The sequence below is a fragment of the Barbus barbus genome (genome assembly GCF_936440315.1).
Source record: "Barbus barbus genome assembly, chromosome: 5".
NCBI classification, from domain to species: domain Eukaryota; kingdom Metazoa; phylum Chordata; class Actinopteri; order Cypriniformes; family Cyprinidae; genus Barbus; species Barbus barbus.
Genome location: NC_136733.1, coordinates 40,094,872 through 40,225,803, shown reverse-complemented (window position 1 = coordinate 40,225,803; position 130,932 = coordinate 40,094,872). Strand labels below are relative to the sequence as shown.

General features: G+C 36.4%; 4 protein-coding genes across 9 annotated transcripts; 2 read left to right on the top strand and 2 right to left on the bottom strand.

Annotated features, from left to right (window-relative positions):
• Positions 1–10,113: 10,113 nt before the first annotated feature.
• Positions 10,114–38,788, bottom strand: LOC306870141 (thioredoxin reductase 2, mitochondrial-like). Of its 2 annotated transcripts, XM_079417247.1 has the most exons (17): positions 38,703–38,788; positions 38,326–38,400; positions 38,124–38,180; positions 37,905–38,049; positions 37,157–37,231; positions 35,913–35,991; positions 35,750–35,812; positions 34,794–34,864; positions 29,602–29,621; positions 28,559–28,650; positions 27,600–27,774; positions 21,998–22,134; positions 18,226–18,321; positions 17,249–17,341; positions 16,346–16,417; positions 14,545–14,642; positions 10,114–13,575 (listed from the first exon to the last, which is right to left on the bottom strand). In XM_079417247.1, exons 1-17 carry the CDS (start codon positions 38,782–38,784, stop codon positions 13,452–13,454), a joined length of 1,554 nt encoding a protein of 517 aa, XP_079273373.1. In that variant the 5' UTR covers positions 38,785–38,788; the 3' UTR covers positions 10,114–13,451. The 2 variants fall into 2 exon arrangements, with proteins under 2 accessions (XP_079273373.1, XP_079273372.1); XM_079417246.1 differs by lacking the exons at positions 38,326–38,400; positions 38,703–38,788 and having other exon boundaries at positions 38,124–38,172.
• A 470-nt stretch (positions 38,789–39,258) lies between these two features.
• LOC306870143 (phosphatidylethanolamine-binding protein 1-like) lies at positions 39,259–41,760 on the top strand. Its single transcript, XM_079417248.1, has 4 exons — positions 39,259–39,462; positions 40,339–40,448; positions 40,582–40,682; positions 41,267–41,760. The coding sequence occupies exons 1-4, from the start codon at positions 39,328–39,330 to the stop codon at positions 41,482–41,484; spliced, it is 564 nt and encodes a 187-aa protein (XP_079273374.1). The 5' UTR covers positions 39,259–39,327; the 3' UTR covers positions 41,485–41,760.
• A 474-nt stretch (positions 41,761–42,234) lies between these two features.
• Positions 42,235–110,389, bottom strand: taok3a (TAO kinase 3a). Of its 4 annotated transcripts, none has more exons than XM_079417239.1 (21): positions 109,999–110,339; positions 108,607–108,687; positions 73,416–73,626; positions 70,630–70,701; positions 70,276–70,377; positions 69,459–69,504; positions 68,610–68,706; positions 67,198–67,311; positions 67,027–67,118; positions 65,749–65,842; positions 63,096–63,177; positions 56,713–56,880; positions 55,038–55,223; positions 53,960–54,094; positions 51,076–51,312; positions 50,507–50,635; positions 49,086–49,289; positions 47,421–47,660; positions 46,012–46,224; positions 44,798–44,980; positions 42,235–42,908 (listed from the first exon to the last, which is right to left on the bottom strand). In XM_079417239.1, the coding sequence occupies exons 3-21, from the start codon at positions 73,548–73,550 to the stop codon at positions 42,747–42,749; spliced, it is 2,691 nt and encodes an 896-aa protein (XP_079273365.1). In that variant the 5' UTR covers positions 73,551–73,626; positions 108,607–108,687; positions 109,999–110,339; the 3' UTR covers positions 42,235–42,746. The 4 variants fall into 4 exon arrangements, with proteins under 4 accessions (XP_079273365.1, XP_079273366.1, XP_079273368.1 ...); XM_079417240.1 differs by lacking the exon at positions 109,999–110,339 and adding an exon at positions 109,208–109,388 and having other exon boundaries at positions 108,607–108,711; XM_079417242.1 differs by lacking the exon at positions 108,607–108,687 and having other exon boundaries at positions 109,999–110,389.
• Positions 110,390–111,392: 1,003 nt separating this feature from the next.
• suds3 (SDS3 homolog, SIN3A corepressor complex component) lies at positions 111,393–123,306 on the top strand. 2 transcript variants are annotated; one of them, XM_079415876.1, is made up of 12 exons: positions 111,393–111,616; positions 113,676–113,745; positions 113,922–113,977; positions 114,824–114,895; positions 115,034–115,053; positions 115,148–115,304; positions 115,974–116,069; positions 116,309–116,370; positions 116,942–116,987; positions 117,085–117,190; positions 122,262–122,346; positions 122,731–123,306. In XM_079415876.1, exons 1-12 carry the CDS (start codon positions 111,505–111,507, stop codon positions 122,827–122,829), a joined length of 981 nt encoding a protein of 326 aa, XP_079272002.1. In that variant the 5' UTR covers positions 111,393–111,504; the 3' UTR covers positions 122,830–123,306. The 2 variants fall into 2 exon arrangements, with proteins under 2 accessions (XP_079272002.1, XP_079272003.1); XM_079415877.1 differs by having other exon boundaries at positions 111,411–111,616; positions 116,942–116,963.
• Positions 123,307–130,932: the final 7,626 nt, after the last annotated feature.

Here is a 130,932-nt window from a genome sequence, read left to right as displayed (position 1 = left end):
TACAGCACACATCTAATGGAAATAATTCTACATTTAACACCTGTGCATCTATTTACATCTATTTAGTTCATTGCTCGCTAGCACTAGTTAGTCAGTAAAGTGAACCAAATATTAAAATATTACAAATGTCAAATTGAAAAACAATTATTAACATTTTAAGTTTACTTTTAAACGTCTTCATATACATTTATATACATAAATTTTTTTTGATAAAAAATACTGCTTTGCTTCACAGGAATTAATTACATTTGAAAGTATATTAAAATAGAAAACATTTATTTTAAATTGCAATAATATTTCACAATATTATGTCATGAAATAATATTCAGTATTTGTTATCAAATAGCCTTGATGAGCAAAAGAAACCTCTTTAAAAACCGTATTGATCCAAACTGTTGAACTGCAGTGTATTGTTCAGTAAAAATGATTTCTCAGGAAACCTAAAATATACATCATTTAGTTACACCAAGGGTCAAATCAAATATAAATAGCTCACTAAAGTTAAAAGTTACACACTTATTTGTGTGCGCTGTACAGGTCTGGTGTAAAGAATGCTTTTGCTGGTGACAGAAATGTCTGACCGAAAGAGAGAAGTTTTGCTCAACAAGAAACAAATTAAGAGGAAACATTGCTCCCACGGGTCCTTAAATTTGATACAACTAAACTGAAGAGTTATTAAGGCCTTCGACAGCTTTAAATACGTTAAATGGTATAAGAAATAATTTTTCAAATTGCCTTAAATAGATTTTTAAGAATTCTGTAGATATCTTGTAAATAGTCAAATAAAACTTTCCTTGATATTCGTTGATATTTGTGTATTGAACATGTTTTTGATTGACATCTTTATTTTATTGGGGCTAGTTAAATTGATTTTCGGGCTACCAAAGTCTGAAGAGTTCCTGCCCGAAGGGATACCAGGGATTTACAAATTTTGCGAGCCCTGTATAATGTCCCAAAAGATTTCGAAATGCTGCTCTTTTGAACTTTCTATTCATCAAAGAATCACAAAAACGTACCATGGCTTCCTCAAAAATATTAAGCTGTTTTCAACTGTTTTCTACATTGATAATAATACCACATTTTCTTGAGCAGCAATCAGCATATTACAATGATTTCTGAAGGAGCATGTGACACTGAAGACTATAACCCAACCCAAATATAACCCAAACTTTTGTACAGTAGTGAGTGTGTGTGTGTGTGTGTGTGTGTGTGTATATAAATACAGTTTCTCACAGAAGTGAGTACACCCCTCACATTTTTGTAAATATCTTATTATATCTTTTCATGTGACAACACTGAAGAAAGGACACTTCATATATATATATGTGAAGAGTTCATTTGCAAAAACAGATAAATAATTTTCAAAAATCATGTTTTTTCCTTGTGCATTCCAATTAATCTCAATCAAACTACAGTTGGGTTATTTTGATTAGGTAACTAACACAATAAAACACAATAAAAACATGATGACATACTAAAAAACATGATTTTTTTGAAAATTAAAAAAAAAAAAACAGTTATCTGTTTTTGCATATAAACTCTTCATATATATATATATATATATATATATATATATATATATATATATACAGGTACGTCTAAAAAAAATTAATATTATGAACAATTTTAAGTTTTTTTTATTAGTAAAACTACAATCTGAACAATACTTTTCAGCAGTGCATTAGTAGTTCGTATGCTACACTCTTAGAAAAGTCTGTAAAACTAGGACACAATCTGCTATGTTAATATGAAGGAATTTTCTGCATTGATTTTCAGGTTTTTTACCTGCATTTTTAATTACGCTTTTGTATTTTGCGTTTTCAGGATACAGGGTTACAACGGATAATGCCCTGGAAAACTACTAGTACCTTTTCCATTTAAGTAGTTATTTTTCTTACAGTGTACTAACTGATCAACAATCACAGGTACAAGGTACTAACAAAGTACAGGTACATCTCAAACAATCAGAATATCGTGAAAAAAAAATTTTTTGTAACATTTCAAAAAGTGAAACTTTCATATATTTTAGATTCATGATCCATGTTGCTTGAAGTCCAGTGTGAAGTTTCTGAAGTCAGCGATGATTTGGGCTGCCATGTCATCTGCTGGTGTTGCTCCACTGTGTTTTATCAAGTCCAGAGTCAATGCAGCCGTCTACCAGGAAATTTTGGAGCACTTTATGCTTCCATCTGCTGACAAGCTTTATGGAGATGCTGATTTCCTTTTCCAGTAGGACTTTAGCACCTGCCCACACTGCCAAAACCACTTCCAAGTGCTTTGCTGACCATGATATCACTGTGCTTGATTGGCCAGCCAACATGCCTGACCTGAACCCCATATGGGATCTATGGGATATTTTCAAGAGAAAGATGAGAAACAGTCGATCCAACAATCCAGATGAGCTGAAGACTCAATATTGCCTCAGCAGAGCCACAGGCTGATCTCATGCCGTTCCTCACTGATGCTGGAGTTTGTGCTAAAGGAGCCTCGACAAAGCACTGAGTGCATAAATGAACATACTTTAAAGAACTTGAACTTTTCTGTTTTGCAAATCTTTTGAAATGTCTTACTTTACATGTAATGAATCTAAAATATATGAAAGTTTCACAAAAAAAGTTACAAAAAATTCAGTTTTTCACAATATTCTATTTTTTTTTAGATGTACCTGTATGTGTGTGTCATACACTTTCTTTTTATTCAAATTCTCATTCAATCAAAACTCTAGATGGTTATAATTGGCTCAGAAATGAATGGAAAGTGGTATGTTTACTTTAGATATTTTAGGTATGCTATGCTTGATTTTTTTCTCAGTTCAGATGTCTCTGTCTCCTGTGTTTGTGTTGGACGTGTCTGTGGCGTGTGGATGGACTGCTGGGGTCTGGAAGCACCTGATGGTGTCAGTGAAAAGCAGAATGTAATAACACTGGTATGGCAGATCTCCTGCTCCTCCCCGGAGCTGCTGAAGGGGATGAGAGAGGATCCTCACAGCCTTATCTCTACAGCTCTCGCGGATGCCCTCGCTCTCAATGCCTTCCCATAACGCTGCAGATGTCAAATAGTTACAGTAGCTTGGAAAAAATGTCTAGCAGCACTTGGTTTGATATTTTGTAATCTAATGCAATGGCATTTATTTTAAGTGTGGCTTTAAGTGTCCAAATACTTGATATTGTTTTTATACAGTCAAATATCATTAAACAGAAACTTCCTTTCAACTGCATAAAAAACAGATTGTAAATCATAAGATCTTGAATATCATCTACTGTATATGACGTTCAACACAGATAATATCCTTTTGTTCTGTACAGAAATTAACCAAAAATGTATGAACAAATATCCACATTATATTCAAGTTCACATTCTGTTGATATATTATTTATATATACTTTTCAAAAGTTTTGGGTCAATAAGATTTTTTAATGTTTTTAAGGACAGTAAAATAATAATATTGTGAAATATTATTAGTTTCAAATATTTGGTGTTCTGTTTTACCCAGTCTTCAGCGTCACATGATCCTTCAGAAATCATTCTAATATACTGATTTACTGCTCAATGAACATTTCTGATTATTATGTATAAAAACAAACAAACACACACACACATATCTTTGTGGAAACATTTGCAATTTACCAGGATTCTTTGATAAATAGAAAGTTGAAAAGAACAGCATTTATTTGACTTTGAAAACTTGTATAACATTATAAATGCCTTTACTGTCACTTTTGATCAATTTAATGCATCCTTGCAGAATAAAAGCATACATTTTTATTAAAAAAAACAAAAACTTAAGCTTTCCTTTGAATTGTAGTGTATATATATATATTATTATTTTTTTTTGATCAATTAGTTGAATGAAAATGCGTCCCAACAAGTCTCCAGGTCACAAATTCCCTGGAAAACAATCCTACCAAAGAATGAGTGAGTGTGTTTCCCTGATCTACAGCGAGAGAGATTGAGAGAGAGAGAGAGAGAGATTGAGAGAGAGTAAGAGAGAGAGAGAGAGAGAGAGAAAATGTGGCAAGATCATTGAAAGTGTGTCTACCTCAGCCCTACAGCCCAGGGTTAATGTTGTGGCTGTAAAGTGGGAAGTATTGTCACAGCCTGCAAGATAAGGTGATTTATGACAGAGAGTGTGAGGATAATAATCCCAGCACCACAGGGCAGGGAGAGAGGACGGAGAGCAGGAGTGGAGGAGGGATGTTTTGGCAGGGATTTCTCACCACTGCAGACCTGAAGACTTGAGTGAAAGAACACAGAGTCACAATCAATGAGTCTTTAATCGCCTGAATGAGGACTGAATAGTGAGAAAGAGACAGAGCTGCAGAGATCAAGCTGTATCTACATTCACACTGAAAGAGAGAATTCACACAAAACATGAGAATTCATCATTTCCTCACCCTTATTTCATTAGAATTCATATGGAAACACAAATGAAGATGTTTCGCAAAATTCTAGTTGATTTTACCGTAAAACAAAAGTAAATAATGTGAAGCTGAAAAAAAAAGCACAAAAAGGTTCATATTAGTTGCATGCAAGGGTTTCAATATTTAAATAATTATTTTCTTGAAATTCTTCCAGATGTTTATGGTACTTTTGTGATTAATTTTTTAGCTTGACACCCCGTACTATATGCAGAAGAAAGAAAGTCACATACACTGTAAAACAAAACAAAAAAGTTGAGCAAACTAAAAAAATTAAGGCAACCAGCTTCAGCAAATTTTTGAGTTTTCTCAACTTTTTGTTGTATAAACTTCAAACAAGTTGAGAAAACTAAAAAATCAGCTGAAGCTGGTTGCCTTAATTTTTTTATTTTTTTTTACAGTGTAGGTTCAAATTTTAAATTTCTAAGTAACCCATTCCTTTAATTGCAAAAATGCAAGCATTGGATCCCACAATCAATTCTCAGAACTTCCCAAACATTCTGGCAAGTTATGAACAAGCATTCTTTCAGTAACATTAATGGAAAATTAGTTCAGTCTACATTTTCAAAATGTCGGTACAAAAATATTGTCTCTACATCATTCATGGACCTTTTTCAAAAAAACGTTTAGTTGGATGTTCATCTAACATTTTTAAAACATTACTACTTGTTTCAGAACGTTCAGAGAACATTCAAAAGTAACAATCCCATAATGTTTGCTAAAATGTAACGTTCCCTTGAAGTTTGCATAACTAAGAAAAGAAATGGATGCTCTGCAGTGAATGGGTGCCGTCAGAATGAGAGTCTGATAAAAACATCACAATAATCCACACCACTCCAGTCCATCAATTAACATCTGGAGAAGACAAAAGCTGTGTGTTTGTAAGAAACAAATCCATCAAAGCAAAATAACTGGCCAAAACATATTTTTCACTGTAATAAGCAAAATTATAGACAGAGGGCATGTTATGGATATGCAAAACGTCTCCACGGTTTTCTCTGTTAAATTAGTGCTGCACATACACAAACAACACACTTCAAAAATGATTTTCCAGTGAAGTGAAAGTAGTGCGTGCTGCATGACTGCGAGTGTTTACTGTAAACCGCAGGATGGAGGTTTTGGAGATCATGCAGGTGATGAAGCCGTGAGGCACACAGGAACCAAAGCAGACAACACAAACAGCCCTCGCAGGTATGACGTAGCAAATCAAATGCCTCATTATCTCAGTGGCATATTTATAGTTTTATTCTATTATGAAAAATAGTTTAATAGCAGACTAGCTCACTGTTTTAGGTAATTAGTGAGAAACAAATACAAAGGATTTCTGAGGCGTTGACAGGTAATTTAGCACTTCTCATCTCGTTCAGTTTCATCTCACCCAATCAGAAACTAAACAAAGACCCTCTGCTTACACTTTTTATTGGTATGTCTGGCTCTTATAAAAATGTAAAAACGGCGTTCACTGAAAAAGAAAAAAAACATGTTGGGAAAATATTGTCACTCACAAATTGCTATAAAAAATTATTACAAATGACATGCAACACTGAATTAAATATACATAAAAATAATATAATACTTACTTTTACTTTTGTCATTTAGCAGACGCTTTTGTCCAAAGCGACTTACAAATAAGAAAAAGTCACTAAAACTAAAAGTTACTATATTACTATATATATTATATTACTATATACTATATATTACTATAAATACTATATACCTACATATTTAAGAAAATAAAGAAATTAAATAAAATTGACATGCAATAAAAAATAAAAAGGAGAAAGGCTAAAATTTTCTTGTAAAAACAATTAAAAATATATTTTTTACAATAAAATGTATTACCATTACAATTTCGGTCAGATTTTTAAATAAATTCAAATACATATTTGAATCATTTTCATTTTTGTCCTGTTACTTAAAAAAAAAAAAAGAAGAAAAGTGCACTGGTGCCTGGTTTCACAGACAGGGCTTAGACTAAGCCAGGATTAAGCCATAGTTCAATTAGGACATTTAAGTCATTTTTATAAACATGCTTAGAAAAAAAAAAAACATTACCAGTGTGCATCTTGAGACAATATATTTTATGATCAGTCAGAGCAAGTTTATTTCAGCTGAAACAGCTCAGACTTACATTTTAGTCTAGGACTAGGCTTAAGCCTTGTCTGTGAAACCGGGGGTATAAAGCACACAAATGAACTGGGCTTGGTAGTGTGGCTTAGTGGGTAAAGATCAGGCTGGTTACCAGAAGGTTGTGGGGTTCAAACTTCATAAGGGATGATCCTTGATATAAAGACAAAATAAAAATCAGGTAGAAACATGCTCGTTTTGTGACTACATAATGGAGTAAAACATTTAGAAAAACTGCGGAAGAAAGACAGTGATCTAACTGTGGACATGCAGCAAACATCTGGCCTCTCCTCTAACCTCTCCCTGAAGCATCTCACATCAGCAGAACCCTCAGCTCCTGTGTGAGGGACTGTTTACAACGGTATACAGCAGGGTCCTGGAGTGCCCATGTCCTGCAGAGTTTAGCTCCAACCCTGAAAAAAAACCTCACCTGCCTTTAGCTCTAGTAATCCTGAAGACCTTTCATACCTAAAATATCAGATAGCATATTTCTTTACATAATATATTTGTTCTGTGTATATTTATTATGTATATATAAATACAAAACACATACACTTCATATTTAGAAAATTTATTTTCATATAATTTATATTATAAATATATTTAATATACAAACAAACCTTTTCTGAAATATATACATGCATGCGTTTTTTTATATATATAAAAAATAAATATACACAGTACACACACATATATTATATAAACAAAAACTTTTATTTTGGATGCGATTAATCGCAATATATATATTAGGTTTGTTTTACTAAACGTAATACAGTCTGCATTATGCAACCAAAATTTTTTAATAAATTTTAATCTCATGTTGAAAAAAATATTATTTCTTTGTAAACACATATAAAAATTGCTTCAATTAAATCATTACATTATTAAAAACCTTATCCAGTACTCTGCATATTGAAAATAAAATAATTAAATTTAAATCAAATGGATAGCTTGCTTTGGAAAATATACACTACTATTCAAAAGTTTGAGGTCAGATTATTTAAATTAATTTTATTCAAGAAGTGCATATTTATAAGAAGTGCGTATTGGTCTTTTCAACTTTACATTCATTAAAGTACCCTGTAAAAAATTAATCATGGCTTCCACGAACTTAAAATATGAAGCAGCACAATAACAATTGTTTCACTAAATCATCATATTACTGCAGTAATGGCTCACACAGGAATACATTACACAAACACATAAAAAAATAAATATAAAAAAAAGTTTAAATTGCAATAATATTTTGCATCTGACTGTATTTTGATCAAATAAATAAAGTATTTGGTGACAAATCAGATACTTTTTTCAAAAACTAAAATCTCACAGACTCCACAAACTTCTGAATGATATGCAACATGCTGCATAAATAAATAGAATAGTATGATATTTCACAGATTTGTAGCTATTTACATGCGTTGCACTTAGCCCACCCTCACTCACCCCAAAGATGTCTCAATCCGAAAGACCTCAGAAAAAGTTGACTATAATTGGCCCCTATTCATTTTACCCATAATCCCCCTTTTCTATGGCAATCTTTTGGCATATATGTTTACACAAGGCAGATATTTGTTTCTCCTCCCAGGGCTTTGGACACAACGCAGGGCTGTATAAGCAGCATGAGTGTAAACCCGCCGCAGAAGGGTGATGAGGGCCGTCTGACTCGCATCCCAGCTCATACACACTGATTCCCACTGTCAACCCACAATAGCAGTGGATTAAGACACTAAATATCCACCCAACCTACTCTGACATGTTGACATGTTCTGCTAAGTGTGTTTCAGGGTGGATTTAGGTACATTTGTTCCATTTGGAAAGAGAAAGAAATACTGAAAGCGTGTCGCTGGTTAAAAGGGGCGCTCTAGTCTTTTCTCTCAGTGGGCGACGAGGATGACATTCACTTTAATGGCTGCAGAGAGAGCTGGGAGTTTTAGGGGTGACAGCGTTAACAGTGTCACGGTTTGTGAGAGCCCCGTCCTTAAGCAAACAAACGGAGAGGAATTTCTGCCATTGTTGTTGTGCAACTTTGACTGACAGCTCGGCATCACAGAGGAGCCTGTCAGCGAAGACAGAGGGAGGTCAGACCGTGACCACCCCTGCTGAGAGAGCTGACCTTACACACACACACACACACACACACACACGCACTCACAGACACACAGCCACACACACACAAGCGCGCACAGCCACACACACACACTCACTCGCAGACAGACACACACACACACACACACACACACACGCAGACACACACACGCACGCACGCACGCACGCACACACACACACACACACGCAGACAGACACACACACACACACACACACACACACACACACACACACGCAGACAGACACACACACACACACACACACACACACACGCACACACACGCAGACACACACACGCACACACACACACACACACACACACACACGCAGACACACACACGCACACGCAGACACACGCAGACACACACACGCACACGCACACAGACACACACACGCACGCACGCACGCACACACACACACACACATCGTTTAAAAGTTTGGGGTCAGTAAGATTTTTTTTGAAAGAAGTCTCTTTTGCTCATCAAAGCTAAATTTATTTGATAAAAAAAATACAGAAAAAAAACTAATACTGTAAAATATTATTACAGTTTTAAATAACTTGATATAACAATATAAATATATATATATATATATTTTAAAATGTAATTTATTCCTGTGATGGCAAATCTGTATTTTCAGCATCATTACTCCTGTCTTCAGTGTCACATTATCCTTCAGAAATCATTTTAATATACTGATTTACTGCTTAAGAAACATTTTATTATTATTATTAATGTTGAAAAGAGTTATGTGCTGCATTATATATATATATATATTTTTTTTTTCAGGATTCTTCACTTAATAGAAAGTTCAGTGAATATAAAGTACTGGTTTCTTTGAGAAAAAAAAAACCACTAATATTTGAGGTTTATGTACTTTTATGTTCTTTTTTTTATTGTTGTTTCTATGTTAAAGTCTTATATTGAAATGCATTTGAAGTTCAGTCTTTAACACCCCTCATGTAAGCGCAATTCGATTGCTGCCTACACAGTGTGCTCCAGATCAGTCACTTATAAGAATCCATGGCAGTTAGGATGACACCTTTAGGACCGTTTTTGCATTCTCTGCTTTTCCATTGTTTCTCTATGCAAACATGCCTTAAATGCTCGTGCTTGACCGTTGCACTCATGTGCTGCATCTTTTGCAGTTGATAGCATTCAAGTTAAAAGTTAAACTTTAAAAAAAACCTGGCTTTATTTTTGTAATTCGACTGCCCTGCAAATTCTTGTTTTGTTTTTTTTCCTCAACTTGACATGCCTTTAAAATGCAACTCTCATATTGCAATATGCTGTAAAAAAAAAAAAAAAAAGACAGACATGACACAATGGCCAAAAAACGTGCAATGCATTGCACAGACGCCAACAATTAAAACACTGCCTATGGAAATAACAATCTGAGGCAGCTCACTAAATTCTCACACAATTCACACCATCTCAAAGAAACAGAAGACAGAATATAATCCATCATTATTTTAATGGTGCAATTTGTATATCTTACTACACACACTTATAAATTATCCAGCGCATGGCTTAATGCCAAATCAGGCTTCTCTATTTACAGAAATAAATGACGCCAGGTGACATCAGACTCGCCCTCTCCAGTTTTGGCTTTTAGTGCAAGTCATCATTAGCTGGGCCCTTGAAAGTTGAACCCTGACCCCTCACTGTGTGTGAATGTGGAGATCGGAGCTGCTGTCTCAAGCTGGGTTACGTGTCTAAAGCACATTTCAGCTTTAATTTGAGATGCAACGTTTAAATTTAACAAAAAAAATGTCAAAACTTGAGAATCATACTGGTAACATGACAATTACACTGGTGATAACATGAATATCTGTACACTTTAGAGAAGCATACACCCACATATTTCTGTGTTGTGTGTGTGTGTGTGTGGGTGTGTGTTGTGTGTGTGTGTGTGTGTGTGTGTGTGTGTGGGTTGACAGAGCCAAGCTGTTGGTGGTAGTGAGTTGGGGTCAGGGTTCTTCAGTCAGCACCCCGTCCCTGAGTCGAGCACACGTTTCCCCCCGTTCCCATCAGCCCTGGGTACAAATAAACCTGGTAGCGCAGTGCTCCTCTCCACTCTCAGGCTCATTCATCAGAGCCAGGGCAGATTAGACTTCAAACAAAAACAAACTCCAGCAGCAGATCTTCCACCGCAGACACTCACTTCTGAGTCTATGGCATTCTCCCATTCAAATTTACACGACGGGAAAACTATACATATAACGACATTTAATTAAAGATACAGATTTTAGCGAATGCTAAAGGGACAGTTCATCCAAAAATAACAATTCTGCCATCACATTGTTTCAAACCTGTATGAATGAGTTTCTTTCACAGGACACAAAAGGAAATATTTTGAGGAATGTCTGCATACCAAAACTGTTTGGTTACCAGCTTTCTTCAAAACAACTTCTTTTGTGTTCTGCGGAATGACATCGGGGTGAGTACATGATGACAGAACTTGCATTTTTGGGCGAGCTGTCCCTTTAAGTATGTGACATGGCCATTAAACAATATATGTGAATATAACATGTATTACTACAGCACTTAAGCGAATTCAGAGACTAGCACCGGTCAAGGTTTTTTACAAGTTTAGCATATCTGTTGTTTCATTGGCACTGAAATTACAAATGCAGATGTCCCATTTTACCTTTATTATTTTATTAAACCATTAAAGGCATATTTTGCCCAAAAATGTAAATTCTGCTGTCATTTGCTCACCCTTGTATTCTTCCAAACCTGTATTTCTACTCCGGTGTAAAGGCTTGCATGAAAAAATGATTCTGGTTGCTTTTTTCCATGCTACTGAAACATTCAAGCTGTAAGAATATGACAAAATACCATTACAGAACCATAAAAGCAGCTCATATGACTCTTGAATGATAGTTTTGAGTGAGAAACAGAGAGACCTTCAAGCTTTTATTCACTTATTGGTTATTGAGTTTGAACTTGAGAACTGAATCAGTCCAATTTATCAACGAATCATTCAGACTGGCTTTGCGAACTGGATGAACTGAATTATTGAAGACATGGTTTGTTCAAGAACAGGGCACCACTTTAACGCTGCAAAGAGTGCAACATTTGCAGTCAAAAACAACTTTAATATCATTCTGTTCCTCACACAAACCAATCAAATGAGTTGATAATGCAAGCAATCCAGTGCACAAGATCACTTTTATGATGCTTTTAAGTGGTCCCTATTGTAAAAAATAAAAAATGCAATCAGTATATTTCAAAATTCAGTTTCTTGATGAATAAAGATGGTTTGGATTGATATCAGACTGAGTAAACACTGAAAGACTCTTCATGTTTGGATAAACTACCCCTTTAAGAAAAATGTAGCATTATAATTGCACTTGTACTTATATATCTATATATTTCAACAACGCACATATGCTTTTCATACTTTATCTGGTTTGAAAGTACACAGATGTCACAGATTTCCTGTCACAAAATGAATTGAACTTTTGGGAATAGGTGCAGTTTAACTTCCCTCAAAGCGGGCGGCAGCACCGTGGGCCAAAGCTATTAGCCAAGTACACAAACAACAGATAAGCTAAACCTATGGAGCGATAAATGCCCAGTAAGTGTTCAATTAATCTTAACATTCTGCCAGTGATTAACTGTGACTTGAATTCATAATGACTTCACAGCTCAGAGATTTTTATCCTCGCATGTGGGCGAAAAAGGAAGCTAACACTGCCACCTTCAGGTATCCAGCAGTACTTTTAGGCTTTACCTGGAGAGATCAGGAGCAGGAGAGTATGTTATTGTACCGTGGACTCTCTGCTCCCCCTGTGCACTGGGGAACCTCCTGAAGTCCAGGACTAAACAAGCGCTCTCTTCTGTGTTTGAGTGACACGCCGCTCACCAAGTATTTGTCTACATCTCTGGGAAACGGGGTGGTGTCAGTGCAACGACGGGCCTATCCCATCCATCAGTGTCAGGAGCGGCGCATGACTAATTTCAGAAACATTAGGCCACTTTCTCCAGCGTTTCTCATTTCAGCAAACTGTAACGAGGCCTTAATCCTGATTTATGGCCGTGTTTATCTGTTCGCAGAGGCGCTTCGTGTTGCTCTAACCTGGATCTGCGTTCTTATGCTGGAGAGCAAACATGAGGACCTTATTGGATTATCGTGAGCTGTGGTAAAAAGCTTGGACTTGGTTTAAAAACAATGCATCACAGAAGGACATACTTGTTAGCACTGACCTCCAGAATTATAATATGAAATATCTAGTGCTGACAAATGATTCGTTGTGATGAATCACATGCAAATTAAAAGTGTTTGTGCACATAATATATGTGTGTGTACTATGTATATATAAATACACACACATACAGTATATATTTAGAAAATATTTACATGCATATATTTATAGTCAATATATAAACATAACATTTTTCTTAAGTATATACATGCATGTGTGTATTTATATATACATAGTACAAACACACATATATTATGTACACAACGTTTTTTTTTGGATGCGATTAATCACGATTTATGCATAAATATTTTATGTATATATGATGTATTTATATATATACATAAATATACACAATACACACATCTATTATGTAAACAAAAACTTTTATTTTGGATGCGATTAATCATTTGACTGCACTAGAAATATCATATATTACATCGAAATAGATTTGGTTCTGTGGTTTAAAGGTCTCGGATTCAGAAACTGAGAGAAAGTCTTGCTGAATGCTTCCTGTAATTGCTAACTCACATTATCACAACCTTTCTATTGGTTCCCGTGTGCTCGTGCTATCAGGGAGGGGATGCTTAACCTCAGCAGCCTGTTACTGTGGCGTCCAGACCGGAGCGTTTAGTGATGTTGAGTTTGACGAGCTCCTCGGCGCAGGTGGGGTGTATCCCGACCGTATTCCTGAGGTGCTCGAAGGTAAGCCCACACCTGTGGATAAAAACACACAGACGCTGTATTCATTAGCTATGTTTCCATCCAAAGCTCCGAATTAAACTTGTGCGCAAAATTGGAATATTGCATAAAACATTTGCAAAAAAAGCAACGTTTCCATCCAGTGAGTTGAAGAGAACAAAATAGTCACTGATTAACTTGTGCTAAATATCACAAAAAATCATTTAATTTGCTGCAGTATAGTAGAAGGCACTATACATAATAAAAGCACTTTGACAAGACATTGCTCAAGCATTTTAGATGTTATGCAATGACATCGGTCCATTGGTTGGTCCAGTTTAAGTCTTTTTTGATGCGCATTAAATAATTTGCTTCTGGAAAAAAAAAAAATTAAACTCATACATGGGTATTTTTTGTTTAATTGCCGGAATTATAAGGGCATTCTAACTGTATTCTAATAGGCTTCATCGTGCAGTGAATGCTTTTTTCCCCCCAAAGTTGGACAATGCCAGCTCTCCTATCGTCTCTCAGTCCCTCACAGTCACACATAGGCTACATTATGTCAGGGGGATGTCTTTAAATGCTATTCAAGGAAAAATCATACCTTTTTTAAAAAAGAACTTCAAAAGTTGCGCTTGAACCATTTTGCGTGAAAAATGACGAAAACTTGCTTCAGCTTGTGGGCAGCTTGTTACAGTACCGAGTTCTAATTGGCCAATCGCCGTTATTTAGTTGGTGAATTGTCATAAGTAGGCTAGAGAATTTTAACATTTCACTTGCATGATAAGTTTCACATAATACACAAAATTAATAATCAAAAGGGGATGGTGGTTTTACAGAGGGGATGCTTTTTGTCACCCCCCACAATTCGAGCCCTGGCTATTGTTATTCACTGATTTGAATTGAAATGCAAATGTACGTGCAACGTAACAGACACCTGGCCGATATCAGAACAAATGAATGCAATGTGATTCTAGTGCGGGTTAACAGAGATGTGGAACTTACTGGAAGCCCAGAGAAAAGCCCTGCGTGACCTCGCCAGCGTTCGGCCCGGTGAAATGCAGACCCAGAACGCGCTGCTCTCCCTCCCGTAGACAAACCACCTGAGAAGGACAGAACATGGATTTAGTTATTCGTTGATAATTAAGATCATTCAATTATATTCTGACAGAAATTGGTCCTTTGACTCATCAAGGATGCATAAAATTGATAAAAAATTACATTAATGACATTCATAAATGTTATAAATATTATCTATATCGAATACGTTTTGCTATTCAAACTTTTGGAACGAACCCTACACAGCAGTGGTCCTACAAAAGGTCAACATCATCAAGTTACAGTATTTATATCCACACATTATACTATTTTACTATCCCCTTTCAAGATAGTAGTGCAAAGAACAGTCTTAATTTCTCAAAAGAACTACAGACTGATGAGCTTATAGAGAAATATATATTTTTTTCAATCAAAATGTCCAAATCTGTAAGTGTACTCAATACAAGCAACTGCAAAAAGACACTGTATTGCAATTTCTGGACTACATTATGCACTACAGCCATTTTCAGGTGTGCGGAAGGTTTTAAATCAGCGTATTAGAATGATTTTGTAAGGGGTATGTAATAATTTGTTTGTAAATTGGAGCAATGGCTGCTGAAAATGGGAAATCACAAGTAAAGATCAGAGGTAAAAAAAATCTCAATTTATCTAAAACTAATTATTTCATACAGTAACAATATTTTACAGTATTACTATTTTTGACTGTTTGGATCAATTAATTGCTATTTTAGTGAACAGAAGCATCAATTTCTTTCTAAAACTTAATGTCTTTGAATAGTAGTGTGAACCCTACATCAGAAATAGACAGAGACCAAAAGCTGAAAACATCAGACCATTGAAAAATGAGAAATCAATCATTTTAATTGTATTTAAAGGGGTCATGAACTGAGAAATCAAAATTCCCTTTATCTTTTGACATTTAAGAGGTCATTGTACTATAAAAACATCCTGTAAGTTTCAGAACTCAAAACTTTCTCGTTAGTCTAAAAACAGCTTATATTGAAGGCAGTCTGCCAAAACGTCAGCTTTTGTAAAGTTCTACTCTATGATATAATATTGTGGATAAGCACCGCCTCCGCAGAAGATGATCAACACCTGCCTCTACATCACTGCCTGTATAGCCACGCCCACTGATTCTACATCACTGAAAATAGCCCTTTACTTCTAAATTATGTTTTTTGATGTAAAAATCATGGCAACATTATAAGTGGACCTCAGAAAAAGCATAAAATAATAAAAAAAGCCGGTTCATGACTGCTTTAATTGTTAGAGAAAACTAGAACTGGTGTTTGTCCATGCAAAAGTCAATGCAATGATAGGGGGTTGAGGATAGTTGCCTGGGTGTTGCTAAATGTTCTGAGTGGTTTTTAGCGTGTAGCTACAGTATATTGTTGATAGGAGGATCGTTTTTAATTTGAAGTTTGATTCTGTGTCAGTTCCCTTTTTTATATCACCAGTCATCTATATATATACAGTGGTGGCCAAAAGTATTTTCACCAGCTAAAAAATGGTTTTAAGTCCGTTATTTCTATCTTTTGCTGTAGTGTGGCAGTAGGAAATATCAGTTTACATTTCCAAACATTCATTTTACATTATTACAATTAATGGAAAAACTAATGTTTGGAAATGAAAACTGATATTTCCTACTGCCACACTACAGCAAAAGATAGAAATAACGGACTTAAAACCATTTTTTAGCTGGTGAAAATACTTTTGGCCACCACTGTATATATTTCTTTTAAAGTACCTTAATGTAGCACTGAGTGGCATCTCTCTCAGACACGGTGAACTCCAGGGGTTTGTAGAAGGCATGGTACACCTGTTAAACCAGACAACACAAAAACTATGATGCACCAACAACAACATCATTTCCTGCATCCTCAACCACTTGAGCTCGTCATTTTAGACAAGCACTTGGAAACAAGTCCTGCTACTGTTATGGTTTGTGTCCGTGTTGCTGCTTTAAACATTTTTGGGGTGCTGAAATCGTACATATTGAACACGTTTAAGAGCGAGCGTGCTGACACATGTTGCTCACAGCTGTGAGGGCCAATGAGATGCTAGGTTTTTGATCATCTCTCATCAACCTCTCCAAGCATCAGTCAGCCCTCTTGCACACCTGTCAATCAAACCAGAGGCACACCCCTTTCCGAATGCTTTAGGGCCACGCAGGTGTGCGAGGGCCCACTATACACATACATGCACGCATACAGCACTCGCATAATAAATCCATATCAAGAGCATTTTTTCATATTTTAAATTTTGCATGCATGCTCAGTAGTAGTAGTATTTAATGCCATGTCAGCATCTTAGACTACTTTCATGGCAAAAACAATAAAAAAATACAAGTATAACAAATACAATAAAAACCAGCAAACAAACAAACACGAGTTATATTACACAAGATCATTTACTTGATGTATGCATGTTCAAAGGAATTGTAAAATGGCTGATAAACACAAACATGTAGCCGCAATTCAATTACTAATAAAACTTCTGTGCTTGCTTGGCAAATGTACAGAGACCACGGTTAGTAAACTATATTACTTGGTGGAAGAAAAGTTTATGGCTATTATTAATGATGTATTGAACATTTATTCATATTGCACTTAATGCTAACAGCACCCATGGTAAAATTGCTGTATTTTACCTCAATCTGGTCTTTGCCATGTCTCCTTTCAGCTTCTTCTTCAGACAGACCTACACAGCCGTACTCTAGTGGAGTGAACACTGTAGTGGCCACCTGCACACACACACACACACACACACACACACACACACACACACACACACACACACACACACACACACACACACACACACACACACACATATAAAACACATACAGTATGCAAAAGACTCAAGCAAACTAATCAGCAAACAAAACAAAACAATTTAAATGAAGAAGATTCATATAATTATTAGTAAACATATAATTTTTAGTAAAAACAAAACAAGCCAAACAAATCAAAGCAAGAGAAGCAATAGAAAATTCAATCTCACAAAATGGGACATTTCAAATAGATATATTGCACTAAGATGTTATTTTCATGACAATATCCTCACAGTTAATTCTTATTACAGTAATTTGTCCAGTTTTTTGTAATTCCTGTTATCCTCAAAGATTACGATTACATTATCATAAAAGATACCGTAACAAGAATATATATTTTTTAAATAAATCAGCATAAATAATTTTTGTACCATGTATTTTTTTTGCTTTTGTAATTGTATTAATTATATTTAATAAAAATGTGAAACATTTGTAATTATACATATATAAAAAAATATATAAAAAAAGTGTAAAATACTAATGAAAATGTTTTATAGGAAGGTAAAACAATTAAGTACAGGTAGTATATCAAATACTACTGTGATTTATCATTACAGTGATGTTTTACGGTACTGTACCGTAAGTGTTTTCATTTTCCCAAATATCACAGTACAAATGATCATAAGGGTAAAAAATAGACCTCACTCTCTTTATGTTGAAATATAATTTCTTATTTGTTCCTTTTGCTTTTGAGGTGAAATATGTTTTTGAGAGGCGTCGTGCGATTCGCTCAGAAACCGGTAAAGAAACAAAGAGTGAATGAGAATAAAAGCATACTGTAACAGCAAACTCACATTCTCATAATTCATGAGCTCAGTGGAATGGCCCATCAGTCTGCGGGCCAGGAGCCTTCCGGCCTTAATGGCTGTCGGGGTCAACTCAGGACGACCCTGAAACAGAGCAGGAGTTGGCGCACACACACACACACACACACACACACACGTTAAATATGTTTTCTTTATATTTATTAGAAAAAATAACCCTCTATCACTCTCTATTCTATCTACATGTTTTCTTTTTATTTACTATAAAAAACAAACGTGTCTCATATTATTACATTGCTTTTTTGTTGGTTTTGATTGCTTGTATTGCCCTCATTTGTAAGTGGCTTCGGGAAAAAAAGTGTCTGCTAAATAAATGACTAAATGTAAACGTAACTGGAGACTAATTGAAATAAATTGTTAAGTTGAAGTCTTAACATTTAATTAGAAATGCAAAATAAACCAAATGACAAAACATAAAATTATTAAAACTTAAGCTAAAATTAAACTATAAAAATAAAATCAAAATATGAATTAATACTATAATAGTAGACTGCATAAATAATAAGTTCTGGGCAGGGGCCTGTTTTATAAAACAGGTTTAGTCTGACTTATTGTCAGTTGATTCGGTTAATAAACCTGGTTTATTTGGTAAACTTGTTTTATGAAATAGGCCCCAGGTGAGATGCACAACAATACAACAGTAAAGTTGTAAATAATAATTTCCTTTGCATTATGTTCAAATGCCATGTCGTTAAGTGTAAATCTGTGTGCGATTAGCCTGATCAGACATTTCAGAGATTAGTATCATCTCAACATTACACAGCTGTCCGTCACGATGATGATTACAGCGCAGAGGTGGATGGCTGCCAATCAGGGCTGTGAAAAACATGCCTACAGTAACAACACAGGAACATGCAGCACCGTGGGGCGAATTCTCACTCACTGACTAATGGCATCAGCAACCAGTCTGATAACTTCTGTACATCCTGCTGTCCAAGGAACCGCCTTGTGTGTGTGTGTGTGTGTGTGTGGACGCCACCCAGGCAGCTCTATAGTAAATGCATTTCTTGGCAGTAACCAGGTGCAGCTCAACATCTTGTTTTCTTTCATTAAAAAATGAGAAGTGATGCACTTTGAAAGGGGTGTAAAGACTAAAAGGCGCTTCTTCTGACTAGTTTTGTGGCTCTGTGTGCGCGCCAATAATCACACAGCTGCTGCGGATGACGGGCAGCTGCGATATTTGATCCCGGCAGCCAGTTGTGTCGGAGATCTTACGGGGCGACGACCTTCCAGGAGAGCGACTGAACTGACAGACAAGAATATGCTGTAGATGTGTTGCTTTCAACATATAGGCTCATTGGAAATACGTGCCTCTACCTACATTTCTGCAAAACTCAAAACGTACCTATACAGTAAAAAAATCATTGAGAAAACTTAAAAGCTTAAGGCAACCAGCTTCAGGAGATTTTGGAGTTCTCAACTCGTTTTTGTAGGAGATTTTTGAGATTTCTAAACTTTTTGTTGAATTTACGAAAACTCAAATCTGCTGAAGCTGGTTGCCTTAAACCTAACACTTTATAATAACTGCACTGTTAAGCATTAGTAAATAGTCAATTCATCCTTTATAAAGCACTGTTTCAACATTAATAGGCAGCAGTAAGCAGTTTATAAATACAGCTATAAATGTTTCGTTCTTGAGCATATCTATAATGTTTAATTGTATTTTCATACTTTATTAATGATCAATTTATCTAAATTATTTACAAACCAGTTATTTAGGAGTTGTCAGTGGTTCATAAGATCATTTAGAAAGTATGATTAATAAACTACTTATTATTTAGACACATGATAATATTTGCTCCGTGTGTTAATAAATGCTTTATTAACACATATTCCTGCTGTAATTCATGATTAAGTCAGGCAGTTATAAAACATTTAGCAGTTGCCAGCCATCTATTTGTGTGAGCTCATCTAAAGTGAGGACTATTTAAACCTTGTAAAGCATTTATAAAGCAGATTTAAAGGCTCATTTATCTCCCAAACACAGAGGGATACAGAACACAGAAATATTTTTAAGATGCAAAAAATGAAACACTTCATAAAAAGTGAAAAATAAACCTCTGCAGTTTCATATCAAAACAATATAAATAAATCAAGTGCACAGTTGTACGGATTCATTTTTTTGCATCTTGAAATAAATATTTCTGAGTTCTGTATCCCTCTGTGTTGTGTGTGTTTAACTTTTAAAGCCTTTAAATCTCCTTTGTAATAGATATGCTTATAAAACAAGAACAATGCATTATAAAGGATTAACTGACTATTTACTAATGCTGACCTCATGATTCATAGCGTGCAGTTATTATAAAGTGTTGCCAGTTTTCTCCACTTTTGATTTTTTACAGTGTATATATATATATACGAATCGCTGCAGTTTCCACACTTAAAAAAAAATCCAACTTTCGAAAAGTTCTACTAACAAATGTAAAAAAGTATCCTGAACAACATTTTTTAGTAGAAGTCAGTTTAATTTTTTTGTGTGAACCGAACAAAAATACTCTAAATATGTCGCTAGCAAAAGTTGTTTTGTTTACCTTAGATACTCAAGTATTTGTTCACAGCATATCCAAATGTTCTCCCCACTTTTCAAATTCAGTCATCTCAATTTGCACAATATTGCACAAGTTCTCAGCATGCATTGTAGCTTGAAAACATTTTATGTTAATTATTATCAATATTACATTTTACTGGCTTAATTTATGCGGCTGCTGTTATTGCCAGTTAGCTGTCATGTGGATCAGAGTTCATATTTTTACTGATTTAACATTTGTTGATCCACACCATGGTTGAGAATCGTGTGCATCTCATTTCAACGCCTGGATTTAATACATTATCCATCAGCATAAATGTTTGCCTTTAGTTTTAAGAGGCAGATATTATGTAGTGGGCTTTAAAAACAAACATAAATCTAAAAGAAAGTGGACTGTTAAAAAGATTAGCAAAAAATCTTTGGTTAATCTGACAGATCTTTTAAAACTCAATAGACTGACTTTTATTCATTAGATGAACTAAAGATGATAAGTTGTTGGTTGGTTGCCTTATTTTTTGAGTTAGGTCAAGTTAGGTTGAAATGAACACTAGAGGTAGTAAAACTCAAATAAAGTATGATTTGCAGGTCCACAGTTTCGATTAATAAAGCCTAATTTTTGCTTAATTACTTGAGGAATATTATGTTATGAATACAAAACAATTTTAACATGCTGCGAGATTTGAAAACTGATACTTTTGAACGTGTCGTCACATATCCAGCTTCATATGCGTGAGTTTTCTGACTGAGTTGGTTTGTTTGGTAGCTCACTCGATACGAATAATGAAGTTAAAATAGCCCAGCTGCATCAACAAATGCATTTTATATCACTTTTGCATTTGTTAACACTATCAAGTAGGTTAAGGGTTGGGTTTGGTGTAGGGGATATTTCCAACACGATAGAGCATTAACTTTTAGTGAAACTCCTCAGATATTTGAATTATGAACCACCACAATATGTACCTGAAGCAGCGTAATACAAACACAGCAATACGTGACATATATCAACGTAACAAAACTGTGTCAGGGTCACGTAATGAACCCACGTTTCAGCGCCACTCACTGGACGTTTAACTTCGAAACTGCCGTGAAACCCACAGTAAGGCATGTAATAACGGTGTAGCAGAAATCTATTTAGATGCATGTATTTCCAGTGAGCCTGGGTTGGTTGCTTTCCAGCTGTGTTCGATTACCCTGACATTCATCCATAACGCCTACCTCAGCGATGTCTCCGATAGCGAAAATATTCGGCACAGACGTGGCTTCGTCGGCGGCTACGACTATCTTCCCCGTTTCTTTGTTGATCTCCACGCCAACCTTCTCCAAATTGAGGGTCTTGGTTTCAGGGGCTCTACCTAAGGTCAAAGAGAAGAAAGAAGTGACGGGTAGGGCTGGGAAAATAAATCAATGCATCGCGAATCGAGAAATTATTCAATTCTGAGATTTTCCGAATGCATCACGATTCTTTCTCGAGTTGATACACATACTTGAACCAAAAATAATCATTCATTAAATTTGAAAAGGTTGAAGTGAATTACAAGGGTGTTCACATTAATCTCGCATCATAAAAGCATTCTGAGGTGAAATTACATGACTCTAGATTAGAGTGCCATTTACTGTTCAAATCTAAGCCCAGAATCGATTCCAGAGAGAATCACGATGCATTCGGAAGATCTCAGAATTGATCCACAAATGCATCCTCTGCATTTATCGTCGCAGCCCTAAGAGCGACATATCAGACAGCTTTTGGAGGATTGAGGTTGGAGTTAACCGCTCGGCCTGCTGGGAGAATTTAGGGGTGGTTTTACGCTCTGAGATTAGTGGGAAAAAAAGGGCGTAATGAGGAGACCTGGATGCATATCCCATCAGCCACCTGGAGTGTAATTTCTGTCACTTCCTATCCGACGGCTGAGAGAGGCTGTCGACACTTGTCCATCTACTTCCCCCTTCCCCCACACACACACACTCAAGACTCGAGTCCCAATGCATTCATAGGTATCACAATAAACAATGTTTGCAGCAGAAGCCAGAGGTACCCATGTGGATGCTACCAGCCAGCAAGAACAACAAACCTTAAGCCCCTTTTCCTGCCTCAAGATCAGAAACAACTTCCTCCGGCTCCACTACAGTAAGACCTGAGCCATAGATACAACTCTAATACATATGCATCTATTACACACACGTGACCCTGGAGCACAAAAGCAGTCTTAAGTCGCTGGGGTATATTTGTAGCAATAGCCAAAAATACATTGCATGGGTCAAAATGATTGATTTTTGTTTTATGCCAAAAATCATTAGGAAATTAAGTAAAGATTATGTTCCATGAAGATATTTCCTACCGTAAATATATTAAAACTTCATTTTTGCTTAGTAATATGCATTGCTAAGAACTTAATTTGAACAACTTTAAAGGTGATTTTCTCAATATTTAGATTTTTTTGCTCCCTCAGATTCCCGATTTTCAAACAGTTGTATCTCAGATAAATATTGTCCTAACAAACCATACATCAATGGAAAGATTATGTATTCAACTTTCAGATGATGTATAAATCTCAAAATTGACACTTATGACTGGTTTTGTGGTGCAGGGTCACATATACATACAGTTGCGCTCAAAATTATTCATAACCTTGGTAAATATGATCAAACGAGGCTGTGAAAATACATTTGTATCATTAATCCTTTTGATCTTTTATTTAAAAATTTACAAAAATCTAACCTAAGAATTTAAAATGGGAGGGAAATCTCGTTATGACAAATGTTTTTCTCATACTCTTTTATTTAATTTTAATACTTTTTGCAACCTCCTTTTGCCAAGATAAGAGCTCCGAGTCTTCACCTGTAATGCCTGAAGAGTTTGGAGAACATCAAACACCATTCCTTCATCCAGAATCTCTCCAGACCCTTCAGACTTCTCTTCAGTTCACCCCACTCATTTTCTACAGGGTTCAGGTCAGGGATCTGGGATGGTCATGGCAGAAACTTGGTTTTGTTCTGAGTGACACATTACTGTGGCCATTGTTGATTAGAGAAAAATGTTTCATAATGTGATATTTTCCGCCACTTTAATTGAAGTAAAAAAAAAAAAAATTAAAAGGTTAGATTTTTTTTTAAAGAGCCAATGGATAAACAATGCAGACTTATTTTCACAGCCTTCTTTGATCATATTTACCAAGGGTATGAATAATTTTGTATTACATATATATACACACATATAAATATATGTGACCCTGGAGCACAAAAGCAGTCATCAGTAGCACAGGTATATTTGTAGCAATAGCCAACAATACATTGCATGGGTCAAAATTATCCATTTTTAGTGTATTATAGATGTGTGTTCCACGTTTATTGTTGAGTGTTCATGAGATGGATTGCCTGAGGGAAGAAACAGAGCTCTGTAGCATCGCCAAGATGGTACCAAAGTGATATGCGTCTTTATTGTTGTGTAACAGTGATCCAATATATTACTGTCTCTGGTGGGGCATGTGATGTGCTGTCTGTATTTTGGCAGTTCACGGGAGAGATTTGCTTTATTAAAGTCCCCAAGAATGATTAAAACAGAGTCTGGGTGTTGTTGCTCACTCTCTGTGATCATATCAGCGAGTTTCTGTAGAGCTGTGTTCATGTGCGCTTGCGGTAGAATGCAGACACTCACGAGAATGAACGAGCAGAACTCCCGCGGCGAATAGAACGGCTTGCAGTTAATGAAGAGCGTTTCTAGATCTGAACAGCACATCTTCTTTAACACAGTTACATCTGTACACCACCTCTCATTGATGTAAAAGCACGTCCCGCCGCCGCGTGATTTCCCCGTTGATTCCACGTCCCGATCTGCTCTGATCAGCTGGTAATTAGGCAGATGTAGCACGCTGTAATTTTCCATACATATCTGAATATTTATATACTTGTATAACTGCCCAGTATTTTTGTCTTCTAATGTTTTACTAAAACATTTGAAGACCAAACTACAATGCCAAATAAAAAGTAAAAATCACCCATAATGGTGTTATTTTGGCAATAAAATAGTACTGAATAGATGTAACACTTATTTGTGTGTCTGTGTTAAAGGATGTTGCTGCCACACAGGCTCAGTTGACAAACTACAAGCTCGGTGCAAGTCACATGAAAGACATCCTTTGTTTTACACCACATTCCATCCGCAACAAAACCCTCAAGATATCCTTCACGGCCCGTGGAAAAAGAACGTCCTTGACCTTGTGTGGGCAAAGCCAGCCTGATAATAGTGAGAATGCACTTTTTATTGGTTCATTTGGAAAAAAAGGACGTGAAACGATGATTACAGTAAAGCTGGAAAAGTACCAGTATCTGCGTCAAACTTGAGCGAGCAATTCCTGCACTGCACTTCCCGTCTCTTGTCTGTCTGATTTGGGCTCCTGGAACTGCGCTGGCCATTGTGAAGGCTGGACACAACAACACAGAACCACTGATAAGGACTACGCCTGAGAATTCAAACCCACACCTCCTCACTCTCTCCCTCACACACACTCACACACACACATACACACACAGCGGGCTCTGATAATGCACAAGAACAAAGCCTGGAGTCATACGAGATAGAAACCTCAAGGCCAACATGTTATTAGCCACAACAATCTTTAAATAAGCCTTATCGACTCAACAGGCCGGAGAGAAAAATGGATGAAAAAATGAGAGGATTAAGCTGCCTTTTATTCCAGTCACACATCAAATCAGTGTGAGATCTGTAATACTCCACCGTGATTTTAATTAAATTTTACTGCACAGTAGCGGAAAAACAGCTCCTGGCAACTATAATGCAAAAAAAAATTAATAAATAAAAAATACGTATGCCCTTAATTAAATTAAACCTAAAGAATGGCTTAGCCTAGATATAACAGATAATTAATATTACAAAATGATCACAGTTTCCTCCAAAACACATAGTCTTAAGATTACTACTGTAAAACTGTAGGCTAATAAATTAATATGGATTTATAAAAAGGAACTTTAAATTGTATTTTAGTTTTCTTTAAAGGGTTCTTTGTAATTAAACAAAACTAAACGACGTTGTAAAAATAAATGGCTGTTTTCAAACAGGTTTTCTTTTCAATTTGGTCATGCAAAAAGAGGAAAGTCCCACTCGAAGCAACATCAACACATGCATAATACATTTTAATAGTGGCAAATGGAAAAACTGTTGAAAATGATCACATTTAATTTACTTTAAAAAACAAAATAATGAAAATTAACAAAAACGACAATAATCTGGAGCTATTAAATGTTAATAAGTGAAATTGTGAACCAATCGGAAAGCCTATTTATGCAAAGTATAATACTTCCCCTCTTCAATCCTCATAAAAGCGGTAACCCTATGGAGGAAATGCTCTCTTTCCTGGCGTTTAGCAGCCACCTGCAGAAGGGTGCAGCCCAGAGGAAGGATGGAGGAGCGGAAGGGTGGAAGAGCTCCGCTGGGGGTAAAAGACAAGAGGAGGGATGGGGCTGCTCTAGGAGTTGCCATGAGGGAGATAAAAATGCCATGGAAAGAGAGCAGGAGGGAGAAACTGAGAGGCCACAGCAGGGAAACACAGCATCCTCTCAGGGGTGTGATAGAGGATATCAGCCTCTGACAGCTCTTTTCACCATGACAGCAGTCAATAATAACACTATTCGACTATAACATACAGATTAATGATCCAATTTGCTTGACAGCTACAGTTAATAAATATGATAGTGCTTGATGGTAGAACTGTTAATATTTGTACATTAATAAATGTAACAGTTTTGCTATTGTGATATTGATAATATAGTCTTATGTCACACACATCCAGAGAGGAAGCTGAAGTCTCATCCTCACTGCACACACATCGATAAATAAACCAGCACCAGCCAGCCGGATATTCCTATATTCCTCTCATTGTCCCTGTAGCCGGAATGAGAGAAATCAGATGAGTGAAAGACAGAAACACAGAGCAGAGGATGGCATCTGTGCACAGAGATGCTGAGGGACGAGAAAAGGGGAAAACCGTGGAAGGGCTTCCGTACAGACAGACAACTCTGGCAGGAAAACCCAGAGCGAGAGAACAAAGCAGGGAATGGGGTGACCCCGGGGCCCCTGGTGCATCCTGGTCCTAAAGAGCAGATCTCAGTCCAGTGATTAACACTTCCCTAGATGATACCATCCCTCTCTCTTTATTACCCTGTTTGCAGGATTTGCTGATAAAGCAGCACTGTGGTGTAAGCACAAACAGATATATGTATGAGGATTTATGCTTTGGAAAAGTGATGAAAGCATAACCGATCAGAGCGGATGAGAACATGTTTAAGCATTAATCTCTGTTAGAGCAATAAGAGATAATGTACAGTCAAACAGTCATTAATTGCTAAACAAACCCTGACAGTCAGAACAATGAAATGGAAGGATTTACTTTAATAAAACGACTGGTTGACCGTATTCTGCTTATTACATGGCTCCTTAGAAAATAAACAGATACATTGAATTTATCAATTTAGTGAGGTATTTTATTAGGCGAGGAAAATAAAAGAGTGTGGAGTGAGTTATGCATTTCTAACCTAGCCACAGTTAGGCCACAGTAACATACAGTGTACAGGGCTCCTATACATTTACATTTTTCAATAAAAAAAAATTAAATTAAAAAAATAAATAGGAGCAAAAGTCTGGAAATTCACCCCCCCCATAGGAACCCTGACTGCATGTGCAAAAACTTAATAAATAAATGAATAAATAAAATTAGCTAAAATGTCATTGTGGAACTCGTCTAAAGGAAAAGTGCCTAATGAATTACATCACGCTGCATGTGTCTGAGATGCATTAAGGTCTCACCTACAGCCCAAAGGACTGAGTTGAAGGTGTCTTGATGCTCCTCTTTAGTGTTTAGATCCATCCACGTGACCTGAAGAAGCCCAGAGGGAAGCTTCTTTACTCTCTTTGGTGTACACCTCCAGGAAAACTTGGTGCCATAGGCCTCCATGTAGTCTGTGACTAAACCAGACATTTGCTGAGAGACAAGCGGAAAAAAGAAAATATTAGCAATCTCTATTCTTTACAGCCATGCAGGTGGAATAGTTTTAGAAAAAAATATTTAGATCTTAAATCGCAGTACATAAAGAACTGGCATTCGCCCTCAAATCAGTAAATAAGAGGAAATTATAATACATTTTTAACAATAAAAATCATAAAAATTATTTTTTTAGTAACTAAAATAACTAAAAATACAAAAGGAAAATACTTTAAAGCATCATATAAGCAAGCAAACCCCAAATAATAATAGATATTTCTCCAAATATATATACATTTTTAAAATGTAATATATAACAATGCATAACATTTTAATTGAAATAAGGAGAAGAGATTTTATCTACAAAGTGGCAACCTGTTCAATCTAAAAAAAAAAGTAACTGTACAAATAAAATGATGCTTTCAAATACATTTAAGAGCTTTTCCTCGTGTTTTCTTAAACACAGATTTTAGTTCAACGGAGCAATTTGCTCTTTGTTGTCATTCTATTACTTCTGTCAGACATACTGCGGGTGTAATGCTTAATAACAACATGACAAATCTCCTGTCAGAACACTAGAAGCATTAATTAAAGACGAATGCTTAAAGAACAGGGTCATAAAACAAGTCTGGCCAGGTCTCTCATCCTGTCTTTGCCTCTACCCGGGTGAGTCACATTAAAGAATGCCCAAACCAAAAGCAATGCTACTGGGACCAATAAGAGCTACACTTATATATTTCACAACTCAAAAACAAATTAAATCAGGTAATATACATCAGAGCACCTGATCAAAGCCCCGGAGGGCGATACTGCGCACCATCACAGTGGTGTCCAGCCCAATGCCTGTAAGGAAGCCGGCACATTCCAACGCTACATCTTTACACAAACACAGTGAAGGAAGAGAGTAACTATTTACTAAAATAATAATCATAATAATAAAAACTGAGATAGACTGATAACGGCAGTCAGAAGAGAGAACGATGTCAAATTTAGCGTTCCTCCCATAATCGCTGCATTAGAAACACCCTCGCATTAGTGTTAACTAGTTTTTTTTGTAGTATAGTGTTATAAATGTACATACATTAAAAAATAAATAAATAAAATCTAAAAGACTTGAGGATTTACGATGCTGATGACCGTTAAAAGCGTCATCACAGTCTTGTGAAAATGGTCCATAATAATAATAAATGTGTGTTTTTCTTTTCTATGCACATTTTCCTGCAAAACAAAAAAGAAACTCACTTTGATAAAATAGAAGACCCGGCCTCATATATATATATATATATATATACACATTTTAATGCTAATTGATATTTTATTAATCTCATAGTCTAGGAGGCAAAATTCCTGGAAAATGAAATATAAAACGAAATGATAAATTAAGAGTTTTAATAATAACTATAATAATAATAATAATAATAATAATTAATCAAATGGCTTTTTAGGAAATCACTTTGTGGCTTAAAAACATCTATATGTTATGTGGGATAAAAACAGTGGAATAATCTGTCATTAAGTGCGTTTACTTGCACAATCATAAAATAATTATTCTTAATAACCTAACAACATATATAGAAATGTAAAGTGTTTTTATATTGGGTAAAGGTTAAAAACCATTTAAGCAAACCTAGAGGTTTTCACCCACTATGCTATATACAGACCTTTACATGCATTCTGGTAAAGAAAAACACTAAAACAAAATCTCATGGTAACACGGTTTTCATCTTAAGCTGATTTATCAGCATAAATGCTCTTATTGATTAATCATTGTGTATCTGGGCAAGTAGACACTCGCCCTGTACAGTAAGTGACAGCTTTGAAGGATACAACTGGCACCAACAACCAACCTGAAACACACAGAAACAGCAATGGATGAGATCACAGATGAACAGCATGAACAAAACCAGTCACAGCACACAGGAAACGATGTAAAATGATGCTAAACCATCTAAAGAGAACAAAAATTTACTTTACTAACAGCAAAGCACAGAAAGAGGAAAGCACAGTAAAGATGACTGTGTGTGTGGTCGACGACGTGTGACATCAGCTTTAATCCACCCTGAGATTCACGGTCACGGTGAAGTCTAATTGTTAACACAAGGTCTAATCCTCGAGGATGTCCCTACACGGTGCTGCTGAGTGACGCTCACTTACACCGGAGCATCATCACATGCACTCAAACAACACTGCTAATGCACATCTGCACTTACTGCTCTTTTGTGCAGCATCTTATGGAGGGATTAGGAGACTAATCTCAGACCTCTTTTCTGACGCTTTAGCAACAAAACATCCCTGAGCTTCCACCTGACAGTGCAACAGGTCTGACGATCAGGAATGACACAGACTAAAAACCTTCTTAGTACGAACGGGCATTCCTTTAAATACAGAATGACTAACGTAAATTAAAGCAAATTCATTTACACTTCTTCTCCCTTCACATGTAATCTGTTGACCACCAACGTCATTCAGAGGAATCATTTGTCCGTTGTGCTCTACAGTATACTGAAATTAGTCAAATTATTGAATCAATTTAACTCTGCTGAACATGCAAAATAAAATTTTAAATTAAACATCTTTAAATGTTTAGACAATTTGCATGTCCACACACATTCACATAACATTGTAATGGCATATATACACTAGTGGTCATTTACAATCATTTTAATGTTTAATTATGTATTATTTATAATGCTAACTATTTTTTATGTTTTTGTTTGAACAAAAATACAGTAATAATATTTTGCAATATTACAATTTTTAGTCATTCTGATTCCTTCATTAGGATTAATGGCTTGTGTGAAGTGATTAATGCCGAAAATTCAGCTTTACCATCACATTTTAGGATATATTGAAATTAAAAGTTATTTTAAATTGTCATAATATTTCACATGACTGTTTTTTGCATTTTTGTTTAAATAAATGCACCTTTGGTGAGTATAAGAGACTTCTTTGAAAAACATTAGAAATTTAATTAGGCCTATTCAAAACTTGACCAGTAGTGTACAATTAAATATTAATAATAGTAAAAAGTTTTTAATATTTGTTATATAGGAGTATTTTAAATACAGATACAAAGTTCTAAATTATTCTTCGTAAAAACACTATATTATTCATTCTATATAATAACCCAGATGGCCTAGATTGAGCATAATAATATAATTATGCATAGTCCAACACAAATGAATGAAAAAGTTTTATGTGCAATGCTATGCGCCAATTTTAAATAATTGCACACTAAACACACACAAAAAACCCTGCATAATCATATTGCCATGTTTCCCAATTACATTACCTCTCTCTCCCATAAATTTATTTCAGTCTCATAAACACACACAAAAATTACAGCTCATATTTGATCATGTCCTTAAATAACCGTAGGCCTTTACTGTTAGCATAACATTCTCTTCAGCCAAAGTCTCACCAGCGGCAGAGAGTTGATTCTGGGGAGTGTGTGGGAACTGCGGTCACTGTAGACTCGGTCAACCTTGGCCAGCACTTTTATAATAACCCTGACCTTGATAAGATCATTCATGCTGTGCCTTCCCTAACGTCTGCCCAGACTGAGCCTGCTTTCATTTCAGCAGAGCAGAGCAGAGAGAGATAACAGGACAGAGGACTATTTACCGCATGAGCATCTGTGGGTCCCGAGGCCTTTCGGACACCTGAACCACAGGCAAAATAGTTACCTGGTTCCTTCAAAACAAGTTATTTTCAACATTGATGTTTATGCAATGAGCCCAAGGGTTGATATTATACTGAATGCATCATTTGGTAGTCTTCAGAATCTAAAGCATACAGTGTGTCATCAGTCCTGACAGACGCTCTGTTGTTTTGGTGGAAACGACTGCACAAGTCAATGTAAAAGGCTTTCCTTGGCCCTCTCGGGCATGCGTGCCAATGGTCTTGTTCATGCCCGTCAGTCACCAAGGTCTCACCACTTCCACAGGATGAGCTCTGTTACTGGCAGCGGTCTGAAATCACACCTGTACAAGCTGACAGCTCAACGGCAAAACAACATCACCTGTCTGAGAGGATACGGCCACGGCAGAAACTATAGCGTGACTTGAGTTGAGGGGAAGGAACTGAAAATACTGAATGAGTTTAAGCAGAAGTTAATCTCTAAATAAAGTTATAAATAAAATATAATATGTGACCCTGGGCGTATTACAGAAAGTTTCTTATCTTAAGATATGATGTTAAATTAGGATTTTTTGCAAATTCGTATTACAGAAGCAAATCTTAACTTGATTTGGGATTCTTATCACAATCAGAATGCGCTTCATTGCCAGGTATGTTTGCACATACGAGGAATTTGGTTTAGTGGCAGTAGCTCCACAGTGCGACAGAATGACAGCGACAGGACACAGATAATAATAATAATAAATAAAATTAAAATAATGTGCAAATGCACAAAATGGACAATATGCAAAATAGCACAAACACAATATACAAAATAAATAATTCAGTATGTACAGGTATGTTAGGTGCAAATTTTAAATGCAACAAGTATGTGTGTTAAATAAAAAATAAAAAGTATGATAGTGTTGTGTGTTTCATGTTTATTGTTAAGAGTTAAATGTTCATGAGATGGATTGCCTGAGGGAAGAAACTGTTCCTGTGTCTGGTCGTTCTGGTGCTCAGAGCTCTGTAGCGTTGTCCAGATGGTAACAGTTCAAAGAGGGAGTGTACTGGATGTGAGGGGTCCAGAGTGATTTTACCAGCCCTTTTGCTCACTCTGGATGAGTACAGTTCTTGGAGAGTGGGGAGGGTTGTACCAATGATTCGCTCAGCAGTCCGGACTACCCTCCGTAGTCTTCTGAGGTCAGATTTGGTAGCTGAGCTGAACCAGACAGTTATTGAAGTGCAGAGGATGGATTCAATGAGGGCAGAGTAATAATAATAATAATAATAATGTTACATTTATATAGCGCTTTTCTGGGTACTCAAAGGGCTTTACATGGAAGGGGGGAATCTCCTCATCCACCACCAATGTGCAGCATACACCTGGATGATGCGACGGCAGCCATATTGTGCCAAAACGCCCACCACACACAAGCTTATTGGTGGAGAGGAGATAGAGTGATGCAGCCAATCAGTGTATGGGGATGATTAGGAGGCCATGATGGTCAGAGGACAATGGGCAAATTTGGCCAGGATGCCGGGGTTACACCCCTACTCTTTTTCGAAGGACATCCTGGGATTTTTAATGACCACAGAGAGTCAGGACCTCGGTTTAACGTCTCATCCAAAAGACAGTGCTTTTTACAGTATAGTGTCCCCGTCGCTATACTGGGGTGTTAGGACCCACGCAGACTGCAGGGTGAGCACCCCCTGCTGGCCTCACTAACACCTCTTCCAACAGCAACCTAGTTTTCCCAGGAGGTCTCCCATCCAGGTACTGACCAGGTTCAACCCTGCTTAGCTTCAGTGGGCAACCAGTCTTGGGCTGCAGGGTGATATGGCTGCCAAGTAGAACTGTTTCAGCAAGTCCTGTGGCAGGTTGAACTTCCTCAGCTGGCGAAGGAAGTACAACCTCTGCTGGGCCTTTTTAACAATAGAGTCAGTGTGAATATCCCACTTCAGGTCCTGAGAGATGGTGGTGCCCAGGAATCTGAATGACTCCACTGCAGTCACAGTGCTGTTCATGATGGTGAGTGGGGGGAGAGCAGGGGGGTTTCTCCTGAAGTCCATGATCATCTCCACAGTTTTGAGCGTGTTGAGCTCCAGGTTGTTAAGACTGCACCAGACAGCCAGCTCCTTAACCTTTTCTTTGAGACAGGAATGATGGTGGAGCGTTTGAAGCATGAAGGGACTTCGCACAGCTCCAGTGATCTGTCAGTACAGGATTTCAGACAGGCTGGTGTCACACCGTCTGGGCCTGGTGCCTTCCTTCTCTTGTTCTTTTTGAAGACCTGGCGCATGTCATCTTCTCTTATCTGCAGTTCAGGTGTGGGGGAGAGGGGGGCTGCAAGAGGTGTGAATGGTGTTTTTTCAAACCTGCAGTAAAACTCATTCAGATCGTCTGCCAGTTGTTGATTCTCCACAGTGCTGGGGGGCGGTGTCTTGTAATTGGTGATGTCTTTCAGACCTTTCCACACTGAAGCAGAATCACTGGAAGAGAATTGAATCCTTAGCTTATTGGAATAATTCCTATTTGCCATTCTGATCTCCCTTTGCAGTGTGTATTTGGCCTGTTAATACAAGACTGTGTCCCCATTCCTGTAAGCATCTTCTTTGGCCTGATGGAGCTGTCTGAATTTTGCAGTGAACCATGGTTTGTCTTATATAGAAAAATTATATATATACATGCACTTTTTCCACTTAAAAACATGAGATGCAGTGGGATGCAGAAAAACCACCATAAAGTCTCGAGACATGTTTTTTAAAAGTTGAACTTACATAAATTTTACATGCTTTCTAAACATGCGGCTCTCTTGTGCAACGCTGATATGTGATAAATATACATTCTGTGCGAACGGCTTGGTTTCAGTTTTGATGTAAACAACATCTCTTTTTTCGCAATATTTTGAATGAGCAGCGCCGCGGGGGTTCAACTGGATAGGCTAAAAAAAAAAAAAAGCATTAATATGCAATGATACCTACATCGTCGTCGCATCTCGTGTGCACTGATAAGGCTGCCTGACGCACACCTAAAATGTGGATTTTTATTTTAAATTCGACGAATATTTGAAATGCACATTTTTTTTTTGGCAACCAAATTATAGAAAAAATGTATAATTTTGAGCCATACAATGCATTGTTGGCTATTGCTACAAATATACTCGTCCTACTTATGACTGCTTTTGTGCTCCAGGGTCACATATAAATGTAATTAACTTGCAAACAAATGCAGCTGGCTAAAAGTGACAAGCACACTTAGAAGTATGAGCAAAGCAACAGGTGAAGCAGACAGGAGGATGACGCTGAAACACAAAGTGCTTCCTTCCTTTGATCAGAATTAATGGCTGAAAATGTTTGCTCACATGTTTGGTCTGGTCCTCAACATAAAAGTCACTTACGTTTTTTTTGGAGACTCTTTGAGCCAGAAGACATCATCACTCGTGATCCCGAACTCCATGGCTCCTGGGACCTGAAGGATAAACCACACAGATAAGTCATTTCAAAAAGGAAATATTCAGCATAAGTACCAATCAATTTAATAGCTATTATTATTTTTTTTATATAATTTAATATTTAAAGCTATAAAAAAAACATTTAAAACCAAGTGCATAATAAAAGTACAATTCCATGTATATATAAATATTGATATGATAATATTAAAGTTACTTTAATATAAAATTAAAAAATAACTACTGTTTTAAATAATTCCAGCAATAAAATAAAATGCTTCCAATATTCCTCTATTATCCAATTTAACATATTTTAACTATAAATGTATAGTAAACAATGTTAAATTAAATTAAAATATTCGATTAGTTAAATATAATTGTAAAATAATCTCTAAATTATTTTTATCTTCATGAAAACACTGATTAATTGCCCTAAGAAGAGGCATCACTTTCTTATTTCTTCTTTTAATTTATAATAATTATTATTTTTGAGTTTCATTCTATTTAATGAAACTCAAAAATACTGTTGTAACTAATAATACCAACGATAAAAAATATTGCTATATTGCATCACTCAATTTAACATATGCAATTTTTTCATCACTTTAATTAAAAAAAAAGATATGTAAAATAATCTTACCATACATTTTTTTTTATGAAAATGTCAGAATGCAAAACATTAACTTCCCTAAAAAGAAGCATCCCTTTCTTTAACTGTATAAATTTTAAACTATTTACCCTAAACCCAGGAAAACAAAAAATTTTACCAATGGAAGCAAAGACAAATAGCATGCCGGCTTTCAAGTCTGAGGAAGAATAATATCAATTGTATCATATTTGGAAAGACAAGAGGAAATTATTATAATCAAGGTCACACAGTGGAAAGACAACACCCACACACTCACATGTGTAGGGTACTTCGGCCGCCCACCAGTAGCAAACACAATGTTTTTGGCGGTCATTGTCATCTGTGCATACAAAGATGAAGGGTTAGCAGGAATACGGCACATCAGGTTGATGGTTAAATATGTTTCAGATAATTAAGTGGTTTTAAACTCAAAATCATACCTCTTTCCCTTTGGCATTTACAGCTCTGATAGTGTGTTCATCCACCAGACTGCCCTTCATATTCAAATATTTCACCTTCCTGTTACATCGGACAGAGAGATATTATATCACAGATTATATCACATTAAATACCAACACATGAACCGGAGTTATCCACTGCCATCATAATTCCCCACGTATACCTACACAACTCATCAGCAGTAACGAGATTTGATCATAAACCCAGATGATGTTCAAACCCAACCTGACACTTCTGCTGTAATAATATGGAGACATATATTTTGAGCATTTTGGGAAATTACATCACCACACCTGTTTGCCTCACAGCCATACAGTAAGACGGCTGAAATTTAGCACAATTTATCATGATGGCACATTCTCTGTTCATATAGCCTCAGACTGCAATTACCTAATGAAATGGTGAAAGAGATAGACAACTAATGAGAGCTACTGGAAAATAAAGAGTCTTTAGGCACTATCAGCATATCACTTCAGAGAAAAATAAATAAATATATATATATATATATATATATTATATATATAGTGCTGTCAAACGATTAATCGCGATAAACTGTATCCAAAATAAAAGGTGTTTACATAATGTGTGTGTAATGTGTATGTTTATTAAGTATATATAAAGACACACATGCATGTATACATTTAAGAAAAATATGTTATGTTTGTATATTAAATATATTTATATATAAATTAAATTATGTTTATTTACAGGATGTGCTGTTGAATAAATAATTATAAAATTATAATTGAAAATAAATTATATGAATATAAATATATACATGCAAATACTTTCTAAATACTGTATGTGTGTGTATTTATGCATACATAATAAATTTACACAAAACAATACATATATATATATATAGCCAAAAATATCGGCACCCTTGGTAAATATGAACAAAGGAAATATCATTATGAAATAAATGTTTTCAGAGATATTTTACTCATAAGAATTTCTAGGGGTGCCACGTGTATTTGAGGAAAACATTTATTTCATAATGAAATTTCCCCCCCCATTTTAAATTCTTATTATCCAATGAAAGGTTAGATTTTTATGATTTTTTTTAAATAAAAGATCAAAAGGATTAACAATGCAGATTAATATTCACAGCCGCCTTTGTTCATATTTACCAAGGGTGCCAATATTTTTGGCCATGACTGTATATCTGTATATGTATGTATGTACATACATATATAGGTGATGTTGTTTTAATAGTAAACCTTACTTGTCTTGTAGTTGAACTCTGTGACCCCAGTTTAGAGCCTTCACATGGTTCTGGACAGCCTCAGCCATTGTTGACCTGCAACATATTCAAATTCAGTAATCATCATATTAATGATGCACAGTTTACACAGGCAAGCAGATGAGGCCGGAATATGAATGCGGTCCGCTTAACGGTTCAGTGTTACCTTCTAATGCTTTTCTACGGGAAGCCATTTAATGTGAAACTTTGCACATTGCGTTTATATTCTGGCTTCATCTTCTTGCCTGTACAAAATATACATCATCAATAAGGTGTTTACTGAATCGCGCACACACAGTAAATACACATATATAAAGATGAATTGATTGTGAGAGAATGTGTGTATATACGGAGAGTATACACAGGGTTTTTTATGTGTGTGTGTGCGTGCACATATATAGTAAGCGTACAGAAAACTGTATTTAAGGCCAGCATTTGGAAAAAATAAAAACCCCTGTAAAAACCCTAGCATCTTTATCAGACCTTGAGTGCCCTCTAGTGCATTTGACCAGTCGACGTCTGCTTCTGTACCACAAGATGGTGCTGTGCCATAAAGTGCTTGTGAAAGCAGTATTTGAAACATAACCTTCCTCACCACTCAATATTATATGAATATTAGGATATGCTCTGATCAGGAGGAAGCTACACTTATGTCCAGTGCAATAAAGCAGCTCTGGCTATAAGCATAGAGTCATGCCAAGCATCTCTGATATAGATTGATGAAACTCACCAGTCATGTGACAGGGATTCTGGGATTCTCCAGCCATACTTCCTAGCATCTTTAACAGCAGTGCCAAGCAGAGCCGCCTGATGCATAAGCTTCTTTGGGATACAGCCGACATTTACACACGTGCCACCGAGACCCCATTTAGAGCCTGAAGGTGACACGAGCGGATTAGCTGTTTTTTAAATAAGTTATAGAGACAACTATAAATGGGTCAGCATGTACCTTTGAGTGAAGGTTCGACATAGTCCAAGACAGCAACTCTCTGTCCTAATTGGGCAGCTGTAAGAAAAAAATAAAAATAAAGTCAAGCATTAAAAACACCAAATGACATCTTAATTAGACCAATTAAGCAGATGCATTGAAATATCATTTCTAATAACTGTAAAAGAAGAAAAACAAATCAAATATCTATAGTATAGATGACACCTAACTTCTTTTGAACATGCCAATCCTCCAGAGCCTCCACCAATGACCAGCAGATCATGATCAAACCTACCTGCTGGAACCAGAATAACACCCCAGATCATCCAAGAGGCAGAGACATTCATAGCTTGTGTTATTATAGTCATCTGCTCCTCTGATAACTTCCCTTTTAGTTCCTCATATTAAATAAACATTATTGCAAATCTCTCTCTCACGCGCACACACACACACGCACGCACGCGCGCGCCTATATTATGACACAAGCAAACTAGTAACAGTGAAAGTACTGAAGGTAAATTACGGATAATGACATCTTAATGAAGAGAATTGGCTGAAATAACTTCACGACAATATGCTCTCTTATTAAATAATCATTACCTGCAAAGTTTCTTGTAAACATTAAAGTCCTAAAGCAGTAGAGAACTTTTATCCTCTGCCTTCCTCTGCTGAAGGAAGCCATTGCTGTCAGCAGACAAGACCCCAGTCAGTCGCTATAGCTGCCTTAAAACATGCCTGGCTGAATTTTAGCATTATTATACAATTTTACGGTATGTCTTACACGGCTCGAGACTAAGTTTAACGACGAATACGAGTTTAAAAAAGCGTTGAACTTGACTGCTTTAGCGTCGTCTGATTCGTTTGAGTCGGATCTATTCCAATGAATCAAATGTTTACGAATCATACCGAATCGACGCATTCGATTAAAAAAATAAACATTATTAATGATAATGATGTTAATGAATATTTACTTCTAAGTGCACTATTTTAAATTATATTTAGATTAACCTTCTTCATTAAATAGGAAATAAACTAGGTTCATTAAAGTGTTCAAAAGAACCGATTCGCGGAAATGAGTAGGAGGCGGGCCAAAGAATATTGACAGGCGTTCAGACCAATCACAATTAAGAGCTTGGTTAGCTGCGGCAATTTGATTGGCTATGCCGGTGACCACACAGTTTAATGAAGCTTCACTTTTCCGCTGCGTTGATAGCATTGTGTAATCATGCCTGTGGATATTAATGAATGGACAGGTTCTCTAGCGCTTACAGAGGTGGAGGAACAGCCAGCCAAGCCTCTAACGGTCAAATATGGCTCTTTGGAAGTTGACGCTCTGGGGACAGTGTTCAGTCCCACTCAGGTCAGAGCCAGTGCACGCGCATGCAGGAATCAGCTAGCAATGCTTCTGCATCACGTAACCGTTATAACTTGCAGATATGCGTTTGCAATGCAGTATGGTGCCTTTTTAATGAAGCTTTGCCAGAATTAGTCAACATATTTGCATTTGCATTGCCTAAAGAGAGTTTAAATGAATGCATTCTGTCTGTAGTTATGTAATTGACGCAAGGGTCGCACGCAGCCAAAGTTGCATCTGTCTAGAAATTCCACGATCACGTGATGTAATGTGGACATGGCCTCGTGCAAAAATTATGTGAGCTACAATTAATTAATGGGCCACCGCCTAAATTAGAATAGAGACCTGCATAGCAATGCAGAAATTAGGCCAAATGAATACACGTGTTCTGAACCGATAAATCAATGCTATTTCAAGCTAACGTGTATTTGTAATTCTGAAATAGTTTGCAAGAACAGTTTTGCACATAAACTAAGCTTGGCATATAGTACATAAGGATAAATGCTGTTGTCTAAAACAACGGTCAACTGTTCTGCTATTAACAGTAATCATAATTATTATTATTTATCGAATTGTTGCATTTTAATTCATTTTATAAATTGCATTATAAATACATATTTTACAAATATTTTTTTTGGACATGTTAAGAAGTGACAGTGTAAAATGGGACAAAGAAATCACCAGAAGTGTTTTACACAGCATTTTGTATAGCCTAATTATGCAGTTTTTGCCCCATATTAATTGAAAGACCACATAAAAAAAAATAATAATAATAATGACAGACTATTTAAGTGCATAGAAAATCTAGAAGGTTATCAAAAATAATATATATAAATAAAATTCAAACTTTGCATCTGAGGTTGTTTCACTTTCATTGTGCAGGTGCAGAATCGGCCCACATCTATTGAGTGGGAGGGATGTGACCTCAGTAAGCTGTACACATTGGCCATGACCGATCCAGATGCACCCAGCCGAAAAGACCCCAAATTTCGGTATATTTTCAGATCAGTCAGCCATATTCATCAGAACTGAAATAAAGATGAACACAAACTGCAATAGTAAACAAAGGGATTCCCTAGTGAGTGAACAAGTCCCTTCTGCTACAGCTGTTGTGTTTGATCTTAGGGAATGGCATCACTTCCTAGTCGTCAACATGAAAGGAAATGACATCACCAGTGGATGCGTCATGTCAGACTATGTTGGTGCAGGACCTCCGAAGGGAACAGGTGAGGTTTTAGATTGACTGGCATAAAATGACATTTAAAGGGATAGTCCACCAGTCCAGTTTGTTTGTAATAGTCGTTTCAAACCCATCTAAAGAGCACCTTCTGGTATTACTTCACAAGCAGATGTCTCCTACGATCTGTTAATGTTTGGCTACACTTTATCTTAAGGTGTCCTTGTTACAGTGTAATTATACATTTAAGTACTGAGCAATATTAACTACATGCACTTACTATATGGTTAGGGTTACTTGCATGTAATTATGCATAATTTACTGTTATTATAATAGTATGTGTAACAAGGACACCTTAAAATAAAGCATTACCAAATGTTTTCAACCAAACTTCCTTTACATGGAGAGAAAAAAAGAAAAGTCAATAGGAACTGAAACGGTTTGGTTGCCAGCGTTCTTTAAAATATCTTGTGTTCTGCATAAGAATTAAAGTCATGCAGGTTTTGATCAACATGCCTGAGAGTAACTAGTGACAGAATTTTTATTTTTGGATGAACTATGCCTTTAATGTGGCAGGATATATTGCTTGTTGGTGTGTTATGGTGGGTAACGCTTGCGTATGATTCTGTTTAGGCCTGCATCGTTACGTGTGGCTGGTTTACGAGCAGTCAGCCAGCATCAGCTGCACCGAAGCAGTCCTCACCAATCGCTCGGGAGACAACCGTGGAAAATTCAAGATCCAGAGTTTCCGCACGAAATATGGCCTTGGTGCTCCGATCGCAGGGTCTTGCTTCCAGGCGGAGTGGGACGACTACGTGCCCAAACTTTACCAACAGCTTGCTGGCAAATAAGGAAATAATTCAGATTTGGGACATTTTCACTAATAAACTAAACCGTTCTTTGCTTTAAAAGCTGTGTAGTAATGATGAATTTCAATATACTTCAACCTATGCCTTGATTTACGTCACTTCGCTTGGAGACTGCCTTCAGTTAAAAAAACAAGACTTTGCACCTTTGAATAAAATGCAAGGCACATTTCTGTTGTATTTGTTGCTGCACCTTTAATTTCACAAAATTCTCACCGCAGTATATTGGAAATAAATCCCTGGCGAATAAAATCAGACTACAAAAAGACGCCGCTTGTGTGATGAGCACTTTATTTACAAATATAATTAAAAGCTCTGACAGAATCATGCCTCTTAACCTGAAAACAAATGTAAAGTGCATGCGACAGTAAAGCGTTTTTGTTCACTAATTGGACTTTGTAGAAAATACACAGGATGCCCAGAATCAAACGGAAACCCGATCATGAAACGAGAGGCCTTGAGACAACCAGTGACTGCAGGAAGGAACGTATGCTGAAACATTTATTATATATAGATGTGTGCATGTATATATATATATATATATATGCATATATAAAAAGAAATTGAACTTCAGTTTAAAATGTAATAGGAAAATAAGTAAAAGTTCTCCATAAAGCCTTCTATACACAAAATACATGTCCCTTCTTCCCTTTGTGCAGGTACCACAAGTTAGGATTGACGTATATGTATTATTCACACTGTGCACGTCAGATGAGGTGAAGATGAGTCACAGATGCAACTATCAAATTTGTTTTAATATGCAAACGTTATCAAATTTCTTCAATACTTGATAAAAGGTATTTTTTCATTTCCTCTGGGTGAATAAATACCAAATAGAGATTCAAGAGGCTGCAAAAAAATACTAAAAATCACACAGCCTGTCAAAAAAAAGTGTGCACAAGTGCATCTGGATTAAAATGAGCAATACAAACCCCCCGTTCATATTGCTTTTGTCTTGAAATCTCTCATTTTAATTACACTGAAAGTGTTATCATTGCACGAGAAGACGTTGACATCAACACCGTGACATATTTAATCATCTCGTATATAATATTCATATATAAAAAGAGACAACTACAGGATGTAATCCAGCATGTTATCCCATGACGTGTCTAGAAACGTGTAAGGCCTGTGCAAGCACCAGCCCAGAGGATTGACAGGACTGTCAGTAGCAAAAACAGCAGATTTGTTCAAAAAGAGAGAAGTAGACGAGCAGGACCGAGGGAGGATGGTGGAGTGTTCTGGTCTCATCTGTAGTCATCTTTAGGGTAGTCCAAAGCACCCAAGTTATTGAAACCCATACGAAGGCTCTCCATATCGAAGGCGTCGATTTCTCTCTCCTGACGGTCCAGCAGGTGTTTGATTCGGTCGGTGCGCTCTTTCTGAAGAGAAGCCAGCTCCTCCTCGATCTGAAAACACAAGACCGAAGCTCAAACATAGCTTAAGAGGAACCGGTAGACTACATTATCCCTGAAAAAGGCTTTACTTTGATTACTTTCTTTCCTTCGATTTGCTAAAAACTCTACAAGCTTATTATACGCCATTGAAAAAACCAAAGGTAGCCTCAAATTCAATGTTAGCTTGTCCACTTAAAATAATCCAAGTAATGGAGCAAAGTAGCTTGTGGGAGTTCTAGGGCTGATGTTTTGTCTTGAGCTCATGTTGGTCTTGTCCTTTGAGCTGGTCTGGAAATCAACATTTTGATGGACTGGTGCCATGTATGTTAATATTTAAGGATTGGTTGATTTTTGAGCAGTCAGTTCCAGTCCTCTAATTCGACTGGACAAGCACAGAACAGAGAATACAAACAAAAAGAACCAGCCACACTGTCTAAAGTTTAATACTTTTTAATATTTTTTTTAATAACCATTTCTTACTATGTGTAAGTTGTCGTTTTAATATTTTGAATTGTTTTTAGCTTATTTTATTTTTTATAGTATTTACAGAGTTTTGACTTTTAGTTTTAGTTACTTTTATCTAAAGCGACTTACAAATAAGAAAAAGCGTCTGCTAAATGACTAAAAGTAAAAGTAAAATAAAATATACTTTATTAACTTGTTAATAGGATTGTTGTATGGAAGCAAAATCCTTTTTCATTTCTTTCATGTTTTCCCTTCATGACTACAGGTAATGATAAGAATATTAATTATATTATATATAGAATATATATTTTTTTTATATTTTATATATTTATTCCTGTGATCTGCAGCTGTATTTTCAGCATCATTACTGCAGTCTTCAGTGTCACATGATCTTCAGAAATCATTCTAATATACTGATTTACTGCTCAAGAAACATTTCTGATTATTATCAATGATGAAAACAGTTGGACTGATTAATATTTTTGTGGAAACCATGATTTTTCTTATATATATATATATATATATATATATATATATATATATATATATATATATATATATATATATATATATATATATATATATATATATATATATATATCAATGCTAATAACAGTTGTGCTGCTTAATATTTTTATGTAAACTATGTTTCAGGATTTTTTGATGAATAGAAAGTTCACAACTTTTTTAAATATAAATCTTTTATAACATTATAAATGTATTTACAGTCATGTTAGACATGTTTAATGCATCCTTGCTGAACAAAAAATAATTTATTTAAAAAAAAGCATTGTATCTGTGTTTACTGTTTAAAAAATACAATAAATATATACTGTGTGTATGTATATGCACAAATAAAGAAAAAGTGTCATTAGTATCATTGAGATATTATAGGTTTTTTTTCTTGAGTTTTTTTAATATATATTTCCTGCGTCCATGCTAATTTTACTTACATTTTTATTAATTTTGTTGTGAGTGTTTGTCATTTTTAGTTTTTAAATGTGTTTTATTTCAGTTTTAGATTTAGTTATTTTAGCACATCAAGTTAACTAAATGAGAATGAGTTTTTTTTTTTTTTTTTTCATTTTATTTTATTTCAAATAAATTTCAGATTTTAGTTTTAGGTATATACCATAACCCTGATTTTAATAAATTGATATACTGTAAATGACTGATGAAATGCATTGAAAAAAATAAAGGTGTGCTTAAAAGCTTCTTCAAAGTGACACCATAGAAGAACCATTTTTTGGCTCCACAAAGAACCATTCAGTCAAAGATCTCTTTCTTATTCCTTTTTATAATCTGAAGAACCTTCTTTCGCCACAAAGACACAGAAAGGAACCATTTAGACAGAAAGGTTCTTCTGTGGCATCGTGAAGCACCTTTATTTTTAAGAGTGTCCACAAGAGTGTTAGAGGTTAATAACAGGACAAGACCTTCTGTTCAAGGTGTGCTCTGCGCAGTGAGACTTTCTGCTCCAGTTTCTGCTGCTCGCGCTCGTGCTGAGCCTCGGTCTGAATCTTGATCTTGCTCTGGTATGCATTGAGTAACTCCATCTCCTGCTGCAGCTGCTGCCTCAGAGCCTGGCACTCGGCCTCCTGAGCTTCATCCAGACGGAGCTGCACACAAACACACACGAGCGCACGTGAGCCTCAGAAGGTTTGCTCACACTACAGCATAGTTAACCATCAATGGTCTTCTTGTACAGGCAACGGCCCGAGACTGGAATTTCAAACACGAGGCCTGTTTTTTCTTTGTTAACTTCAAATCTGTATGAACTATCAAAAAAACAAATGCTCACATTAGCAGATCCAAAATGGGTTAAATAACAAATTCTGTTGCATCTTAAAGATATCCTGAAATCAAATGAACCGAGTGCATTAGTGCCCGCCTACTTTCTTCAGTGGCATTGAATCCCGAAATATTTTTTCCATTCATTTTTCCCCATAAGGATTTCTAAAAGTCTTTAAAGCATTATAATAAACCAAGCCAACCAGCTACAAGGTGAATAATAGCATTACAAACTTTTATTTAAAGTAGTGCTGTCAAACTATTTATTACAAAATATAAAAGTCTTTGGTTTACATAATGAATGTGTACTGTGTATATTTATTATGTACACACATATAGAGTATATATTTTGATTACATGTATATACATTTATATTCTTATATTTTATATAAATATATTTAATATATAAACAAATTTTTTTCTTAAGTATATGCATGCATGTGTTTGTGTGTGGGTGTGGGTGTGTGTGTGTGTGTATATATATATATATATATATACATATACACACACAGTATCCACCCATATATTATGTAAACAAAAACTTTTATTTTGGGTGCGATTAATCGTTTGACAGCACTAGTTTATAAGTAGTTGTTTAAAATCAATTTCCTGAATGGAGAAATGAATGGAGTTTTTACTTCCAGAACCCGACTGCTGGACTTCAGCAAACATCATTACAAACATCACTACATTATTACCCACTATTTATACTTTTTCTCTCCAAAATGTCACATTATGGACATTAAATGCTTTGTCAATGACATTCCAGGTGTATATTCCTTACGATGATCTCTCAGAGCTACTAGAATGTGAACTTATTGGCCTCTATAATGGTTACGAGTGTTGTTTCTTCACTCACTGCCTGCGATGCCATCATCTCGTTGATGCTCTGCTCGTACTGCTCAGCCAGGATGGCCAGTTTGCGCGTTTGCTCGTCCTTCAGGGCTTTTAGCACGGTCTTGTGCTCGCTTTTGGGGGTCACCTCTAGCTGATGGTGCCGCAGGGCCTTGTACTGTTTCGTCTGGACTTTACACGTGTCCTGGAACTGTTTCTTTATCTGGAGCTCCATCGCCTGCAGGAGACAAGACTCAGCGTTGAATAAACACAAACTGACAGCCTTTTCAGCACAAAAATGATCATCTAATATGAGTTTTGCCTCAAAGGATTGTGAATTTTTGGTAACACTTTACAATAAGGTTCCATTATGTTAATGTATTAACTTGTATATTTTATTTATGCCATGTCAGCATCTTAGGCTATTTATATGGAAAAAAATAATAATTCAAGTATAACAAATACAATAAAACCAGCAAACAAACAAACAAACAAGTTATATTACACAAGACCATTAACATACGATATAAGTTCTACATTTTTAAAACTTCTTCTGGCAAAATTATACTAAATAGCTCTTTAAGTGAGTTTTTTACATACATTAAAAGCAGGACAGTCCAATCTGTTAAATAACATTAGCAATAAGCAATACATTTGTTACATTATTTATTAATGCTAAGATCAATAGGAAAAATAAATAAAGAACTGCTCATTGTTAGCTCATATCAGCTCTGGTCCATTGAATAATATTAGCAGATACAACTTTTGATTTTAATAATGAATTAGTAGATGTTGAAATTAACAACTAAGACTGATAAATGCTTTAGAAGTATTTTTCATTGTTAGTTTCAGTTTGTTGACTAATAATGTGTGTGTGTATATATATATAATGTAATGTTTAAATTAGGGCTGTCAAACGATTTATCACATCAAAATAAAAGTTGTTGTTTAATATATGCGTGTGTGTGTGTGTACTGTGTATATTTAATATGTATATATAAATACATACACACGCATGTATAAAATGTTATATTTTAATATTAAATATATTCATATATAATATAAATTACATAAATATATACATGCAAATATTTAAAAAAATATATATCGTGTGTATTTATATGTATACATAATATATTCACACAGTACACACACATATTACATTAACAAAAACGTGTTTTGGATGCGATTAATCGCGATTAATCGTTTGACAGCACTAGTTTCAATGTTAAACATTTCTCAGATCAAGAAACGTCAGAGCATCATCAGTCTCGACTGACCTGCTAACGCTCATAATATGTACCCAGTTTCTAAAATACAAAGTTAATGTTCCAATCACAGTCATAGAAACAATGAGACCTACATAGATTTTGTAGGTTAAAGTCACACTATATATAGCTAAGACTATTTTTTTTCGTTCACAATTGGTGGTACCTTGAGGTTCTTGGGCTGCTGCCGTAGTTCGAGCACATGTTTCCGGTGCAGCTCTCTTTCTCTCCGGTTGTTGTATTCGATCTGGTTCTCCAGCTCTGTTTGGTGCTGCAGTCGGATCAGATCCATGCGGAGTTTCTGTAGGGTCTTCAGCTGCCTGTGCTCAAGTTCTTGGGTCGACTCATCTTGCCTGATCAACATAGCGTGCTCCATTTCCTTCTGTGTCTTCTTCTTATTCAACTCCTGACAGACAGAAAGAACGAAATTAACATTACAATATTACATTATTCAAATGTGACCCTGGAGATCCGCAAAAGCAGTCATCAATAGCGCAGGTATATTTGTAGCAATAGCCAAAAATGCACTGTATAGCTCAAAATTATAGATTTTTATTTTATGCTAAAAATCATAAGGATATTAAGATCATGTTCCATGAAGATATTTTGTAAATGTCCTACCATAAATATATCAAAACTTAATTTTTGATTAATAATATGCATTGCTAAGAACATAATTTGAACAATTTTAAAGGAGATTTTCTCAATATTTAGATTTTTTTTGCACCCTCGGATTCCAGATTTTCTAATAGTTGTATCTCAGACAAATATTGTCCTATCATAACAAACCATACATCAATGGAAAGATTATTTATTCAGCTTTTATACATTTCTATTTTGAAAAATTGACCCTTATGACTCGTTTTGTGCAAAATAAGGTCTCTTTTAAATCTACTAATGTTGATACCTGGATTTTTACATATCCTTAAGAAAATTAGTGGTGTTTTCCTGTACAGAAGTTGCCACCACAATGCCCGGGTGTTTGCTATGTGATTGCTAAGGTTTTCTGACTTTGTTCTAGCCAAATCCTATGTGGTTGCTATGGCATTGCTAGGTTGTTAGGGTATTCTAAATTGCGGTTAACAGGTGATTTAGTTGCCCAAAAGTTACAAAAAGTTAGTGGTTTAAATCAAACCCCTAATCATAAGGATGCACAACAATAATAATAGTACTAATAACTCGCCTTAGTAAGCAAAGGCTACAACAGTAAACGGTATGATCAAATAAATTAAACACAATAAGGTGTTGATATGCAAGTAGAGGCTTCAAGACCAGATCCAAATAGGGAGGACATGCACAATTTGGACTAGGATTGCAAACCACTGGATTATGCATCATCATCACGTTTGTTGCTTTATAGACCATGCATGGGTTTAGACTCAGTAATACTTCCGAAGGTTTCCAGCAGATTAATGCACTAGATTAAGAGATTTGCACATTGCTGCATTACTTATTTTCAAATCAGATTAATTGAAAACAGTTATCAACCCTGAGAAATGGTTCAAATTTTGCATTATCCCTGGGAAAAGCCTTCATACGATTATCCTGTATATATATACATACACACTACAGTTCAAAAGTGTAGGGTCAGTGAGATTTTTTTTTGTTTTGTTTATGAAAGTCTCACCAAGGCTGCATTTTTTTGACTGAAAACAGTAAAAATGGTCATATTGTGAATTTTGGTGCTCAAGAAATTTATCAATCTTGAAAGAGCAGGAATATTTTACATATCTTTATTTGTCTTAATTTAAAATCAACAACAATCTTACTGACCCCAAAGTTTTTAAACACATATTTCAGAGTGCTAAGCAGTCTTTAGTCTTGTTTTCACCTCTCGTAGCTGCTCCTGCTCAAACTCGTGCTTCTTGGTCATGATCTTGCGTTTGAAGGCTCTGCAGTTCTTGTCGTAGAAAGTCCTCTGTTGACCCAGAAGCTGAGCCTCTTCTTCAGCCTGAGAGTGCTGAATGTTCTCCTTATGCTTGGAAAGCTTTTCCTGCTTCTCTTTCTTAGGCGTGCTGTGATCTTCACTCATTTCCTGAACAGAGAATCATGAGAAGAGACAAAAGAACTCAAAGAAGGGTGATTGCAGTGAATACCCCGTTTATAAGTCAACACGAAATGGCATTTGATACTCATTTTACTCTTGTAATGCAGTGTTTTTCTATGCAACATTTTTCAGCGACAAGTAAAACAAGATTTGATTTTATTAATGCAGTTAGAGGGGAAAGGAATAAAAAAAATAGCTGGTAAGTTGAATAGTAGAGTTGTTTTTAGGGCTGCCCTCCACTAAAGATTTTTCTGATCGACTAGTAATCGTTCATTTGAAGCATTAGTCGACTAATCGCACATTTATTAATAAATCATGTAAATAGTATAATGCGCCTTTGATTGCCTAATAAGCGCTCAAGCACATGCATAAAGCTTGCCATAACACCGGCAGAAGTAATGATTATGAATGTGTCAAGGAAAAACAGTAAGGAGGCTGCATTAACATTTTAATAATTAATTGATAAACTAGTGCTTCCTTTGTTCTCGGTTTAAGAGATGAAGTCGGAGACACTGATGCAGTAGTGGACGTGCCTGTATGCATGTTTCATACGGATTACATGATCAGAGAACTTGTTTTCCATTTGAATTGGTTGATCTGAAAGTAGACATTTCACTCTCTATAGATATTTTTTTTTATGTCTGTAGGGCAATCATACACAGTTTTGGAGTTTCACGCTCAAGTTCACAGAGACCGAGACGGCAGAAAGCACATCCTGTTTGCTTTCATTATTTTACAAAAGCGCAATATTTTGTTACTGTGAGTGCACACAAATAAACTTAGTCTTTACAGATTCGAAAGATGTAGTACTCTTATCTGTATGACCAGTATTTGAAGAGCAACTGATCGCTACTATTCAGCTTCTACACTCCGCACAGACACTTCATTAACACACATTTTCTTGCATACTTCAGATGAAAAGCCATATTTGAGGTTGATGAATGATAGGCGAGTGTTTGGATGTCCTGCCTGAAGTACTGTATTAGCCTAAAATTCACCAGCCGTTAAAGATCTGTGTGACTTCGCCAATGTGGATTTGTGACTAAGCGACTAACACAATTTTGGTCCACCAAGCCTGTTCTGGTCGACTAAGTCCACTATTAGGGGGCAGCCCTAGCTGTTTACTAATTTTTCTTTGGAATAATATTAATATTCCAGTAAACGGGGTCAACTTTAGTTTCGACTTGTAGGAACTAGACAAGAACCTCTTTGATCTTCTCCTTGCACAGCTTATACTGTTTCTTCTGGTTATCGAGGAAGTTGGTGAGCTCTTTCTTCTGCTGGGCCATGATTTGCTGCTGAAACTTCTTCTCATCAGCTGCCAGTGTTTTCATCTGAGGAACACAATGCAGATTTATCATTAATAGCACTTCAGTATGTGACTGATTTTTTTCTTTAAATGTTAGAAACTCATTTTCTTCTCTGGCTTCATTAACATACTAATCAACATATGCTACATGAATAATTAGCAATCATCCCTTGGCTATTTACATGTTTAACATGCAATATGGAAAATAATAATATAAACTGGGGCAGCTTTCACACGATCTACATGAACTTTTGCACTCATTCCTTTTTTCAACTTTGTGCAGGGATTTTATGATATAGAATTTATTAAGATGTTAAAATCCAATAATAAACACTCTTGATGGTATATTGGTCAAATCACTATTTTTAGTCAACATCATGTCGATGTTAATCGACCAATATTTGATTAGCTAGTAACTATGAACTCTTTGGGTCTCAACAGAAGACTAAATGAAAGATCACCCACTTCTTTGTCCGTTTGGATGGCGTGCTTCTTGGCAAGTTTCTCCAGCTCAATGAAGGCATTGTTGGCGTGGGTTTCCAGTTCTTTCTGGAGCTTCAGTCTGTGTTCATCCATCTCTGCTTTCAGCTTGTTCTCCAGAGCAATCAGCTGCTTCTGGTGTTGCCGTCGCATGCGTTTGTACCCCGACATCTGCTCTCGGAGCTCATTTTCCTGCTCGTGTTCATGGATCTGACGCGTTACCTAGATGGAAAAGAACTTGGTTAGCGCAGGTGAACTTTTGAGATGATGAGATTTTTTCGGTGTAACAGTGCAAAAACCAACCCACAGACAGTTCTTGGATGATGTCGACCAAAGGTTGCATTAATTCTAAAATTTTATAAATGGTGCAACTTTTAAGACATTGTCAGATAATTCAAAATGACATATCAGGTTACATGCATTTCCCTACTCTCTCAATTTTGTCCATTTTTAATCCCTGTTGGCACATTTTGGACTGTCACTGTGGGAATATTTCTAAATCATCCCCAAAAATAATCTCGGGAAATGTGAGGATCTGGAAAGAGAAACGATAGATCGTCCAGTGGAATAATTCATTAGATATTGTCCATTGATTTACCAGATCGCATGATGATCAGTGTCATCTTTCACATTATGAGAGCAGAACAACAAGAAAAAGACATGAAATCTACAGCACAGCAATTGATAAGACTAAAAGTTCTTGTGATCTCAAAGGTGCATAAAAATAAACACTATATTATTATACTGACAAAAAAATAAAAAAAGTCCATAATTATTAATTGTACTGCAATATCTAATTGTGACAGAGGAAAAGTTGCAATGGTGAATATTACACATCTCAACATTGCATTTTCTAGATCTAGAAGGTCATAGATGCCTCTAAATATAAAAATGAAAACAGAAAAAGCCCACCGTTCCCTAGACTTCAGCAAAGCGCTGCGAGACAAACCTGGAAGAAGGGCGTGTCCAGATCAAACTGTTCGTTGAGTTTCTCGTAACTCCCACCTGAACTCCTCAAGCCAAACATATTGGCGAAATAAACCACCCGTGAGAACATCGAGAGTCGCCTACACTACATCCCCCAAAAGCACTCGCTCAAATCCCACCGGGAGAGAAAGAGAGAGGGGATAAAGAGAGAGGGCGAACACTGCTTCTCCTCTCTCCTCGCAGGTGCGCCGTGAATGAATGAGGTTCTCAGAGAGGCCTAAGCAGCGTTTAGTAGGCCAGTCACATGAGACGCCTGTCGAAGGGGGAAATTTCCTAATCGCCCTGAATCAGAAGCCCCACTGTAACCGCAGTCACCAATCCAGTCGCTTTCTGCCCAAATGCCCCTATCAGCCACACCGAAAGGGCATGTGATAGCACTAAACCCTGGCGGCAAAGCAAGAACGGGAAGGAGGAGTGAAACAAACGCTTCCAGGTTAAAGATGTAGATGAGAATTCAAATTCAACTTCTGACCATTTCAGAGCAAATGTAAACACATGTGTGAAGCTGACACATGTGGAGCTAAAGTGTTCAACAGGCATTTTAATTCTATTTGTTTTAAGCGCATATATGTATATGTGACCCTGGAGCACAAAACCAGTCTTAAGTCGCTGGGGTATATTTGTAGCAATAGCCAACAATACATTGTATGGGTCAAAATTATCCATTTTACTTTTATGCCACAAATCACAAGGATATTAAGTGTAGATCATGTTCCATGAAGATATTGTGTCAATTTCCTACTGTAAATATATCAAAACTTCATTTTTGATTAGTAATATGCATTGCTAAGAACTTCATTTGAACAACTTTAAAGGTAATTTTCTCAATATTTAGATTTTTTTTGCACCCTCAGATTCCAGATTTTCAAATAGTTGCATCTCAAATATTGTCCGATCCTAACAAACCATACATCAATGGAAAGCTGATTTATGAATCTCAATTTAAAAATGGACCCTTATGACTGGTTTTGTGGTCCAGGGTCACGTGTCTTTCTCTTTCACCTTCTGACTTTTGTCTTCCCTCTTTTTTCCGGTCTCACTTTCTTTCTACACCTCACCCCTCCTCTACGGCTTTTCATATGAAACACAAAGAGAGTCTCTTTCCCTGCATAGCCCAGATCCTTAAATCTCCTTCCATACAAGCGTAAAACCCATATCGATAAAGAAACAGCGCACACTTGATTCGATATAAAAAAAAATAAAAAAACAGGATGCTACGCCATACCCATAAACCCACTAAAGCCAAACTCCTTTGTGATCATCAGAAATGATAGATGAGTGTCTGTAGTATCAGACAAAGTCCATTGCGCTTGTCTGCCCCTAGAGGGTGCCCACGCTCCAGCGAAACGGGGCCAAAACAGGTGACATCATCATTTAAACCAAGCATACTGCGATCGACTACACCGCCTGCCCTTGATCTCCCATTTATTCATCAATTAGGGTGGAAGTGATTGTATCACAATGGATTATTTTGCATGCTTAATTGCATAATAAATTCTTTGTGTGTGTCGTAAATGTCTGACATTGACCCTATGCTTCTTTTTTCACCCCAAACCCCACAGGACTAAGAATATCCTTTTGTGTTGAATCACAGCGTATTAACTAATAGTACACAACAACACCAATGACTCGTGTGAGGAGTGCAGCTGGCTATTGACTGAATCACGTTGCCTTGACAACAGATGTGAAAGAGAAAAGTAAGACGCTTTTTGTCTTCCCCCCTGAATAAAGAGAGGGTTAAACAGGAAAAGGAGGAGGCAAAGACCACCGAGAGAAATGACCGCAGTGTAAGCGAAGGGATGACAAGAAAAGGAAAGAGTAAAGCAGGAGAGGAGGGGGATGAGAGGATGACAGCAAGGATGATGTCATTCTTTTTCCTCACCAGTGAAGCCGACTTGATTGTGGCGAAGCGCTCACGGTTTTTATAGTTATGAGCCGGAGCTCTTTCCGACGAGGACGGTCGCAGGTCCGAGCGGTGGTCCCGATGAGGAAGGTCATCACGGATAAACTGATGATCCTGAGGACAAAAAGCACATCAAATCAGAACTCAAACTCAACAATCAAACTCTTCAAGCTATACATTTCCCTACGAGTTTTACAGTCAAACCAAAAATTATTCAGACACCAGATATAATTCCTGACACTTTTTTTACTAGTGGGTGCTAGAGATTACAGTTCATTCATGTAAGTGAGGATAGCTAAATTCTTCACACAGCGGACCAACCAGTAAAATTATTCAGTAAATTATTCAGACACTTTGACCTGAACGTGTTTTGCTTCAGTGTTTTTTTGCTAATGGACCTTTTTCACATTTCTGTGTTTCTCAGCAGCGGAAGTCATCATAGTTGGGCTAACGTCGAGAGCAGTGAATGGGAGAGTACAGCAAATATATTTTTGCATTCCCATTTTCTCAAATAGCAAAAGAAAAACTCCACGATAGTGTTTTCATGACTTTCAATAAAAGGAAAAATATTGAGAGAGACTGATAAGTGAGACTGGTTTTGTGCTCCAGGGTCACATATAGTAAAAACAGTGATTTTGTGAAATACTTTGACTATGACTAACATCTGCAGGAGTAATTTACCTGAGTGTTGTTAGACGAGCACAATTTAACCACACAAAAAAAAAAAAAAAAGTCAGTCCCTATAGTACGTACTAGCTATACTGCATATGAAAGCACAAATATGCATATTTGGTGGAGAGGAGCGCCACTGAACTTTTTCGACTTCGATCTAATAATAACTTTAAGTATACCTTCTCTGTGGCCTGAAAGACTGTGTGTACCATTAAAACTGTAACAAGCCGGTCTTCTGAGAATTAAAGAGCTTGACAGAGAGAGAAAATCATAGGAAATGACTTCCAGGAACGGACTGGAAAGCACATGTTCTATTTTTGCATTTAAATGAAAAGGAGTGCAATGCATTTTAAGCATTGTGGAGATTTCAGTGTGTGTTCGGGACCTTTTTGTGGTGCGTGGAAGACTCGAGGGTGCTGTCGTAGTCGTGGTGCAGCTCGGAGCAGGAGTCGTCTTGCACCTCCTGCAGGCTGTTGACGCTGCTGCTTTGACTGCCAGTGCTCACGGAGGTGCTGGGGATGGAGTGATTACTGCCCAAACTGTTCATCTTACAGCCTGCCTGATCTCCATCCTGTGCAAAAGACACAGAAACTGATCACCATCCTACAGACAGCACTTTACACATCTCACTGCAAGGCCTGTAATAGCAGTTATTCATTGAACAGAGACACATTTACACCATTACTGAAAGTCACTTAATAGTTTCATGTTGTTCAAAATAGTGTATAGTCGCACCTTTAGTGTAGTTCAAGAAAATATATAATTCCATGTACTTTCGTTGTAATTCAGTACAGTCTGCAGTATATACTTCCATAAAATATATAGTTCAGTTAAAGTCATTAATATAAATTTCTGTATATTACAGTATCAAATTTTGTATATATACACTTTAGTATATCTTCGCTACAGTTCAGTAGGTATTTGCATTTATGCATTTAGCAGAAGTTTTCAACCTAAGCGTTTAGTATAGTATATAGTTATATATATATATATTTTAAATGTAAATATATTTTACTTTCACTTGTGATTAATTTAATGCATCCTTACTGAATAAAAATATAATTTAAAAAAATAAAATAAAAATACTGACCCCAACCTTTGAATAATAGTATTTTTTAGTTAAGTACATAAACTACAAATATACAGAAAATATCTGTAACTGTTTATCATATACTGTGGTTGTGTATAGTATAGTAGTCTAGTATGCATCACATACCCTCAGTTTAGTACAATATACTGTAGTTGACACTGACAATTCAGTATAGTACTATATATGTGACCCTGGACCACAAAACCAGTCTTAAGTGTCAATTTTTCAAAATTATATGAAGTAAATGAATAAATAAGCTTTCCATTGATGTATGGTTTGTTATGACAGGACAATATTTGGTTGAGATACAACTATTTGAAAATCTGGAATCTGAGGGAGCAAAAAAATCGAAATATTGAGAAAATCTCCTTTAAAGTTGTTCAAATGATGTTCTTAGCAATGCATATTACTAAACAAAAATGAAGTTTTGATATATTTATGGTAGGAAATTTACAAAATATCTTCATGGAACATGATCTTTACTTAATATCCTAATGATTTTTGGCATAAAAAAATTATCTATAATTTTGACCCATACAATATATTTTTGTCTATTGCTACAAATATACCCCAGAGACTTAAGACTGGTTTTGTGCTCCAGGGTCACATATATGATTTTACGTTAAATATTTATAATGTAGTCAAGTTCAGTTCATCACCCTTAAGTCTAATTGTGGTCTCTATTCATCTATTAAATGAACAGACACTAAATCCATCTGTAATCTCATCATATTTTCTATGAAAACTCCAAACAGATGTTAAAGCATCAGTGGAGAACACGCAAAGGACATTAAGCAAGAGAAACCAGTGGCTGCCTAAATGCCAAATCTGCTGTGTATAACACGTAGCCACATGCAACAACAGGAAGCACGCTGACCACTGAGAAACTCACACAGGCACGCATGAAGTCAACATGTGTGTATGACACTCAAGGGGGGCTTTCACTTCTCAGAGTATTTCCTGTACCCACCTCCTCGTCTTCCTGAGACTCCCCCATTGGGCCGTTGTGTTTCTCTTGGTAGAGGATTTTTTTCATTTTACGGTACTGCAGGTTGTCCAGCTCTCTGACCGCATCCTTCGTCCTCTGGATCAGATCGATGAGGACCCGTAGAGGACGCTCTCTCCTCACGAACTCATGCTGGGACGGACAAAGAGGGACAGAGAGTGCATTTGAGAAATGTTTTTGTAGTTTTACACACGCTAAGGCAAATAAAGTGGTGATCAAATGTATAAACAGCAACCCTCAGATTCTACATTTTATTCAGTTTATGAGGAGTGGATCGCTGAGAGGAAAGTGTGTTTTATTTGGCCCTGTGTTCATCCGAAAACCACACAAATTGCATTTATTTCACAACAGCAAATATTTCAGGAGAAGCATTTGGGGGTTAAGCATGATGCAATTCAACTGCCACGAAATAAACCCATTTCTCAATCCTCTCAGCATGCCAGATTACTCTGCTTGTGCTCCGAATTACGTCATTTCGTCGTTGTCCTTAGCTCACTAGAGGGTGCTCATGTGTAATATGGCCTCGAGTGGACGGCTTCTGCCATGGCTGGCTAAATGTGGATTTGATCTCACCTCCTCAATGGAAATAAAGAGAATCGACTCGAGACTTCAAGTGGCTGCATGTGTGCATCTTAACTGGGTTCGCAAAACCACAAACCATGAGGCTTTGAAAACCAATTGGTCGTATGCAGTTTTTTCCATTACTCAACTGGGCCAGTTTTATTTATTTATTTGGGAGAAGACGGTTAGAAGCACAATCCAAAATCCAAATCAATTCCTGTCCCATTCCTCGAAACAGCCGCTCTTGAACGTTTACCGTATATTCTCCTTCTGAGACTCTTCACAGCAACTTTTCCTGTAAACCACGCATCATGAACATCTTGTATGCACCTACTTTAAAACTTTTTTTTTTTTCCAGTCATAAGTCATTCTCATAAACCTGTTCAAAGTAGACTGGTTCCCTGTTTTTTTTTTGCTTGGTTTTGTTGAAGTGAATAAATGTTCATTTGAGAACATATCTTTTGCTCTAAAGCAATAACATTTCTTATTGGACTGCTTGAGGCGGACTGGTTAATTCTAGAGTTAACTACTCTAACTCCTCTTTGAAGTGGACTGGTTTCCTATTTTTGCTTGGCTTTGTTGACATTAGCATTATCTTTCATTTGACAACATCTCATTTACTCCCAAACCATTCTTGTGCACTGTGTGGCGGGAGGAGCAAACGACAGACACAGTGGGTGTGGCGTCAAGCCTCAGAGAGGTTTTTATTAAACAATAAAAAAGTAAAATAAAGTGTCCAAGGGGAAAAGTGTCCAAATAAACAGGGAACCTGGTGTCCTCGTTGTGCCGCGGGGCTTGTGAAGGAAGGCAGTGTTCGACAGGGAAGGGTCCAGGGAAGGGGCGGAGTCCGGTGGCCGCACGCGCTCCCCTCTTGGGGCCGGGCGAGCGAGTGGCGGCGGCGTCTCTTGCGCGGCGACGTCCATCTCCTGAGTTCCCGGCGTCTCTGGGGGACTCGACGGCCCGGCATCCTGGCCCGTCAGCCGCCTAACGGCAGTCCTCCTCGACTCACCCTTCCTGGACCCACGAGGACACCAGCGTGCATGCACGGGGAAGAGACCGGTCTCCCGAGGAGAGGCGCGCTCGGGGTTTAAACAGCGGCGGTGACGAGGCTCCATTCACATCAGGTGCGCCTCATCACACGCTGCCAGCCGTGGCTATCCAGCGCCCCTCCTCTCTCGCACACCCACTCCCGTCGGGAGCCTGGTGAAGGGTGGCGAATACGGGACGGGGTGGTGATGATAATAAGGGGGGAGGCAGCCGACTCGTCACAACTGTCATTCGAAAATTTGGCTGTGATAAAGATGTTTTAAGAAATGAATACTTTTATTAAACAAGTGTGCATTAAATGGATCAAAGGGTGATGTTCATAATGTTAGAAAAAATATATTTTAAATAAATGTAGTTTGTTTGAATTTTCTAGTTGTCAAAGAATCCAGAAAAAAAAAAATGTATCTCAGTTTCCACTGTGAAATATTAAGCAGCACAAGAGTTTTCAACATTGATAATCAGAAATATTTCTTAAGCAGTAAATCGGTATATTAGAATGATTTCTGAAGGATCATATGACACTGAAGAGTAATGATGCTGAAAATACAGCTTTGCATCACAGGAATAAATTATATTTTAAAATATATTAAAATTGAAAACAGTTATTTTAAATTTTAATAATATTTCACTATTACTGTTTTTTTTTTTTTACTATTTTTGACCAAATAAATGCAGCCTTGGCGAGCATGGTTGTGAGCAATGATGCAAACTCGTTCAAGCTGGACTAGTTCATTCTAAATGTTCGTTAACAGTCAACAAGACCTCGTTTTCAGTGATTTGACTAAATGTAAACTGCTCTAAAGCCTAAACTGATCTTGGAGGCCTAATCAAAAGCGGCCTGGTTCACCTTTTCTTGGTTTTTAATAACAGCTGATAACGTTCCTACTCTCTGAGTGATTTGGACTGGAATCACAAATTCAATTTGACAACAAGTTTACTTTAAGCAGGTCATGTCTGTGTTGCGAGCGGGTCAAGCAAACGGCTCAACCGTTAACCCCCGGCAAAGACCGTTACAGCTAACAGCTCGGCTTCTCCATGATAACACAGATAAGCATTCGCCACTCTAAACAGACATCTGTGACTGGCCAGCCCGGGAGGAAACTAATCTACAGGATTATCCCATTTAAAGGGAAGAAATGACAATCTGAAGTCTTGAAGCGAGCCAGCTCTGTCAGATCGTGAGTGATATTCACTGCTCGTTCTCAATCGACAAGACCTCTGTAGGTCAAGAACGGAGGTGGATTTAGACCTCATGTGAGATTAAGACATCAGTTGGGAAGCGGCAATAAATGAACGCTAGACTCAGATTAATGACCTCTTTTCGGTCTTAAGGAGCTTGGGAGGACAGTCTTGAGGTATTAGAGAGGAACAGGAGACCAAAACTGGGTCGAAATTAATTTTTTCAACCTCTGCATGGACTGATCATGCATGACCCAAATTTTTGATGTGAGGCCAGTAATTAGTGAAGGAATCATTATTTTGAGTCCGTTCTTTCTTTTTAGAGAATTGGCAAAACGAGTTAGCAAACGGTCTAAATCAATTCACACTGGTTCAGAGTCAGACCGCTCTCTCACTGAATTAAAAGAAAGATACACAGAGAACAAATAGCACTGGATGAAGTGGATATTCACAAAACTCTGAAACAAAAGCCTACTTTTTGAGATGAAAAATGTAGTCACTGCTAAGCGGATCGCTGTTTTTCAGTTGTTTTCATGTGCCAGATGGACATCTTTGATCATTTTGTTGCTTTGTGCCAGTTTCGGGTTTAAAATGGTTTACATATGTATACTGTCACTCATGACTGTGTGGTCCAAACAGCCTCAAGTCTTATATTAGTGCATTATAGATACATGCATTCAAGAAAATTAAAGGAATATTGCACACAGAATTTAAAATTGGTCCCACTTTAAGTGGCCTTAAATACTATGTACTTACATTTAAATGAATAATTTGGTACAATGCACTTATTGTGTACATTCAAGCTTTTTACACTGTACTTGTATTTTAAAAATACCTGCATGTAATTACATTTATAATTACAGTGTTGACACCTTAACCCACCCTTAAACCTACCCATACTACCAAACTTGTCCCTAACTTACCCATATCCCACCTCAATAGCAGCAGAAGTGTTTTGCAATACAATATTAACACAATAAGTACATTGTACTTTTTTATGTAAGTGCATAGTAGTTAAAGACAATTAATATAAAGTGGGACCTTAAAATTAGCTGAAAATGTACCAGGCCATCCAAAATATAAATGAGTTTGTTTCTTAATCAAACAATGCTATTATGGACTTGTATTTTATCCAGAAGAGGAAAATTCTTACACACACACACACACAAACTTTTTAGTGGTGTTTTTGCAAAGAATCTGATGAAATCCTCTAGGCGCCCATGGAGAAGACCCCCGAATCCCTTCTGAAGTGCGTGCCTAGCATCAACACTAAGCTCTCAGGGCTGAATAGGATTACCTGCGTCCACCAATGAGATCAACCGTAACCTGTAAGATGAACCCACACAAACAGAGCCATACAGTGTGCAAACAAACAAACAAACCAATCACACTGGCCACACTATCCCTTAACGATCACGTATCCAGAGCTTCCCTGCAGCCAACAATTACCCATATCCCAACTGTACACTATATTCTATCACACATTTATTTTGGTAACGATTTAAATCCATAAGCCTCCCACCACAGCACGATATCACAACCATTAGTCACCGCGCAGCAATATGTCCACCTACAGCCCCAGTGATTCAGTTGAGAGAAAGTCATGGTTATATTAGTTACGTTAGACACGCATTGAAAACTCCTCCTGCTTTTATTAACCCTCCAAGGATGTAGTTGGCACAGCAAATGAAAAAAACAGCAGAATGACATGCTCTGTGGGTTGAGCTTGGCTGTGCATATGAAAACGAGTATGTGTGTGAGTCAGCAGGGATGGATGAGTAAGGAACCCACTGTCATGACAGCAGGAAGTACAGATATGGCAAACAGGAAGTGCACTCACCAACTGCACAGGGGCGTCTTTATCTCTGTGAAAGTGCAGATATTGAGGTTTTTACGCATTACGCATGGTGAATTGGGCTTTAGGAACGCATGGGCATACGTTACTCTGTAATCAAGTGGACAGCAGAGTTTCCTGTGCTACAAACAGATCACTAGCTAAACGAACTTAAGATGACCTGAAAGGAGAAAAAACTGAACAGAAAGCAATATACACTAATGCCTGCTAAACATCCTCTCACAGAAACACTGAGAATGCAACATGTACACTACAGTTCAAAAGCTTGCCAGATGTTGTTTTGAGGCTGGATATATTTGATATAATTAGTGCTGTCAAAAGATTAATCGCGATTAATCACATCCAAAATATATATATTTTTTGCATAATATATGTGTGTGTGCTGTGTATATTTATTATGTGTATATAAATACACACACATGCATGTGTATATTTCAGAAAAAATGTATTTTTATATAAAAAATATATTTAAAAATAATATAAATTATATGAATATAAATACATTTACATTTATGCATTTAGCAGACGCTTTTATCCAAAGCGACTTACATTGCATTCAAGTTACAGTTTTTACATTTTATCAGCTCTTGTTTTCCCTGGGAATCGAACCCATGATCTTGGCGTTGCTAGCACCATGCTCTACTATTTGAGCTACAGGAAAGTTAAATATAGACATGTAAATATTTTCAAAATATATACTTTATGTATTTATATATACATAATAAATACACAGAACACACACATATATTATGCAAACAAAATTTTATTTGGGATGCGATTAATCGTGATTAATCACTAGACAGCACTAGATAAAATACAGTAAAAGCCGTAATATTCTCAAATCTTATTACAATTTAAAATAACTGCTTTATTTTTTTTATAGATTTTAAAATGCAATTTATTCCTGTGATGCAAAGCTGCAAAGCATCATTACTCCAGTCTTCAGTGTCACGTGATCCTTCAGAAATCATTCTAATATGCTGATTTAATGCTCAAGAAACATTTATTACTAGTATCAATGTTAAAAACAGTTGCACTGATTAATATGTTTGTGGAAACCATGAACCATGATTTTATTTTTTTTCAGAATTCTTTGCTGAATAGAAATATTTATTTGTAATTTACACAATGTTAAACTATCATTCTTTCTTAATTTTAATACATCATTGGTAAATAAAAGTATTCATTCCTTTAAAAAAAGAAACATATGTAGTGTACTTGCTTTGTTATGAATTGCACAATTTATGAATATGACACATTCCTGAAATGCAACTCAGGAAATTAGCTAGTTTATCTAGTATCCATTTCTGATAAACCTGCTCATTAACTATAAAAACTAAAACTCTGGTTGACCACTTTATATCTCAGACAGTCTCTTTCTGTCTAATTCTGCAGTTCTTTATCAGCTGCAATGTAGACCGGACCGTATCCTATTAAAAGTCTCACGACGTGAGATTAAGCTGCATACATTTACATTACTAAACCTAAGTGTAACAATCCATGTGTGAGTATCACATGAGTATTTTACCTTCCCCCATCAAGTGTGTTTACATTGTGTGTTTGAGGATGTGACTCAGAGTGGGAATGAATTAACAGTAGTGTGTGGGCACTCAGAAGTCGTGCTTGAACTTCGATGAGCAATGCTTATGAGTGACATGACAATCTCCTCTGCATGTGTGAACATTGTGTGCATGCGATTACTCACCCGCAGGAGTTCTGCTGAGGAGGGTCTGTCCTGAGGAATTTTTAGTAGGCAGTAGTCAACGAAACTCCGGAATGCATCCGACCTTCACAAAATACAAACAACAGTTACAGTATTATGCACTTTCATAAGATACTTAATGTACAAATACAGTGGTGGCCAAAATTGTTAGAACACTTGGCATATTTAAGAGGTTTCAGTTGTTTTTGTTGAACTGGCCGATACAATACCCATAAAACCGTTCTTACACACTACTTTTTTTTTGGTGAACTAAAGAAATAAATAAATAAATTCAGCAGCACACATATCAAAATTGATAAGAAGTAATTCCTGGAATATTAGAATGATTTCTGAAGAATTGCATGACACTGAAGACTGGAGTAATGATGCTGAAAATTGAGCTTTACATCACAGGAATACATTTCATTTTAAAATCTATTGAAACGGAAAACAGTTATTTTAAATTTTAATAATATATCACAATATTACTGTTTTTACTGTATTTTATCTAGTGCTGTCAAATGATTAATCGCATCCAAAATAAAAAAGTTTTTGTTTGCATAATGTGTTCTGTGTATATTTATTATGTATATATAAATACACATACATACAGTATATTTTGAAAAAAAAGTGTATCTACATGTCTATATGAACATGCCTTAATGAACAAGAGACTTTAAAAAACAAAAACAAAAAAACTCTTACTGACCTTAAACGTTTGAAAAGTAGTGTAAAGTGTGTGTGTGTGTGTGAGAGAGTGAGTGAGCGAGCGAGCGAGCGTGTGTGTGAGAGAGAGTGAGTGAGTGAGTGAGTGAGTGAGTGTGAGCGAGTGAGAGAGTGAGAGCGAGTGAGCGAGCGAGCGAGCGAGAGTGAATGAGTGAGTGAGTGTGTGTGTGTGTGTGTGTGTGAGTGAATGAGTGAGTGAGTGTGTGTGTGAGAGTGAATGAGTGAGTGTGAGAGTGAGTGAGTAAGAGTGAATGAGAGTGAGTGAGTGAGAGAGTGAATGAGTGAGAGAGTGAATGAGAGTGAGTGAGTGAGTGAGTGAGTGTGTGTGAGTGAGTGAGTGTGAGTGAGGTTGTGAGTGAGTGAGGTTGTGAGTGTGCGAGTGAGAGAGTTTGAGTGAGGTTGTGAGTGTGTGAGTGAGTGTGTGAGTGAGTGAGTGAGTGAGTGAGTGAGTGAGTGAGTGAGTGAGTGAGTGAGTGAGTGAGAGAGTGAGTGAGAGAGTGAGTGAGAGAGTGAGTGAGAGTGAGTGAGAGAGTGAGTGAGAGAGTGAGTGTGTGTGTGAGTGAGTGAGTGAGAGTGAGTGAGGTTGTGAGTGAGTGTGAGCGAGTGAGAGAGTGAGTGAGTTTGAGTGTGAGTGTGTGAGTGAGTGTGAGTGTGTGAGTGAGTGTGTGAGTGAGTGTGAGCGAGTGAGAGAGAGTGAGTGAGTGAGAGCGAGTGAGCGAGCGAGTGAGTGTGTGAGTGAGTGTGAGTGAGGTTGTGAGTGTGTGAGAGAGTGAATGAGAGTGAGTGAGTGAGTGAGTGAGTGTGTGTGTGTGTGTGTGTGTGAGTGAGTGAGTGAGTGTGAGTGAGGTTGTGAGTGTGTGAGTGAGTGTGTGAGTGAGTGAGTGTGAGCGAGTGAGTGAGAGAGTGAGTGAGTTTGAGTGAGTGAGTGAGGTTGTGAGTGTGTGAGTGAGTGTGTGAGTGAGTGTGAGCGAGTGAGAGAGTGAGTGAGAGAGAGTGAGCGAGCGAGCGAGTGTGTGAGAGTGAATGAATGAGTGAGTGAGTGAGTGTGTGAGTGAGTGTGAGTGTGAGTGAGAGAGTGAATGAGAGTGAGTGAGTGTGTGTGAGTGAGTGAGTGTGAGTGAGGTTGTGAGTGTGTGAGTGAGTGTGTGAGTGAGTGTGAGCGAGTGAGAGAGTGAGTGAGTGAGGTTGTGAGTGTGTGAGTGAGTGTGTGAGTGAGTGAGAGAGAGTGAGAGAGAGTGAGTGAGTGAGCGAGTGAGCGAGCGAGCGAGCGAGCGAGCGTGAGTGTGTGAGTGAGTGTGTGAGTGAGAGTGAGTGAGAGAGTGAATGAGTGAGTAAGAGTGAATGAGAGTGAGTGAGTGTGTGAGTGAGTGTGAGTGAGTGTGTGAGTGAGTGTGTGTGTGAGTGAGTGAGTGTGAGTGAGAGAGTGAATGAGTGAGTAAGAGTGAATGAGAGTGAGTGAGTGAGTGAGTGAGTGAGTGTGAGAGTGAGTGAGTGAGTGAGTGAGTGTGTGAGTGAGTGAGTGAGTGAGTGAGTGAGTGTGTGTGTGTGTGTGTGAGAGTGAGTGAGTGAGTGTGTGTGAGAGTGAGTGAGTGAGTGAGTGTGTGAGTGAGTGTGTGTGAGAGAGACAGCCTTTCAATTTCCAGATCTATCGACGAAAGGCAACACGGCTTGAAAGACCAGCAGGCTTTCATTTTGCAGCAGGTCAGAGATTTGAGGGGCACAGAAAGTTTGCTTGTGCAATAAAGCACAAGATCAGGAATTGTAAAGAACTGACCGTTGGGGTCAGGGTTATTGCATAAGAGTTAAAGTGTGAGAGGAGAGCGTGGTTGAGAGAGTATATATATATATGTTTGACGAGGAGGAGTATATATACATATCTCTATACGAGTGAGTCAACTTGTGTTTTGTGACTGTGTGGAAGGACACTCACCACTCATTGGACTGTAAGGAGGGAGAGTCGTTTTGGGCGATGTGGTATAAGGCACTCATTGCGTTCATGTTGAAGAGAGGAGGCTTGCGTTCAGCTAGAAAACAGCCGAGGTGTAAGAAGTCATCAAATGTGCTGGAATTCTCAAACAGAACATTTCTGACATATTGCATAGATTGTGAATAAATATACATGCATATGTACATATGCTAATCAGCAGCAGAGTTATTTCAAACTTGTCAATATTTAGACTAAATCCCAGTTCGTCTTGTATAGCATGCAATATTAGGAGTAGCACACTTTAAAAATAAAGGTTCTTTATTGGCATTGATGGTTCCATGAAGAAACTTTAATATCCATGGAACAACTGCATTGCACCAAAGGGTCTTTATAATAGAAAAATAGGTTTCACAGATGATTAGAAATATTCTTTACACTAAGAAAACAAAATGGTTCTTTTAAGAACTGTTCACTGAAAGGTACTTTGGGGTACTTTTCTATGGCATTGCTGCGAAAACCTGCTGCGAACCCTTTTGAAACCTTAATTTTAAAGAGAGTGTGTGTTCAAAACAACAGTATGTCATCTGAGTAATATTGCACATGTGACCATTTTGTGATCCAGGGTCACATATTATATGTATGTACTCAGCAAGGAAGTACATGACAGTCCTCCGATGCAGAAAAAAAGACAATTTTATGAAGTTCCCAATACAAGTACAATATTTGTTTGCTGCAAATTGCACACTTTGCCAATGCAGTGCACACTTGAAAATCGTCTTTTTACACCAAAACAATAAAATGGAAGTTACACATCAGTCCACTACAATAGTAGATAATGGTAATAATTATTCCACCACGTTTAATTTATTTTGTAATAAATACAAGATACAAATGACATATAAAGAGCACCGTCATATAGAATTACAAGTAAAATTTAGGGAAAATTTCACAGTAAAAAAAAAAAAGGATCCATTTTCCATTGGCAATAGTGTAGCAATGTATGAAACACTGCTTATAGAGAAGTCACTTTCAAACCAAGCAGCTTTCTATTGGTCAGCTTTGCCAATTCACAGGACCAACTTGAATGTTTGTACGGGGCAAAACTTTTTTGCCCTCACATGAAACTCCCAATCGCATGGATTACTATTGAAATGAGTGGGAATCATCAGCTTTAGTAGTTTTAGTGTAACAACTGCTTATTGTAGTGGACACATTGGCTCCGAATATTAGAAAAAAGAAACATGGATCAAATATTAAATTCAAAAACTTGAAGACACTCACCCAGCTCTATGCAAGTGATCCCCAGAGACCAGATGTCCACCTTCCCCTCATACTGACCCTCATCCATAGCCAAAATCACTTCTGGAGCCATCCTGTGGTAGAAACACACAGAACTGTCTAATTAACCCTGGAGCATCAGCATGCATCGTCTTCAATGTCTGCGATACTGACCAGTATGGGGTTCCCACAAAGGAGTTGGCAGGAGAGGCAATGGAAGCGGAGCCAAAATCAGCCAGTTTGACCTGACCGGGCTCTGTCAGCAGGATATTACCAGCCTTCACGTCTCTAAACAAAATCACAGACACAGAGAAAGTTAAAGACAGACAGTATATAGACCCACTGTAGTATCATATTACCATGTTATGCAATGAAAGGGTGTCTCAGGTCAAATAAAATAAAAATATTAAATAAAATAAAAAGAAAAATTAAATAAAAAAATTAAATATACTTTGCAGAGAGAAAATGAAAGTAAAAATAGCACTTTGTTACTGGAAGCTAATAAAACAAGAACTTGCATGCTGTAAAGCAGTTAAATAAAGCATGCTCAATAAACAGTATAATGACACATGCAATCATGCTGATATATATACACGTCATGGATTGGTGCTTCAACTATAATAGTACTTTAGTTTAGTACTTTAAACCCTGAAACCAAAGAGCACACACACTCCAAGTATGAAAAAAAAAAAAAAAAGATCTTTTGATATTCAAAGTAGGCTTTGATATTTAATATAAATGGTCTGGTCAGACCAGTGTTGGAGGCAAAAACACAAACCTTTATTTATTTGTTTATTTTATAGCCATACCAGCATCTGTTTTTATGGCAAGAGCAATGCATTTTAAAAGAAACAAATAGTAGTAACACAGTAGTAATGAAAAACAACCACTGACAACCAACTCACATCAATATAACAAGCACTTTATAAGATTTTACATTTCAATATCTGATAAAAACTTCTGATTATTAAACATTAAAAAATATTAATTAGAGAACCTTCTGAGTAAAAATATTGCATAGTGGCATTTAAACCTTGGCATGTGAACCTTTCGTTTATGATTGGGTTGACTTAGCGGTCCCATTTCATATGCCTTTTCATACAAGTTTGAGATCTGGAGGAGGAATTTAAAACAAAAGTATAAATAGCACTATTACTGGAAGCCAATAAAACATAAGAACTCATGCTGTAAAGCAGTTCAAGTATGCTGAATAAACGGTATGCTGACATATGCTGATTTGTCATAGATACGTACTTTACTTTAATCATCACGATTTGTTGCTTTAAAACCTGAATAGTATACACTTGAAATAAAAATTAAAAAATTAATGCAATCCATTTCTAATCCCTCTAGCCAGACCGATGCTTGGGGGAAAAACAAAACAACAAAACAAAAAAATATTGCAAAGTATATACAGTCACTGCAAACAAAACAAAAATAGCACTGCTTTATGGTAAGCATACAAGCACATAAAACCCAAGCTGTAAAGCAATTTGATTGAACATTATCAGATAAAAATGTATCTGTCATTTACGCACACAGAGGAAGATGACTGTGTAAACGGAGATCATTAAACGGTGACTCACCTGTGGATCATGTTATGGGAATGTAGGTAAGCCAGTCCTAGCAAGGCACCATGGGTAATGGCAGCAATTTCAACCTCTTGGAGGGGTTTCTTGTGAACTGGACAAAAATAATAATAAAAGTAGCATGCTTAATGACATCTTAACATGTGCAAAAGAGCATTGCAGCATTTGGTGGTGGTGTTACAATGGTGCTCAAAGTAGTAGTATATATTATATATTTATTTAATGCCATGTCAGCATCTTAGGCTATTTTCGTGGCAAAAACAAAGTAAAAAGTATCAATGGTGCTCAAAAAAAAAAAAAAAAAAAAGTTTCAAAAAGAGTCATCCGATGCTTAGTGAACTGACACTACACCTGCCAGGTACCTGATCCTCTAATAGACAAGGACTGAGAACTGGATTAGAACATGGCCTTGAATTAAACCGATGCGGACTGGATTACTCATACAGTCACATTATGGCAAAGTTAAACTGGAATTTCTAAATTCCTCTTTTATACACACACACACACACACACACACACACACACATATATATATATGTAACGATAATTGAAACCAACAGTCTATCATTAAAGCTGTGCATGTTGCCATGACAACATCTGATGGAAACAAAAACATGGATGCAATGGCACTTGGGTAGTGACACTGTAATAAAACACAATGGGCTTTATAATGCGTCTGAGATGTGGCTAATAAAGGCCTTCAGCACTGACTAAAAACACATGACAGCTCTAACAATTACTGCTCCTCGGCGTGAATGCATACCGTGCTTACTGTGTGTGTGTGTGTCTGCACTGTACATGCATACTTGAGAGTGTGTGTAGTGTGCATTTCAAGTGTGAACTCACCCTCTACCAAGTCTGAAGCAGAGCCGAGACAATACTCCATCACAAGCTGAATGAAAAAAAAGCAGACGAGAATATTGTGAAAAGGAGGCATGGCTGCCCCAGGGAATTCTGGGAATTAACTCAATGCAAACTAAGTAGTTGTTACTGCCGTTCCCTCGGTTCACAAATGCATTACTCTATTTATATCCCTCTCTTTTTATTATTATTTTTTTAAATAAGACATAGTAGAAAACAAAAGGAATACACCAAAACCAAAGACAAACATATGGACAAATGTCATGTGTAGCACAACGATTCCAATACATAAGAAAAAGTTTGCATATCAAGTTATGATAGTGCTGTCAAACTAATAAAAGATAAAAGGTTTTGTTTACATACACATGCATGTATATATTTAAGAAAACTTACGTTTTTATATATTTATATGAGATATAATTTATATTAATATAAATATATCCACGTAAATACATGTAAATATTTTCAAAATATATGCTGTATGTGTGTGTCTTTATATATACATAATAAATATACACAGTGCACACACATTTATTATGTAAACAAAAACTTATTTTGGATGCGATTTTGCATTTGACAGCACTAAATAATAATAATAATTTACAGTTGTAATATATCATCTATACAGATCCAGTATGTACACATTGCTATTAATGATAACAATAAAAAGCTAAATATATGTAAAGAAAAAGGAGAGAGAAAGAAATACTTTGTCATTTGAAAATATATAAAATTCAGAGATAGTAAATAATTATTTGTTACAATTCGTGTGATTTCTATCCCTCTCAGTGGCTGTACTAACCCATGCTGTGTTGTCCTTCAAGTAGCAGCCTTTGTATTCAATGGTGTTTGGATGCCGCAGCTGTTCCAGAAACTTCACCTCTTTAATGATGTCCTGCCATTTCTGAACCCAAACACACACATTTCTAAACATCATCTATACTTTTGCTTTCTACTAATATTCTACAGATGCCAATAACTATTCATTTAAACACAATATTGTCAAACAAATTGTTACTGCAGCAACAAATGCTTTGCTTTTATCATCTACATACGTTCAAGGACACTAGAAGAAGGTTTGCTTAACACTGAATACAGAACTGCTTCATATACAGACTCAAACTATCAGAGCTTGATGACAAAGTTCGTCTCTCACCTCAGTGGTCTGCTTGCCATTGTAGGACATCTTCTTAATGGCCACCACCTCGTTGGAAAAGGAGTTTCGGGCCTGCAGGGAAGCAAAACAAAATTCATTTATACTATTTTTGGCTTTTGCCACTTTTATTCAAAAGGTACAGCAGAAATCTTTTTAGTGATTCATACAACTTGCATGAAAAAACAAGCCTCAGTATTATCAGTGTCCATTATCGTCCTAGTTAAACCTGAAAATGACAAAAAGACAATGCTGGCAATACTGATATGGTCACATACATAGTCTTTTTTATTATTCAATTTTATTTGTATAGTGCTTTTCACGATACAAATCAATGCAAAGCAGCTTTACACAAAATGTTACGTTTCTACATTATATTTAGGAGTAGGTTATTAGTGGTGACTATGACAGAAATGTACAGTAAAAATCATGCAGTTAGCTATAAATTACAGACGGTGAACACTAACTGCAATTATTACTGTATGTGTTGTGATTAAACTTTGCGTTTCGCTGTTGATCTAGGGTTAGCATCATGTCTTTAAAAAAATACAGTAAAAAAGTAATATTGTGAACTATAATTACAACAAAGAAAGAAAGAAAGAAAATAAATAATATATATATTTTTGAAGTAGTTTATTTCTGTGATGCAGCGCTGTATTTTCAGCATCATTACTCCAGTCTTCAGTGTCACATGATATTATAATATACTGATTTACTGCTCAAGAAACATTTCTGATTATTATCAATGTTGAACACAGTTGTGCTGCTGAATATTGTTTTGGAAACCATGAGACATTTTTTTCAAGACTCTGATAAAGTTCAAAAGAACTTTAGTTTTTTTGCTGTATTTCTGATTAAACAAATACAGCCTTGATGAGCACTGAAAAAAGATTCACTGAATTTGCTCTTTTTTTTTTTTTTTTAAAGGTAAGTGGTTGCAAACAATTTATTTTAGCAACATTTAAATAAATTTAGTTGACTAACTATTAAATTGTTTTTAATTTAAATGTAGCTAAAATAAATTGTTTGCAACCATTTACCTTAAACAAATTTGGTATCATTTTTATCAGTGCAGAAGAGACTAAATAAAAAAACCTTTAAAAATTGTACTGATCCCAAACTTTTGAACAGCAGTGTACATGCAAATGTCACAAATAAATCTTCATCATCATCATCATCATCATCATCATCATAGATTCCCCCCATTCTACACTAAAAAAAAACAACATGTAAAATGTACTTTTTTGCAAGTTTTTGCAAACATTTTTAAGTCAAATTTAAGTATGGGATTAAGTAAAATCTACTTAACTAAATTATATAAAATTAGCAAAGCAAATAAGTCATTTTAACGTGGCCAGTTAGAGTTTGAGGAGTATTTTCAATTTATTTTGTTTACCCTGTTTTTTTTTAAATAAATTTTTCCTAATGTGTCCTTCCTGAATAACGGCATCAATTTAACACATCAGTATCATCTGAACAGCGCTGTACGTGAAGTCATGAATGTATTGTATTTCTTGACAGAAGTGGCAGACGTCCGTCTCTCTGCATCATGGGCCCAGCTGGCCCTCGCATTTAAACGGAGTGAACATCTGTCTTTAAAGCAGCGTCTCCTAGTTATTCTTTGCCCTTGAGACCAGCCCTACATCTGGATGGGCCGTCTGCATGCGAGCGAGTGAGCATTTGAGAAAAACAGACCGAAAGAGAGAGCGAGAGGGGGATTGCACAGCGGATTCCTGTCTTGCAACAGATTTGGAATCAAAGGCTTTATGCTATTCGTGCCGAGATTAAGAAACGCACAAGAACTCGTCATGAGACTGCAGTTCTTGTATTTGACAGAACCGCTGCACTGTGGTGACGTCTCGAAAACCAAATGCCGTTTAACTACAGTTAAGAACTGACTGACGGGGAGAATAAGAGGAAAAAAAAGCCTCAACGAGCTATTCTGGTCTCTGACGTCTCCATGAGCCTTTTGTCCTCTACAGAACTTGGAAAGGGAAAAATATTACTCGAACTTAGAGCAAATAATTCAGTATTTAAAATGAGTTGATAATGATTAAAAGAATAGATAGAGGTTGCAAAAACACTGCCATTCAAAAGTTTGGGGTCAGTAATATTTATAGTATATGCTCATCAAGGCTGTATCTATCTGATACACAAAAATAAACAAAAATTTTGTGAAATAATATTGCAATTTAAAATAACAGTTTCTATTTTTATATACTTTAAAACATCATTTATTTCTGTGATGCAAAGCTGTATTTTGAGCATCATTACTCCAGTCTTCAGTGTCACATGATCTTCAGAAATCATTCTAATATAATAAAAAAACTTCTCTTTTAGACTTGCACTCCATTCATTTACTAAAAAAACAAAAAAAACTAATACTAGCTTCTCTAATATTTTTCTATTCTGTTATTAAACAATTAACAAAAGCAAAAAGGCCTCTAACACTAGCTTGCTCGATTCTTTTTCTTTTCTATCCGTTTTCTTTTTATTTATTATACAATTTAATAATATAATATAACAGACTTGTTATAGCACTTGCGTATCAGTGCTCTTTTGTTGATTTTGACTGCTTCCATTGTCCTTGTGTAAGTTGCTTTGAATAAAAGCGTCTGCTAAATGACTAAAATGTAAATGTAATATAAAATTTACTTAATATAAAAAAAAGTTTTTTTTTTTTAATTCTTGCCTGAACTGATTTAATGTAGGAGCTACATTTCTTTTACCACAGTGTTTACTTCAGCACAAAATCATTATCAGATGTACTACAGCGTTTCAATACTCACGAAGTACACTGCTCCGAAACTCCCATGGCCGATCTCGTGTAGGTCGCAGAAGACTTCTTCCGGGTCATCTTTGAAGAAGAGGTTGGCCGACTCCGGGTCTTTCAGTCCTCCCTTCTGCGTGGACGACGGCATCATGAGTTAGACAGAACCGCTGATGTCCACGTGCTTCTGCTCGCCTTCATTCAGCAGGCCCGGCATTTACCTGCTTTTCCTGCGGACAGAGCGAGCAGATTAAACACTGACCGCTTGTGCAGGTCAAGCGAGGGTCATCAGTGGACACAAGTGACTTAAAAGATTAGCTAACCCAAAAGTGAAAGTTCTGTCCTCACCTCATTCAAACCAGTTTGACTTGTTCTTATTTGGAAGAAAATTTAAGGAATTTTGAACAGATGTTTCATAATTTAAGCAATGACTAAATGGACCCTTTCCCAAATCCTCTAAATTCTGTTCTAAATGTTTGAGTGTTAAATGACATTTTACTATAGAATATATTAGCATACAAGTCAACTGGACAAGTTTTATAGTATTTTTTGTTTGCTTTGTTTCATCTTTTGCCTTCATCTACTGGCACAATATTGAGTGACTAGCATATTCATCAGAAATGTTCCTTTCGTAAATAATGACAAAACTGCATATTGTGGTTCAAACTCCTCTTACAGTTTAAACCCACAATCTTTAACTTATCTGTCTGCATCTTCAACTATTAGGCTGTACGAAACACATCCTCTAACCTATGATCCATTTACCAACCTGTGGGATCTAAATTGAGGTAAAGCAACAAATGGCTTGCTTAAACTTGTCTCTAAATATTAAACTTGGATAGAAGAAAGCATTTTAATAAAGCAAGCATTCTGCTCAAATGTAAAAAAGAACATGTAAAAATGCATGCATGAATGAATAAATAAATAGATGAGGGGAAATAATAGTATAAAAATAAAATAAATTAAAATAGCATGTAAAAATAAATAGCCAAATACAAAAATAATTCAAATAAATAAATACAAACTAAATATAAACAAATAACCCCACAATGCTGTTGCACCAGGAATAATATATTTTCTCATGCACATAATGGATGACACACACACACAGATACTAGTAAGTGTAAAATAATTATATATTTTATGCTAAAAACAGGCCTTTCTCATCCACAAAGTCTATACTGTTGTTCCCGGCATGCTTGAGCATGCACATGTGATGGTAAATTGGTGACACAAATGTGTTAGCACCGGGGGTAGTTTGGTTAGGCATCATGGGACGACAGCTCAATGTCTGGCAGCATTGCTCATCATGCTAGCATGTGCACACACACACACACACACAGCGGCCACCTGCATGTAACAGCCTACTGAGTCAGCAGACATCTGACACACACACAGCCACTGACCCAGGAACAAAAGGTGCTGAAAGTACTGTGTATCCAATACAATATCTGTACATTCATTATGAATATGATCAGCATTATTGACCAGCACGTCTACTATTACAACACCACTCCATCAAAGACGCACCTAAAAGTAGCCTTTAAAAAGATGAGAAAAATAATAAAATAATATATATAAAATAAATAAAAGAAAAACAACAGGATTGTAAAAAGTGGTAGTTGTATAGTAAAATGCAGCCATGTGGTTGGAGTAGTATTCATCTTTAACAACAACAACAACAAAAAACTTTAATATTTAAATAAATAAATATTGATATGATAAATACATTTATATATTAATTTATAATAATACATTTATATCAAGCTGAAATGTTTAGTGAAATCAAAGGAAAACGATGTTTAAGAGGCAAAGCAAGATAAAATGATGACTGATGAAATATTATGAAACAAACACTTTCTTTAAGAATAAGCTGCAATGATAAATTGTGCACAATAAGTCAAGAAGCATTTATATAAATAAGGTCATTTTTGATTTCATGTCAGCTTTAAAGTGCAAGCCTTCCTCAGGCCTGGGAGGGGAGTATACTGTAAATGAAACTCAGGTTCACACCACGCAAATCAAACCTAGTGTGAAAACGGCTTTAAACGTCTTGCTCCAGCATGCAGCTCTACGCATCAAACCTACAACCTTGTTACTAGCTCTGACCTAAAACCACTACCACGAGCAAAAGCACTGGACACTGGATCCTAAACCAAGAGCAGAATAGTCTCACCCACAATTCAGTTTCAGAAGCGCAAGAGAGGTCCTTATAGTCCACTGACCAATTACTGGATGAATACTGCAGAAAACTATTAGACTGCGGGTAACAGAGGTCTCAACCGGACGCACATGTAAAGCTGCTTCTGACGGTGATGGTTAAAGCTTTTAATTAGCATAAAAGTTAAGCAGAGTTCACAGTCATCAAATAAATATACTCATTCCTGCACAATGCAGTCACAAAACCCATTCGTTCCAGATCATTTATCGGCTTCTGGAGAAAAAGCCATGAACTTTCACACTCTGTCGAGTGGAGGACAGACAATCATCTTGTAGGCTTCTACCCACAGCACTTTTCCAGTGTCCATGATTACACAACGTCGCTGGTTAGTTAATGATTTTGATTGTGAACCTTCCTCAAGATCCATTCCAAAAGAACAAGAGATGTGTTTATTATTTAATCTTCTTTAAAAGAGAAAGAGAGGAAGCAGTGTTTTGACTCGGTCATTTCTGGTTGTTGGTTTAGAGTTAGTGAAGACATTGCTGTACAGAGGTTGTGTGAGCTTTACAGTAACAGGAGTTGACGTGAATCAGCTGAAGTTACGTAAAGGCAGAGGTGGACAGTAACGAAATAAATTTACTTGAGTATTATTTTTCCTGGAAACTTTAACTTCACTACATTTGAAAAGACAAATATCGTACTTTTTGCTCAACTACATTTATATCAAGGTCCCCAAGTCTAAAGTTGTTATATGTAGTAGTTCTTCCTGTGTGCGCATTTTCATATTTCATATGAAAATCCGACCTGCCAGGACCTTTCAGTGTTGCCAAGTCTTACAGTATTTCTAAGCAGATTTGGTTAGAAACATTTGGTTGTTGTTGTTTTACGCAAATCTGGTAACCTCGGGACCTTCCCTGCTAAACCAATATAAACAAAAAGCCATGTGTTAACGCATTAAGGTGGTCAAGGAGAGACCCCCCCACATGATTGTAAAGCTCTTTGGGTGTACAGCAATACACAATAAAGTGCTATATAATTCATGCATTCATTCATTCATATCTCTGTGCTGGGTTCAATATAAAGCATTGGTGACATGCTCTCAATAATCACCAAAAAGAAATCTGACTCGACCCATACTTTCTATAAATCAAGTCAATGGAGTAAGAACATGTATTAGAATAAATGTTTACATTTAATTGCATTTCAAACATATGCCATTTCAATTTTCAAAATGTGTTTGGATACATTTTTATTAGGCAAAATAAATGTGCATACAATGTAGGCATAGATGCAAATTCCCACATTTGATCATAAATCCAAATGCATCAGACATGTGCTGCCGATCGCGAGCAAACAAATACGTCAAAGTGTTTTGTCTGTGCCATTTCAATGCATTCCTATATAAAATCTTTTTTGAACTATATAAATCAAACAAATTGAATTTGAACAAGCAAATTATGATATTCAGAATTATTTTAGATAAATCATTTTTGAAAGTTTTATGTGTCGGCATGACATGAAATTTCACCAAATTTTCACATTCACAGAATTCACGTCTATTTTCTAAACGCATGTTATAGATAGCACTGCGAACAAATTACCAATTCAATTTTTTTTTTGAACCTCACAATGCTTAATGAAAATATAAAAACTTGACTTCTACTGAAGACGACTTCTCTCTGGTGACATAATCTGGATTTAAACCCCACCCTCAACTGCAAGCTTGCATTCATTTTTGTATGTAACACCCAGATCTTAAACTCCACTGGACAGAACCAAGTCCTCACCTATAGGTTTTTCATTAAATGTTACACTTTGAAGCAGCAACATCCGAGTTAATCACGACTTCAACCTGAGACTGGTGTGATGGGATCACTTAAACACACTTTCAGTGCAAGGTTATATCCTCCTATATTCTCCAACTCCTGCCATTACCATGTAATGCTGGCAATCCCAGTAACTCTGCACATACACACAAAACCACCAGGAAGTGACATGATGACGCAACTATGCATAAAGTAACACCTATAACAGTAGTCCTGCCTCTAAAGGAAAGACTTCGATAGCTCAAATCACACAAATTCATACAGATTAATTACAAGCTTCGCATCTCCGTTTTAAACCCTCCAGATTCCTCTTCCCATTATAGTAAACGTGATATTTAATATAATAAACAGAGGGATGATTCTAATTTATTTTCAGAGAGTGTTTTATATGTTGCTAATAAAGCTTCACAAGCTGCACTAAACGTGAAACATTCCCTCAAATGAACATTTATCCAAGGCCAAAAGCGATTGGTTGACCTGTTCAACCAGCAACAAGCAGAACAATGTCTTCTAGTTGCATCATATCTGTCTACCTATCTGTCTGTCTCTCTCCCTTTTTCTGTTTCTGTCGCTTTTCAACTCACGCACAGAGTTGCCGCCTTCTACCTTTGCTTCAAACACGCCAGCATTTTCCTTGGCCCTCATAGGCTGAGATCCAGATATCTGCATCCAATAAGATTTCAGCAAGCGAAGCCGGAGTCCCGCTTCAGGACGACACCGGAGGAGGTGAGATGATGCAACGTAGAACCAACAGGTTGTAAGAGCCCAACGGTGAGAGTCAGTCTAATAACAACATGCATTAGACACGTCGGTAGGAATAACTGTAAATCTATGGCTGCATTGTGCCGAGCTCGAGAGATTAGTCAGCAGGTTGAGCCAGATTAGTGGAGGGGTGAAACCGGGAGAGAGAGACTTCATTAGACTGACTTTTCCTCTATATAATGCTCCTTCTTGTGCCATCAGGTCCCAGTGGAAAGCTATCGGCATTACTAATTTATCTGTGAATGTGTGTGCGGTGCATCAAACCTCTGAATAAAACATATGTTTGACATGTGGGTGAGAGAAGCACTCTAGACCCGAGTGTCCACATTCGTCCCGTGCCTCTAAACCATACGCCTCCCACATATGGAGAAACCTTCGCAAACATGTGAAATCACACCAGGGTGGGCGGCATGAGTACAATTTTACATCACAGCATGAAACTGTATATATGACACTAGTTATTTGTGCAGGAAATTGGAAAATAGGGGGAAATGGTTTGTGTGTCTATTTTAAGATAATCCAATGAATTAAATATTGAAATATTTTCTAGTAGTAGTCATGTCAGCATCTTAAATGGCAAAAAAAATGAGTTGGAATAAAGTTAAACACACACACACAAAAAATACAGCAGATACAATTATATAAGATTTTTAAAATTAAGAGGATAAAAAAAAAAAATTAAAATCTTTTCAGGTAAAATCTTACTAAAGTCTGAGCGTGAAATAGGCCTATTTTTTCTTTGCATTTTTACAGTATATTAAAACTTGAATATTATTTACAAATATTCAGAAGAAACTACTACTACTACAAAACTTATATAAAATCAAGAAAATGCTTTATGCTTCTCACATGACAATACATGCAAGTTGAAAATTAGTTAATCAAATAATAAACATGCAAATTGGAAATTAGTCTCAAGATTTAAAAAAAAAAAAACATCAACTCTGAAATGAATTAAGTTATAAACTTTGATTTGAACTACAACTCTATGAAGCACTCCAATGTATTTTTTTAAAAGGTACAAAATAAACAATTAAACAGTAAATAATTACGTTTATAACTATAAAAGCAAACAAACCTATATTGAATTATATATACAAATATTTAAAGCAATTTTAGAGCGTAGGGAGGAACCCGATTAAATCATCCACAAAGCACTGCGCTAGAAACCACAAGGTCAACAGGTATACACTGAAGTCATTCGCTTTTGGATAAAAGCCTGTTTTATATTATTTTATACATGCATATTACATGCACACATATACTTTTTTGTTTGTGTTAACTGGAAACAACAGAACGCTAGAAAAACTGATTGTTCAGTAGTGTGAAGAGTCATGATAGAATTGACTAAAACGATGAATAGGTTATGAATGTGACAGACACACCTACTCCTCTCCCACCAATCAGAGACAAAGAAAGAGTCCTGGGATGCTGTCACATTTCTAAAGGAAAAAAAACTATAAATTACCTTGTTTTTCTATCCTTTATTTCACTAAAGATAAAAATGAACAGGGACGTCATTTGAACAAGTAGTACAGCTTTTATGGCCCAAGGGAAAGACTTGATCAAGCTTCTGCAAAATCACCACATTTGGACTGAAAGTAGAGCACTTCACTAGTGAGCAGAAGATTGTGATCAAATATTCATTTATGAAGCAAAAAATAAATAAAATTCTTTTTGGTGTGAAATTTTTTTTTTTTGTCATCATAAATTTGCTTTTCAGATGAAAAGGTCAAAGGGCAATTAAGATTTGAAGCAATAACGATAGTACAGTCACATGAAAAGTCAAAAGTTGTGATGCTGTGTGTGTGCATGGCATCTGAGAGAGAGGCCAATGTTTTATTCATTTCTCTGATGACTGCGTGTCAGGAGACGGAGGTCTTTGATATGACTTGTAAGCAGCACACAGATCAGGTCTCAAGTCAAACTCTTTAATCAGCGCTAACATGAGCTATGCAGTCATTCATCACCACAGATGAATAAATAACACGGTCACATCATTAGTGCCAGAAATCAGCATTTCCTAATGCTACAGACGCAGACAAAAACAATAATGTATGTGCTAAATTCAAAACACTATAGTACTACATCAATGAATGCTGCGTATATTTAAATGGTGAATATTATTGAAAACAAACAGTGTTTTCATTGCTATTTTGAAATCAATGAGTTGAGGGAAGTCGTGGCCTAATGGTTAGAGAATTGGACTCGTAATCGAAAGGTTGCGGGTTCGAGTCCCCAGCCGGCAGGGATTGTAGGTGGGGGGAGTGAATGTCCAGCGCTCTCTCCACCCTCAATACCACGACTGAGGTGCCCTTGAGCAAGGCACCAAACCCCCAACTGCTCCCCGGGCGCCGCAGCATAAATGCCCACTGCTCCGGGTGTGTGTTCACGGTGTGTGTGTGTGTGTGTGTGTGCATTTGTTCACTACTCACTGCTGTGTGTGTGCACTTGGATGGGTTAAACGCAGAGCACCGATTTCGAGTATGGGTCACCATACTTGACAATACGTCACGACTTTACTTTACTTTACTTTACTTAATCTACACAGGGTTTCCCCTTTTGGAATTAATTAAATATTTAAAAAAATGTAACACGTTAAATGTAAAATAGATAAACACATAGTTTTAAAATCAAAATAAATCAAAATAAAAACACTTAAAGTTGAAATATTTGATTTGTCATGTGCTCATTAACCGATATTAACTGTGGACATGCAAGTGTGTCGTTAGATAACTGAAACATTAACTTGAAATCTGAGGGGTAATTGGTTAAATGGTGTTTGGGAATCCCTGATCTACTCATGTTGCAAAGCTCAATCCCTTGTTTACCTACAATAGAAAGTCCTGCTAAAAGGTCATTTTATGATTCCACAATCGCATATGATTGTCCATATTTGCATAGTAACACTTAGCAAAAATAGCTAATTTTGCATTCAGCAAAATAGAGTCCCCGATTAACTATGGATGCACAAAACTGCATATTTCCAAAATCTACTTATCGGTCTAAATCAACTATAGTTGGTCTTATTCTAGATCTAGAGATCAGTTACAGTCATACTGTCTGTAATCTAAAAACATCTGTAAATTAATCCAATTTGAAGCATTGCTAAAATTAAATAAATAGGCTAAGCTTAAAAAGCCACAAAATTTTAACCAACCAGTTGCTGGACTCAACGGTAACCAAAATAATAATAATTATAACAACAATAATAATGTTTACTCAATTTTCATATTTGCATAAACTATCCCTTTAATTGAAAGACTCAGAGAAAGAATGTAAAATGAACTAAATTACTGATTTTTTGCATTATAAGAAGATTTCTGGGGGGTGAAATAAAATGCTGGAAAATAATTCTGCTTCTTTAAACAAATGAAATAAGAGATGTAGAAAATGTTCAATCGATTACCAACAGTACAGTGCGGTACCTCAGGCAGCTCATAATTAGGAAACAGAAGGATGAATAACACAAGAGGTGGAAAACATGAGAGCGAGAGAGGAAGTGGAGGAACAGAGAGAGAAAGAAAGAGGGTCAAAAAACAACCTCCTCTATTTCCCAGAGCACCCCTCATGTTCACATCCACGCTCGCTCGCCCTGCTTTCTTTCTTTCTGTTTGTGTGACTCAGCAGACAGTGTTGCTCATAGCTGACCAGGGGTGGGGGGAGAGACAGAACGAGAGAGATGGAGAGGAAGAGACAGAGACAGAACGAGAGAGATGGAGAGAGAGAGAGAGAGAGAGAGAGAGAGAGAGAGAGAGAGAGAGAGACGGAGAGACATAGAGAGAGAGAGAGAGAGAGAGAGAGAGAAGGGCCGTGGGAGAAAGAGTGAGAGATCTGGAGCAGGCAAAGACTAGAAAAAGCTGGCTTCTCCTGCCTGACTGCTTTAATTCAGTATGATCGGCTTCTTCTCCACATAGGCGACTCTATTTAGAGTAACATCCTTAAACGCTGGAACATTTCTCCTTCGTGCAGAGAGAGGAAGTGAGAGAGGAGGAAATAGAGAGAGACCTTTAAACAAAGTGACAGATGTAGATGGTGTGGGCCAAGTGTTCGTCCTCTGCTGCTTGGTCTTCTGGATCACAACTAACAAAATACTGGGCGGCATGAATACATGGTGAAAGAATGACAAACTAAATCTGAATGTCACTGTGGGATGCAAGCGATGATGCAATGCTACTGCGATTAATAAAAAATACAAAAGGAGCAATTTCTTTTTCATTTTGGTGTTAAAATAGTTCTGTCAGGTTTTACTAAAGACACGCAGTGAAGAATTAGCACTGAAAAGGCATGGACAGTTATTTTTGCGCCTGACCTTATTGAATATGCATTTGTAGGTGTCTCCCTTTCAGATGCAAAATTTATGGGAGGAGATTATTAAATTGTGATTTACTAATGTTTGCGCTCGTCAAATTACTGGTATTTGTGGCATTATTTAATGCCTGAAAAAAGCATGTCTTGCGCTGCTCTTGGTAGATTGCGCTGGTCATTATGGAAATTATCTGGTTGCATGCGTGTTCTTTAATGTGCGCATTATTAGTAAATCACACGCAGATAATCCAGTGATTATTTGGAATAATTCTGAAGCCCCCCACCCCCCTTAGATAACTACACGAGGAGAAATTGAGTTTTGTTTGAAAGTTTTTCAGAATGATTCACTCCTTACTATGAAAAGCTTTTAAAATAATCATAAAAAGAAGTCTCTATGTAGGAGGCTGTTTGTAGCAGAGTTCAGGCGCTGCACAGATTGTACCTGGGAGAGTATTTAAGGTCAGCGACAGCAACGGAGTCCAACTAAAACTCCAGAGAGAGATGTTACAGTGGGTCTAAACATCAGGCGGAGGTTTGCTTGACATTTAGAGCAAGATTTGTGTCCAAAGAGACTTGTGGAACAACAGTTGTATATGTGCAAAAAGATGTACAGTGCATCTACACTTAAATTTTTTTTTCTACTTTAAAATAAATTCTACTTTTTTTTAAGGTAAGAGTTTAAACTATTTATTTTAGCTACATTTAAAAAAAAAGTCAACTAAATTTATTTAAATGTAGCGAAAATAAATTGATTGCAACCACTTACCTCAAATTTAAAACTTTTTTCAGTGTAAGTACACAAAAACTAAACTTATTCTTGTCAGAATTATATATAATAAACTAAGAACAAAAATATATTTTTTAAATAAATATATATATAAAAAAAATAAATAAAAATAACAAATATATACATACATATATATACACATATAAAAATGGTTTTATTATATATTATATATTTATATATATAGGTGTTTCTTTTTTTTTGGTTTCCAGGTGGATTTCATTTTTTTATATTTAATTTTAATTAAATGTTTTAATTTAATTTTACATATGAAATTATATTTAATTTCAGTTCAGTGTCACGTAATCCTTTAGAAAAATAAGATGATTTTGGTGCTCAAACACTCTTTTATTAATGCTGAAAACAGTAGTGCTGCTCAGTGGTTTATTTATTTATTTATTTCCAGGAATTTTTGATGAATAGTAACTTCAAAAGAACAGCATCTATTGAAAAAAAGAAAACAATTATTTTGTAACATTATAAATGTTTTTACAGTCTCTTGATCAAATTAAAGCAACTTTGCTGAATAAGTCAGCCTATCAATTTCTTAATAATCTTCTTGACCCAAAACTACACACACACACACAGTATATTGTTATATTTACATTACATGTTACAATTAAAATATTAAAGTAAAGTAAAGTAGTGACGTATTGTCAAGTATGGTGACCCATACTCGAAATTGGTGCTCTGCGTTTAACCCATCCAAGTGCACACACACAGCAGTGAGTAGTGAACAAATGCACACACACACACACACACACACCGTGAACACACACCCGGAGCAGTGGGCAGCCATGCTGCAGCGCCCGGGGAGCAATTGGGGGTTCGGTGCCTTGCTCAAGGGCACCTCAGTCGTGGTATTGAGGGTGGAGAGAGCGCTGTACATTCCCTCCCCCCACCTACAATTCCTGCCGGCCGGGGGCTCGAACTCGCAACCTTTCGATTACGAGTCCGACTCTCTAACCATTAGGCCACGACTTTATTTACATCACACTACACTAGTATAACACCAGTTTAAAAATGTTGTATTCCATCAAATTGACTTGTACTGCTAATAATCTGCAGCTCAATTTATTTTGACCCAAAAGCCATTTTAACGAGTAATTATGTGCATGCAGACAGCCAGTGTATCTGCATTGAGATTGGCCTGTGTGCTACGTTATCTCCACAGAAGTACACTCTAGTTTACACAGGCATCTGAGAGTCTGTTTACAGCAGTTTGGGCCCCGGGGTCGCTGCTTCATGCCCGGAGAGATAAGATAACAATTTCAGTAACATGCAAGAGAAAATAAAGTGTGTTATGCTTGACTAACCAGAGAAGAACACATGCATTTATTTAATTAAAAGTACATAATAGACAAGGCTTGCAGTTAAAAAAAAACTGCAAACCAAGAACATTAACACCGATAAATATAAATAAAGGATGAAGACAGGATCAAGCTTTTGTTAACAGCATAAAAAAAGAAAAAGGTCAAGCATCAAGTAGTGGAACACAACATGAGATGTTTGAATGATTACGCAGATCTTTCACAATTAAAGTAATTTACATATTTAAATTGTCAAAGTGTGGGGTCAGGACCTTTTAATTGAACAAATGTGACAGTAAAGACATTTACAATGTTGCAAAATAGTTCAATTTCAAATAAACACTGTTCTTTGGAACTTTCTATTTAGCAAAGAATGATTAAAAAAAGGAATTCTGAAAATGCAGCTTTGCCGTCACAGGAATAAATTACATTTTAAAATATTACACCACATAAAATTCTCAAACTTTTTTTTTTGATCAAATAAATGCAGCCTCTGTGGGCATAAAAGACGTCTTATATATAATAGCAAATATATAAAAACAATGTATAAAAAACAGATTTATATATAATAAACATACTTTTTATATTAAATTTAATTTTCCAGTTTTTCCCTAACCATGGGAACTAAAAGCTAAATGAAGTAAAGCCAGGCCTGTACATGACAGAGCAGATCGCTGATAGCGGTTCAGTTTCCATTACCCCGGCGGCTTCAGAATGAACCAGTTAGGAACTCCCAGCGAAGGGAATTCAACAACAGATTTCACGATTTCCTTGCCAGTCTACTACGCTGCTGCCACACACAAAAACAGCTCAAACACACAAGTGCACATGCCTTTCCTTCCTGCCCCACTTTCATCTCGTTTCACGAGAAAGCCATCATTAAACGCAGCCAAAACCGCCTTTTCATTTAGAGTCATGCTGAAAAAAGGCTGAGCAGCATCTGCATAACACAACCGCACAAACCCAAACAGATGAGAGGAGAGAGAGAGAATTAATTCCCTTAATGTAATATAGGTCAAAGGCACTGGGCCGCAGCAGAATGAGGCGACTGCCAGTGTTCAGTACGGTTGAGCTGATGAGGAGCATGGGTTAGGAGACGCAGCGCTGATAGTGCGGCTGTGGCTAACAGAGGCCAAACTGGAGGCTTTTTGGGGAATGGGGTTTGGAAACACCACAGAATTCAACCCAATCCATCAAACACTCATTTAGGGCCCTATGAAATCGGTTTTATTTGTTGAACTTTTTCTGCATTCCGTTTTAATTATTCTGTTTTAATGGTCAAATATATATTTTTTATTAATCAAAAAGCATCTCTAATGAATTGAAATCATGAAATTTACACAATTTAACAGCAATTTAAAGTTCACCAAAACTTTAATTTTTAAGGCCCTGTGAATTGTTTTATTTTTTTCTCAAAATCGGTTATTTTATTTTATTTTCCAAATACTGTGTTTTGCATTACTTTTATGGATTCAATTTGAATGGTTTCTTTAAATTGTAATAAATCAAAAGCATCTCTAATTAATTAATTTTATTTTAAAAAAAGAGAAATATATATTTTTTTTTTTCCAGAAGTACTGTGTGTATTTACATGTTTCTGCTAAATAAATACTGATAAATATTTTTTCCTGGTAAATATTCCTTGAAAAAAAATGATTCTTATATCTTTATTTGACCCTCTAACTCTGGCACTCTCTATTCTAATTCTATTCTTTAAAAAAAACTAAAAAACTTGCCCCTTTTAAGGTCATTGCACACTGAGCCTGAAATTTCCGCACGTTAAAAATAAATACGACCTCACGTTTTTGTCAATCACATTTGCACAATGTCTCCAAAACTTTCGTCCGTCAAAAATTCGGATCAGGTTCGATTTTCTGCGTTTTTCAAATAGTTGCATCTCGACTAAATATTGTCCTATCCTAACAAACCATACATCGATGGAAAGCTTATTTTTTCAGCTTTCAGATGATGTCTAAATCTCAATTTAAGAAAAATGACACTTAAGACTGGTTTTGTGGTCCAAGGGCACATATGTGGGCTTGAACCCAGTAAACATTAAGTTACAACCAAGACTTTGGGAATCAGACTACAATCACCACTTCACAAAATCAAATCTCTCACGGTCTGTAAAGCTGGAAGAGATGTTTGTTGTGTCATGAAAGACAAAAAAGGTCATTGTCAATATTGACCGTTCATCTAATGGTGTTTTCAGGAAAAGTGTTTTATATGGTGACATGCCGCTCCAATAAACATGGAAGAAGTCATGGTTTGGGGACAGAACAGAATGTTTTTTATAACAACATTGACGTTTGGTCTAATCTCAGTTCATCTCAGGACTGATCTTTATTTTCTCTGACGGTTCGATCTCCCTACAGCTACAGAGTTATCAATTTCACAGCACATTGATTTCAGTCATACACTGACTCACACACAGCTCATGCTAACTCAAACACACATATCATGCACTGGCGTTGAGTACAAACTACAGTGTGACACTCACAGCGGCCAGCAAGAACCACAGGACGAGTCTCCTGACATCCCATAATTCATGAACAGGCTCTAAGCTCTCCAAATGTTGTTCTGGTGCATGTAAAATACATCTACAACTGCACAGAGGCACAACAAACTCCCACAAGGGACAAACAAACACTAATTACCTAACTAGCGTTTCAGACTACAGTGGCAGCATGACTTCCCACTAGAGAGCAACTAACTAAAGCAGCATCACAAATTTCTCACAAGAGGACAACTACCAAACTAATAGTTTAGATATGGAACAAATAACTAAATTAGTACCACATTATCTTATAAGACTACATCAGCATAGGGCTGGGCAATTTTTCAGATTTCATCGATTAAGTCGTATTTAATGATTTGCCACGATTAAATTTTTTTATAAATCGAGGAATCGTGATTTTGAATAGAAATATTAACAAACGTTATAATTACACACTTTGACATTAAGCCAATGATAACTGTAAAGAGAAAAGAACGATCCAACTGCATGCAAGTAGAATCTAAATTCACAGAATGCACTTTGTGTTGAAAAAGATGTAATGCAGGCAGCGGAATAGGGAGAAAAAAATGCAAGAAGATGGGAGTGAACTTTTTAACTCGAGTGCCGTGATTTTCGAATGCCGTTTCAAGCAAGAGACGAGAGCGCAACATTCAAACACACCCATGTTTACACAGAAAAAACAATGGAAAAGCAGCGCAATCGAATAAAAAAAGCTGTATAGAACTACTACTGTAAGTCTGATACTTCATGTTTGCATCATGGTTTTAGGCTGAAAGCTGCTGTTTGTTCTTTTTACAGAACATTTATAGCTATAATACCAGTATTATTAACTTCAGGTTATTTTAAATTACCTTGATTTTTGAGAATTTTTAAAAGCATTTTCCTTGTATTATTTCTGAACATATGATATGTACTGTATAAGACAAGTTTGTAGTTCATGCATCTTTTCTGCAAATATATTTAACAAGTGATTTGTTTAACATTTACATCATATTAAGGTCATGTGTGGTGCTCTTGGAATAGAATTGTATTTAACTTAAAGAAAAAGTTACTTGAATCATGTTGTTATTGCATTTTCAAGTTGACTAGTTAACAATCGTAAAATAAATAAAATATGAAAAACAAAAATACAAATCTGTAAAAAATTAGAAGTATCAAAACAGCAACTTGAATAATCACTTGCATTTTTCCTGATAACAGCTAAAATAAAATGTGTCATCATTTTTGATCGTACAGATAAGAGTAATACATCATTTGAAACTGTAAAAAGTCTTTTATTTGTATACACGCATAATATCAACAAAACATTGCGATTTTGTAAAATAAAGAAAACAAATAGGGTGAGCTTTCTGCAGTCTCAGTCTCCGCAAATATCTTTCTGAAATGCATGACTAATCTCAGCAAATACTTGACACACAGACATGAGAAATATATCTACAGAAAGCTTAAAAGTGTCTATTTTTGAATTAAGCAAGTCATGTCGAGATCAAATATTCTCTGATAAAATAATCCGTATGAAACCAACGCGAGGTACAGTTTTTCCTGTCTATAATGTGATCACACCCACGCGCATCACGTTCTATACGATAATCATCCACGTGAGACGCGCAGACATGTAAACGCCCACATCACCTCTGAAAACAAAGCATTAAGATTCATTAAGTTCGTCTAGGCTACTTTTAGTTTTTGGAAGAAAACGCGCTGTGAGGAATAAGCCTTGTATTTACCTCAGGAGAAGAATGCAATGCGATGCGGTGCGAGGCTTAATCCAGTGGAAGATCTCATTCTGATGAGTCATTTATTTTTATTTAGGCTATATTAGTGTTGTGACAAACTTTCAAATTTACCAGTTGAACTTTTCCCAAACTATAAGCCAGACTTAAATATGCGAAATCGAGTACAACATTTTGAAATTTGCATCTGTTGTACAACTCATCTGCATTTTAGCTCGCATTCTCCAGTGATTTATTAAAGGGAATAATGACGCGCAAAACAATTTTAAAATGCATTTTACTTCATATTTTTGCATTTGTAACCAAAGTAACAATTTTAGCGACATTAGTAACCAATCAAATTACATAACTTTAAAATGTAATGCATTCCATTACTGCGTTATCAGGAAAAGTTACAAGTTACTGTACTGTGTAACGCGTTATACCCAACTCTAAACACAACCAACTAACTAAACTAGCTAAGGCATGATAATATCCAAGAGGACAACTAACCAACAAACTAACATTTTAACATGGTGTAGCATTTGGACCAATTAGACACAACTATTTGTTATATTTACCAAATAATCTATTATGCCCCCTCACCTAACCAAAGGGCCAACTATGAGGGTCTGTGGACCCTTCTCCGAAATGCATCTAACACCTAAGAAAGGCCTCTGGTTCCATGGCAACCCATCTAATAACACTTGTTTTATTCCTCAAAAGGAATGCGGGCAGAACACTCACTTCATTTCCCTTTAGGAAAATGGACTCTTCTCTAATTAATTCATAAAAAAACCTTTGTGAATGAACACACATATCCTTCAGGTCATTGTGTATATTATTACTGTTCTTGTATATGTGCTTGTGTATTGTATCCTGTTTTATGCATGCTTATGATAGATCACTATTTAATATTACCTCACGTATACCATGTTTGGTCTCTATCAATTCGTCTTCGGATGATCTAATTGAGAGTGTATATTATTTGTCGATACCTATGCAACAAGTGTTTTAAGTATCTTTAATAGTTTGCATATCAACTTCCAATCCAGTTCATATGCAAATTACCATGCATGAGTACAGTCGTAAACTTTCCCTCGAAAAGTTCCAGTCACCATATGCTCTTTGATACCCCAGAGGTGTGACCTCTATATCAGATAAAGCTCTCACATCTGTGACCCGCCTCCAGTCTGCGGTTCTGTTAGATCCTAAGAGGATGAGGAGGATGTGAGCTAGAACTCTTCTGGACCCTTAAGTTTTTGTGCCAGTTTTCGACTTTCCATTCAACCAAGGATCCTCGGATCTCAGCAGATCTCTTTCTTAGCTTTTTTTCCCCCTTTCTACCAGGGAAGAAACGCCCATTTACCACCGAGCCAGAATAACATTTTTTGGAGTTCATCACCCTTCAAACCCGGAAGAACTTGAACTCAAACACCACCAAACCTTCAAACCATCAGAACTTTCATCCGAGACTGCATCCGGACACTCATTCAACGACCAAAGGCATTGCAAGTATCGTACATTTAACTAAACGAAACAGAGGTTTAGTATAAGCTATAGACACCGTTATAAATGGCGCTGATGGTTTTATTCAGGTGGTTAACTGACTCTTTTCATAGCTTCATTCTCTGGTTTCATATGATGGTTTCTTCCATCAACTCTCACTTGCCCTTTCCCCACGTATGAGTGATTGTATGTTTGTTTGTTTGACTAGTTTGCGTTAGTGTTTAGTTAATAAAAGTTGTGTGCACAAATTAGTTTCTGGTTCTGCCTTGCAAATTAATGCTCTAATGCATTAATAGAAAAGTATTTTCTGGGGCCAAGGAAATATCCTTTCTTAGAGTTGTTATGAACTTGCACTGAATGTTCGCTGGACGGACAGATCAGATGATGGCAATTTAATTCTGCTACAGTTATTACTGTCAGCCAATATAATAATTGTAATTAATCAATTAATTGTAATCATTTATATACAATTCCCTTTTGAGCTAATTTGCTACAATGGAGACTACAGTGGCATCACAATTAATCTCCTAACTACTTATCCAACGCATACAAGTATAGCACCACAATTCCCAACAAGCAGACAACTAACCAATTCACTTTTAAGACATAGGTGATTAAATAGCAATATAAATAAGATAACTAAATCAACAAACTAGCATTTCAACATGGAGACTACAATGACACAACTAACAAACTAAATTATAAATTACAACTAACCAACAATTTCCCACAAGGACACAATTAACCAACTAAGACGAGCACTATTAGTAGCATCATACAGGGGCCCAACTAACCAACCAAACAAAAAAAACAACATAACATTTTAGACATGGGCACTACCATTTCTCACATAGGGAACTAACTAACTAGGCCTAACTAACTAACTAGCACTACAGTAGACTTGAAGTAATGTGAAAGAAGAACATGAGCTTGGCCTTACATTGTGTCTCACATTGACCTGATACTAAGGCTTTATTCATACTTCTGTTTTAGCCACAACAGCTGATGACAGAGTGAAATATGATTTGAGACGAGCACAGGGTCACATACTGCATTCTGCATGTCTGTGTGTGGATTTGGCTGATTTGATCATCACCACAGGAGGTGAATCAACTCTCTTCTGTGGAGCCAAATACATCCGTTCACACACACACACCCACACACAGAGGAATTTACCCCACACGCTCCTGCACCTATATATGAGCACAACGGGTTTTATCTTTCAAGCTCAGAGGAAATCAGCTAGAATAATGCTCACTTCCCTCCCCTCCCCCTTTAACCACACACCTCAAAATACTAGCATTACAACTCTACACTTTAAAACACATTTTAAAAAAACACACGTTCCCTCTGGAAATGTACGCAGATATGCACACACACACACACACACACACACACACACACACACACAGAGACACAAACACACATATACAGCCATGCTCTAGATTCAAAGAAGAGCTGCTCTAAACCCAACAGGATTTTCCAATCAGAGAGAGCAGAGAGATTAATGCTGAAGTCTCTCTCACACACACACACACACGTGCTACCGCTTCTCTGGCACAAAACACAAACCACCGGCTTTTTACACCATAAAATATTTAGTCCCTAAAGAGTCTGAATTAAAGCCGCACAGGGCGAGCACTCGGGATCGCGCAGTCATAAACTCTAAAACATTAGCGATACAGAGTTCCACGGTCTTCATTTTCCCATTCACACACACACACTATAAAACAAATGAGTATTATCTTGTGTGTGTGTGTAATCGGCGAGGGACTGGAGGAGCGGAGCCAGCTATACAGCGTCTCATCAGCTGGAGATGATGATGATGTCATCAGGCCCTGGACGTCTCTGGGATTTGGGACTCATTTGCATAAATTCGTTCCTTTAAGAGTATCTGACCTAAAATAGCGCTACTATATTCACTCTCACACACACACACACACACACACACAAAACCCTAACTACACATATAGGAGTTTTTCATAACTTGGTGCACAGTCTCATAATTACGATATAAAGAGGCCATAGCGGCCTTAAAAACCTTTCTGTTCAAGTCGTGTGGCAAATGTTGCATGAAATGTTTCTTTTTATATCACCGCAGAGAGCACCTGTCGATGGAGAACCAAATTAAACCGTGTTCTAGCAAACAGAAGGTGGGAAATTATACAAACTTGATGAATAAGTTGTAAAGACAAGCAGGAAAGAGGAAATTAAAATATAGCGATAAAATGTTGCGAAGGAAAACCTCATGAAGTAAAAGCTCAGAAGGGAAGCGACGCACATCTATGCCACTGAATCATCACTCGTGCGTTGGCTTTGTTTTCACTAAACACAAACTGACAGCATGAACTATGTACATCGTCGCAGAGAAACGCTCAAAGTTTAACTTTAGCGATTATCCCGGGACGGAATTAATTTGGGAATGAAATTATAGCGCATTCTTAGGATCTTGTTTTATTTCTCACACCTGCTGCCATTCTATTCATTTCCCAGAGTGCATGGAATCAAATTCTTCATTTAAAAATAAATGCATAAACTCTATAAGAAAATGTCTATGTCTAGTCTTGTGTTTATTAGAGTATATTTTAAAAACTTATCTGGTTGGGAGTTGTCTGTTCCTTGTTTATTTGCGTTTGGAAAAGAAGCATTATGAGCAGTGACCAGAAATAAAACAATGAATGCCATGATGACCATATCAGAGTATTTATGCACTGCTCAGGGCTGAGTTTCCCAAAAGCATCGTAAGCCTATGTTGATCACAGAACCAAGTGATAGTTTTCAGTCACGTGACCGGCTCGAAGACATGGAGGGCAAAACATCCATAGAACTGCAGCACAAGCGTGTCAATTTTTCATCTGTTTCCCAGTCGCAAATATTTAGATCACCTCTCAAAAGAATAAACAAAGGTATTTCTGAACAAAATGCAAGTTTTGGCCATTTGCAATCCATATTAAGCACCCGCTGCAATATTTCAATCAAACAGTGTGACAAAACGTTGTAAAAACACTTAAAAGTGCCTTAATATATTTAAAACAGTAACATTAAAAGATCAAATTCAGTAATCACCCTATTAATGATGCACAGTTTACACAGGCAAGCAGATGAGGCCGGAATATGAACACGGTCCGCTTAACGATTCAGTGTTTTCCTTCTAATGGTTTTCTACGGGAAGCCATTTAATGAGAGACTTTGCACATTGCGTTTATATTCTGGCTTCATCTTCTTGCCTGTACAAAATATTCATCATCAATAAGGTGTTTACTGAATTTCGCCTTTTAATATCTGCGTTTTTTTACATTATTACTTGATGCAATCTGCTAATATCTGGTGGTCAGGGGGGTGTTCCTATGCGGGCGTGACGTCACGTGAAAACGATCAATTGTCACCAGTGGAGCTACGATCAATTTAGGATTACCATGCTTTTGGGAAACACGGCTCTGATTTAGTTAATCTGATGAATTCCTGCATCTCTATAGCATAAAATTTGGACTAATACATTAAATAAATAATTGACAATGAATTGCAATGATTTTTTTTTTTTTTAAGATTTTTATACACTTTCTCAGTAATTTTTAACAGATTCCCCAGCACCCCTTCACAACCCTGGGGTTTCCCAGACCTTGGTTCGAAAACCCCTGGTCAAACCAAAGTCATCCCTATGAAAAATGGTTAAGAAATTAAATGAAAAGTTATTCAAATAACCTCCATCCCTCTTCCAGCACTCTTTGTCAGGTTCCGTCAACATTTGCGAAGCTAAGTGTAATATGTCATTCCCATAAGTCCTTGCTCTAGTAGAGCCCTTTAGGCCCAGCATGCAATGGCAATTATGGTCCTGACCAGGCAGCGCTGTCATCTGCTGTTCCTGACTCATCGTTCCCGAGAGCGTGTCACAGCGTGTGTTATCGGGACCTCACTACACCGGGGACATCAGGGACAAAAAAAGATACAACAGACAGATGTGACATCAAGGGTCTGGTGTGGCTTAATACAAGTAGGTGAAGTGTTTCGTCTCTAATGACTATTGATTTATGAATTCTATAAAGCTTCTGTTATTCACCTCTACGTTCATCTGCGGTCTAACTACAGTCAAACCAAAATTTATTCAGACACCTTCTACATTTCTCATATCACAGTTTATTCGCTATAGTTTAGAAAATGGTAATAAAATATGACAAGAACTCAAGAGTTAAACTGTGTCAGAACAAATTCATATTGATAATGTCAGATAACTTCGATAGAAAGATATGTAACAAAACATGGTCAGGTCAAAGTGTCAAATCAATGTTTTGGTCCCATATTTTTTTCAGTTTTACTGGTAGTCCACTTTATGAAGCATTTTTGGGTATAATATGTCACAGTTGGGGTCAGTTAAGGGTCTTTTATTGCTTGTCACTTTGTCATGTTACACTATAGTTGAAATGACAGCGCAGCTACTAACTTCTCCAAAATGCACCGCACGTCTATCATAAACAAAACTTGACAGTTAGGTGCCACGAGATCACTTCATGTAACAGGATATGAGCATCTGTCACCACAGGAAATAATTACTGCATGTAAGACACTAGCTGTGAGTTACTATTAGTGTTTCCCTTGCTGACAGAGAGCGCCAGGCAAACCTAAAAATGAAAATTCAGTCATCATTTGCCCAATCCTGTATGCCTTACCTTTTTCTGTGGCACACAAAAGATGATATTTTGAAGGTTGAGGTCCAAACAACATTGGCCCCCACTGACTTTCACTGTATGGATAAAAAAACATTTTCAAACCATCATCTGTGACCCGTGCTGGCAAAATGAGTCGGAATGTGCAAATGCTAATTACGAGCTACAGCAAAACAAGTGAAAAATGTAGTATTCACAAAAATGAGTTCAATAGGCCCTCATCTAGAAATGCCAATGCTCCACGTAGTAATGAAACATCTAAAATTATCTTTATTTGTACGTTTTCTAAGAGGCCTACCTTCTTTGTTTTAAAAAGTTGCATTTGTCCATTGGAAGCAAAGCACTTGCGTCTGAAATTTTGGTTTCGGTTTTGAAAAGAACATGCAATAAGTGAACATCTGGTTAACTGTTGGGGAAAAACATAGGGGCCTCATTTATACAACTGCATAGATTACATCCTAAAAGTGTACGTATACACAAAAAAATAGATTTTACGTCAGAACCGGTGCAAAAATCCCTTCATAAATCCCAGTCAGGGGAAGATCTCTCCACGTCTCCTCCTTGAAATAACCATATGTGACTCTGGACCACAAAACCAGTCATAAGGGTCAGTTTTTCAAAATTGAGATTTATGCATCAACGGAAAGCTGAATAAATAATCTTTCCACTGATGTATGGTTTGTTAGGACAATATTTGGCTGAGATACAACTATTTGAAAATCTGGAATCTGAGGGTGCAAAAAAATCTAAATATTGAGAAAATCTCCTTTAAAGTTGTTCAAATGAAGTTCTTAGCAATGCATATTACTAATCAAAAATGAAGTTTTGATATATTTACGGTAGGAAATTTACAAAATATCTTCATGGAACATGATCTTTACTTAATATCCTTATGATTTTTGTCATAAAAGAAAAATGGATAATTTTGAACCATACGATGTATTGTTGGCTATTGCTACAAATATACCCCAGCGACTTAAGACTGGTTTTGTGCTCCAGGGTCAAATATGGAGTTTACAACGCCTAGTTTTACTATGCATAACCTCATCTGCATATCATTTCCATGCATATTCCCATCCATATGACATCGTGTTTAACACTGTCAAAGGTACAAGACATTAAAGGTGCCATAGAATGGAAAATTGTATTTACCTTGGCATAGTTGAATAATAACAGTTCTTTACATGGAAATGACATACCGTGAGCCTCAAACACCATAGTTTCCTCCTCATGTGAATCCCGTGAATAAAAGAGACCACTGAAAAACAGGCGAATCAGAACATAACACCGTCTGTGACGTAACAGTCGGGATCACTAGTTACGCCCCCAACATTTGCATAAACCCGCCCTTATTCTAGGCCAGCCGTTAGCCGAATCACCAGAAGTTCTGCAGGTATTGTGAAGAAACAAACGAGGACAACAGCGAAATTGGCAGATCATGGAAATAAATGTTATGTTCCAGGCTGTGCAGGGGATGTGAAGTGCGGTTGGTGTCTGTATTCAGAAAGGCACGGAAAGCAAATAACGCGTTTTACTAAAATAGCTCGAGCCACTAAAGGGACATGGTTAGCTCCTTGCTAGCGGTAGCCTGTTACATTACAGTGCATAAGATTTTACTTACCACATAAACAAGGAGGAGGATGATGGCGATTGATTTACAGATCCTGAGCACCACTGACAAGCATCTAATCTTGTAAAATGTGTGGCAAGTACTGCCGCTCCATAGCATAAACAGAGTTTGTGCGATCACGAATCTCGAAAGCGAAACTATAACGCGATCGACCGATCGTTCAAAAGCAGTTTCAATGCCCCGCGTATTAATAAAAATCCTCCAGTATTGTTATGTTTTAGAATAAATGTATCAAAATATCCATAAAAACAAAACTGCTTAAAATAGTTCTCAGATAAATATTTTAGAATACAGTTGATCTTATTCTTTTCAATTGGCCAAGTAGTATTTCAGTTGTTTTAAACAATTCAAATCAAATCAAATTCATGCAGTTTTGCTGATAAGGTGAATATCTTTTAGCTATTTTTATTGGAAACAGATAGGCCTATATTTATTGCAGTGTAAATACAATTGTCTGATTCGGTGCATCACTGACAAAATATTTTAAAAAGGAAACACGCAAATCTTAGTTTATCTTCAAGTTGTATCCATCAAATACTATTTTTCATAATGTTGTGGAGATGCCTTCACATGACGTACACCTCCTATTATCATCTATTAGCTATTATCATCATCAGACCTATTCAAACCGGACAATGAGCCGTTTGACCACCGAATCCAGCAGTGTCCACCATAATATCAAAGTATGTGTGCATCATTGATCCTTGTTCTCGCTAAAAATATCTTCTCATAACATGAGATCTGCAGTTTAGCTTAAAGATTAATTATCGTGCACCTACAACACTCCTTGCTGTCATTAAAACATAGCATGCCACAGGAAAAGTGTTCAAGCACATACAAATGTTTTTTTCAGTTTAACCTCTGCGTAATGACTTCAGAGGTTATCTCCATTAATGAGAGTGGACTATTTCATTTAAATGTGTATCGACATGAAAACAGAGTTTAAAATCATTGTTTACTTCATTAATTCTCACTCCAGGAAAAAGAGTTTGTATGCATGGGTCAGAGTTTGCAGGTGTTCAAGCTTGTTTAGGAAGTGGCATATGCCTTTTTCAGGGCAGGTTCTGTGCGTACGCAATGGTTCTAAATGAGGCCCCAGATTTGTAACAATATATTACATCTGTGCATTACAGTAGGTCTTAATATATAAGCTGTCTGTCTCAATGTTAATCAAACAGTAAAATAAAAAGGGAATCACTCGTTTGTTTTTCTTACTTGAATGATTCTGTTTAGACGTATTTGTTTCCTTCTATATTTGTTCTACAGTTTATGTTAATGTCCTCTGTGATTGGTCAAAACACCCCATGCAGTGCATTGTGGTATCATGGAAAAAAACAAAAACAAAAGTTGAACATATTTTTCCTATAGATTGTACCAAATTTTAATTTAAACAGGAGTAGCCCAGTAATTTTTTGTCCGAACTCATTTTTGTCCATTTGCTCATTGTGACTCATTTTGCCAGCACGGGTAACATTTATCGTTTCATCTTTAAAATATCCACTTCCTGATCAGCAGGCTAGCCTCAGAAGGCACCACCACCGCCCACAGTCCATTCACTACTGTCTGATGCAAACTGCACATTTAAATGGCAAATACTTTCTTCATCTGGCAAAATGTAATCTGGTAGGCGAATCTGATGCAACTGGACAGAGTCAAGGTGTGAATGGCTTCTGCCTGGAAACAAGATTGTGTTTACAAGGTAACAGATCAGTACAAGTGCTTTTAAAGAAGCAATCACTGGATTTGCTCCGACTACAGAGTTTCTTTTGAAACGGTGTCAAAAATAGATCCTAGATCAATGTAGGGCTGCATGATTCTAGGGAAATTTTATTTTACTATTATGATTTTTTTTTAAAAATCGAATCTAATTTCAAATGTGATATAAAAAAAGTAAGAACAGCACGCTTTACACTGAAATATGCAGGTTATATTTAAGTAAAACCACAGCCTTTGCGATAAATATTTCCCATGCATACAGGCCTAGACAAAGTCAGTCAAAATGTTGAAACACCACACGATTTACTGTATGGACCAGCTAACACTAGTTTGTGCAAATTTGAGTTGAGAGATTTAGCAGAAAACCACGTAGTGTGTGATGGGCGCAGACGTTTTTCTTTTAGCTTCAGACTAGGGGTGAGCGATATGACGATTTTTGATCGTGGACAATAAAAATGTCTGCACGATCTGCTTTTGAAGAAATATTAAAGTATCGTGCTACAGCGCCACATATCATATCAGTGTTAACTCAGCGGTAGAGTTACTCTCATTGGACACTGCACTTATTCGCAATCACAAAACTACATTATTTGCATCTGCTTTTTCAATTCGTCTGCTGTTCACCCGAAGCGCGCACTTAAACCCTGTTAAAAAGCACCTGATTACTGAACCAAGTTATCTTTTGCGCTAATACGGTCAAAACACAGGTTTATGTAAGGACTCAGCTGATTATGTCTAAAATGAAAGTAAACAGCTGAGAGAACCCGGATGCGTGCAGGTCTTAAAGAGACAGGACACTAAACATGCTGCCGACTGCCATTAAAGGGATAGTTCACCCTAAAGTATCATTTCTGTCAGTATTTACTCCCTCACACGTTGTCCAAAACTTGCATTCATTTCTTTCTTGTGCTTAACACAAAAGAAGATATTCTGAAGAATGTGGGTAACCAAACATTTGCTGGTCCACATTGAATTGGATAGGAAAAAAAAATTAAACCATGGAAGTCACTGGGGACCAGCAACTGTTTGGTTACCCACGTTCTTGAAAATAACATTTATGTTCAGCAGAGGACAGAAAAACAACTTTTGAGTGAGTAAATGATGGTATAAAAATAAAACACTATTTTGATCTTTGGGTGACTTACTCCTTTAATGTTAATAAAACACAGAAACATGGAAAAATCACTCAGTACTCTTGACTGAAAAACTTTAATACAGTTGCTCTAACAGGAATCAATCTATATAGTGTTTCATTTTTATATTTGCTCATTCAGTTTCTTGAATGCTCCTGCTAAATACACCCATTGTACTTACATAAAACTGTTTTATTTGTATATTAAGTGTATCTTTGTTCTCATTTTTTAATAAAGATAAAATAACTTTACTTACCTTGAAAATAATAAAATAATTGTTACCTTGAAAGGCTTTGTCTTTATAATAGGGAAATTGGTTTGGCTGGACTGCTCAAACAACTTGCAAAATAGAAAAACTAACATGAAAAAGAGTCGTGAAAAAAAATTGTGATATATTTTTGCCATATTGCCCACCCTGCTTCAGACTATGATCCAGTTCAGTCTGAGAATATCAAACATTTCTGGCCTGATTTTATAACACATTGTTTTTGTTTGTCACGTGAAGAAACGAGGCACATGTTTGAGTTTGTGATCTGAACAACTTGAACGTCTGTTAGTGTGTGATCCTCCATCGTTTAATGTATGATGCCCAGTTTTTCTCTGTAAGCATTTACAAAGCATGTGGTGCCTAGTGTTTGAAAATCTGTTCTGTGGTGTAGTGTACTGTACATAGCCTTAAACAAGACTACATTCACATAAACCATAATGATTGTCAAAGAGATTATGGCTAGATTATGTCAAACATACGCAAATATTTACTCTTCATGCCCTTGTTTGATGAGATGGGACCTTTAGTATTACATGTTAAAATTTACATTATGAAAAACAGCCAGCAACATTTTAAAGTGCTTCATCTGTCGCTGGATTAAATTTGTTCAGTGTCAAATGTTACTAGAAACAAGGATGAGATTATGTGTCAAATGTACAGATGAGAAGAGATTATCAAACATCTGGGTTAACAAAAAGAGGAATTAAAAAAGTGAGCTAGCAGTACTCGATCTTCTTGACTGAAAAGGGTTAAAGCTCTATTTATGTGTTGGGCTTGATGTAGTGATGTCTTTTATGCAAGAGAGAGATGAATGGCACATTAGGGGAGGAATGTCAGATGTTGAGAGAGCGATGAAGAGAGAGAATTCCCCCGACAGAGAGTAAACTGGAAAATGTAAATGTGAAAAAGCGAGAAAGACCTCCTCCTTATGTCTCAGTCATGCAAAAGCATCGGATCGCACTGCTGTGAACAGGGCAGAGCATGACACTGGAACACACACAGATGAGGCATTATGGGATATGATCATTCAAGATGGTGAGAGCTGTCAGTGACCCAGTGAGAAAGCTCCAGTAGGAGATCAGGTCTGGACTACATCACATCCTCATGGGAACATGTGTCTGTTTAACAGAGCTGAACTTCAACAGACCTACAGTAATGCAGTACAGCAACTCACAAACTCTACAAAGAGTAATTGCAAAGGACCAGCCTCGAGTTAGATTCATAGACTCTTGCATGCCTGATAAGGGAAAACGTGAAGATGTTTACAAAATAATTTCATACTAAATACTGAACTGTAAGAAAGTTACAGGCTCTGTCATCTTATGCTTATCATCAAACACAGCAATAAGACTCAATCAATACTGTTTTTTATGATAATCAACGAATGGCAATATGTGAACCAATCACAATAATAACCAATAAATATTAGTATATAATATTAAGACACAAACACAAAAATACATATACACATAGATAAAACTATGTATATTTGTGAACTAGTATTATGTAAAAGTATTTATTGGTTATTATTGTGATGCACACACACACTTTCAATTACTAAATGTCAAATATTTACGTAGAATATAATAGCAATAAAAACATCTTATACATTTATTATCAAATATTTACATTTATTATCAAATAAATGTATAATTAGTTTTATTATTATTGATATTTATTGATACAATGAGAACAAAACTTTTAAACATCAACAAGAGATAATTAAAATATATCATCATCATCAGTTGCAAAGGTCATAGATGGCAGCAAAATTGATGTTTACATTCATCGTATAATATTACAAATACAAATTCTTATTAAATCTTGTAAAATGAACAGTTATTCTTCTAAAATATTATTAGTCGAGTCAATTTAGTCGTTGTAATATATCCAGTATGCACAGCTGTGGCATTCTTTGAATTAAACAGCCTATAGGTGCACTGATGTCAGGTACACTAATGTTTACTGGCTCTGTATTTTGCACCATGTTACTTTTGGCCTACCTCTTGCTGACACTTAAATGAATTGTTTTGCCATTTTTGGCCTTGTTATTAATGTATTTTGAATGCAAAAGGCACTTTATTTTTCCAAAAACAAATCTGTGTTGATTTGTTCTTCATGTTTATTAAAAACAAGTTTTGTAAATAGCAATTGTTCCGGACCTAGGACATTGATGAACATTCAGATTTGGACCTTTGAATGTAGACTTTGAGAACTCCTGATATACTGTATATGCATCAGTCATGCATGTCCTTTATCATTCTGCTGTTGTGTGGTTTCATAAAAGCATTAAGCCACACTGGCAAAATTCATTTAAAATAACATCTCTATCACCTAAACTCCTCAGTGATGCTATGACTGCATGATAGCGCTGTTTGCTGTGTGGCGGCACATCAGATGGGTGAAAGAGGGCTTTAGGATGGGGGCGTGGTGACTATTTATAGAACACAACTCATTACCTCACGCTCTCTTCACATCGACAGAGCTGTCCGTCAAACTGAGAGAAACAGGGGGCCTGTTCCAAATCACGCTGGCGTACATGCAAGCTCACACATGCAAAATATTTACATTTTTATTTTTAGACTGCACACGTCAACAGAGGAAGCTTCTTGTCTTGATGTGTTTTGTCTGCCTCTGAATGCGGCTTCATTGGTTGGATCGCCAAACATTTTGTACCCCATTTACACCAGCACCGTCCTCTAGTGATACGAGACGGAGGGTCACATGAGGTGTAAGAGAAAAGCTATCCATGAACTACAGATGCATGTGAACAAATGAACTACAGATGCATGTGAACAAAGAGAGTGCAACACACATGTATGTGCACACACATGCATTGCATATGAGAAATGTGTCACACATTAAAAGAAAAAACTGTTTCACTCACAAATATAAAACAGGGCATTATGACAATGCAACCTGACAATAAAAATCAAGTGACTGGTCTGTCCACACAGAAAGAGAAAATGCAACACGATCCCAACCGTTCAAATGAACAGACATGATGTTCATTATATAGTAGCAATTTTGTAGAGATATTAGACCATAAAAATAAAAACCTAATTAACCAAAAGCGTTATTATTTTTCAGCTTTGCACGGAAGATATATATATTTTTTTATTATTTACTGCATCACACCTGATCAGGACACTTGAAGCATATAGTAATACTGTTCAAAAGTTTGGCGTCAATAAGATTTTTCCCCCTTTTTTAAATAAATTAATACTTTTATTTAACAAGTACACATTAAAATGTTTTAAAGTGACAGTAAAGACTATTTCTCATTCAAATAAATGCCGTTCTTCTGAACTTTCTATTCTATTCTACCCAGGTTTGTTAGACGTCATAGTTCGGTGTATTCAGCTGCTGGAACATTTTTCATTGTGTATGCATCCAACATAACAGAAAAGAGGTACATTGCCTTCCAATTTAGTAAATGACTAAATTCATTCCCTGCTAAAGTATATGATCTTTTAAAGTAATATGATCTTTTGTTTTCAAAGCGGCAGACTCTCCGTGCCTCTAGTTTGTCCTAATAACAGCCATTTATTTCTCACGTTTTTTTATCTAATTGACATTTCTGCGTGAATGTTTCCCCAGTACCGTGACCTAGAGAGCCACCTTACTGTGACAGGCCTGCTATTGTGAACATGTAAAGGGGCTGCGGTCAATATCGGTAACTGAACCCGCTGGAGCAATGCAATTACTTAAAGCATCAGCGGCAAGTGTCTTACAAATTCACACAGCTTACGATACAGTCATTAACATTTCTGCACATGTGAGTGTCATCGGCAAGGAAAGTATTCCTTGCGTTATCTTGAGCGGTGTTCTTCTACGAGGCTTGCTGAAGCTGATCACAGCTGAACATTACGACTGATGGCAGAGGTTTAATTTTTAATGCGCTTTCCTACTGGGCCATAGACTCTCGAGCCGCCCCGCCTGACTGCCAGCGTGGTTACTCCCATCCTGATGCATTTTTCAACAGAGACGTTGAGCTCACATGGAAGAGACTGAGAGAGAAGATAAAAAAAAAGTTCAGTCCCAGAAGACAACAGTAGCTGAGGGAGATGGGAGACTCATGGGAGCATGTCCATCTAAATGGACTGGATGCAATACAAGAGCAAACCAACATTAATGACACATGCATAGCAGAAATGTTGAGAAACCATTAACATGCAAGCGATCAGACATTAGGCTTTAGTCAAGGCTTGAAAACACTGAGGCCTGAAACATACTCTACTGTACACCCTAGTGCAAGTATGATATGGAAATGTAGCTTTCTCAGCAATTCATCATTGGGGGATTTTTTTTATTGTCTTGCATCCCGAAGCAACTAGGAATTACACAAGCTTCAGTCTGGATCCAACCCATACGAAGATCTGAGATGACCGAACACCTGAGAAGAGATTATGCCAACCCCCCAGAAGACCTCAGATGATGCTAACCCTGGAACAACATAGAAAACTACCAAATTTCGCTTAAATCGCAACATTTAAATCGCAATTGCAAAGTTTAAATCGCAACATATAATCATTGCAGTTAGTGTTCACCGTCTGCTTGATTACATGTAATTTATAACTAACTGCATGATGTTTACTGTACATTTCTGTCATAGTCACCACTATTAACCTACTCCGAAATATAATGTAGAAACTTAAAATTTTCTGTAAAGCTGCTTTGCAACGATTTGTATCGTGAAAAGCACTATACAAATAAACTTGAATGGAGTCTTCTCTGTGCTCTTTATCAGTTATCAGTCATTATTTATACACTACAGTTCATACTTTTTTTAAACTACAATTTTTTGAATGAAATGAACACTTTTATTCAGCAAAAGACACATAAAATGTCAAATAAATTGTCATTAAATTAAGTATCATTAAAGAATTTTACATTGTAAAAAGAAATAATTGAAATGAAATAGATGCTGTTATTTAACGTTCTATTCATCAAAAAATCCTTAAACAAATGCGTCATGGTTTCAACAAAAAACAACTGAACATTGATAATAGTAAGAATTGTTTTGAGCACCAGTTATGTTGAATTTTCAAAACATGTTTTCAAAACATTTAGAAAAATCTTACTGACCCCAAACTTTTAAACAGTAGAAATGCACCATTTTTAATCTAAAAAAACTAATTCAAGAACACGGATAAATGAAACCTTTAGCAAATATTAAAACGAATAGCCATTTTTCATATCATACATTACAATTTTCTGATGCTTAAATTTCTTTGTAGCATTTAAAACAGCTGATTTTAGTTTTAGTGGTTTATTTGTAATTTATTTAAACAAAGTAGTAGTATAATAATTTTATATCAACCATAAAATGAAAATAATTATTGGCTTATTGTATTGACCTGGGGCCTATTTCATAAAACAAGTTTACAAAATAAGCCAGACTTATTTCAGTTAGTCTGACTTACTTTGAACCAAAATCAAGTGACAATATGTCAGACTAACTTAAACCAGGCTTATTTGGTAAACTTTTTTTTTTATGAAACAGGCCCCAGAACACAATTTGTAACCAAAACAAAAGCAGCATTCTCAGTGTTGTCGTATTCTCTTTTACTACGGTAAAGGTGGATCTACAGCAAGATGACAATCTTTCTAGTTTAGTTAAACTGCTAACACTTATTACTACAACATCTATTAGAATAACACCAGACTTAGCTTTAAATGAACATACATTTGAGCATTGTATGTTCCACAGAAATGCAAGAACACAGGGGAAATATGAACAACAGGGCCACGCTCTTGCAACACACTGGTTAAGCATTTAAATCTGTGTGTTGTGTACTTATGTATGTTTCTGGCATAAAAGCTATGGGGCAGCTAGACTGAAGTAAAATAATTACGGTCAAAGGTCCCCTGAGGCCAAAGATCATTCTATGTGGTGAACAGAAACACAACCTCACTGAGCACAGAACAAAAAAGGGAGTTTAAACTTCAAGTTTTTAAGTTAAAGTCCGGAATGAAGCGCAGTGAAAGAATCGATTGGGCACACATTATAACACAGGCAGAGCGGTCCGTGAGGCTTAATCAGTAGTGCTAATTATAACGAGCTGGGTGTTTTCAGGCCACTCTCTGACTCCCTGTGCTGCCATCAAAGCAGCGATGGAGGGCAAGTCAGTTCAAAAACAGCACGCGTGGACTATGGTCAACTCATTTGAAGCTACTGCATCATTAACTCATACTTTAGAGGAACTAAGATTAGTCGAGATTTGGCAGGCTGGAATCTATACAGAGGTTTGGTCAGTCCTCTGAAACCTCGAAAAATAATGAAGTGGAAGATGATTGTAACCATTTGGCCTTTATAAACTCATGCCTGCATGGAAAGTGTGGGGGAAAGTGTTGGGAGTGTGAACAAACACCTTTAGATCTACAAAACAAACAATTTACAAGCTCTACACAAGAGAAAATATATAACATATATAATGTGTGGTGATCAGGTTTCTTGGCATGATCTAGTTTGTGTGTGTCTGAATTGAGCAGTGGCCAAACAACAAAAGCAGATGACAACACCCATATACTACTACAAGCACACAAAGACACTATTAACAGCCATCACTGGACTGCCCTTCTTTCACTACCAAATTTGCCATAAGTGCAACAGGTCAAACCATAAACCCACTGATGTTTATCTGCACTATGATCATAGATGTTATGCTGCCTTCAAGTCATACATTTGGAAATCTTACTTATGTGATTTTGATCATAATAAAACTGATGTGTTTCTATCTCTAGCTACAACAACAATTTTACACAAGAACAACAAAATGAAAAGCAGCATGTTGGTATGCAAGTCTGAGGCCTCAAAAATGATAAAACATGATTTTTTAATATTATAAATAGAGATAAATATAATTTAGCAGAGCACAAGATTGTAAAGTCACAATTACAACTCATCAAAAAAGCACAAATGAAATAACACTATCATTTTCCAAAACTATTTCATCCAAAAGTGAAAATGTTTTTTTTTTGTTTTTTTTTGGCTATTTCACCTGAATATTTTCAATTGCCGAAATTTCGGTGCATCACTATATCAATCATATTAAATACATTGTTTTCTGTCACATATACATATATATATATATATATATATATATATTTTTATTTTTTTTGGGAAGTTCTGTTCTGGATTGTCTTAAAACAGTTCCCGAATTTATGAAACTGTGGAATAATATTTCCACAAATTATATGTAAAAAATCCTTCTAAAAATGCATTAAATTATATTACATTAAATTAAATAATTGTTAGTCAATTAAACATCAACCCATATTTAGAAAAGTTTCATATATTTGTAGATATATCATCCAACCTCAAACTAGGACATGAAATGAACAAAAAATGAGGCAAATACTGCGACAGCAACATTAAAACAGGTTCATGTTGAAACCGATAACACTGACATACAAGTGTATTTCCAGGAATGAAAACATGATTCTTGATGCTATTAATTTAGGAATGTCCCAGTTACCAAACATGCAGCAATCAGATAAGAGCTTCAATAAAAGATGTGTGTGAGCAATAAACCCTTAATCATTGAGTCACTCACAGACACACAACTGTCCCAGAGTTCAGCTTGATAATAAACTAACGAGTCAACCTGAAACCAACAGTACAATGGTCTCAAAATGTCCACACATCAGTGGAGAAGGGCTACACAGTACACCTCTTGAGAAACCCTGCATTAAGTGCTTTGACTGATTAAACTTGCAGGGCTCAAACCTACAACCTTTCAGTTAGTTCTTTAGCATACACCTTGGCTTGCATCCTTGCAAACACTGCTAAATTCTGGCAGCCTGGTATTTTGGAAACATTTCCCCCTCATCACATTGCTAAAATCTCAAACACATGCACTAAGAAGGTTTAAAACGTTCAAATTAGGACTTTTTAATAGCTTTGACTAAATGACTCCCAAAATGAGATAAAAAGGGGGCCTAATGAATGCATGTAAAACGGAGCGTAATCATTCATAAGATTCAGTGACAACACAAAGCGATACGAAAAACACTTTAAACTGAGGCGGCTAATCTAAAATGAAATTGAATTCCATGAATATATTTGCCACCCGTAATGGATGAAGATGTTTACCTGAGTATTGCTGATATAAATATAAGATCAGATGTGATTAAAATGAATATTTATTCAAGCAGCATTTTTATTATTATTGCTGAAATAACAAACATATCACCTTTAATAACACACTAAATAAAGTAAAAAATAAAATAAGTTAATTGGAGTGCATTTCATACCGACTCGAGTACTTTGGCATGATTATCAGTTTCACACATGGAGAGGTGCAAAAACAAATACATAAATATTACACGTTTTGTGAAAAAATTACTTAAAGTAAAAAAAAAAAATCCACTCCCAGAAATTACTGTATAATTCGTGGACAGCTGAGATGGTAATGAAAAAATGTAATTAAATAAAAATCAGCACCTGGTTCTCACATATTAAGCACTGAAATGGACCCAGTTTCACCTCTCTCTGAAAAACAGAAGTGCTTATGATTTCCTGTACTACCTCATTACATGTTTCTCGATGGAAAGCCTGACTAATTTTTGCGAATCGATTCTTTAAAACAGTTCATTTAAATGATTCAGCGTTTCTCTTTTTTCTCTTTAGTTGTATTGTAATTTCATCTGTCAGTTTATTGCAGTCAGAGTTTAAACATTTCATCATGACCACAAGACAAATCATGAAGAAAATGCATAGAAATCGCAGGCTAAATAATTTCAGCCTATATGAAAAGACAAACTGGATACACATCTAGGATTTTATAATTCACCAATAGGCTAAGAATCGCACCAGCTGTCACTTACTTCTGTAACAACAAATAAAGCCCAAAACGACTAGTTCATGCACAACGCTGGCAGCGCCAAATAACGGTAGAGAAATGTACCTTCATCCTCATGGTGAGATGTTTCTATCCTGCGCTCCTCATGACCATAAACTCGACGATGTCCATCCGACAGAATAAACGCTGCATGTGTGTGAAAGAGATGCGCTGCTTAAAATAGATACAGAAGGAGCGGAGGCTGAAGACGAGGAGGAAAACAGCCCAACATGACATCAGCCCTCACTTCTCTAAATATAAATATATATCAAACTGGACGCGCTTTCATTTTAACGCCTGAAGTGCGTCTTTACGCAGCGACTTGCATTATAAGCGAATAATGCTTCTGACGCGCTTCTTTTTTTAAATAAGTCCGGATGCATTCAACTTATACGAATATGAACATGTTGAGGAGGAAGTGAAAGTTTGGGTGGTATAGGGCTGAACAGTTATATTAGCAAACTAACGAGCTTCGCAAAGAGCCAGCAGGTGTTAGTTAAATTAAAAAAAAAGAAACTCAGTCCTAACATCCGGATCTCTGCGTCAAACAACGTTGGGTTGTATTTAATTATTTGTGCATGACTTTGAAATGAATGTGCACGGATATATGTCACGCGAACCCAGTTTTATCCACGAAACTCATAGCAATTTAATGAAAGATACTGACCTCTTTTCTGTAGGGTGACTGAGAGCTCAAGGGCAAAATTCACCGTCCTAAAAACATTTATTCCAGGCGGAAATGCAGTATTTTAAACGTTTTGATGGCCCATGTTCGCCTGTCTGTCTGTCTATCGGACTTCCTGGATGAACAGCCGCGTGCGCATATAGTGAAGTTCATTACGATGCATGCGCGCACGGAAATAAATGCACGACATCTCCACCGAGTAGTCTATGCAAAGCAGCACTTTTACACTCAGTCCAGAATAAGCCGATACATAACTAGCCTATATATGGGAGAATCTTCATTAAGTATTAAAAGAAAATAATAACGCTTAGTTATTTCAATAACTTTCTTTCGTTTTTTAAAAAAATAATAATTTTCTCTCATAAGTGTGTCGAAATTATACATTCGCAAGAATTTCACAATTCTATGCTTGTTCCTTTTTTCTTTTCTTTTTTATACTTTGATTCTACAATAGCCTAAATGTATTGAGTGTTTCTTAAAAATCAGGAAATAATTATTTGCACTTTCATAACTTTGTCAATTCAGTTAAAAAATATATTATATTTGTTTATAATGGAAATCAGAAGTGACAAGTGTAAACAAACACTATGCATCACTTGACCAGTTGTAGTAAGGTTCAGGGGAAATCAATCGAGCGCAGAGGGAATCTATGGAGAGGCGAATAGTGACACCAGATACGATAAAAGACGCGTTTAATTACGGCGCAGAGTATCAGAAATATAAAGACGAACCAGAGGATCTGACAAAGCCATAATAAATGTGAATGGCCTTACCGAGTAAACGAAGCTTTATCTTTAATCCAGGCTCAACTCCATAGAAGTCCGGTTATAAGCGAATGTCTTCAGGCGAAAGAACAGCACAAATCCAGTTTATTTCTCCTGTAGTCCTTGTAAAGCGGAATAAACTTCCAAACTCATTGCAAGTGGCGTCTTGCTGCTCCTACACCTGAAAATGCATCAACCTGTATTACTTTCGACAGAGGTCATGACTATCTCTCCCATCGGTGTGATGATAAACCGTCCATTCAGTTCGTGTAATGATATCCAGCATAAATACTGTACTAAACCCCGAGCGACTGACGAGCGTCTGAGTCTTTGACGAGCCGCGCGCACCTGCTACAAGATAACAGCGCTGATCAACGATCAAAGAGCTTCTAAACTCACCGCCGCCACCTGCCGCTCGCGCAAGGAACGACTCATTAAAACACTATAGAGATGACACAATAGTCGCAGATCGCTGAAAAAGCCTACTATAGGAGTATAATCTAGTGTAATGATGATTAGTTCGAGGATTTAATGTAGATTACTCCGCCTGGCCACATAATATAATATATTACTATTTATATAATATATTACTATATTTCTGCGTAGCATATGTCTGATCAAGCATGAGTTGATGTTAAACACCTACTATTCCGATCTGCAAATCTAACAGCTAACTGAACACCTACAAATATATTTAATGATGATGTTATAATAATAATAATTATTATTAGCTATAATAATTACATGTGTAAGTTTCTAATACAGTTATTTAGCCTACTATTATTATTATTAATTTATTGTTATTTCTAGTAGCAGCAGAAATGACTATTTCTAATAGTAATAGTATGCCTGTTTTTGCAACACAATGGAGATATGCTGTTTAATTTCTAATACACATTTTCTAGATTTGCCAGGCTCACTTATTTCACTCATGCTTGCTCATGAGGAAAACACAAATGTCAGTAATGATGATAAACAATTACAAAAACATACATTATGTGTGAATACATGACGAATTTATGAACTTTGCATAATGAATGAAACATAACCCTATTCAAACCATTCTGTGGGATGGAAATTAAACTCAGTGTATATTCAAAGCAATTCCTATTACAGACACATAATGGCAATAAATGATAAATAAGCTTTTCATGATGACATTACTACGCTTACCTGACCGAGATAATAGTGCATGATGACTGAAGGGCAGAAGTGTTTAGCCTACAGTCAAGTTCAGAAAATCATGTTGCTTGATATTAACAATACATTTGAAACGCGAAGAAACCTCTCTCTCTCTTTCTCTCTTTTCACATTTTCTTCTTTCCCTTATGTCATACTTGCGCACAAGCTATTCAAACTACATTTCCCATCATGCATTGCTCAAACCCCTCCACCAATCAGATTCCTCGGCCTTACACTCCATTGAAAAAAGAGGCTCGAGTCGAGACTGAAAGCGTTGTGGGTGCAGTGTGATTGTTTACACATAGGCCTATCATCATTTTTTGAATATAATAAATGGCCTCGACTTTACTGTCACCCATGGTGGATTATTATAACGACGAGGAAGAGCTAGACAGTGTGGATGAAGATGAAGATCGCAGTTTCAGAGGCAGAGACTCGGAAGAAGGTGATTACGCACGATAATTTAAGTTTATTTACCTTTTAATCCCTTTCACTTATGATTTATGGATTGAGAGACATGTTTACTTGGTTAATGGGTGAACTGGCTGTAGATTGGTGATGAAATGCTGGCTCTGTTGTACATGTGTGTCGAGTTGTTCTCGGTTTAACGTTATTTTAGCAGCACCTCACTGCTTTATTGCAACCTCATTAAATGCATATATTGATATTTTTAGACCTAAATGATGGCTATGTAAGCTCTTAACCCTATAACGGTTATGTATTTTCTTATAGTTGCATGTTTTATGTGATATCCGGCCTGTTGATAAACAGCTAGCAGTTAGCACGCGTCAGGAAGCAAATGCATGAACTAGCATGTGTTGTTGTTGTTTTCATGCATACAGCCTCGAAGTCAGCTCCACCAGAGGACTTGCTTGTTTTCAATATAACATGTTCAGATCAGATCAAATCAAGTGTGCATAACAATTTATTCTCACTATCCAGTCTTAAAAAAAGATTTCAATATTTACAATATAAGAGCATCTGGAATAATGAACAATTTGTAGGATATTGTATCATTAATTTCCAATTTTGCATCAAGCCCATCATGCAGTTTCGAGATAAACAGAAGATAAATAGAACCTAATCGATTATTGATGATACCTGATGAGCTCATAGAATTAATTATTTTGTTGAAATTAAATTACAGAGCATCTAGGCCAGGGTTTGTCTTCATAGAAAAATATAGTAGTTCATTTCAATTGTCCCCAAATGTCTACAAAGACAAATGGTGCATCCTGTTATCATGATTTAATATTAATTTAGAAACTATAAATCTTTTTATATGTAATATTTGTGCTTTTCAAACTTCATTGGTCAAATGGACAAGTAGTGAAATCAAAAAATGTATTTAAAGTGTTGAAAATATAATTTTCCCATTTATACAGATATAGGAATTATAAACAAAATCGTAATCTATTAAAGGTTAATGTTAATTTGTCAACTAGATTGTCTTGCAGAAATGTTTAATCCAGGATATTTGTATAAAAATGGTATATTATCAATCTAAAGTTTAGTGTCGGTAAGATTTTTTGAAAGAAGTCGTGCTTATCAAAAATACAGAAAAACAATATTACAATTTAAAATAACTGTTTTGTAATATAATAGCCTATATATTTAAAATGTTATTTATTCCTGTGATGGCAAAGCTGATTGCCATTCGTCCAGTCTTCAGTGTCGCATGATGCACAAGAAACATTTCTTATTATTATCAATGTTGTGCCGCGTAATAGTTTTGTGATACACTATTTTTCAGGATTCTTTGATGAATAGTTCACAAGTACAGCATTTATTACAAGTAAAAAGATCTATTGATCAATTATGCATTCTTGCTGAATTAAAGTATTAATTTCTTTCACCTGGATAAAAGCAACTGCTTGAATGCAAGTGTCTTTATAAGCAGCTGATGGTATAGTATTTGTCTATTAGTTTGGGTAGTTGCTTTGTTTATTTAAGTGTTTGTTTAATATTTATTACTGGTACTTAAGATTGAGTCTTAGAATCAACTTGTGACAGTTTCCAGATAGAAGTTAATACAAACACAATATATACGTAATATAATATAATTCCTTTGGTAAGAAAAAGGCTGTAAACAAAATACATGTAATATCTGCTTCAGTTACCATAGAAAATGTAAGTAAATGTTATTAAGCACATTTAAATTCAGCTTACACTGACCAAAGTGCTGCACAAAAACAATTATAAAACACAATGAAATATCAAATAAAATGGAGTAGAAATCAAAGATAACAGTAATAATGAAGTTAATAGTCAGGAAAGGCTAGAGAGTAAAGATACGTCTTAAAAATGAGATGAAACTGTCATGTATGTCCACTAGCTGGTGCTGTATATGTGCAGTTATCACTGCAATTAACTGAATGGCATCCCAAAAGGAGTTCAGTGGGGTCAAGTTTGGGCTTTGTGCAAGAGAATCAAGTTCTTTCATACCTTGTCTTATCCTATAGTGCATAATTAATTTATTGCTATATTGTTTGTTATTATTATAGACACAGAAGATGCCAGTGAAACAGATCTGGCCAAACATGATGAGGAGGATTATGTTGAAATAAAAGAACAGTAAGTATTCCTACTAATTTACTATCATTTATTCATGACAAACACACACAAATCTATCATAATGAAAATCCCTGTGAAAATAACGTTTATGACACATTTCTGCTTTCAGTTGCATGTTATATATATATAAAACGGGATCATTTCTTTGAGATGTTGTGTTTATGTCTTTATTTCAGGATGTATCAAGACAAACTGGCCTCCCTGAAAAGACAGCTACAGCAACTGCAAGAAGGTGACTGGAAATACATATATTCACTATTGAAATTATTATAATAATGTTTTTTTAGAAATACATAATTTTGGAGTCGAGCACTTTAATAATGAAAGTTTAAATGCAAAAGTACACATTTATATTTTCTTTTATTTACAAATGTTACTTTACATCAACAGTTTCATAAGTAAAAAAGAACTATGCTTTTCTTTTGAAATAAAAAACTAGTGCTGTCAAACAATTAATCGCATCCAAAATAAATAAGTGTTTGTTTACATATGTGTGTATATTTATTATGTATATATAAATACAAACACGTGCATGTATATTTTTAAGAAAAATGTTATTTATAATATAGAATATAAATGTATATACATGTAAATATTTTCAAAACACACTGTATGTGTGTGTATTTATATATACATAATAAATATACACAGTACACATACATGTATAATGTAAACAAAAACTTTAATTTTATTAATCGTTTGACAGCACACACACACAAAACAAAGTTTCATTACTATTAACTTTAACTATTAGGGTATTGCACATATATAAAAACATTATTATTTTTCACATGTTCTTATTAAAATATTAAACAGCCTGTAAACAAAAGGACATGTTGTGGAGAAAAGGGAACAGGGACACTGATACCTGTAAAAAATGTCAGATTTTGTGAAATATGTTGATCTAATAAGGTGATCTAGTCATTAATGAACTAGGCTGTAGGTTCAGTAATCTATCACCATTGTGCTCCTGATCCGGACAGGTTACTCCAGTGGGATTGTTCCTGTAATAAATGTACAGTACATCAAAAAATGTAAGCTAAAAATGAATCACTTCCATACCTATGCATTTCCACAGGCACACTGCAGGAGTACCAGAAGAGAATGAAGAAGCTCGATCAGCAGTATAAAGAGAGACTTCGTAACGCTGGTAAAGATGATTTATAATAATAGCTTTTCTTCTCAATGTGTCAATATTTCAAGAGCCAACATTACATTATTAATGCTTATCTTATTTGTACTCGCTCTCATTTTCTGTCCTTCTCCTCCCATCTCTTTATCTCCTCAGATCTCTTTCTACAACTTGAGGTAAGCTGCAAATTATAAATTTTATGTATCTGTGGATTTATTACTGCAGAAAGAAACGGCTGTGACAGGTTAATTAATGTTAAATGTCTTGTAGACAGAGCAGGTGGAGAGGAACTACATCAAAGAGAAAAAAGCAGCGGTGAAAGAATTTGACGATAAGAAAGTGGAACTGAAGGAAAATCTTATTGCAGAGCTGGAGGAGAAGAAGAAGATGATCGAGAATGAGAAATTAACTATGGAGCTGACAGGAGGTGAGAATAAGGTGCTGTTGTTGAGAATAAGATCCTGTTCCTATAGCTGAATGTTTAGCTATTCTCTTTTGTGTTAAAAGAAAACCTGAAGCTGTCATCATTTGCTCCCTCATGCACCTGAATGACTTTTGTTCTGCGGAACACAATAAAATGTTTTTTTCCATGCAGTGAACATAGACTAAGGGACTTCAAAAAGATTAAAAAAGCACCATAAAAGTATAATAAAATGATTAAAACACTCTTTAGTGAATTCACAAGAGAAGTAGCAATGTCCTATTCATAAATGTATCATTTTTCTGAGTCAATGAATCGTTGTTCTGATTTATAAAAGAAAACTGAATGATTTGTTCACAGATCAGATTGAACTGGTCCACAAGTTTAATACACAGACTCGATGATCCAGTCACAGTGGTTAACTCACTGGAGAGGGCAATTATCAGTGAAAAAGTACTTACGTTTTGGTCTGTTCATCACACAAAGCTATTGTATGACTTATATTTTTATGCTGTTCTTTCATCATTTTTTGAAGGTTGAAAGCCTTAGTTGCCATTCATTGCAGTTGTATGAAAAAGATCGACTATTACAGCCTCATTTTTGTTTCATTGACTTCTTTTTATGTGCAACATATTCCTTTAAACCCCTAGTTGGCTGTCTATTTATTCATTTTAGATTCCATGGAGATGAAACCTATTATGACCCGGAAGCTCCGGAGACGACCCAATGACCCTGTGCCCATTCCAGACAAGCGGAGAAAGCCTCCACCTGATATCCTTAACATAGCTGTAGAGACAGACCACATGCACCGAAAACAAGGGCTCATCTTTTATGCATCTGTAGCACTTTATTTAATTCCCTGAAGTCCATTTCTAGTGCTAGTCAAACTCTTTGGCATCAAAAACAATGAAATGCATGACCTTTAGTATTAAACAGGCTGCTGTTCCTTTAAGAGTTCATTACGTAAATGACCTTTATTTTCATAAGCAGGTTTTCTTAACTCTCCTCACCTCAGTTAAACTATTTACTCAGTGATGAACAGATCATGGAGGATCTAAGAACATTAAACAAGGTAGGGTTACGTCTCAGCAAGACTGTAATTGGCTCCGTTTTTATGAAGCCCCATAAAAGTCTAGCTAAGTACAAATTGCACTGCCTCACAGATACATAGTACTTTTTGGCCTAATTTTCAATATGTCTCATTCTACAGCAATATCATCGTCAATCAAATTGTAATACACTTGCATATTCGGTTGCAGGCTATGAGATAGAAAAGTGTGATAGAAAAATTTTCATCAAAATTTCCATTTCATGAAAATGTAATGAAAGTCTTCATGACTCGCATCTTGGCTTTGAAGAAAGGATCTTTATTTATTTATTTTCCTAAAAGCACTCTATTAGGTAATAAAAAGTAGAATCCCATCGATATGTCATTGCGTTTTATTACTCAGTGATACATGAGAAAATGCATGTATTATTTGGCAATAAGAAAAAAAAGTTTTTTGACTCTGAAGTACTATTGGATTCACTTCTGATTTGATCAAGGTATCATGTTGATTATCCAGGTCTGTTTTTTTTTTATATACTGAGATTGCTGAAGAAAATCAAAACAATCTTCCTTATTTGCTTTGTTTCCTTTATAGCTTAAATCTCCGAAAAGACCAGGTACGGACGTCTTGTCTTTTAGAGGTGATTCCCCATATACTTCACCAGAAATTTCCCATCAGTTTATTTTAGCCACAAAAGTTTTAAAATGAATTGAAAATGAATGTGTAATGTTTTTCAGCATCCCCGTCTTCTCCAGAGCACCTCCCGTCGACTCCAGTGGACACCCCGTCCCAGCGTTATGAGGCACGGATAGAGGAGGGCAAACTCTACTATGATAAGAGATGGTAAGGTTCTCTGGGCTTTCTCACACTTTCCTAACCCCAGGTACTTGTAATTCTGGGTTATTGTGATTCACACTATTCAGTTCTTTAGATGTCACACTGTATATTTCTTAACTCTGGCATGACATGCTGATTTGCATATTTATGAGGTCATTGACTAACTAATGTTGGTTTAAAGAGATGATGACCCAGGGTAAAGCACAGTGTGAAAGGGCCTTATGAAGACTGTCTGATTTACATTGTGGAAATTAATGGTGTAGTTACGGCTTCTTCCAGATAATTGTGTATGCTTGCCACGCAAACCTTGACCCTCTGATTCTTGCAAGACTTTAAAGCCTCGAGAAATTCACTCTCTAGTATATATACTGACCACAAGATGGAGCAATCGTCCTTCTGATTTTCAATTCTACTATATTATAGTTACATAAAGGACAAAGTCACATCACAGAGCTGGACTGAACTGAGACAAGACTGACTTAGAGCATCTATCTATCTATCTATCTATCTATCTATCTATCTATCTATCTATCTATCTATCTATCTATCTATCTGTCTGTCTGTCTGTCTGTCTGTCTGTCTATCTATCTATCTATCTATCTATCTATCTATCTATCTATCTATCTATCTATCTATCTATCTATCTATCTATCTGTCTGTCTGTCTGTCTGTCTGTCTGTCTGTCTATCTATCTATCTATCTATCTATCTATCTATCTATCTATCTATCTATCTATCTATCTATCTATCTATCTATCTATCTATCTATCTATCTATCTATCTATCTATCTATCTATCTATCTATCTATCTATCTATCTATCTATCTATCTATCTATCTATCTATCGTTCTATCGTTCTATCGTTCTATCTATCTATCTATCTATCTATCGTTCTATCGTTCTATCGTTCTATCGTTCTATCTATCCTTCTATCAATATGTCTGTAATAATAATCATAGGCTTATTTGTATGCACAATTTATAAAAATGTTTTTTTTTTTACTAATTTTGATAATGATTCTGGCATTAAAGTAGCATGGAATGTAGAAGAGGTTATTTAAGGAATTTCTTAAGCTTGTAGCGTTCAGATTTATATTGTGTTTGGGCTTTAAAAAGGTGCTCTCTTTAATATTTCATTTATTACCTTAAACTGTTATTTCATTAGCTTTGTGTGCATACGGTTGTGTATGTGCTGTATTTGCAAGGCGTAGTTTCCTTTAACAAAGCAACATCTGTGGCAGGATTCAGGTCATGAATTGCTGACATGGTATTTACTGCCGTCTGTGTCGTGATATTTAATAACGTAAACATCGTGGACATGATGATCCACATATTCTGACATGCAATACTCTGTACAGACTATATAAATCTATATTTCATTTTTTGTGTGATCATAGTGCACAGGAAGGTTGTGGTTTAGGATGAGGTCTGAAGATTACTCTGTCTTGTGCGTTTGTGACATTAAACGTCATGAATGCCTCTGGATTTTTATGAGTGTGTCAGCATGCATTCATCCAGTCGTGCCCTTTAGACAGTGGGCTGCCGTAGCTTTCAGCGATGCAATCCAACCGGCACATTTGTGTGCGGATGAGGAGAGAGTGAGCGGAGGAGGAAATGTTGTCTAGGGTGATACCACGGGCATTACATGGATAATGTTACATGTGCATTAAATGTAGTTTTATTCTGCTTTGTAATAATAAGTGGAGAGTTATGCTGCTATCTGAACTTTTCCAGAGGATGTTTATGTGAGAAGGTTGAAGCCACAGGCTACTTTTGCTCTGTGTTTTAAGAGATGACAAGCTCTCCCTCTCTAATTAGTGGCGTTTGCGAAGGCAACCATCACTGTTGCATTGCTTTTGTGCCCACAGCAAAATAAATCATAGTTTACTTGACTTGTAAAAGTGAGTTTGCTGTCTGTATTCAATGTGTTGTAACAAAAAGATTCAAATTCTCAGTGGGTTGCATGCCAGAAACAAACACACAGTGTGAACGATATGTGTGATTCACAAACAGTGACTCTGTTGTGGCACGGTTAAAGAAATAATGTTTTACCTGAGTTGTGAATGTGAGTTTGCATTCTATTGAGTGTAATGCAATAAGTGCACTTCAAAATAATGCAAAAAATCATCTTTCTTCTCAGCAAAAAGAGAAGCGTCCCTTTTTCAGGATTCTGTGTTTTAAAATAATTTAGTAAAATCCAAATAAGCTTTACTGATCTTTATGGGAAAGGATTTTAACAAAATGAGTCATGCTTGCTCAATGAACCATAAACAATTATTGCACATGCAGCTCTTATGACAATTAAGGTCACAGTTACAGCAACGTAGGAGAGTAAAGAGACCTTTCTACTGACTCTGATTAACGTCCAGGGTTCCCGATTGCCTGCATGACCCTGCCATAGTCCTGATGCAGGGAGGCATGAGGGCTGCAAATGTGGCCAGAGCAATAAACGGCACTGTCCGTAATGTAAGAGGTCTAAGACAGTGCTACAGGGAGACGAGAAGGAGAGCTGATTGTCCTTGCAGTGGCAAACCTCGTGTAACTATGTGTCTGTCCAGAAGTGTCTGAGAGCTGTCTTGGGGAAATAGTGGGAAAACATCTCTTATTTGGAGCATCACACAAGAAACTCACTGTGACTTTGTTCAGGGACTCAAATTCTCAATAAATTCAAATAAAGTTCTAATAAAAAAAAAAGTCAAATACCTGTGAAAAAGTTTATGTCTCAGTGGTTTAACTTTTTATGCTAATAGAAATATTTAAACGGGAAATATTTAAAAGAATCTCTGGTAATAAAAGCAGTTGAGTTGACAGCATGACCAGTCTAATCCGATTCCCCAACAAATGTGACCCTGGACCACAAAACCTTAAGTGTCTTAAGTGTCAATTTTTTGAAATTGAGATTTGTACATAATCTGAAATCTGAATAAATAATCTTTCCATTGATGTATGGTTTGTTATGATAGAACAATATTTGGATACAACTATTTGAAAATCTGGAATCTGAGGGTGCCAAAAAATCTAAATATTGAGAAAATCTCCTTTTAAAGTTGTTGAAATGAAGTTCTTAGCAATGCATATTACTAATCAAAAATTAAGTTTTGATATATTTACGGTAGGAAATTTACAAAATATCTTCATGGAACATGATCTTTACTTAATATCCTAATGATTTTTGTCATAAAAGAAAAATCAATAATTTTGACCCATACAATGTATTGTTGGCTATTGCTACAAATATACCCCAGTGACTTAAGACTGGTTTTGTGGTCCAGGGTCACAAATGACTCTTGAAGGCCGGAAGCAGGGGCGTCATGCACTCATTATTTTTGCGGGGGCACGAGTGGGGGAGGGGTCATCATGTGACACACAGTAGCACTTATGTTTTATTTGATTTTTTTCCCTTTTTATTCGAAACACTCCCAAACGCATTAACTATATCTTGATTCTCACCTTTATAGATTGTTAGTTGATCTAGTGGGCGATGGTAACCTAATAATGTAATCTATTAACTATGCATAACAACCTGTCTGTTTACTTAAGTAACAGATATGGGTGTCATGCCATAACATAGTTTTAATAGCAATATATTTAGGTCCTGGGCCATTGAGTGACTTATAAACAAGTAAAAGTACTTTAAAATCAATCCTAAATGTAACTGGAAGCCAGTGTAAGGACCTGAGGACTGGTGTGATATGCTCAGATTTTCTGGTTCTAGTCAGAATCCTGGCAGCAGCGTTCTGGATGAGCTGCGGTTGTCTAATGGTCTTCTTGGGAAGGCCGGTGAGGAGACCATTACAGTAATCCACCCTGCTGGTGATAAAAGCATGAACAAGTTTCTCCAAGTCTTGACCGGAAACAAAACATCTAATTCTTGCAATGTTTTTGAGATGATAGTATGCTGATTTAGTTACTGCTTTGACATGACTACTGAAACTAAGGTCTGTCTCCAGAATCACCCCAAGATTTCTGACTTGATTTTTAGTTGTTTGACCCCTAGAGTCAAGGTATGCATTCACCTTGAGAACTTCATCTTTCTTTCCAAATGCAATGATTTCAGTTTTCTCCTTGTTTAACTGAAGAAAGTTCTGGCACATCCAACTGTTAATTTCATCAATGCATTGGCAGAGGGAGTCAATGGGGCTGTAGTCATTTGGAGATAAGGCTAGGTAAATCTGGGTATCATCAGCATAGCTGTGATAGGCAATTTGGTTCTTCCTCATTATCTGACTTAGTGGGAGCATATACAGGCTAAACAAGAGCGGTGCAAGAATTGAGCCTTGTGGGACTCCACATGTCATGGCCGTCCACTTAGACTTATGCTCTCCTATACTCACATAATAACCTCTCCCTTCTAAGTATGACCTGAACCATTTGAGTGCCATCCCAGAAAGCCCGACCCAGTTTTCCAGTCTCTCTAGAAGTATGTTATGATCGACAGTGTCAAACGCAGCACTAAGATCTAGTAGTACCAGCACTGGTATTTTGCCAGAATCAGAATTGAGGCGAATATCATTTATTATCTTAATGAGTGCTGTCTCTGTGCTGTGATGTGCTCGGAAACCAGATTGAAAATTGTCCAGGTATCCATTTGAGTTTAAGTAGTTGTTCAGCTGATTAAAAACTACCTTTTCAATAATCTTACCTATGAAAGGAAGATTTGATATGGGTCTATAGTTGCTCAACATGGTGTTGTCAAGATTGCGCTTTTTCAGAAAGGGCTTAACAACTGCAGTGTTAAGGGAGTTTGGAAAAGTCCCAGAAAGAAGTGAGGCGTTCACCACTTCTAAGAGATCAGCTTCTAAACAGTTAAGCACATTTTTGAAAAAGGATGTGGGAAGTGTGTCAAGATAGCAGGTTAAAGATTCAAGGTGCTGTACTATTTCTTCCAAAATTTTATCTTTTAAAAAATAGTTATTTTTGGGAAATCCTCCAAGTCTAAATATTGCTTTTTCAGCGGCAGTACGTGAGGAGATAAGCTCACATACAGTACCCGACTGAGAACATGCCCCTAAAGGGAATTTTCTCTAATGGTCTTTCAGTCTAGAGGATCTCAAATGACCAATGCTGTTATTGTTTCAGGTACCATAAAAGTCAAGCAATCTATCTGGAGTCCAAGGAGAACACCAAGATCAGCTGTGTCATCAGCTCTGTGGGGACCAATGAGGTTTGTGTCTGATTCTCTCCTCTGATTGGTGCTAAACAAATGACTGTGCTCTTCAAACTAATGGCCTGCTCCGAGGGGGAATAAACAGCAGGTTATTGAGATCAGCCCAAGTGCATCAGCTTTGGAAAATTCTCATTTAGTCACTCTCATTTATTGTCATCTGCATCCATATTAAATTGTACGAGGATGTCTTTCCAATAGCTTTTGTCTCATTTGCATGCTTTTAATGCCAGCATCAGTAGCACACTGCGTAGATCTGGACTTGTACTTGCTGAGCTAGTGGCTTTGGAGTACAAATCACAGTTTGGGATTCATTTGGATGCTGGAAGAAGGTGGTGCTGGATAAATATTGAAGTGCTTTGTCTTGGATTTTGACTCTTGCAGATCTGGGTGAGAAAGACAAGTGACAGTACGAAGATGAGGATTTATTTAGGGCAGCTGCAACGAGGGGCCTTCATCATTCGACGCCGATCAGCAGCGTAGACGTCCTGTGTGTGTGTGTTTGTGTGTGTGTGTTTTTTTTTTTTTTCTTTTAAACAAACATTTTAAAGCTTTTCCTGTTTTACCAAGTCAGCTACTACATGTTTAAGCATGATATTTCCTCCTGTCTCTCATCTTGTTTTTATATCACTCTCACATGTATGGTATAGATTTTACCAAAGTATATCATGAAATGTCTCACATTTATCTTTATTTTTTCCTTTTGTTACTGTTTGATTGCAAAGAGCTCTCTACGATGAAGTGAGTAGATGACAGTACCCTTTGGGATTGTATTCTATTACCAGTGAGGCATTTACAAATCTTATTTAGATGTGCTTTTTTTTTTTTTTCTTTTCTTTGATATGTAATGCCATAATCTATTCTCTCAATGCATTTGAAAGTGTACAGGATTTCAAATTACTTTGCTAGTTTTAATTTTGTATTCTGGTGAATATTAAATAAATTTGGCTCAAACAATACAAAACAACATTTATTTCTTCAGAATTGTTTTTTGGATCCCCATTAACAGTGCTTTTAATGCCCTTCTACTTGCATGTATAATGAGAAGCATTCATTTATATTTATGTTCCTGGCAGAAGCTTTTTTTTTTTTTCTATAAATATTGGCAGGTTGCTTAGAAGTTTGTAGTGCCTTGGTATACTAACTTTAGATCTCACGATTTTTATTATTTTTGGAATGCATGTTGTGTTTGTATTCTAACACTGATTAAAGCACTAGTTTACCAAAAAAAATTCATTCTGATTTAATTTTAATTTAATTACATTTTGGCCAGTTTCAAGTTAGAACACCTTAATGATGAATTTGTTTCTTATAAACACACAGCTTCACTTAGATATGAAGATTTCCAGGAAATGCATAAAAAAATTGGTAAATGAAAACTAGAAAACCTTTTTGTGAAATCACTGTTGTCCTTGTAATTTTCAGTCTGTTACCTTATTTTGGATGTCCTGTCATTTTCCTCTCACACTGATTTTTTTTTTCTCCCCATTTCCTCGATAAATAACAGGCCATTCTTTTATTGTCAAGTTCAAAACTCAATTCCTCCCCAAAACACTTTTTTTTTTAGATGAGTTTCTTGTTCATCTTTTCTGCCGACATGTCCATTTTAAAGTATTTTTCTTTTTCAGGAAATAGTCCTTGGTGTCAAATCAATTCATGATTTTTATAAAACATTTCATTACTTTCTGACAGAAATGTTCTCCCTTAACATCTTGATCCTTGTGGTTAAATTGTACTCGTTTAACAGCATTATCACCTTTGCTGTAACATGCAAATCAGCAGCGATATGTTTTATGTAGTAATTCTTGATCTAATTCATGACATACTATGAACTGAAATCCCATTCATTTTCTCTATAAGATTTTGAACCTTTACAGGCCTGTAAAGACAGACCTACTGTGAGGTACAATATTATTAAGCAATCTGCCTTATTTACTTATTTTTTTTAACTGTGAAATTTCTGGTGAATAGCTACATTACCCATGATTCTTCAAAGTAATCTCCACCAATCAGGAATACTTCTTTAATACTAGTTAAAAATTTATCTGCTCCCCCAAAGCAGTTGATAAATTTTATTTTTTATTTTTTTGGTGATTTTCAAATACTCTCTGCTTCAAATTAAAGTTGTGGTTCACCTTGCAGCTGGTTGGCTTGGTTCATGGCTTATAACTGTTGAACAAAGACATTTAAAAAAATCCCTATGGGAAAAATGAATGGAAAAAATACTTCTAGAATCAAGGCCACTGAAAAAAGTGTCCCGGCGTTGTTGCACTCTATTTTATAAATCTGTTACATTTAAGAATGAGTCACATAAATGCAGATGCAAGCACCTATGACACTCGGTCTGGTTAAACATACCTGACATTAAACAAGATAAGTTATTATTCAGGCAAGTCTGCGTGCTCTTAAAACACTCCAAGGTGTCTTCACTAAAGTGTGACACTGACAGCAAATGTATCAAATTTCATGTGAAATGTGAAACCCATGCATGTGAAAGTGCACTGTTAAACATATCACATGGATTGATTCTCATTTTTACCCTCATATGTTAAATTTTCATGAAAAAAAAAAAACTATCTAAATTCCTTTTTGAAGACCCGTTACCAATTATTGGATGACCTCTGTGAAAATGGGAATCCACGAGAACTCGTTTTGTCTTTTTTGCATTTAAATAGACAGTTCCTCCAGGGATCAGCATTAAATAAATCACCAGTCAAATCAATGATCCCTAATTACTGGAATCAATATTAGTAAGGGTCTGCAAGGATGCATTAGATGAAAATACACAGTAGTGAATGTTTGCAATGAATTCTCACCTTTTATTCCCTAGAAATTAGGGATGCACCGATACTGGTATCGGGCCCGATACTGAGCTCATGTACTCATACTCGTAAAAACACTCCGATACCCTGTGACCTCATCGACAGAACTTTCAGTGCACAGAGACTCCGGCAGCAGCGACAGAATGTCAGGCTCAGCGGTGTGGAAATATTTCAACATTAATGATGACAACTCATGCATGGCAGACTGCAAACTTTGCTCCGCAAAAATATCAAGAGGTGGTACAAAAAGCAGTACTTATAATACGAGTAATATGATAAAACATCTGAAACACAAAAGTGAGCACGGAGAATTTGCCGCTAGCAGTAACGTTAGCACTCAGCAACCAACCCTGCAGCCAACTTTTGCAAGACGAGAAAAATTACAAGAGATAACCCGAGAGCCAAACAAATAACAGAGGTGCTTACCCAATTCATTGTTCTTGACGATCAACCGCTGATAACTTGGGATTTCGTCGTTTTGTTAATGTTTTGGTGCCGAAGTATGAGATTCCTAGTCGCCGCCATGTCACGGATATTGTTTTGCCACAAATACACAACGCAGTGAAAAAGCATGTCTTGAGCATGTTGCATGACATAAAGGCAATCAGCTTTACCACTGACATTTGGAGTTGTAGTGTAAATCCATTGTCTCTCATCAGCTTAACGGCGCAATGGATAGATTTCACTCTACAGCAAATCATGCTTCATGCAAAGCAATTTCGAGGCTCACATACGGGTCTAGCGATAGCACGCATATTTGAGGAAATGCTGGCGACTTGGGCAATTCCCAAAAGTTCTGTCCATGTTGTTGTCTGTGACAATGCCAAGGGCATGGAGGAGGCCGGAGTTTCTAGTCTTCTATGTGTGGCACATACTCTGCAGCTGGCCGTCACAGAGGGTCTGCTGTCACAGCGCAGCGTTACGGAGGCTGTGGGAGTGGGACGCAAAATAGTCAGCCACTTTAAACACAGGCGATTGGACTATATGTGTCTGAAAACAAGCTCCCTGCCACTCTGACTTCAAACCAGTGGAATCTTCTGGAGAAGATGGTAAATGTATTGGCGCCCTTTGAAGAAATGACTCATGAAGTGAGTTCTTCAGATGCTTTAGCCTCAGATATAATTCCTGCTGTCGCTGTGCTACAGAGACTGTTGCTGAAACAAATGGATGAGGACCACGGAATCAAAACAATGAAGAGCACTTTGCTTGATGCTTTGCAGAGGCGCTTTTCCAACATGGAGCAAAACCCACTTTACTGCATTGCAAGTTTACTTGATACGAGGTAATTCATATTTTTGTGCTGGAAGGAAGAATTTGGGTAGGAAAAGGTGCAACAGCAACAGGGATGACCGCAAACTTGAGAATACTGTCAAGCAAAGCTGATTCAAACACTTGGGAGAGCTTCACAAGGAGTGGACTGAAGCTGGAGTCAGTGCATCAAGAGTCTCCACGCTCAGACGTCTTCAGGAAAAGGGCTACCAAGCCACTTCTGAACCAGAGACAACGTCAGAAGCATCTTACCTGGGCTGTGGAGAAAAAGAACTGGACTGTTGCTCAGTGGTCCAAAGTCCTCTTTTCAGATGAAAGTAAATTTTGCATTTCATTTGGAAATCAAGGTCCCAGAGTCTGGAGGAAGAGTGGAGAGACACAGAATCCATGTTGCTTGAAGTCCAGTGTGAAGTTTCCACAGTCAGGGATGATTTGGGCTGCATGTCATCTGCTGGTGTTGGTCCACTGTGTTTTCTGAAGTCCACAGTCAACGCAGCCATCTACCAGGAGATTTTACAGCACTTCATGCTTCCTTCTGCTGACAAGCTTTATGGAGATGCTGATTTCATTTTCCAGGACTTGGCACCTGCACACACTACCAAAGGTACCAAAAGCTGGTTCAATGACCATGGTGTTACTGTGCTTGATTGGCCAGCAAACTCACCTGACCTGAACCCCATATGAATCTAATTTATTGTCAAGAGGAAGATGAGAGACACCAGACCCAACAATGCAGATGACCTGAAGGCTGCTATCAAAGCAACCTGGGCTTCCATACCACCTCAGCAGTGCCACAAACTGATCACCTCCATGCCACGCCGCATTGATGCAGTAATTCATGCAAAAGGAGGCCCTGCCAAGTATTGAGTGCATAGAAATGAACATACTTTCCAGAAGCCTGACATTTCTGTTTAAAATATCCTTTTTTTATTGATCTTATGTAATATTCAAATTTTCTGAGACACTGAATTCTGGGTTTTCATTCTCTGTAGGCCATAATCATAAAAATGTCAAGAAATACAGATTTGAAATATTTCACTCTATGTGTAATGAATCTATATATGGGTTTCACTTTCTGAAATGAGTGACACAAAATATTGCCCTTTTTCACGATCTGAAGATCAAAATAACTTCAAAAAAAATCAGAAAAATCAAATAACTTTTTGTGAAACAGACAGGTTCTTCAGATGTTAAAGGTTCTTTATAGAACCATTTAGACAAAAAGATTCTTCTATGGCATCATGAAGCACCTTTATTTTTTAGAGTGTATATACAGATGCATTGTACGAACACACCTATTCTTTGTACAAATTGATCTGTCAGTGTTTTCTAATGCTCTTTGTTCCTCACAGCCCTCAGCTACTGTTACTCATAATGTAATTGAGTAGGACATGACCGCGTTCCTCCGTGCTAAAATCAATGGCATGATCAAGACAAAGGTTGATAGAGAGCCAGACAGTTTTGTTTACTTGTTTACTAAAAATCGTTACTTCCTCTGTGCTTACCAAGCAAGTTTGTGAGGAACGTCTAATAGAATAAAAGGTGACCTCTGTGTGTGCAAGGAATGGATTCTGAAAAACACTATGCATTTCATGTACAGAGTACAGCTTCCATTTACAATAGATTCTCAGACCATCTATTATTCTGTCAGTGTAGATGTGTCTGAAGTCACAGGTGCAAATGGAAGCATAACCCACAAGTGATCCACACCACTCCAGCCCATCAATTAACATCTTGTGAAGTGAAAAGCTGCTTTTTTGTGTTAGAAAAACCCATTTAGACACTTCAGAATAGGTTAAAATACAAGTCCTCTATCCATAATTTAGCTTTCTCCAGTGAAAATGTCGTCTCGTCTGAATCATGTGAGAAATATGCAAGATCAAGCACAGTTTATAAGTGAAAAGAGTCCAAAACACGTCTAAACAAATATAGTCATGTCTTTATCTTTAAGTGCTTTATTTGTTTTAATTTTGCTGAGACATCCAGACACACACACACACACACACACACACACACACACGCACACATACACACAACTAGATACAAATACAAATAATAAATAATGAAAATAGTGACTTTTATGGGTTTGCACACTTGGGTTTACTCTTTACAAGAGCCAGCTAACACTACAAGTTACAATACACATATTTACATCACATATTTTATGTCTCAAATTCTTCACTTTTAAATTCTTCATGTTTTAAACAACATGACTCAAAACATGTTGAATCATCAAGCTTTTTTTTGGCAGAATATTGGTTAAATGCTATAAACCTCTGCCCATGCAATGTTGCCAATTATACAAATGTAAAAGAAATGACGGGCAAACATCATGTTCACAAACAGGCTTTAAATGCATAGCATTTGCAAAAATAGAGTTTGTGATCCTGTGAATAGAGCTGCTCTGAAAATGATATATTGCTGTTTCTGTTTTATTTTGATTCATTGTGTGGCCCCATTTGTTTATTTTAATGATACATTTTATTTGATTAATTATTAGGTTTAATCAACTTGCAAAATAGTAGTCAGCATAGCTCATGTATACCATGCTATTTCTGTAGCTCGGAGCTCACACACACCTCAGGGTGTATATGATTGAAATAGTTTGTATTAGTCTTAACAACAGCTACCTTCAGGGACTCAAAAGAAAGCTTCAAGGACAATTCACCCTCTAATTACAGCCCTGAGATCCGAAATCCTCAAATGGACTAATATTGATCGAGTGGAAACACTGAGACAAGTGACAACTGATGTGGAATAAAATTATATTTTTGTTTGTTTGCTCTATTATGGTTGGTTATATAATTTAGTTGTTTTATAAATCAAAATACTTATTGAAAAAAAACATGTACAGGTCATGTTTTACCAATCAAGACAATTAAGCATATTTTTCTATAATTTGTGACATTATTCTCATGACAATTACAAGCACATTTTACATTACCATAATCACTGACAGGCTTACATTACCGTAATTGCACTTACATAAACCTCATTAGTCTTACAGTAATAAGAGTAATGAGATTTTGGAGGGAAACTGTGGATAATTGTCATGAAAAAAATGTCACAAAATGTAATTTCTAAACCACTACGATCACCATCTGCAATTATATAAAAATAATCTGCCATTGGTTAACCACAAGCAATGTATTGAGTGGTCACTGCACATATAAAATACACATTTGTCATATAAAAAATGACACATGAGAAAAATATTCATGAAAATGATCTCAAAAGGGTTTTGTTAAAATGATTTATATTTAAGATGTATATTCTGTAGCATCAGATTTGTTGAAAGTGCTGTAGGAAAACTGAGCTTCTCACTCCCTGGCTGAGTTTACCTTTATTTGCCCTTCTACATTCATCCTGCTATCTTCTTGTTAACGGAGGCCAAGTGTGAGAGCCGGGGAGAACAGACTGTCACGGGGCCGTCTCGTAAAAGTGACACATCCCTGATTCATATCTGTTCATGTCAGCTTCGAGAACATTCAGCAGAAAGAACTCTCAATGTTACCGTACGGGTGAATACAGAGACGTGTGCTGATCGCTTGAAGGCAAAGAGCAGAGATGAGAGAAAAAGAGAGAGAAGTGAAGACAGCAAGACAGAAAACGGTCTGCTAGGTCATGTGGTGACCTCACTGTGAGCAATGACTAAAGGCAGGAGACAGCTGGGAGTAAAAGAAATGATTTTGCACATACATCTGTGCAATCTGCTTCCATTTAAAGGGATGATTGATTTTACGATTTTAGTGATGTACAATAAATGAGAAATTAATAGCTATTGAGTAGCTCAAATTTAAACACATGGCAGTTATCTTCTCTATTTTTTTTGTTTTTTTTTCCCAGAAGAACCACTGCAACATCGAGGAACTCACAGTTGTGGCGATTCATTCCTGAAAGATTCAATGTTTTTAAAAATCGTCTGAATGATTCAATGATTCAGTTCCTGAACGAATCAGTGCTTTTGAATGAATCAGTTGAATAAATAATTCAGTGATTCACTCATAAAGACAGTCATTTGTCAACACTAACACAAATGTACTGATGTAATTGATTTTTTATGCTATATGTATTAGGGCAATTTAATGACACGGTAACACTTAGGGAACAATTCTTACTGTTATCTAGTTGCTTAGTCTGTTATTAACATACTGGTTGTTTATTAGTACTTATAAAGCATATATTCTGCATGACATCTCTAATCCTACCCAATACCTAAACTTAACAACTAACTATTAATAAGCAGCAAATTAGTAGTTTATTGAGGCAAAAGTTGTAGTTAATGGTAAGAATTGGACCTTAAAATAAAGTGTGACCTTTATACCATATTACTTTTAACTAACATGAAAATAAATTTTAACAAAATGTAAGCTTCAAATGCCCTTGGCCAACTGACAGATTTAACATTTTCCCCCTTAAAATTGTTATCATATTTTACACTGCAGGCATGTATATAAACTCAAATACAAAATGCATTCATGTCGATTAAAATAAA

Bases quoted from the DNA above. Each gene is read 5' to 3' on its own strand.
- LOC306870141 (XM_079417247.1), bottom strand. From the start codon at position 38,784: ATGGCTTCCTTCAGCAGAGGAAGGCAGAGGATAAAAGTTCTCTACTGC. The intron at 16,418-17,248 runs GTAAAATACAGC...CTGGTTTAACAG, and splicing joins ATGGCAAAGACCAGATTGAG to GTGTACCATGCCTTCTACAA. The intron at 14,643-16,345 runs GTACTTTAAAAG...TGTCCTTCTCAG, and splicing joins CCACTCAGTGCTACATTAAG to GTGGTTTGTCTACGGGAGGG.
- LOC306870143 (XM_079417248.1), top strand. From the start codon at position 39,328: ATGCCTGTGGATATTAATGAATGGACAGGTTCTCTAGCGCTTACAGAG. The intron at 39,463-40,338 runs GTCAGAGCCAGT...TTCATTGTGCAG, and splicing joins CAGTGTTCAGTCCCACTCAG to GTGCAGAATCGGCCCACATC. The intron at 40,683-41,266 runs GTGAGGTTTTAG...GATTCTGTTTAG, and splicing joins AGGACCTCCGAAGGGAACAG to GCCTGCATCGTTACGTGTGG.
- taok3a (XM_079417242.1), bottom strand. From the start codon at position 73,550: ATGATGCCGTCGTCCACGCAGAAGGGAGGACTGAAAGACCCGGAGTCG. The intron at 50,636-51,075 runs GTGGGTGATCTT...TGTGTTCCTCAG, and splicing joins CCATCCAAACGGACAAAGAA to ATGAAAACACTGGCAGCTGA. The intron at 46,225-47,420 runs GTACCACCAATT...TGTCTCCTGCAG, and splicing joins AGCAGCCCAAGAACCTCAAG to GCGATGGAGCTCCAGATAAA.
- suds3 (XM_079415876.1), top strand. From the start codon at position 111,505: ATGGCCTCGACTTTACTGTCACCCATGGTGGATTATTATAACGACGAG. The intron at 114,896-115,033 runs GTAAAGATGATT...TTATCTCCTCAG, and splicing joins AGAGAGACTTCGTAACGCTG to ATCTCTTTCTACAACTTGAG. The intron at 115,054-115,147 runs GTAAGCTGCAAA...AATGTCTTGTAG, and splicing joins ATCTCTTTCTACAACTTGAG to ACAGAGCAGGTGGAGAGGAA.